Consider the following 121,896-nt stretch of genomic DNA (forward strand, 5'->3'; position numbering starts at 1 on the left):
TGACAGGCGGTAAATAGCAGTCTGATTTTTACATGAGAGTTTAATGAAAGGGTAACAAATCAATTGGAAGTTCTGTCGGACAAAGCACATGTGAAGTTTTCGTAGTCTGACCGTTCCAAATTTTTAACCTGTTCCACAAATAAATCTTCCCCTATTCCAGTGTTCCCAATTATCAAAGTTTGTCCGACTAGACACCCTTAAGCTATTAACAAATTTTCAGCTTGCTATTAATCAACTTTTTTTCATACGCGGGATCCAGATCTATAACATTTCAAGCACATTTTTGTGAAAATTTTGGCAGAATTATTTTTATTTTTAAATTAAATAAGTAGGCATATTAAGTACAATTCATAGAATATTTAAAAAAATTCAAGAAAAAATATTGAAAAATAAGCCAACGGTGGCAAATTTTTAAAGACACCTCAAAAACAATGGATTTTGCTGTAGACATCAGAACTCATCATTGGATCATGTGAAAGAAGAAATTAAAAAAGATTTTATTAGCTTATAGTTTCTAGAGGTAACGCTGTCGAGATTTTTTGGTTTTAACGAGTTTTAACTTTTTTGTATCACTCAGAAGTCAAAACAAAAATAGGCATAAAACAAAAAATATCTCGATAAGAAAATATATACCGTACCTATCTAATTATACCAATTTTGTGGCTTATTCCCAACTAAAATAATAAATTGATAAGTATTAGGTCTGGATCCCGCGTATGAAAAAAAAGTTTATTAATAGCAAGCTGAAAATTTGTTAATAGCTTAAGGGTGTCTAGTCGGACAAACTTTGATATATGGGAACACTGGAACAGGGGAAGTTTTAATTGTGGAACAGGTTAAAAATTTGGAACGGCCAGACCACGAAAACGGCACATGTATTTTGTCCGACAGAACAGACTTAAACTCTCTGAACAGAGATTAAACTCTCATGCAAAAATCAGACTGCTATTTATCACCAAATGGGCGTTTTAATGAGTGGAACATGTAGAATATGTCAAAGGACAGGAATTATGACAGGTGATAATAGCAGTCTGATTTTTGCATGAGAATTTAATCTCTGTTCGAAGAGTTTAAGTCTATTCTGTCGAACAAAATAAATGTGCCGTTTTCGTGGTCTGACCGTTCCAAATTTTTAACCTATTCCACAATTAAAACTGCCCCTGTTCCAGTGTTCCCATATATCAAAGTTTATCCGACTAGACACCCTTAAGCTATTTACAATTTTTCAGCTTGCTATTAATCAACTTTTTTTTCATACGCGGGATCCAGACCTATATGACAAAGTATTAATTTGTAAAATTAAAATAATATAAGTAATTCTTCTGATTTATGTATTTTATTCATTTCATAAAAAATTCCATCATTGTTGCGTGCAAACCCTAATAATGAGAAAAGTATCAGTTTTTATATTTTTAGAAGTACAGGCATACAGTGCCGACAAAAAAAAATTATAAAGTAAATAAAATGCATAAATCAGAAGAATTACTTGAATTTTATAAATTAATACTTTGTCATATCAATTTACTGTTTTAGTTGGGAATAAGCTACAAAACTGGTTTATTCTGAACACTATAATCGATATGGGGGTGGACCGCATACTATAGTAGCAAGAAATAAGTATTGGAAGTATCTATAATAATTTAGGGTTATCTAATAGCGCCCTTGTGGATACATTTATATCTATACTTAGATACTCATATTTAATTTTGTTCTGAAACTATTTTCTGTGACGTTTTTAATACCGTTTATTATTTTTATGGGGAATCTGCAACAATTTTATAGCAACAGATTTAACATAATGTTTATTTTGAAACGTCAAAATAAACGTATTTTAAATTAAAATTGTGATTAATTCCCAATAAAATTAATAAATCATTATGTTTAATTACAATTAACTAGTTTTGATGGGAAATAAGCCACAATTTTACTAAAAAAAAGATTTTATTAACGTTTCGAAGCCCAAATCGGGTGTCGTTGTCAAAATACAAAAAATATTAAAGAATTAAACAAAAATGTTGTTGCTTAGTAAAAAAATTCTTCTAATAATTTATTTAATCTGACTCATTTATATCGGCAATTTAGACATATATTATACATTTTAAAGTAGAAGACTTTAAAATAATGATATTGCCAATACGAAATAAATTCAACATTTCAACAACATTCAAAACAACAAACACGTTGAGATCTATTATACTTATCTAAAACTAAACCTAACAGTGAACAAGAAAGAACAAAGAATTGTATTTATAAAGTACCTTGTGAATGCGAACAATTTTATTTAGGTGAGAATAAGTGAACATCAGTTTTATATTAAAAATAGAGAATTTGATAGATCTCAAATATGTATGTCAACACGCTTGGGATAATGAACATAGAGTTCAGTGGAGAGATTCAATTATAGTCCTGAAAGAAACAGATAGTAAAAAGAGAAAAATCAAAGAAGCGGCTTTAATTATGCTAAATGAAACTAATTGTGTCGCAAATTCCTGGGTAGAATGCAGTAGGATGTGGTTACCCATACTAAAAGAAGAAGTCAATAGAAAGAAAATACCAGGATTAGTAAGTCAATAACATATCGAGTTAGTACATATTTTATATTTTAGTATTGTTTATCTATCTATGTATTATTAATATTATTTATAATTTAAAATGACATAAAGGAGCGTTCAGGTATTACGTAACGCCAATTTTGAAGATTTTTAACCCCTTCTTCCCCAACGTAACGCACTCTTATGGGAGTTTAACTATTGCGTAATGCGCATTGTTGCGATCACAAGTTGTGATTTATTTGTGACGGATACTCTTGAGTTGGGGTTGATTCCATGTAATCGAATGAACTATCTTTCAATAAAGTCGTCCCAGGAACGCAACTCATAAATATTGTCAATATCATTTTAAAGTCTTCTACTTTAAAATGTATAATATATGTTTGAATTGCCGATATAAATGAGTCAGATTAAATAAATTATAAAGAAGAATTTTTTTACTAAGCAACAACATTTTTGTTTAATTCATTAATATTTTATGTATTTTGACAACGACACCCGATTTGGGCGTTGAAACGTTATTAAAATCATTTTTTTTAGTAAAATTGTGGCTTATTTCCAATCAAAACTAGTTAGTTTAATTACAGAATAGAAAAAAATCTAATCTGCTGAAATTTCCAAGATTCTCCGAGAAATTATTTTCTAAGAAATTATTTAAAATTTGAGTAGATACATATTGGAAAATTATTTTTCCACCTACCTCTACCGAAAGTATACTTTTCCGGACATTATTGTAGGGAGCAAAGTTGTACTTTTCCTCCCTAGGGAGGAAAATATGTTTCCTCCCTAGGGAGGAAAAGTAAAAGTGACGCCATGGTATTTCATTCATGAAATATAACTTATTGACGCCCTGTATAACACGGGCGTAGCCAGGGGTGTTTTGGGGGTTCAAACCCCCCCCCCCCCCGAAAAGTTAAGATATTAACATATTTCAAATTTTTATTATAAATATAAAGATTATTTTATGTAGTTTTGGTCGTTTTACTTTTTTGAACCCCCTCCGAAACTACAACCTGGCTACGCCTGTGCTGTATAATATCTATTATACATTTTAACGTTTATTTATAAAACACCATGTATTTTGCAGAATGGTAAAGAACAGTAAATTGTTATTTTGATTAACAATGTTTACATTAATAATTTGACTTATATTTGACAGTTGACAGTTATATTGTACCTACTTGTTAGTTTTAGCGTTGATTGATAAATACGGAAAGATACGAAAGCCTATGCATTATTTCGTTGTCTTTAAAACCTGCCCGTATAGTGGCGCGCCTAGCTTAAATTTGTTGGAACTAGCCTTAGAGGAAGTGTAAAATTCTCCCTACTCAACGAACTAGCCAAGAACACGCGGTTATTTTATGTGGCCCGTATTCAAAATTTTAACGCAGCAGTCACTATCATATTAATCTGTATTAATTTTTTTTTGTTTCTGCAAAAATGTTGAATATATAAATTGACTATAGAGTTTTTTTCACTAGTCTTCACCTCACAAGTAAATACTTTTTGAGTTATTTGCGAGTGAATATATTCATTTCTCAAAAGTAGTACGTTTTTAGACGGATTTTCGCAAATAACTAAAAAAGGAAGTATTTCATCAAAAAAACATTCATAGCAAAAATACAGCTTATCAAAAAGTGAAAAAATGTTTTATATAAATATGACATATTATGAAGTCGTAGACCCAGTAAAAGCAGAGTTGTAGCTATTATGAAAAGTAGGTTCTTATTATTTGTCAAATTCAAAATTGAATATTTCTACATGAAATAACCAAAAAATTAAGAACTTTTCGGGGAAAACTCATCATAACTTTTTTAAAAAGTTTAAAAACAGTTTTATTTTGTTTGAGTTTCTAGTATGAGAAGTAAACAAGTTGCGCACAAAATAAAGTTGATCCCTTTTTTTGTAAAAAAATCTAAAAATCACCTCCTAATTAGCATCTCAAATGAAATTAATCAGTAGCGCTTCATAAGTTACTTTACGTATGTATGCTTATTATAGAGGATCCGTAAGTTTCATCGGTTCAAAGTGCTTATTTTTGAAAGGCTGTAGTTAAAAGGGCTTCAATGAGTCACTAATCATGAGTATATGCAAATTCGGAACAGCCATATCTTAACCAATTTTTGTATTACAGAAAAACAAAATATTCAGAAAACCAAAACCTTTACACTTCAAGATATTTCGTATCACTGATAATTAGAAAGTTATTTAAAAAAAGGCATTTTTTTTTTCAAAATAAAAAAAACACTGTAAAACTAAATTTACGATGAAACTTACAGATCATATGTATTATAAACAATACATAAGTAAAGTCACTTGTGAAGCGGTAACAATAATTTGATTTTATTCGTCTTGAGGGGCCAAACGAAAAACACAAACTACTTTTTTCTTTTTAAATCGTGTTCTGTTGTAATTTATAGCAAATTTATAGCATCTCTTTCGAAATAAAAATTGTATGCAAGTTCCCTTTTAGAGGGTGATTTTCACGCTTTTTTAAAACTATTTTTACAAAAAAGGACCAACTTTATTTTCAGCGGAACGTGCTTACTTTAATGCTAGAAACATTTTTAAAAACAAAAACAAAGCTTTAACAAAATTTCGATGAGTTAGCAAATTTATAGCATCTCTTTCGAAATAAAAATGTTATGCAAGTTCCCTTTTAGAGGGTGATTTTCACGCTTTTTTAAAACTATCTTTTACAAAAAAGGACCAACTTTATTTTCAGCGTAACGTGCTTACTTTAATGCTAGAAACTTTTTTAAAAACAAAAACAAAGCTTTTTTTAAACACTTTAAAAAAGTTGCGATGAGTTTTCCCAGAAATGTGCTTTATTTTTTGGTTATTTCACGTTGAAATATTCGATTTGGAATTTGACGAATAAGAACTTACTTTTTTAGCTACAACTCTGCTTCTACTGAGTATAAAAACTTTATACAAACATTTTTTTTATTTTTTATAAAGTATATTTTTATTGAATACTTTTTTCGATAAAATACTTACTTGTTGTGTTATTTGCGTAAAAGCGTCTAAAAACGTGTTTTTTTTTTGTTAAAAACGAACATATTCACTCTCAAATAACTCGAAAAGTATTAGCTTAGTGAAAAAACTCAATGGAACAAAACTTGCTACAATTAATCAGTTTATCCACTTGATAGATACTAGATAGTAGTAGACTTATTGATATTATAGCTACCTAGCCTTATACAAAGTGGATTTAGAAAGTCCACATCTACATTAGACAACCTAGTGGATATTGAATCTGTAATTCATGGGTCATTTGGATGTGATAAAGTATGTTTGGCTTATGGCTATCTTTTATTATATATAACGCGTGCCATTTGGGGATTAGATATAAGAATTCTATTAAGTTGGTCAATTACAGGAAATATAAAATTTATTAGTAATTTCCTATATAGACGAAACTTATTCGAATAGATAACGTTCTTTTAGACTGAAAAATCCAATTAAACGACATTCCTCAATGGTCTACTCGTTGCACTTTTCCTTATTGCCATCAATGACATCGCTAAATCACTTATCCCACTAGTCATTTAGAAATTAGAGAATTGGTCAAACACTACTGGCCTAGAATTTTCTCTCACTAAAACGAAAACAATAATCTTCAGTAAAACTCCAAAGAAGTACTGCCTGTTTTTCTTCAACGGTGCCTGTCATTCTGTCCCTAAATTGTCATTCCATCTTTTCCTTGGGCGTCCTATACTTCTTCGGCCTAACGGTGACTTGTCCCTGGCTATTCTTATTATCCTTGATTCAGACATCCTGCTTATGTGTTGATTCCACTCTTCTTTTCTATTCTTTACCCAGGTATTTATATTGTCTACCCCACATATGCATCTGATTTCCTCACTTCTTACCCTGTCCCGTAGTCTTTTTCCAGCAATCCTTGTTAAGATCTTCATTTTGTTGGTATCCAGACGTCTTTGTATTTTGCTTGCATCTGGTCTTGTTTCGGCAGTGTAAGTCATAACTGGTCTAATAACTTCAGTCAAATGACTTATATATTCGGTCCTTTGTTTCCACTCTAAGTTATTTGTTTTTCCAATTTGTGTCGTTTAGGCATCCGGCCGTTCTACTGGCTTTAATTATTAGTCTTTAACCTCTTCTTCGATATTATTGTCGGATGATAGATTAATTCCCAGGTATTTACTTTTATTGTCTAAGTCCAATTTGCATCTTATTGGTTCTTTGGATATTACTAAGCTTTTTGTTTTTTGGGCTGATATTTTCATATTCATTTCTTTTGCGTTAATGTTGAATTCGTGCAGTTATCTTTGTAGGTCGTCTTCGCACTCTGCTACTAACACGGTGTCATCAGCGTAACAGAGTATTTTTATCTCTTTATCGCCCATTTTTTACCCTCTTCTTTTCTTCACTTGTTTTATTATTGCATCCAGCGTTATGTTAAACAGTAGAGGGCTTAGTGAATCTCCTTGCTTGATTCCTGTGTTTGCTTCTATATGGGTTCTGTTATTATTCCATTGACTTTCATTTCTATTTTATTTCGTACATAAATGTTTTCTATCAGTTTTATAATATCCAGTGGTAAATTTTTGTCATATAGTAGGTGTATCACGTCTTTTAATTGTATTCTATCAAACACTTTCTCTAGGTATATAAAACAGAAAAAGCCTCGCTTGATATACTCTAATGATTTCTCCGCTATTTGTCTTATCACAAAAACTGCATCGTTATGATCTTCCCCTTCTAAATCCTTGTTGTTCAACCGATATATTTATGCACGCCATTATTTTCTTCATCAGTATTTTTGTTGGGAGTTTCAGTATAGTGCTCCGTAAATTTATCCCTCTATAATTACTGGGGTCTGCCCTATCACTTTTCTTAAATAACGCTATCATCTGAGTGGTACTCCATTCTTCCTGTATTTATTATTTTACTTATCAGGATATTCAGTTCTTTGTGAAGTCTCTCTCCTCCGTATTTTAAAAGTTCATTAGCTATTCCATCTTTCCCTGGTGCTTTTCGATTTTTCATCTGTTTTAAGGCGTTCGTTATATCTTCCTCTTTAATTTCTGTTTGCTCATCCGATTCTAATCCTGGTTTTCCAGTTCTTCATGATTAGCTGTTTGATACAGGTTTTCTAGGTAAGTTGTCCATGTATTTGTATCAATATGTTTTACTTCTATCAATTCCTTCATCTCTGCTGTTTGACCTCTTATCATTTTCCACATTTCCTTTTGCATCCCGTATAAGTCGTGCTCCATCTCTTTTGAAAATGCTTACCAATGTTCTGTTTTCTTCCTTCTTACTATTGAGTTTAACTCATTTCAAACTCTTTTATATTCTTCACATATGTTTGTCTCGTTCTTTTGAATTTGTATTCTAGCTAGATTTTCTTTTTTTCTTGGCATTTTATTTTTATTTCTTCACAGATCCATGGGGTGTTCTCCTTTTCTTTCGTATATATTTACTTATCTTACGTTCTCCAAGTGCGTCCGTTGCTGCCATTTTGATATTATCTCTAACTCCAACTTTCTTCTATGTCTTCATCTGGTGTTATGTAGTTTTCGTTCAGTACTTTTTGCAGTCTTCTCTGGTATAGATCTCGTGTTGACAAGTCTTGTAGCTGTTCTACATTTATTCTTGTCTCGCATTCAATAGGGTCTTTTTTCCTGTTTTTTTTTTTGTAGATGTATTCTGATTTTTCCAAGTACTAGGTTGTGATCACTTCCGATATTAGCTGCACTTAAACATCTTATGTCTAGTACTTAAGAATGATGGATGTTTCTGTTTGTCAATATATAATAGATAGTTTGTCCAATATAATCAATATCGGATCTGTGTGCTCTTGTATTTTTGAATGTATATTTTTGTTGATCTTTGTGTCTGAAGAACGTATTGTTTATTCGAAATTCGTTCTGAGAGCAAAAGTTAATAAGTAGTTCCTAAAGAGTTTACAATAAATTTTTCAGAATTGATTAACTTCTTGGGAATAAAACTGGATAATCGTCTATCTTGGTAAGACAATATACACTCACTCCGACTGTCAGCTCAAACGGGCCCAACTTAATGAAAAATATCTCTCATAAACAATGGGATGTCGACGTCCAAACTCTTATGACTGTTCACTGAAATTTGGGTTTCAACCTGAGATACAGTCGGAAAAATGAAAAAATACCCATGAACGAACATATAAAACACGCTGTATTTTCCTGTCACCATGTCGCAAAGAAAATTGCCCAGCGCAAGTACATGTAATAATAATTATTACATGTACCTGTGATGGTCAATTTTTTGTGTGACACGGTGACAGGAAAATACAGCGTGTTTTTTATGTTCGTTCATGGGTATTCTTTCATTTTTTCTACTGTACAATACGCTAAAGTGTTACGTTTGGCTTGTTCTCTTGTATGTAATGAAAGCATGGATAATAAAGGCCAGCTCCACTAACAAACTTGAAGTCTTTGAAATGAGGTGCCTGCACCGAATGCTTAAAATATCATGGACATACTTAGGGACATATTGCGAGGAGAACGATATACTTGTCGGCAACTGGAACTCGAAGGAAATATAGAGGGCAAGAGAGGTCTAGAAAAAGATGTCATGGCTGGGTAATATTCGCCAAATGATATTAATGAAATTACTCTTAATAGAATAATGTAATCGTGACTATCTAATATCTCACCTGACAATACAATGCACGGTGGACGCCACGCAGAAATACACGGCACCTTTAAGAAGTAAAGTTAATAATAAATAATTGAATAATTATACTTAGTCACTATTTTCCCCCTCACTCGGAAAATATCGACGTCACGAAAAAACTTGGAAGAAATTGTTGGAAATCGCGATTGCAACAATTCATGAGTCCTTACCATTTTTCTCTCGAAGAGTTTAAAGTGGCCGAGCGGGTTACTAAGTCAATTTCATTTAAGTAAATACGTTTGCAATATCTCCAAACAAAATATACAATTATCAGAAGTGACTGTAATTAACGAAAATAACTACCTATTTTTTTATCGAGATTATGAGGCAAATAAGAAATGTACAATATCTAAAATCACCCAGTGAGTATTTTTCTCGTTAAATAAATTTTTTATTAAATAAATTATATTATTATATATAATATATAAAATTATTAAATAAACTTTAGAATGTTTAATGATTTGTTTCAAGAATTCTAATTAGAAGACAAATTACAACTACAAAATTATTCTTGCTGATTTAAAAACGAGTTTAGAAAGTAATACATAGGTACACTCCAATAATTATTTTAAAGATTGCCATTGTTATCGTTGAATGAAAACTCAAATTTAAATGCATCAAAAGAATTAAATAATTTTTATTATAATCCGATCGACCCGACCGACCCCAAATTCCGATAACCAAAGCTATCTGAATACGTCTCATCGTTGTCTCACGTAAATTCAATCTCGCACCTAGAAAGCTGCTAACGCCATCTATTTCTAAAACCACTGGTGTCGTACATAAACGCTCATTTAGTTTCGTATCTTCCAGTATATTTATCAGTCAACGGTTTTAGTTCTAATAAATTTTGTTGGTTAGTTACATAAAATAAATTAAATAAAAATGAAATAATGACTTGTTTTGAGGAGGGTGGAAAAAAAAGTGCCTTTTCCTCCCTTGAATGATTACTGCCCTCCGCTACGTGTCGGGCAGTAAACTTCATTCTCGGGAGGAAAAGTAGCACTTTCCTCCCTTGTTATACAAATAGCTATTAATTGCATTATTAGATAAGACAATAATAATTATTAGTCTCTAATATGTAGATATCTACATCCTACATTACTATGTAAACATAAACCTAAATCGGTAAAAGTAAATATCTATGAATCTTAGTTTCCAATCAATACTTATTTAACATATTCATTCAAAGATACGCCTTCGATTAATCCCCGCCAGTGTGTTTGTTAAATCAAATAAAACAAAATAATGCTTCTAAATGAACAATCAACAAAAAAGCATCAACAGCATAAATTTATCATCAACGCATTATCAACATCTCGCAAATCGCAATCGGCTGTCCATCCCATCTAGTAGGCCGCGTCCGCCGCCATCTGCGATAGCCGGCACCGTGAACCGTACGAATACGTACGACTACGCTACGGCGAATGTAGGTAGGTAGGAATCAAAGTAGGCGCGCGCCTACAGATCCCGATCGGAGGGGGGAGCGGCACACACTCACACACACCGAACCAGAGTAGGGATGGATGGAGATGCTCCTGATCAAAACATAGTTACGTTACGTCGCTCTCATCCGTAGAGCGTGCCGCTCTCGTTTCTAGTTTGCCATGGTGGCGCGTAGTGAGAGCATGTTTGGGTGTTACGACAGTTACTCCTATAGACTGTGGAGTTTAGCCAATGTCTGGAACACCTGTCAACGTGAGTAAACGTTCCATTGTTCTGCCTAGATCGCCTTTTATTATTTTTGTTCTGTGCTTAATCAGTGGTGAGATTTAGTTTTTACGTGTTTTGTTGTTGCCTATTGCTTTTGTTCCGTTTAAAGAAGATTGTTTGTAAACAATTGATGAGAGACCATGACGTCAGTTGCTTTAGGGGTTAGCCCACACACAGGTATTTCCACTGTTTGGAGTTGCGTGGCCAATATTTTAGTTAGTTTAACGTTTTGCAATAGATCTTTGACTTTTTGTGTTCTTCTATTTGTAAATATAATGACCACTATTTCAATAACAATTATTAACATATTTAAATTCCGCGCATTTAAATCTTGTTAAAGGAATTTTCAATATAAGACATATTTCACAGCATTTTTCTACATATTCTGCAAATCAGTAAACTGTACCTAATAGGTATTTACAAAACTAACAATCTTCGTTCTTCGTCCATACCTACTTACTAACCATTTACATCCATAATACGATGATTATTAAAACTACATACTTGAAAAACTCATCACTTATCTGCATCAAAATATTCCAATGCATTAACCATTAACCTATTGTCTACATACCTTACATCTAGTAATAACTACTATTTTCTGCATCTTCTTTCATTCCGACCAACCACAGCAAATTGATGGCGGCTTACTCCTTTTATGGATAGATCCCATCCCACACTCTCCACACTAATCACATTCAAACGCCTATAATAGAACACCTGCACACGCACAGGTAACCAATATATTATGAACTGTTACACGACTAATGCGATTGGTTCTTTCGTGCCGGTACGGTACAGGTGGTTTTCTACCTGTGCACACGTGACCTCGCTCACCTGCGTTCCTTTTTGTCTGATTGGGCAGGTGGGTGGCGCTTCAACCAACCTGCTCATTGGCAGGTGATAATTTGTGCTATCTTCCTAATCTATAATTGTAAATAGAAAAATGGGTGTTCATTGTAGTTGTCTCCATCGTACACGTTAATTTGATGAAAATGTTTGTAAATATTTATGAAATCAGACCAATTAACCCATTTTGTTGTTTTTGTGTATATCATTCATATTAATTATGTTTAATTAGTTCATTTGCGTAACTAGATCATTGTTTCTTTTATATTTTAACTGTATCCAAAGACATTTTCAAGAGAATTGATTACTTTGTGGTATACAAATTATAAAAATGCATATTTTGAAAGATTTGTTTCCTATTTTTTATTTAAAAATTCATAGTGATTCAAAAACAATAAATTTTTACAAAAATGTGCCACATATATTATGTAAAGTACGTTTATTCGCTTATTTTTCTTGTAATTTTATGGATTTCTTAAATATTACGATGTTTTGAATTTCTGGAAAATGACATGATATTTTTTTTTATCCAGCCAATCTGGCAATATTTTAATGTAGGTACATAAGTAATGCAATTTTTCCTTACCATTGGTTCTATATAAAGTACTTCTATTCGCTTATTTTTATTGTAATTTTATGGATTTCTTAGATAATAATATTACGATGGGAAAATGAGATGCTATTTTTTTATATCAACAAATCTGGCAATATTTCTATACATTGTACTGAACTTTTCCTTATAATTAATAATTGTTCTTTATTATTTTCTCAAATCAGTATCTATAGTTCTTACTTAATTACTTAATACATAGAGTTTTATGTGTAGGTACGGTACAGACACAATATTCAATGGATTTTATTTTATTTTTCCTAGAATATTTTTCTACCAGTTTTTTGTTATTTCAAACAAAAATTTCTCGGTTTCCATTGTTGTAATTAATTTATCCAATGTTTGATTTTCCTTTTTTTTTGTATTTCAGTCTTTTTTTTTGTCATCAGCGTTTTTTGAGCCATTTGTACCTACTGTTATTAAGTAGCATCTACTATTTTTTAGTCAATAACTTTTACCATCTTTATGCTGAAAATTTTAGCAGTGATATTTTGGGCAAGGGTACCTATAATAGTTTATCTGAAGTTTTTATTTTTACCGTTTTATAGACAGATATTTAGATAGAGGTGCCTTTTACAGGAATAGTTTTTGAATCAGAAAATATCAAAAAAATATATGCTTTTTTTTAATCTCCTGTTTATTAACAATAATAGAATATTATAACAATATATTTAAATACAATATTCAACAAAGTATAAGGAGGAGTAGTCTTGTTGGTTGAATTAAACATTTTTGTTTAATTTTCCCTTTTCCATCAGATTCTTTCTTTGCCGATCTAAAATTCCTGTTTCTATTTAGATTTTCGAATTTTTCTCACTTTATGTACCTACAAAGTATATTATATTTTATATTTCATTATTAGCCTTTTAATTTCGAACTTCTAACCCAAGATAGGACAGACTTCAATTTAATTTTATATTGTACAGCTGGTTCCAAAAAAAACTGATACGACTCTTAAAGCGTATTTTGAAGAAAATTGAGCAGTGTACTTTATTCTTCTTCTTCTTTTTGTTTTTGGTCTCGCTGCAAGGCAATTACCAGCACGATTTATAGGCGATCTTGATGTAGTCTGGCTCTAAGCCATATCAAAATCGTTGACTATGTTCTTGTAAAAAGCTTTTGATGAGGTGTGATATAATGAATATCAGTTTAATTATATTTAATTTATTATATTTTGATGGATAAACACTTATTATTTACATACTGTCACTGTCACTGCCAAATCTTAAAATTTGTCAGATAACTTCAACCTCAAAAAATGGCTGTTTGTTTGTTTATTTTATTATTTGTCTGTCATAATAAATATAATATAATGTCAGACCAATCATACACTGCTCAAAATAATCAAATCTTATTAAGAGTCGTATCAGTTTTTTTAGGAACCAGCTGTACCTAGTATTTATTGCTATCTAATATTTTATTATTGTTAAATTTTAATAAAAGTTTTCTTAACAAGTTAATTCTTAGGCTTGCAATAATAAGAATTTGCACGATAATTTTGTACATTGGAGATCTAATTAAGTATTAAAAATAATTGTCTACCTATATAACTACACTGACTACAGATAGCCGCAAAATTAGATCACCTACATTTTTTAACTAAAAGTGTAGATTTCGATTGGCCACAAGTGTTTCGTATTCGTATCAAAATAATCAAAGTAGAAATAAAACATACTTTCTATTTGTATAATCTTTCAAAGCGGCAAGCAGAATATTTCCATTTAAAACACGCGGCGACATCTAGGAGATTATTTGGGAACCTTGCACGAACCTTCCGTAATTTGGATCACTTCTTGTGAAATAGTATGAAAAATATTAAGAAAATACGTTAAGTACAGTTGAAAATACGTTTTTGGATATAGATAACAATTTTTAATACCGTTTTTTACCAATAATTGCTGATTAATATTTATTTTTATTCTTTTTATTTATAACTTTTTTATTCTGTTGTTTGTTTTCACAATTTTTGACTAGAATTATTATTTCGATAAATTACAATACTGTGGTTTATGTTTGTGTAATTAACAGTATACATCACAATATATTAATATTTTTGTTTCCGTCTGAGATGATCTTTTAACCTTTACAATTAAACAATTTTAGCTTTCTACCATCTACCAATAAAAATTACTGTTAAAGTTACTGTTTTCTTAAAAACGATTTTGTATGCAGATTCCACATTTTTTTCCATGTTCGAAACAAATACACAAGTACTTACATGAATAGTTCTACATGAAGTAATTCATCCTTCGAATTGTTAGCCTTTTTTTCTATAATAGAGATAATGGAGATTCTTCAATCTATAATAGACTTTCCATACAGCTGTTTAGCTCTTTGGTTAAGTAATGAGTTCCAAAATATCCCTTATGCACGTACGGTATAATAGGTCAGGCTATTAGCCAAAGATTTGAAAAATTGACTATGGTCCATTGGTGTCAATAATTGTTTGTAGCTTATAGCTTTGATGTAAACCATGAGTATTAATACCACAGATATTTATCATATCATTTGGAAAAAGATCTACGAGTTTTTCTATAAGAAGATTAATTTTCCCACTTTTGTCCCAGGTATCCTTTAATATCCCTATGATTTGTTGATTAGTCATATTAAAGTCTGTAATCAGAGGCTATTTTACTTCAAATCAGGCCCGAGGCACTACACAATTTTCGGGCCCCTAAATATAATTTAATAATAATATCTTCTTTAAATGTATTAATTATTTAATAGAAATATAGTTGCACAAGAAAATAAATTTTTTATTGACAATAAATAAAATTAATATTTAAACAATTAAACATTGTTTAAGGGGATAGGCGCAAACTTTCGGCTACAATACTATTTAAATGCATTCGTTTTTTTCGAGGCCTGAGAAAACTATGAAAAATTTAAACGCAAAATGAAAGATTACGTTAGGTACCACCGAGGGCCGAAATTCCCTTAAATCTTCGATAATGTTTATTTTAATAAGTTAGGTACCTACAGGGGTGAAAAAAAGAGAAAATTCAGTGTGATTTTTAATTTCAAATACATATCTTATTCAAAAGAAACTTTTTATTTATTCTAAAGGACATTTGACCCTAGGTAATAATGTAATCTTTCATTCTGCGTCTACATTTTTAAAAATATTTATTAGTTTTTTGAGGATTCGAAAAAATGAATGTGTTTAAAGGGCATTGAAGCCGAAAATTTGTGTCTATCCACTTAATTATAACTCTTATGGTTATCAATTTATCATTGACTCTTCGTAAAATGAAAGAATTTTGAAAATTTGTTTTGTTGTTGTAATAAACATGGTTTGTTTGGTGATCTTTCCGGGCCCCATTCAAATACGGGCCCGAGGCAGGTGCCTCACGGGCCTAGTGGTAAAATAGGCCCTGTCTGTAATCATTTCTGGTTTGCTAGTTTCAGTGTTGAATGATGCATGGATAAAATAAGTAATACATACTTGTCTTATTTTTGTTGAATATACAAAAAAAAGTAAAGTAATCTAATATTTTCAACATATTATGGGTAGAAACTAAGAAGCTCTCTTTTGCAATTCTATTAGAACTAGCCAAATACTAAACCAATGTTGTGCTGTCATATTTCAGTTTACTCTCGACCCTTGGTTTTTGGAACTTGGAACCTATAGTTTTTTCTTCTTACGATAAATTCTGACCATCTGAATTTTCACCTGAATAAATGTAACCATTGTAAAAATAATTATCTCTGGCATCTACAAGACATTTAACTTCTATGCCATACTTTTTACCTATTTTCATCTACACCCAAATGTAATGACCCAAACCAAAACTAATTTTGAATTTTCTATGAATTTTAAAAAAGGCGTAAAATGGTTGTGGCGCTATCTTCTTTCAACCTCGTTGTCTTCTCCATATCATTATCAAATCTTAATGCCGTTAGTGTTTTAAGATTTTCTCGTCAGTAGCAATAATTCTTCTACAGGTAGTTCCCCTCCTGCTTCGGTAGAAATGACGAAATGAGTAAGCCCAAGCCCAAAAAGGCCTTATTTCTACTGAATCTACATCTTAGTGTTGAATAACCTTTTCTGCATCTACCTTCTCCGAAATTGTGAAAGTTTAGGATCAATAAGTACTGCATCACTGCTTGACTAAATAATAAAAAATCTCATACTTCAATAGGGCTTTCAAAATATCGCCCAATTTTTTAGCAGGGACTCATGACCCATGCGATTTCTGACTTTTCATTTTCGCCTTTTGTAACGGAGGCTGCTTTGACAAAATAATAAAATTGTGTACCTACTTATTACAATTCTTACAAGGGATGAAACAGAAATATCAAGATTACCTTGCTGTTTTGAAGTTTGTACCACACTGTGACACTACTACTACTATAGGGCTTTTCATTCACACACAGGCATTTGTTTTGAGCTTCTGTCATATGTCGTACAATCCGTGTATATTTATATTATACACAGATTATACAACTTGTGAGCTCGAAACAAATGACAATCGATGAAAAGCCCTATTATGTGACACTACTATTAGAACCACTGACAGTTTTTGATGTCAGATTCTTTTTTGATTTTTTTGTCAGATTGAATAAAATATTTAACAATAATTTCTCATAATTCACTCAAAATATAGCTAACGCACAAGATCAAGGCCCAAGTAAGTAATTCATCTGTCAAATTTTTGTCCTAACCCAGCGCCAATGTAAACATTTACAGGTTAAACAGGGCCCGGATTACGTACACTCGATACGCACCGTATCCGCCATGTTTTACCATAGCGCCTTATGGGAAAACATGGCGGATACGATTCGTATCGAGTGTTCGTAATCCCTATGCAGATTTTTTTGAAAACGATTGCCGGAAAACAAATGTAAAATGTAATAACATTACAATCAACTATAGTTTATTGTTTAATCACATAAAATCATATTTAACTTAGCATTCCACAAGAAAACAATTTCAGAATCTACATTTAACGAGTTACATTGAAAGAATAGGTAGGTAGATGTATATCAATATGTACCGGACTTTGTCCGCAGAATCAATGTCAGAAAAGAATACTTATGTAATACTAACTTGTTCTTTGTGATCCTCAAAATTTAATGTTTTCGGGGTATTATTTTTAACAAAATTTAAGAAATGCTGAGCTCAGACTTGCTGAACGAAAGAATCACATCATACATCATGATTTAGATCGGAATACTTTTTGGAAATCCATTGTACTCTTAAGATTAAATTTTAATCACTGGAAATATTTATTTATTTTAATTAGGAATTTCTCGTAAATAGTTTATTAGGTAGGCACATGAATGTTTACTTTATGTTCCACAAAGATAAATCAGTTTACAACTATCGACGACTCACTTTCAGTTACCAAATTGCATCCACGGTGTCAATAATAAAGCAATTAAATGTTCCAGAGAGCATAAAACTTAATATTTAGCTTTTATATCCCGGTGTTTTTTCTTCTTGTGTGCCAACGGGTTTTTATAATTATAAAAACGTGTTCAGAACTCCCACTTTACTTTAGATCTAGGATTTATTTGTGGCTAATTATGTCAGATATTTTCGACAGTGCTCTAATAAGTCTAACATGGTTTTTAGTAAAATTTGTCATAAATCAATCTTGTAACAAAATTTGTGCATACATGAGGTTCCTTTGAGTTTTGTGTGCATTCACAGATAGATTAGACATTATTTGGACTTGAGTTAATACAGTATAGTATAATAATAATTTATTTCTATACGGAGCAGAGACTTGGACTCTTCCCGCATTCGAGCGCCAAAAAATTGATGCCTTTGAGATGTGGTGCTGGAGAAGAATGTTGCGCATACCTTGGACAGCTCATAGGACAAACGTTTCCATTCTAAACCAACTCAACATTAAAAAAAGGCTGTCCACAATATGTCTGCAACGAATTCTGCAATTCTTTGGTCACGTGGTTCGCAGAGGTGACGACAGTTTGGAGAGATTAATTGTTTCTGGAAACGTTCCGGGGAGAAAATCAAGAGGACGATCACCAACTAGATGGTCTGACCAAATAAAGCATTCAGCTGGAAACTCATTCTGCGAAGCTCTTAGAGCAGCTGAAGATAGAGACCAATGGAGAAACATTGTTAGGAATATTGGAAGAAATCACGATTCTCAGTAATGGGGAAACGACAGGAGAGAGAGAGAGATAATAATAGCCAAACCTAGTGATTATATTCCTCTTCATTTATGGCTCTACCTCTCATTATTCCTCTGATTTCTTGTACCTATTCATTCTAATGCTGGTCTTCCTCTCCTTCTTCTATTCTATGGAACATAGTTGCATCTTTCATTTGCATTACATGCTCATACCATAAAAGCTGTTTGGATTCTATTGTATACGGTCTATATTTGTCTACGCCGTGAAGAATATGCGCCATGAAAAATAAGAAGAAAAAGGATGTACAATACCGTAGACTCTACCGTAGACATCCTTGTTCTTCTTATTTTTCATTTGGGATGTGATAAAGTCTGAATATTTGACATGCTCTTCTTAGATAGTCCATTTCTACTACTTCCAGTTTTTTCTTCCCTTTCATCTTCATTTGGCAACATTTAGATCCGTACGTCAAAATTGGTTCTACAACCGACATGTAGATTGTCAATTTTGTTCGTAAACTAATTTTAGAAGACCAAAGTAACGATTAGTGTTTGTACCACATTTCGGCCCTGTCATAATTATCTGCTGGATGTCCTGTTCCGATACCTATTCCTTTATTCGCTATGGCCGTCTCTAGGTATTTAAATTCTTCGTATTTTTTTAAAGCTCTAATCGAGAGTTGTTTGTCTTGTTCTTCGTACTTGATTCTAAGATATTCCGTTTTGTTTAGGTTGATTGTGATTCCCCAATTTTCGTATTCTTCGGTTAACTTTCAAATCATACAATCCGTGTCTTCCTCATCGTTTGCCATAATCACTTGATCGTCTGCGAATAAAAGATTTGTTATGTACTTGTTCCCGAGTCCTATTCCTTCCCATTCCAGTGCAATTTCTCCTCCAGTTTCTTTAATGCTTCCTCAATATAGATTTTAAATACACACATACAAACTTATATGGAATTTTCTTTTCTAAGTAGCCATTAAGCATTTTCATAATAACAAAAAAAAATTACGAAATATTAGAATGCCCCCACGGAAGCGTATTAAATAATTTTGGTATTAAGTACCGCTTGTCGTCATAAGGACTTAAGCCGTTTTGGATTGTTCGATGCAGTGTTGCCAATCGGCGGATAATTATCCGATTTTCGTACCTTTTTGAGAGTTGTCGTATCTTCTTCGTATCTTTAAATAAATCGGATATTTGCGGATATTTTTCAGTGTACCTACCATCGACTAAAACTTTCTCATCCATATATTCCCAACACCAGCAACACATTAATTTTGTTTGGTTCCGCCCAAATTTTTATAAATATGTAGTCTATACTGGATGAATGTTAGTGACATCATATACTTTTCATCTTTTGACAAAAGGGACATGTGCCGATTCTTTTGTTTAGAATTTAAATGCACAAGTGAGTATTAGTTCGAAGTTTTGATGAGTATTAGTTCGATGAGTATGAGTTTATTGCCGTCCGATGAGTTTTTAGTTTTTAGTCTTTAAACTTATGAAAGCTAATTCACACACGATTTAGTTTTATTTTCATTTTATGAAGTGCAGTGCTTAAGTAACTCAGGACTCGATAAAATAATGCATTTTAAAAGCATTGACCAGAAATTTTGCGCCTATGCTATTAATGTAGCTGTAGTTTATTTTGTATTGATTTATTTATTATTTATTTTTCCAGTACCTAGTTTTAGGTAGTTATTACGTTTTAATAAAATAATATTTAAAAGTGTTTTTTTTTACTTAAATAATCATAATAAATTAATATAACGATCCAAATAATGAAATATTTAGATTTATTTATTTATTTAGAATTTAACACTTACGATTACGATAATACAAAATACGAATAATATAATAATAGTAAGTAAATACATAGTATTTACATACATGAATCAGGTAATAATCAGATAGGATACGAGATTTTCATCTATAAACGAAAATTTTTAAACCGTGAAATAGAGAATCCAGTAGATTAAAGGGCCGGTTGTTCGAACGCTAATCAGAAATGGAATCAACTGATCATTATCAAATATTTAATTACTGTCAATGTCAACTTTGATTGGGTTGCTGAAAACATAATTGATTACAATTATGAGATTAATTGATTAATTAATCAATTATGTCAATAAGGGAGCGTTCAAGTATTACGTAACGCAGGTTGGGGAGGGGGGGGGGGGTCAAAAATCTTAAAAAATCTCGTAACGTAATACTTGAACGCTCCCTAATTGTTACGTTAATTGATAATTAATAATTAATTAATCAATCAATTATGTTAATTATCATAATGATAATTGATTACAATCATCTGATTGGCGTACGAACAACGGATTTTGTTATTTCATGGTTGTTAAGGGGACTAAAAGAATAACATTGGCAATATTGATTTTATAACAGAATAATTTTGGACCTAGCGTACCTTTTCGTGACAAATCGGATATTTTTCGAGCGATCATCGGATAATCTAGAGAAATGCGATTGGCAACACTGGTTCGATGCTAAATACTGAATGTTGATACGACCTAATACATATTTGGCTCGCGTTTTGAATTCTTTAAGACATTTTTCATATGTATTTCAAAGTAATATTTTTTTTTTGAAAATACTTGTTACTATTGCGAAAATAAAGGTTTTTATTGAAAATAAACAAATATACAAGGCAATCGGATACTACAGCTCGGTACGGTATAGAGGTTATTTGCTTGAGTTGCAAATTGAACGAAAATAAATAAACTAACTTTTGCGTCCAAAAACGAAAATATGCGGTGGGGTATAATATGTGGGGTTATACAACTTACAACGAGGAAAGATTATTGGTCTTGTAGAGAAAGTAATGTTCTCAGAGGGACATAGATGTAGAGCTAGGCGTAATACAGGGCGTTCTGTCCAAAACGTATGCTAGGTAACAGGAACTAGGAAAGCTCAAAAATAAATCAAGAGAAAGTCGCCAAAAGTAATCATGGCTCTCCACGATCGTTTAATTGTCCAATTAGCTGGAAAAAAACCCAACCATTTCTCACCTGCAGCTACAAAGGGAGCTTTTGGAAGCTACAGGTGTAACTGTTTCAGTTGAAACGATAAGAAGAATAGTTCGTACCAAGAAGTATACAGCAGGAGACAGTTATAGGTTCCCGAGTTATCCAGGCAGCACAAGGTTGATCGCCTAAATTGGTGTCTTCACCATCAAAACTGGAACATTGGGAATTGACAAAATGTGCTATTTTCAAAAAAAGTCAGGATTTGTGTAAAATCAGATGACCCACGAAATCGTGTACCTACTTAGAGGTCGAAGAAGACACAGTACCTATGAAATTCGTGTTAAGAATAGGCGGACGAATTTCATAGGTCATAAAATGAAGGATTATTTACCTAATCCGAAGGTTTCACTCAATCGGACGAATTTCATTGCAAGTTAGACCAATTTCATTGCGCCCATTTGGACAATATAAATATATTCTCCTTTTTTTCTTTGTCACACCAAAAAGCTATCAAAATGTGGTTATGTTTTTTGAATAATGCGCTGATAAAGCTTTTATCACTATTAAAACTATAAGCTATAAATCGTTGTAAATGTGAATTTTTTCCTTATCATATCCAATCTATTTATAAAACCATTTTTACCTATATGTATTTTCTAAATAATTTATACTGTGGTTATAATATCGCTAGTTTAAGCCCACAACGATGTTTTTAAATAAGTGTTAACGTTTAGGATTAAAAAAAATTGATTAGATTACTTTCCGTACCTACCTAGTTTTTCAAATAACTTCCTGTGCGGTTTTGCGTTTGGCCCAAATCTTTTTGCAAACCGGACCTTTTATAAACAACGCAAAGGCTTTTTATATACGTAACTAAATAGGTAACACTTCCTGTTTTTCAAAAAATAAACATCAAGCATGAGGTAACTGATAATGATAATTTACATAATAGCTTAGGTATTTTTTAGAAGGAAGGAAAAATATTAAAAACCAATTTTAAATCTAATATTGCATCAACACGAACATTATAGGGACGAAAGCTTTAAAACCAAAAATAAACATAAATTTCCAAAGCCTCTTATAACCGAATCTACAAACCCAATAAGCCCAAAGATGTACCCTCATTGTACCGTCCTATTTCTCTCACATCCAGCATATTCAAAATACGGGACAAATTTTTAAATCGTCGTCTAACATGTCTGACTATGTCCTGTTTCTTCTGTTACAGTCTCTGCTGCGATCCGGAGCTCCGCAGCTTTCGTACCCTCGTTTTTTGGGTCTTCCTATGGGTCGCTTGGTGTTCAGGCTTCTGTGTCTTCGCCCATTGCGCCATACCTTCAGGGTCCATCCGATCTACGTGGTCTCTCCACATGCGTCGTCGTGCTCTTATGGATCTTAGGGTTTTCATCTCTGTTGTTCTCATTATTTGTTTGGTCTTTGTTGTCTCGGCCCTTGTCTCAGCTGCGTATGTCAGTACAGGTCTAAAACATTTTGTTTTATAAATGCGGACTTTGCTTTCGGTGCTCACATATTTTTTCCGCCGGATTATATCCCTCAGAAAACCAGATATTCTCGCTGCTTTCGTTGCCTGCTGTTTTGTTTCTTGCCACAGATGCCTGTCGCTAGATATTTCCACACCCAAGTATCTACAATACATTACCTGTTCGATTATATGGTCGTCCACTACTAATTTACATCTAATTGGGTTCTTGGATATTACCATCGATTGGGTTTTATCTGTGGATAGTGTCAGGTTATACTTTTCGGCGGTTATTTTAAATTTTTGTAGTAGGCGTTTTAAGTCATCTTCGTTTTCGGCTATTAAGATTGCATCATCTGCGTAGCGAAGTATTCTCATGGTTCGGTTACCCATTTTGTATCCCTGATTCATTTTGTTAACACTACTTATAATTTCATCCATTATTAAATTAAATAGGCATGGACTGGGGCTGTCCCCTTGTCTAATGTCGACATTGATTTTGATTTCTTCCTCCGTGTGTGGTTTTTATTCGTGTTTTGTTGGATCTATTGAGCTCTTTGATTATGTTTCTTTACCTCTGACCTATGTTTTTTTTAAGGATAGTGAGGGCGTCCTTTAATCGTACTCTGTCGAATGCCTGTTTCAGATCTACAAACCATGTGAACATGGGCTTGTCGAATTCTATTGATTTCTGAACTAATTGTCTAACATGATATGTAGAAACAAAATATCTCCTTATTCCTTTTCAAAGTGGTTATCACAAGGAAGCTCTACATTTGATCTCACTAGAGATTTCTATTAATAAAGCCTTTGCAAAAAATCAGCAATAATCAGTAGCAATGAGCTCCCAAGCAGTGATAACAGAAAACTTCAAAATTGTATTTATGTATTTATCAAAATGTTTTGTCTAATTCTTTGTCTTGGATTTCTGGTAACTATCATGTATGTACTTGGTCTTACTTTCGTTGACCCTAGGCCAATTTTCGTGGCACCACTTTCAAAAACGGTAAAAACTTCTTTGTCATCTCTGGGGGATTGCGCAAATGTGTCGACATCGTCAGCATTTCTGGTCTGTACAGTGCCGGATTTATATTGTTTACGAGTGTAGGCCACTTTATTTGCGCCGCCCCATGTACCTTACTAAAATAATAATTTTCCATATGTAGTAAGAAACGAACTAAGGTTGATCAAAATAATGAATTAGTCATTAGGAAGGGCTTAAGGAAACAATAATTACAATTTTTTACGGGACTTTTTAATAGCAAAATCATTTATAATATCATCATAGTTTATAGTGTTCATTATCTCTGCTTCTATGTAGAGAAGAGCCAAAGAATTCATTTTTTCTTGAGACAATGAAGACCTTTGATAATTTTTTACTCGTTTTAAACAGGAAAAACTTCTTTCCCCAGAGCAATTCGTAGCCGGAGTCGAAAGTGCGATGCGGAGAACTATATCTAAGTTAGGGTAAACATTAGACAGCGAGTGATTCCTCAAAAACGTTGAGAGACTGAGCAATGAGTTTGATCTAGGCTTCACTGCACATTCTGCAACATTACTAGAGGAAATGTAACTGTGAAAATGCACACATTCTTGAACCAAATCTTCCTCTAAATCATTGGTATAATATTTCACCAGCGACTGGGCTTTTTCGGTAACTATTTGTGTTGAAAATTCAGTAATTTTTGTTAAAAATAAAAACTTTTCTTTAAAGTTTAAGTAAGCATTATGCCTTCTCTCTATTTCAGCCCTCAGTCTATCAAGGATGACCAAAAAGGTGTCCACTCTGAAAAAATCTCTGGAGCCGTAGGGTGTTTCAGGTTCTTCATTCGATGTTTCATCCGTCATTTTTTTTTCTTTTAGGTTGCCTCTTTATTTCACCTTGATATTGCTTAAGAGCGCTCATCTCAATTGCTTTTTCTTCAAAATAGTCAAAGTTGTCTCGTTCTGCTATTGTAAACTCTACTAGAGATCCATAGAGATCAGATACCGTCAAAACATCTACAGATGAGCTCTGAATCTGAATACTCACTTTATTTAATCTCTCCAAAATAGCATTCCAAAATACGACCATGAAAGCAGTTTCAAGTTTTTCTAATTTAATGCGAATTCCTTTTGCCTCATTTCGCGGGACGGGTTTCTCTGTAGTGTCATTTTCAATAATTTTTAAAACTGTTACTACTTCATCCCAAGAATCTCTTAGACTTTTACAGGCATCTGCTCTAGCCGACCAACGAGTTAGATTCACTCTCTTGAGCCTCTTTCTTTGAAAAACGGTAAAAATACCTAGGATTGATAATTTTCGATATGTGAGTTTCTATGAGAATTTAACGTATTAGTATAAAAAACCATGAGACAACCTGTGAACTTGTTTGACCTTTATTCTCTATAATTAAGTGAGCTTCCTGTAAAATCTGCCGCCCCTAAGACGCTGCCGCCCATAGGCCGCGGCCTATATGGCCTATTGACAAATCCAGGACTGGGTCTGTACCAGCTTAGTATGTACCTTGTACAAGTCGGAAAAATGAAAGAATACCCATGAACGAACATATAAAACACGCTGTATTTTCCTGTCACCGTGTCACAAAGAAAATTGTCCAGTGCAAGTACATGTAACAATAATTATTACATGTACTTGCGCTGGCCAATTATTTGTGTGACACGGTGACAGGAAAATACAGCGTGTTTTATATGTTCGTTCATGGGTATTCTTTCATTTTTCCTACTGTAAGTGTCTAATAGAATACATCATCTATATCCCTATATATGTTTGTCCTGCTTACACTCGTAACAACTTACTAGCGCTGTGTCAAGAATGTGCTTGCATAGGGAACTGTGGGGTAATCCAATTAAAAATTATCACCAAATTACTTGTATCACCAATATACCTTTCCTTACCTTTCCTTTTACGTTCACCTCAAATAATGATGCCTCTCCCTTTCCAATCCCGTTACGGAAATCAAATGATGGAAAAACTAACTAAAAACTTCCGACGACAGAATAAAAAAACGGCGAAAGTGGTAAAGGAAGGAATAGAAGATAAGGGAAATATTAGACATTTCGGAAATAACGCAAAATAAAAAATTCTTAACAAAATACAAAGCCTAAGAAATGACAAATAGCTTGAATGTGTTTTTCCTTATTTTTCTTCTACATAAGCAATGTTAGCAGTTGTACCTAATATTTAGCAACAAAGTGGTTTGCCACAATTTAAGTAAAATACTTATTTACAATATTTCGAATACATGACACATATACAATGTATATTGTTAATTAATGTAGCAATATTAAACGATCTCTATGGTCGATAAAGATAACATATTTTTTATCGCGAATAGATGACCTGTGTTATTTGTGCCAAATACTCACACGATTGAACTAATAAATAATATGGAAGCGCGTGTGTGGCTTAATTATAAAGTTTGTGGTTAATTATCCGTAGTATTGCACATTAATGCTTTCTTTTTTCTAAAAAAAATAGATACACTTCCATTCTACTAAATAACAATATTTTTCGAGATCTTCTAACCGTTCAACTTTTGTAATCGCTTTTGAGTTTGTGACTTCGTAGTCCGTAGAAGGTAGAAGAGTCTTGTATCATCTGTCATCATTTTAGTAAGCAAATTTTCATTTAAGTCTTTCTTTTGAGCATAGGTATATCTATATTTCTTTCTTATACCTATACATATTATGTAAATAGTACCAACCAACGTCCAAACTTGAGCAAATTGATCAAACCGAGGCCTAAAATTGGTATTGCGTATCCGCCTACTTCGCTGTTACGTATTATTGGTCTTATTTTATGGTGCTGAGTCTTGTATGTACTGTGAATAAAAGTGATCTAAATTGCCATAAGGTGGAAATGTGCTGCTATAGAAGAATTTTAAAAGTTTCTAGGGTACAGAAGAATCGAAACTTCACAATACTAGAACGTCTTAGGTACATTCCATGTCAAATCACTCAGGCAAAAAATTTTGGATCTCCGATTTGTCTGAAAATTGGTATATAGCTTCTGCGGGACATAAAAATAAGATATTTAAGGTCAAAAAATCTTCTTCTTCTTTTTTTCTCAAAATGATATTTTATGCGATTTTACAGTGATTTGGTGTTTATTTAAACAAATTTGCATTTTCTGTCGTAAAGTATCGATGAAAAACATAATATTTTAATAGAAAGGACTCAAAAATGTCATTATATGGCATTATAACAAGTTATTTTGAATCAAAACAAGTTTTTGATCAAATTTTATAGTGTAAAAAACGTTAAAATACTTTTTGCATTTTCCTCCATTCCCAAAATACATTATCATCGATTTGGCTGAAATTTTGCCCACAGATAGCCAAAAGATAGGACTTTAAGTGGTTAGAAGGATTTGAATTATATTACAATACCAAAAAAGTTACATGCAGTAATATCAGACTCAAAAGTATATATTAGTCCAGTCGGGATAGCATTTGACCTTGAATGCCGAGCTGCCCAAAATTTTATTTTTCTGATCTTTAGGGGAGTCAATAGTAGCCTAAATTTAAAATCACGAATGAATTCCTCCGTTACGTTAGCAGCCATCTTGATTTTAAAGGAGAACCTGTTTTGCTCAATATCTCCGCCATTTTTAAATTTTCGACAAAAATGGTAGGAACTGAAATTGTTCCAAATAAATCGTATTTACAATTATTACAATTTCTTTTTAACAATTTTTGTCGTGAGGTCGATATTTTCGAGTTATTGTACTTACAGTAGACGCCTATATTTTTGACTATAATATTGCATGTAACTTTTTTGGTATTGTAATATAATTCAAATCCTTCTCACCACTTAAAGTCCTATGTTTTGTCTATCTGTGGGAAAATTTTCAGCCAAATCGATTATGATGTATTTTGGGAATGGAGAAAAATGTAAAAAACGTATTTTAACGTTTTCTACACTATAAAATTTGATCAAAAGCTTGTTTTGAATCAAAGTAACTTGTTATAATGTCATGTAATGACATTTTTGAGTCCCTTCTATTAAAATATTATGTTTTCCATTGATACTTTACGATAGAAAATGCAAATTTGTATAAATAAACACCAAATCACTGTAAAATCGCATAAAATAACATTTTGAGAAAAAAAGAAGAAGGAAATTTTTTGACCTTAAATATCTTATTTTTAAACCTGGACATAATAGTAGAACTGTTCAACGCTATCTATACTACAGGAATCATCCCCGGTACCCCGTCAAAATAGCCCCGTCAAAAAAGCTCCGACAAAATAGCCCCGACATAATATCCCGCACACAAAATAGCTCCGACAAAATAGCCTGCAGACAAAATAGCCGCGGAATAATAGCCCGCCGACAAAATAGCCCCGACAAAATAGCCCCGACAAAATAGCCCCGAGAAAAAAGCACCCTTCAGAATTCATCATGAAATAATTCCTTAAAAATACATTTTTTCGGAAATGGCAATTATCCTCTATTCAGATGTTTATCTTAACCACATTAAATAAAACTGGTTTTTTCAGAGAACTCGAGTCCTGTCTTCCCTGCCTTTTGGAAGTTTGAACATTTAAGTTAAGCGAAAATCAATGTTTATTTATGATATAAGCATTTTTTCTGTTTTCGGGCAACAGTAAAATGCATTTTAAATTAAATAAAGTAAATACATTATTCCTTTTTATCAAATAATTTAAATTAAAAAACTTTTTGGACACCTTGTATAAATAATTATGTAATTGTTTATAAGAGGCTGTTTTAGCCGGGGCTATTTTAGCCGGGGCTGTTTTGACCGGGGCTATTTTGTGTGCGATCTATTTTGTCGGGGCTATTTTGTTTGCGGGCTATTTTGTCGAGGCTATTTTGTGTTCGGGCTATTTTGACGGGGCTTTTTTGACGGGGCTGTTTTGACCGGGCTATTTTGACGGGTCACGATCATCCCCAGAGAAATGTTGACATCAGCCTTTGTGTGTTTGCCAAAGAAGGTGAATGCAAAAGAATGCAGTGACTACCGAACCATAAGCTTAATGTCACATACCTTGAAAATTCTATTGAAAATTATCCACGCCAGAATACACTCTAAACTGGAGCTGGATATTAGTGACACTCAATATGGGTTCCGCAATGGTATGGGTACCAGAGAGGCATTATTCTCCTTCAACGTGCTGACACAGAGATGTTTGGATGTTAACCATCCTCTTTACGTCTGTTTTATAGACTACAATAAGGCGTTTGATAAAGTAAAACATGATCGACTCTGGAAATCTTAAAAAATAAAAACCTAGATGAAAGAGATTTAAGACTAATAACACACCTCTATTACAATCAGCGAGCAATAGTAAGAATTGAAAAAGAAACATCTGAAGAAATGGAAATAAAGAGAGGAGTCAGGCAAGGCTGCATACTATCACCTCTATTATTTAACGCTTATTCTGAAGAGGTAATGCGAGAAACTCTGGAAGATGAAACAGTCGGCATAAGAGTAAATGGAGTCTTAGTTAACAACATCAGATATGCAGATGATACAGTAATAATAGCCGATAGTTTACAAGACCTGCAAAGACTCATGAGTAAAATAGTAAAGTGTAGTAGGGAGTACGGACTCTCTCTCAATATCAAAAAGACGAAGTTTATGAAAATTAGTAAAAACAACCATAATACTAACGAAATCTTGATAGTAGAGGGCCAGCAGATCGAAAGAGTAAAAAAGTACACTTACCTAGGAACACTTATAACAGAAAATAATGACTACACTGCAGAAATAAAAGTCAGAATCGAAAAAGCACGTTCTAATTTTATAAAAATGAAAAAGGTCCTATGTAGCAAAGATTTAACATTAGCTCTGCCTAACAAAATGTTACGTCTACAGTGTTCTATACTATGGAGTGGAATCATGGACGTTAAATGTAGAGACAATGAGACGACTAACGCCTTTGAAATGTGGACCTATAGAAAAATTATGAGGGTTTCCTGGGTAGATAGAGTTACAAACAATGAAGTACTGAGAAGAATAGGTAAAGAAAAGGAAGTTGAACTTACAATTAAAGAAAAGAAGCTACAGTATCTCGGACATGTGATGCGGGGCGAGAAGTATGGCATCCTACGACTCATAATGCAGGGAAAGATAGATGGCAGAAGAAGCATCGGAAGAAGACGAATTTCATGGTTGAAGAACCTGAGAGAGTGGTTTAGATGCAGCTCGAAACAACTATTTAGAGCTACTGCCTCAAAAATTAAAATAGCTATGATGATTGCCAACCTCCGTAGCGGAGATGGCACCTGAAGAAGAAGAAGAAGTGGTCCTGTCGCCAGGGGGGGGTACAACGGCCTCCTTTATTCAGATGGACTTACCCACGTTTTTTTCATGTATTTTGAACCGTAGAATACGAATATTTTGGGTAACAGTTGATCCGGATGTCGATAAGATTGTTATTGACCAAGAACTTGAGGAATTACATAACCGCGATCTATCGCAAAACAAAACATTTTTTGGTATTTTTTGGGTCATTCTAAGCAAAACATGTTTCTACAATTTTTTTCGTAGGATGCCTAGTTTTCGAGATAACCGCAGTTGAACTTTCAAAAAATCGAAAAATTGCAATTTTTGAACCCGAATAACTTTTGATTAAAAAATAAAATAGCAAGTCTGCTTACCGCATTTGAAAGTTTAAGTCAAATTATATCGGTTTTGGTTATTTGCATTGCTAAAAATTTATTTTTTTATTGTTTAACAAAGCTATAAACACATAGTGTTTCCCGTGCCTTTACATGCGTTTTAGCGCATGCTACGTAGAAATAGCCTGGATTGCACTAGTACCTATTCTACCTACTCGTTCGATTTTAAATGAGAAATCATTGAAAACATCACTCACGCACTAGGTGTTTGTAGCTTTGTTTAACAATAACAAAATAAATTTTTAGCAATGCAAATAATCAAAACCGATATAATTTGTCTTGAACTTTCAAAGGCGGTAAGCAGAATTGCTATTTTATTTTTTAATCAAAAGTTATTCGGGTTTAAAAATTGCAGTGTTTTGATTTTTTGAAAGTTCAACCGCGTTTATCTCGAAAACTATGCATCCTACGAGAAAACTTGTTAAAACATTTTTTGCTTAGAATGACCCAAAAAATACAAAAAAATGTTTTGTTTTGCGAGAAATCTCTGTTATGTAATTCCTCAAGTTCTTGGTCAATAACAATCTTATCGACATCCGGATCAACTGTTACCCAAAAAATTCGTATTCTACGGGTCAAAATACATGAAAAGAACTTGGGTAAGTCCATCTGAATAAAGGAGGCCGTTGTACCCTCCCTGGCGACAGGACTAAAGCTATATACCAATTTTCAGACAAATCGGAGGTCCAAAATTTTTTTTTGCTCCAAAATTGAGTGATTTGAAATGGAATGGCCCCTTAACAAGACTACTGAAATTATAAAAAGCATTAAGAAGAGAAAGCTGCAGCAGTACTTCAGACAAGCGAAAATAGCAGGCAAACGCAGTCCAGGACGAAGAAAGACATCAATGTTGAATAACTTGCGAGATTGGTATTGTGTTGATACAAGCATGCTGTTTAGGGTGGCAGTGAATAAAACTAAGGTATCTATGATAAGATTGTGGGAATAATTAAAAGCACACTGTCATATTGTTATTTACAACATAAACATAAAAATGTAAGTATATGAACAGTTATAAAAGTTTCTTTAACATGCGCGAAAATTAAGATTTCCAAAATGAGTACAAAAGAAACATCTTTTAAAAACATTCGCACAATGAGATATTAAACTACTTCCCGTGGAAATATCTCTCTGGAATAAAAATATGATTGTTTATAATTTATAATCTACGAATGTTTGTAATCGTTTTGATACCGCCGAGTTATCAATCTAATAAAAACGCAAATATGGAAATTCCAGGGAAATTAGAAGTATTGTTTTGATGATTACTGAAAGGTGGGTAGTGCTGTTAAATCCAACGATTGGAATTTGTAGTTCACTATTTTTATTATCATTAGTGTCAACAAAGGAAGATGATGCAGAATGGGAAACAGATAAATAAAAATACTCTGTTATATTTTGTTGAATATTTTTTAGTTTTTCGATCTGACGTTCAGTTCGCGAAATATTCAATTTTTTTTGTGAAACTTTGTGGCTCCCCCATTTCCTTACGAATCGCTCAAATCGTCAGATTTGTGAAATATACACTGTTCTGCATGTACTTACCTTATCTTAATCTGACGATTTCGAGTTTTTCTAAGGATAGATTTTTGTTTCGGGCCCTCCTTAACGAACTCCCCTGTATTAAGAAAGAGCCAATATTTGGTAGGGGTACATTTACAGGGCACAAGGTGATAATCTGACGAGCTCGAGTAACTGCAAAAATTCCTACTTGGGCTCCCCTATCATTAGCTACCGTTTTTTTTGAGTGAATTTGATGGCCTTGGCCGAGCCAATTAGCCAGACATTTTGTTATTTTAAAAACAAACAAATTTGATTTTTCAATCAGAGGAATTTTTTCTGTATTTCTAACTCTTAAATACATAACAAACTAACATTATTATCTACAATTATTATCTAAATAATACTCTGTTTTGGTTGTTCATTTTTTTTTGTAAATTTTTATTTTTTTTGTATTTTTTTGCATTTTTTTTATATTGTTAATTTGTTTTTTTTATTAATTTTTTTATTGTTATTTTTTATAAATTGTTTTTTTTACTACGCTAAGACGTAAACCCGATTCACCCTCGCGGAGGTTTACATCTTCTTAGTTTTTTTTTTGCATTTTTTTTTTGTTTTTTTTTTGCATTTTTTATTTTTTTTTGTTTTTTTTTCTTTTCTTTTTCTCTTTTTTTTTGTTCTTTTCTTTTTTCAATTATAATATACAATAATTACTTAAATCTACAGGATTTAAAACAAAGTAACAACAAAACAAACATGTTTGTTTTGTTTTAACAAACATGCCTGCTTTGTTTTAACAAAATTTCTTAAATACAGGGTAAATTTTATTGCTACAATATATATATAGCTACCGTTAAAATCAACTTTTTCGCCAAAAATTTTGTCGGTCTTTATCAAAATTTTATCATCTTAATTCGCGTGTTTTTACATGACACAATAACACACATTATCTTCAGGGATTTCTCCGAAAATAAATAAATTAAAAATAATTAAACGTATCTTTTAATTGAAAAGTTCAATGAAATATTCGTATTTTTTTTTAATTTGCGAGGATCAAAAGTATCAAAACGCGTAGTGAAAGTAGGTTATCTCGACAAAATTATCACCAGTTTTGCAAATAAAATGTGTTGGACATCCTAAATGGATAAGCCGTACCTACTTCTTTCGAAATATTTATTTATAAAATATTAGAATTATTAAACAGTACGAATTTAACTGTCGTTTTCGGTGATAACTTTTTGGCGCTAAAATTATTTTTAACAAAAGTTCAAGGATAGGTGGACAACAGTCGCATTATTAAATGGTTCGTCTGTGGACATTATTGAAGATTTACTCGTCATATAGATATAGACAGACATAGTCAGAAGTATGGACATTACTCAAGACGTACACTGCGTATAATAGAGGAACAAGGTAATTTAACACATCCCAGCTTTTCTGTTAGATCTTTTAAATTCCCGTTTATGTACTTTTAGTTCACATGTATTGATTGTTCATGGTAGCTTGTAGATTTCAAAACTATCTTTTAGCCTCACAACTCACAAATCTTTTCAAACTGCGATCTGAAAGATCGTCTATCTAATGATACAAAATATTTTACCCGTCTTAGAGGTAGGATTCTTAAAAACTTCTTTTCGTCACGATTTTCTTCAAGTAGCTCAGCCTGCACGTATATTAAATATTTTATGTACCATGCTGTTTACTGCTCTGTATCTCGAATACTGGTAGGTATTTTAATGAGTTCCAAAAGGACTTTATTTAGTTCTAGGTATTTATGAGATGAGGAACAATTATCCTGGTCTTAAAGAAGAGATGTTCGGCTGTTTCATCTCAATTTTCTCAGAATGTGGATATTGCTCTTTCCGTTTGGTTGTTTTCAGAGATGATATCTCAACTAATAAGAGTATTTTTAGGTGGCTCATTTAGGTTAGCTCATTATTTTGCAAGACTATCAGCGCAATCTGGTTACCAATTTCTTTATACCATTGCACCTAATTACTTTGTTGTGTTGTGTTACTTTTTTCAGATCCTATATGTGACGGCTTCACAAGTTGCAGATTTCAGATTGTAACTGAGGTTTTTTTTATCTTCAGCACAAAAATATATTGCAGGATTATTAAATCCTAATCCTTCTCACTGTGAACCCTTGTGAACCGTCCGTCAGTATGGTTACCGTAGATCGGGGCAAGACCCATTTGTGAGCCCTTCATGCGCTTCAACCTCCTAATGCGAGTCAATTGTACGCACTTCTGGTGCCCAGGCTGTTCTGGATTCACTACCTGTCAGTATCAGTAGAGGCTCCAAATCTGAGCTCTTCCTGCCGTTACGAAAGTTTAATCCTTTAGTAACATTGTGGCCTCATAGACAGTCACTAGTCTGTTTCCCTTTGTTCGTTCCCTTCCTCACCTGTGTCCGTATACCCATGTCAAATTGACCCTACTGGTCAAAGCAACATCACCCAATGCATTTCTTGCACCCAAGAACCAGTTTAGAGCTGACTTTGGGTGCTTCCAGGACCCTTAGCACTGCTTGATTCTAAGAGCAGATAGAGATACTCCCGTATGAGCAAACCTTATCAATTATCCCCTGCTCACATACCAGAATCTCAAAGATCTCAGGCTGGAACACTAATGTATGGAAGCCGAGGGCCCGACTAGACCCAATATATTCCGGGGCTTGCCCTCTTCGACGGATCAGTAAAGTATCTCGTTCCATCCACTCATCCCGTTCAGTAAATTGGCGAGGAACCGCAAAGTGGGCGACGCCTGGTGGCGAATTTGACAAGCATCAACTCAAGGAAAACATTGACTTTGCCATTAATTTGTGTACATATTTGCGGTCAGTTTATGTTGTAATTAACAATAATTTCGACTTAAAAAAACTATTGCAGTGTTCCTCAGTATTCATTCCTAATATACTCTACGTAATGACCTAAATTAACCAATGCCAAATCACACATTTTGTTAATTTAACGTTTGTATTAAACGTATTATTTTTTATTGTTTAAGCCACTGCAAAATTAAATAAATAAATAAAATGTAGTATATATTCTGTACATAGAATGTACATTGTTATGCAAAATATCCCGACCACTTCGTAATTTCCAGTACACAATTATTATAAAATAAATTCACCTACTTAGTTTCCAAGTTTCCAGTTTTTATTTAATTAAAAATTGTTATCTGTTGGTGTAAAATAAACTGTAGTGCACCTATTAATTAAATTAAAAACAAAATTAGAAATCCTAAGATAGATTAATGATTTTTAGAACGCTGTGTGATTATCGGGGGGTCAGATTTTTTTATGAAAAAAAGGTAAAAACAAATCAGTAGTTAGCATCAAATTTAAATGAATGCATACAGATTAAACATAATTTTGAGTCGTCTTTAACTTATAAGATGTCTTAGTTGCAAAACTTAGTGGTTACTTTGGCAAAACACTCCTGTAAATGATTTTAATTTAACGTTTTAGAACTGTGAATTCAAATGACAAAATGAATTGTTTTCCTAGAGTTGTCGGCCATCTTTAAAATTTTGAGCGCCCTCTGTTGGAATTTAATTTTGCGAATTGAAACAAGACGGAGAATGAGAACTCAAATTGAGGGACCTTGCTGTCCTGTGCCATAGAAAGCACAGAACAACACTCGATGGTCTGAACGGTTGAGTCGACAGGTTGTCACTATGGCAGAAGTCGAACTCCACTATAAGATGTAGAGGAGGTAAACCCAACAAAGCCGCTCTGGGAGTGCTCTTCCTGGCTCCTGAGGTGCCAACCGCTAAAGGTGAGCCGACGAGGCTTTGGCTGAAGCTAGTCTAACCCTGGTCTACAACGAAGGCCACATACGAACCATTTATAAAATAAGTGGGATAGTCCTTCTGATTTGAGCAATTTTGTTTTGTATTGATTTATACTCGTGTACCTTTAGGTACTTGAGAGTCTCTTCTTTTTTCTCTGAGAGAAATCTTCTTTTGTTTTTTTTAACTAAAGTTGACAACGAAAACAAAAGGTCTTCTAGGATAAAATAACAGAAAGAGAGAAAGAGGAAAGAGCTAAACCTGTACATTTAAAAAATTATTGACGTATGACATTAGTGTACCTACTGATGTGTTGTGTGACACCATACCTACATTATGTACATACAGTAAAACCTCGATATAACGGACTTCGGATATAACGGACGAAGAATCCGGTCAAATGTAAAAAAATTAAAAACGTTCTGTTGATATGATACATGCTTAACCTTTCAAATACAATACCAACGGGGTCCCCGTGGACCCCAAATGCTACACCTACCTAGAAACTTTAATTGTATGTTTTTGCCAAAAATACAACCAAACGAATATCTAGTAAAAAAAATGTCTGTTGGCCAAGATGCAGACATAAGAGTAGAAGGGTTGGAAATTCCTGATTTCTGTAAGACAATACATATCTAATAATGCCGGAGAAGAAGTAAGTAGCTGAGATGTTTTATTTTACAATGGCTAGAAGTAGATGAAGGTGTCCCTGGGTATAATATCACGACTGAAAGTGAAATAGCAGATGAAGTTATGAACCTAAATCATGAGGATGGAAATGAAGATACGCTTTTTCTCATGAGGATCTTTCAGTGCCTCACAGTTTTTCGATTTCTTTCTAACGCGTTAAATTGCATGTGACAGAAAAAAACGCAGGTCGGTGATTACATTTCGTCGGTGACATTTATAACATTTATTCTAGTTGTCAATAGATGGCGCTATAATCAAAATAAAAATTATTTTCGAATTATATAATATATCTACGAATATAATCTGTACAATTTATAAGACTATACAAATCAAAGAAAATACCATTTTATAAATGCAATAAACAGAATGGATTTGTTTTTATGCCAAATTGCAAATAAAATTTGACAACTGTCAGATTTAACTAAAATGTCATGTCACTAAACTGTATATTATCACGGACCTACCTTTTTTTCTATCATTTGTGACGCACTGAAAAATGCTCATGAAAAGAAGCATAGCAAAGAAGGCAAAACAACACTGCAAAAAAATGAAGTTCTCAGAGGTAAGATCGCATCTTAACGATCTGATAACATTTATTGATTATTCAGACAACGAAGTTTAACTGTTTTATACGCAATTTCGTAATTTTAGAGAGTTGGTTATAAAAAAAACAGCATACTTCAAAAGTGCAAACAAAACTTGATTCCTTTTTCAAAGCAGGATTACCGAAAGCAAGCGTGTCGGTCGATATCAAACAACGTCACTTCACGACGAATTTCTGAAGATAATTAAATAGAATTTTGTTTGTGTTTTTGTTTATATTTAAATACAATGTACATATTTTCAAAAAAGAAGTTTTTTTATTTATTTTAAACCTATTTTTATATAACGGACTTTTGGCTTTAAGGGACACCCCGTCCCCCTAATTAGTCCGTTATATCGAGGTTTTACTTATTTATAATTCTATACAAATATGAATATTTATTTTGTATAATCACAAAACCGTTATTCATTTTATTCATAATATTTCATTTTATGTAAATCGAGTACGCTTTTATATTTCCTTGTTTACGTTCAAAACCAAGACCAGATAAGGACTGAAGTTAAAAAAAATAATGATATTAATTTAAAATTAAAAAATAATTTGATATTTACAAACATATTATTTTGAAATACGAGGCTATCTTAATATAATATGCATACCTAATTGTTATTATCTTTCTTTGTGGTTCTTTAGACCCCCAAAAGTATGCAACTGCTACATTTTGTAAGGTGTGTGTTTTTTAGAGGTATAGAAATATAAGTTGGCAATATTTTTTTAACTTACTAAAATTTTGACAGCTGTCAAGTGATTTATGTTTAGTTTAGTTTGGCATTTCAGCATGAATAGACTAACGTCTGAACAAAGCTTCCAAATTATGCAAATTTATTTTGAAAATTATGGTTTTGTAGGTATCGCGCACTGCATCTATTTTATGGTCAACATAATCGTCCATCAGTGCAATTAATTCCATTAATCATGGAAAGTTTTCGCACCACGTTTAGGTACTCAACCACAGAGACTCGTACAAACTCGCATCAGTCTATCCACCATCGTGCACAACAGTTGGATATGTGTTCATCCAATTTATGGAAGATTTTGCTGATGAAAGATCTAGGTTTCATGCATGAGTTTAAGCTTCATGATCACCTCTCTCTCTTCAATCCTGACCCCCTGTAGGGAGTGTAGTGGTCGTCATGATGTCGTGTATTGTCCGTCTCCAAAGATCTCTGTCTCTGGTCATTTCTTTTAATTCATGCATAGGTCTTTTGCATATTCCTGTAATTTGATCAATCCGTCTTGTTGGGGATCTTCCTCGTGATATTCGGCCTTCCACCTTTCCTTGTATAATGAGTCTTTCCATGTTTTCTGTGTTTGCTCTCATAACATGTCCAAAGTATTATAATTGTTGGAGATGGACTTTACTGGAGTGTCGTTGGCTAACTTTTAGCTCTCATAAAATTGAATTATTTGTCCTATGGTCGGTCCGAGGAATTCGTAGGATTCGTCTCGAACAGAACATTTCAGTGGCGTCTATCTTTCTTCTTTCAGATTTTCTCAGGGTCCAAGAATCACATCCGTAGGTCAGTACCTATATATTTGACTTTCGTTTTCAACCAGTCGTATAAGATCAACCAGCTCTGCTTGACTATTTGCAAGAAGGTGTCCTCTGCGAAACGTAGGTTGTTTATTTTATGACCATTTATTGAGATGCCTTTTTCCCATCCTTCAAGTGCTCTTCTAATCATCACCTAGTAAGGCGTAGATTCAGTGAATGGACCCAAAACGAGATTGCCGTTGATCTCGATTTTCATAAGCGAATTTTGTTTAACGATGAAGCTCACTTTTGGTTGAATGGTAACGTCAATAAACAAAACTTCCGTATTTGGAATGAAGATAATCCTGTGTATGTTGAGACAGCATTACGTCCAGAAAAGCTGACTGTTTGATGCGGTTTATGAGCTGGTGGAATCATTGGTGCGTACTTCTTCAAAAACGAGCTGGTCAGGATGTTGCAGTCAATGGTGACCTATAAGAGCCATTATTATTGACTTTTTCATTATCAATTGAACAACCATATGTGCAGGAGCTATTTCTTTTCAAACAATGAAAAATTTTGGCCTTGATCTTATGGACTATGCAATGTCGATGTGATTGTTAATAAAATAAAATTTTAAATTGTTCACAAGGAAGAATTTCCTGTAGCTGGCTGTGTAAGTGTATACCATTAATTACAAGTAAAATTTAATAAAAAAATTTTGTCCTGGTGAAAGGTATATTAGTTTAAATAGCCCCTATAGGGCTACAAACATAGAAACAAAACGTTTTCGCTCTGTAACAAGAAAATTTTCATCAGTGTTACAAGAACATGGTGAGCCACCCAAAAATACAAAGGTTAAAACCTTTTAAAAATAGACTAAAATAGACTATATAAGACTTTAGTCTATTTTTAAAAGGTTTTAACCTTTGTATTTTTGGGTGGCTCACCATGTTCTTGTAACACTGATGGTGCTCTTGTTACAGAGCGGAAACGTTTTGTTTCTATGTTTGTAGCACTATAGGGGCTTTTTATTTAAACTAATATACCTTTTACCAGGACAAAATTTTTTTATTAAATCTTACTTTTAAAATGTTAGTTTTGTCCATGTGGTTTTCTGCCTGTTAGATTCTGTTGATGGATTTATTAAACAAACTCATCACAAAAAATTAGGCATGACATACAATAATTATTATTAATCTCTATTACATTCGTACATGACCGTATTTTTCTTTATTGCAATATCAATAGTCTCGAATTGTTGGAAACAGCCATTGTCTTTCAAAAGACCGTTCGACTTTTTGTGTAATCACAGCTCAAGTTGATAAAATTGGAACGGTTCCAAGTAGAATTTTAACGCAGTAAAACAAGACCCGATTAATAAAGACGGTGTCTATTTCAAAATATATATCCACACCTCCAACAGACAAGGATGCGGCAATTTCTACGCCCCATTTCTCGCGTTAAAAGAACCTTAAAACAGTAATTTTTTTAAAATCGGCATTGTGCTCTGGTTTCACAGATATTCGTATTATTTGAAAACTTGCCACATATTTCTATAAAACTTGTCTAGTTTAAATTTATGACCCACATCCTGTATTTAAAAAGTGCCATGAATTAAATAAGATGTTGGTCTGGAAAATGAGCAAAAAGGAATACCTGAAAGTTAATTCAAGATTAATTTTTAATTTAACTTAGATGCGTATTAGCTACTACAAGAGATGGAGAAATAAGAATAAAAACAAATGCTGAAATGAAAGAAAAATTAGGGGGAGAAAATAGGATAAGACATATACAGAGACGCTCACACTTAATGTTTAGAATGATAACTAACTGGACACCACTAAGCGATCCGATCCTGTCCCCGTTCGTTCCTATTCCTCCCTTTTCTTTTCTTTACTCATACAATATCATCACCAATAAACCTTCCTTATCCTCTCTGTCTGTATATATGTTACAGTTCAAGTTGATTATCCAGTTGGAGTTTACTATTCCTAGTTCTAGTCAACTCAAACGGCTGGTTTCAGTAAAAGTTGATTATAAATATAAAATAAAGATTTTTATTCAACATTTACTAGCAGTGGCGTAACAAACTCCGTCGGGGCCCCCCCGCAGAATTTGAAATGGGGCCCCTTTTAATCCGGGAGCAGTCGCGCCGTTAGAAAAAATCCAACTTTTTATCATTTTCCGTGATAACTTAATGAACAATTTTGCAACATAACTTTCCAGTTGTAAGTGCCTCGAAGAAGATTGTATTTAGTAATACTTGGGATTTTTTTTTTAATTTCATTTTTATTTATTTTTTTTTTGGTGGAATTTATAGCTTTGGTGGGAACCAATTAGTTTTAAAATTGTTAGAAATAGATATTTTTAACATAACAATCAAACAAAAATATAAAATTGAAATTTGTTTTAAATTCGTATTGTTCGATTTTGTTCTACGCGCGACTGCTTACGTGACAGAAGTGAGCGCGACTGCTCCCGCGTTAAAAAACTACTAAATACGACTTATTCAACAAAAACTTTTTTGTGTTAGCGTTATCATTCACTGTTTATAACAACTTACATTTCTCATCTTTATCGGTATACAGACTCATTCCAAAAAAGTGTGTTTGCGTAGCTTGGAACCTATGGGAAACTTGTTTATTACATACTTATCTATATTACGAAAAAAAGTTATTCTTCATAAAATGCTCTGCATGGTATAAAACCTAAGTTGCAATAATCAGATATTAAATTTTATTGATTTTATACGAGGTATATCAAAAAATATTAATTTCGCTCAATAGTACCTATAAAGGTAAAATATGGGTAAAGGTGGTATATTTTACAATATTGAAAAATTTTATTATAAAAAGTTGTTCGCAATTAAAAAATATGTTTAAATATGCAATTATATAATTCCAGTTGAAATATTGTGAACTATAAAGGTACTTAACTCTTAGAGAGAAATTCATATTTTTCGACATACCTCGTATAAAGCTGGTAAAATGTGATATATTACCATTGAATATTCGTTTTGAGATAATGCAGAGCTTTTTATAAAGAATCTGATAAGAATTTTATAAAGAATGTTTTCGTAAAATTAAAAAATTAATAATAAAATAGTTATTATAATTATTGTAATAAAATGATGTTGGTTATCGGTAATTTGAGAAATATTTGGAAAAATTAATTATTTATATACAAGGATGTAATTACATATTAAAATTAAAATCGTATACTGTTAAATATAAAAGTACTTTATCCTTGAGTTAAATTCCTATTTTTTGACTTACCTCGTATAAAATTGATAAGCTTTGGTATCTGATGGTTTATCTGGCTTATTTTGTATCTCAGATTTAAGACCATTCAGAGCATTTCATGAAGAATAACTTTTTTCGTAAAATTGATAATAAAAATGTTTCCCATATGGTTCGAAGCCACGCAGACATACTGTATAAGTGCTCAAAAAATTTATTTTGAATTTTCAAATTGTAATGTCTGACAGGGCCGTAACTACTATTGGGGCAACCGGGGCAGTGCCTCGGGGCCCCCGGCGAAGGGGGCCCCGCGATTGTAATCGCGTTATACTGCCTATAGGCAATACAACGCGATTAAAAACCTACATTATAGCCGAAGAATGTAAGTAACATTATATGTAATATATTTTTTTTGAAAACAGAAAAGATGTTATATTGATGGTAAATATTTAGCTTAAAATAATGTGATTTCAATTTTTTTTGTGTTCGTCAACTAAAATAGCAATATGTAGGTAGGTACAGGAAACTTCAGTCATGGAGTACATTAAAATGCGTTTTCAAGTGGTTAAATATCAATTTTCCCGGACTCCTTCTGCTGGGTGATTAACCCCAGACCTCCCGGTAGGGGGCTCCCAGATCACGTTTGCCCCGGGGCCCCCAACATCGTACTTATGGCCCTGATTTAATGACATGTTCGAATTCAGCATAATCAAAAAGCAAATAGAAACATTTTTGAACAAAGTAAAATGATGAATTCGCCGATATCTTTAAAATTATTTAATATAAAACAGTTTTATTGTTTAAAGAATTAATAAACAATTAGAGGCATCTGTGAGTAGAACTTTTCACTTTAAGATAAGATATATAAACTAACAAAAAATGTTTTAGAAAAATATAAGCTTGTTTGATTTTTTTCGAAACCGAAACAATGCAAGCTTTTCTACATTGACTCCCCTAAAGCGTAACTGTAATAATTTCCTTATCTTACCGTTTATCTGTTGAGAGATTGTCCAATGATTACCTACACAAGAAAAGTCGTCAATAATTGTTAAATAAATGCGTACCAAACTGATGCAACTATAACCGTAAAATAACACAAACATAAATAACATTCAAGAACAGAGATAAAGAAAACACATTTTTAGATTTAAAAATATTGTTCTTAAATTCGTCAAATTGCAATTCTAATATCTTTCAATAGTCACGTACAAAGCATTATATAGTTTATTGTCGCTGCCATAAAATTTCGGTAGGCCGGAAGGGATTAAGTTTCTAGATATTATCAGATGATTCACTTGGCAAATACGTCTAGTTAGAAATTTTTACGTTTTTAAATTTAAACAGACAACGTAAAAATAATATAAGAATAACAGATTTTTACATAATATCAGATGACAAAATGGGGCCCTTAAGCGATTGGGGCCCCCCCGCAAGCTTCATGCTGCGGGGCCCTCTGTTACGCCCCTGTTTACTAGTAAATGTAGACTCCAACTAGTTAAAGTATACTCTTCCCAATGCCATTTAGTAAAAGTTGATTCACACAAACAACCGATTCTAGAAATTAAATAAATGTTACTGGATATTAGGCCAGGAAATGAAGCATTTTGGCAATTTTTTCGTTTATCATGGATTTACTTGAAATTTTCACAGAAGTTAGGGAATAGCCCAAGGATCATTTTCTATATCATGTCGCTCTACGCTAAAACCTTAGAGGTGGTTGCCACCACATCTCGGGGGCGGGAATTTTTCATTACATTTTAACCAGGGAAATCGATGGAAAATTTTTCGAGTTATTCGCGGTTGAAAGTAGCAGTTTTACGACGAAAAAATCGACTTTTTAGAGGTTTTTTTTAAATAACTCAAAAAATATACAGTTAATAAAAAAACTGTAGCTTTAAAAATTGTATCTTTTAGAAACACAAACAAAATCCTTTTTTTTATCATTTTTCTACAACCAATACAAACTGACATACGGCCTGTTAAAGGTTAGCTTTTTCGTCAAATGCATAATTTGAAATATTCAAAGCCAAATAACGGAAAAACTGCATTTTTCGAGGAAAGCTTACAGAATATTTTTTTAAGTATACAATAATTAGACCTTTCAAAAAAAAGTTTTTAGCATATAAATTGAGCGACTTATAACAACCCCCTAACTACCCTCCTAATTAAAATTGATCTTCGGCCTTCTGTAATTCTTTTTATATACCTATATATTATCAATACACCCAAGAAGTTTGACCTATTTAAAATTTAGAAAAATTGAAGCTTAAAGATAAAACAATTGTTTGAAATTTCGTAATTTTAAATTTTTTCTTCAAAATATCTCCAAAAATATTAGAGATACGAAAAAATGATGGAGTATTAAATTGTATCTTTTTTAATAATTAAAATTAACCTGTGCAAAGTTTTTCTTTACAGTGAATATTTAGTGAGATATAGCTGCTAAAAATCTCTATTTACAAGCAAACACCTCCTTATTCGAGCCCTTTAAACTCACCATACTTAAAAACTAAATTATCTTATATATATAGTGGCTAAACACCCCTTTAGGGGTTACGCCGCTTACGCTCTCTAGATCTATGTTTTGAGGTAGATCAGTCCTCATGTTCGTTATTTAATTTTCTCTGTTATTTTTCTCCACTCTTTCCTGTCTCTGGTTTTCCCTTTCCAATGTCGTATGCCCGCATTGTTGAGATCACTTACTACTTCTTGTAACCATGTAGATCTTGGTCTTCCACGTCTTCTTTTGCCAGCTGGTGTCCATTCCAATATTGAGTATATCGTCGTAGTTGATCCGGATCTCCATATGTGTCCTAGCCATTTTGCTCTTTGCTGTTTTATTTTACATACTATATCCTCCTCAATTTCTTCCAGTAACTCAAGGTTCGTTCTTTGTCTAAATTCATTGTCATTTATTTTTATTGGTCCTAATATTGCTCTTAGTATTTTTCTTTCTTGTATTCTAAGGTTTTCCTCTTGTTTTTTTGTCATGCTAAGAGTTTCGGCTGCATACATCATCGTCGGTCGAATTATTGTTTTGTATACTTTCATTTTTGATTTCTTACTCAATAACTTATTTTTAAGTAATTTTTTATTTGCATGGAAGCTCTTATTTGCTGTAATAATCCTTTCTTTGATTTCGGTTTCTCTTTCTCCATTGTTTGTTATTAATATTCCTAAATATTTAAATTTTTCGACTTCTTCAAAAGTGTATTCTCCTACTCTAACCTTTCTGTTTTCAAAGTTTTTGTCAAATCTCATTATTTTGGTTTTCTCTTGGTTTATTTTTAATCCCATTACTTTTCCTTCTGTTACCATTTCGTTTAACATTCGTTCCATTGTTTTTCTATTTTTTGTTATTAGCACAATATCATCAGCGTATGCTATTATTTGTCCTTCTCTCGTTCGGAATTATCTTACGGAATTTAATTTACATAGTCTTATAGCTCTTATAGCTAAAGATAGCCCACCAGTTATATCTAGATGAAGTTAGATCTAGATGAAGATGACTAAAAAACTATCTGTATTTGTAAATTCGTATTTTTGTGTAGATAAATGTTTTTGTACGTAATTCTACTTTTTTTCTGTATAGATCTATTAATTACTTATAAAAATTGTAATGTTATTCAGGGTGATTTTTAAAGGTTGAAATATGATATTATATCCTAAAGCATAAAATAATCATTATTTAACCAATCAAAACCAAATTTGACCCATAGTAAGGTTTACAATGTTTTTATATCATTTTTGACAATAAGGGCTAGTTTACACCCCTAAAAATAATCAACGCCCTTAAGCATGATATAGAATATGAAGTACCGGGTGAGATTATCCTAATCCCAAATTTTTATGCAAATCGATGCAAGCGGAAATCATTTTTTAGGATATAATTTTTTTATATATAGGTATAGCTCCAACAAGGGTGGTTTTAAAAGTTGAAATATTATGATATTATATCCTAAAGCATAAAAACAGGCATTATTTAACTGATAAAACCAAATGTTGACCATATTAAAGTTTAAAATGTTATTTTGTAATTTTTTACAATTAGGTGTAGTTATCACCATAAAAAACCAAAAGCGTACAACGGCTTAATATAGAAAATGAACTGGGTAAAATGAGTCTAATCCCAATTTTTTTGTACAAATCGATGCTGGACGAAAAAATTGCGAGGTTTTGCCATTTTTTCAGCTTCATTTCCTGGCCTATATGTTCAAATCATGATAAGTAGTTGAAGCGGTCAAAACAAAGAGACGCACAGTCATCAAAAAAGCAGGTGAGATTATACTCGTATAATCAACATTTACCGAATCGATCCAGCAATAGTCAACTCAAACTAGTAAAAGTTGAATTAAATTTTACAAATCAACTTTTACTGCTCGTTTTAGTTGGAGTTGACTCGAACTAGGAATAGTCAACTCTAACTGAGAATCAACTTGAACTGTAACATATCCATAACAAGATAACCAGCTAGGGATCTAGCAGAGGTGTAAGCAGGATAATGCTAAGGGGGGGTTACAACTACTTTATGGTCTCTGGGGGATATGGAATAGTACCTAATGGTGTTAAGCGTATAGAGCTCAAAGTACATCCAAATAGGGGGGTTATAACCCACAAAACCCCTCCTGGTTACGCCTATGGGATCTAGTGAAGAGCCTTGATGTAAACCAACCGTCACTGGCAAACTTTCGGTCAATCCGACACAAGTCAACGGTAAGCGAGGATCCGGTAGAAGAAGAATATCATGGCTGCGGAATTTGAGAACATGGTTTAAGAAAACCCCAATGGAAGTGTTTCAAGCCGCAGCGAGCAAGGTTATGATTGCCAATATGATTTCCAACATCCGAAAACGGATATGAACCAGAAGAAGACGTAAGTCCTTACTTTGGTGTACGCTCCATTATATATTTCCTTCATGAGCCTTACATACTTCCCAAGGACCCAGTTGTCTCTCATACATCTCCATAATTCTTGTTTAGGAACTATGTCATACGTCTTCTCACAGTCTATAAATACCAAATAAGCATCTAAGTTTCTCCTAATTCTAGCATTTTTGATGACGGAAACACCGGATCCATATTTTCATAGAAAAAATGGCAACTTCCACAAAAATTAAATTGACAAAATCACTAATGTTATTTTACAGATTTAAGATTTAACATTTATATTATGTTGCTATTAGACAAAAGAAGCTAACAGAAAAGCTTATAAATTAAGGTCCGTAAAGTTGGCTTGTCCACTTTTATATAACAATAAAATTTTCATGCCATAATTTAGTGCTCATTTAGTGCTAATTTTGTACCGCAGTCCCGAATTTTGTGCTCTTTATTTATTTAAAAAGCAGGTGGACAAGCCAGCTTAACGTTAAGCTGGCTTGTCCACTCTTAGTACACAATGAAAAAATAAAATTATTCAGATTCTAAATAGGCTATAATTTAGTGCTCATTTAGTGCTAATTTTGTACCATAAACATTATAATGAAATATTTGTTTAAACAATTTGTTATAAACAAAATTTTAAAAAATTAAAAAATAGAAAATTTTTTTATGGTAGAATTTAGTGCTCATTTAGTGCTAACAAAATATCCATATCCTGAATTTTGTGCTCTTTATTTATTTAAAAAAGCAGGTGGACAAGCCAGCTTAACGTTAAGCTGGCTCGTCCACTCTTAGTACACAATGAAAAAATAAAATTATTCAGATTCTAAATAGGCTATAATTTAGTGCTCATTTAGTGCTAATTTTGTACCATAAACATTATAATAAAATATTTGTTTAAACAATTTGTTATAAACAAAACTTTTAAAAATTAAAATATCGAAAAATTTTTTATGCAATAATTTAGTGCTTATTTGGTGCTAATTTTGTACCATAAAGATTATTATAAAACATTAAAATTTTAAACAGTAATAAAAACGAAAATTTTTAGTGATCCAATTTAGCGCAAATTGTGTGCAAATAACTAAATAAGACATCGTGAGATCAAATTTGGTGCTCTTTATTAATGTAGAAAAGAATTACAGTCTAAATATAAAGGCATGGTGATACAGTTTTAATTGATTTTATTTATACGTTTTTTCAACTTTAATGTATATTAGAAATTCTATGTTGACTTTTTTGTCCACATCTTTGGTTAGAGTTCTTTGTGTTCCTGCATTGAGATCATTAAACTCGATCCACATATTATTTCTGCGACAGATTGTTGTGTAGTGTCCCATGGACAGTTTTCCTAATCCATCAGTCGACGTAAGGTCATTGTTAATGTAACGGATTACTCCTACCAGTAAATAATAATCAGAGGTCCCAAGTACATCGGGAAATTTTATCGAGATGTTATCCAGATGAGTTAATGTCCTGATGTCCGTTAATTGAATTAAGATAATTGGCTCACAATAATTTGTTATATTTGGCTCACATAATCTACTGGATAAATGTAAAGATGTCACAAAGCTTCAAGTCTCTACCTCTTTGAAAAAGAAAGTTATCACCACTTGAAAACTCAAAAGTTACAATAGACCGCGATAGTCGTGACGTCAAAACGTCAAAAAAAGTTTTCCAAACACGTTGTGTCTAGGTACACGCTAAAATGTACGCAAATAGAAGTTAAACTTCATCAAGCTAGTGACTATTTAGCTTGGGCAGTGATTGTATATTTTGATACACGCTATTTTGATATGTTTAGTGTTTGTTTGATAGAAAAATATTTTTTATGACCTTTAATTCTACCTAACTTTTTTATTTGCGTACACGTTAGCGTATACCCTAGACACAGCGTGTTTGGAAAAATTTTGACGTTTTGACGTCACACTATCACGGTCCATTGTACCTATGCCGCCCGACGAAGGTTAAAGTCTCCAACTTTTTCTACTGTAGTTAAAAACCATGAGAAAACACTATTGGAGGTATATTTCACGCATAAAAGTCCCTTTCAATACAAAAGGGTTTATGACGTGCCATCTTTAAAGATGTGATATCCTGGCTCCTAAGGTCAAATACGGAATAAACTATTTATAATACATTACAGTATATAAATTATTAAAATATTTTTTATATCACATAATATGATTTAGGCTCGATTAAAATAAACAAAGGACACAACATTCAAGGAATATATATTTTGTTAGCAAAAAGTAAGTTATTAGTTATTATTACAGTAAAGGACCGAAAATAATATATATCTGGTTTTACTGTAGTTGCAGAATAAAAATATTTACATTTTTATACCTTTTTAAAGTTTTGTTTATAACAAATTATTAATTTATTTTACTATTTTCAAATTTTTAAAAATTTTATTTATAACAAATTGTTTAAACAAATATGTTATTATAATGTTTATAACTATCTGAGCACTAAATCTGAATAATTTTATGTTTTCATTGTTTATACTAAGAGTAGACAAGCCAGATTAACGTTAAGCTAGTTTGTCCACCTGATTTTTTAAATAAATAAAGAGCACAAAATTCGGGATATGGATATTTTGTTAGCACCAAATGAGCACTAAATTCCTGCATAACAAAATTTTCGATATTTTAATTTTTAAGAGTGGACAAGTCAGCTTGACGTTAAGCTAGCTTGTCCACCTGATTTTTTAAATAAATAAAGAGCACAAAATTCAGGATATGGATATTCTGTTAGCACTAAATGAGCACTAAATTATGGTATAAAAAATTTTTCGATTTTTTAATTTTTTAAAATTTTGTTTATAACAAATTGTTTAAACAAATATTTCATTATAATGTTTAGGGTACAAAATTAGCACTAAATGAGCACTAAATTACAGCCTATTTAGAATCTGAATAATTTTATTTTTTCATTGTGTACTAAGAGTGGACAAGCCAGCTTAACGTTAAGCTGGCTTGTCCACCTGCTTTTTTAAATAAATAAAGAGCACAAAATTCAGGATATGGATATTTTGTTAGCACTAAATGAGCACTAAATTCTAGCATAAAAAATTTTTCGATTTTTTAATTTTTTAAAATTTTGTTTATAACAAATTGTTTAAACAAATATTTCATTATAATGTTTATGGTACAAAATTAGCACTAAATGAGCACTAAATTACAGCCTATTTAGAATCTGAATAATTTAATTTTTTCATTGTGTACTAAGAGTGGACAAGCCAGCTTAACGTTAAGCTGGCTTGTCCACCTGCTTTTTTAAATAAATAAAGAGCACAATATTCAGGATATGGATATTTTGTTAGCACTAAATGAGCACTAAATTCTAGCATAAAAAATTTTTCGATTTTTTAACTTTTTTAAATTTTGTTTATAACAAATTGTTTAAACAAATATTTCATTATAATGTTTAGGGTACAAAATTAGCACTAAATGAGCACTAAATTATAGCCTATTTAGAATCTGAATAATTTTATTTTTTCATTGTGTACTAAGAGTGGACAAGCCAGCTTAACGTTAAGCTGGCTTGTCCACCTGCTTTTTTAAATAAATAAAGAGCACAAAATTCGGGACTGCGGTACAAAATTAGCACTAAATGAGCACTAAATTATGGCATGAAAATTTTATTGTTATATAAAAGTGGACAAGCCAACTTTACGGACCTTATAAATTAAAGAGATTAATATCATTGTTATGGCAAGTTTTCTAAACAGTAATATAATTAAGCAATAAACAGCTTTTACTACCTTTTATCGAAACTCCTGACACAAGTTAACACAAAAACAGACGACACGACAAAGTCATCTGGTCTATTTTTAAAAACACCAATAAAATAAAGAAACCTGTCCTAACAAATTAGAAGACCATAAAAAAGTCAACTTTTTGAAATCCAAATAGCGTTTCCCGAAGTACATAATATAACAATTCTTCAGCGTCACAGGAAATCGTGTAGTATTTATAGAATCGTCAGGTAAAAATCGAATATAGGTAGCCATACCTTTGTAATGTGTATGTTTTAAAAGTAAAAAAATATGAAATAGAATAAAACAAAGATTTTTTTCTTCCTTCTTGTATGTAGGCGTTAACGCCTATTTCTTCTTCAATATTAGCCTCCTAAATTGTTTAAGTTATATATGTTTCTTGGTCTGCCAATACTTCTTCGTCCATTTGGTGACTTATCTCGTGATATTCGTATGGTAGCCTCGTATTTCCGTGAGACTGTGTAAAAATATATGTATCTGTAATAAAATCAGGCAATAAAAAAGTACTCTACCAGGGGTCTGTAAAATTATCAATGACTCGACCTATAACAGTACAAAATTTTAAGATTCCACTCGATATTTACATTCAGACGTGCCTGGTATAATGTTTTAAAATATGGGCAGTCAACCAGATGAAGTTTTCATCGAACTGTTGGCCAGTCCATGTGGACCAACGGCCAATGAAAACATCGGATATCGTTGTTATGACAAATCATAATGCGATATCTTTTGTCGGCAGACTTATTCATACTTAGGGTGCGTGGGGTAAGATTATAACAGTATTTGACTGGCTTGCGGAGTCATAAACTAGGGTATATATCAGATTTTCGACCGTCCAGTGCCGAAGGCACGGGACAAGGTAGGCAAATTTGTATAATATTTTATTTTTAAATTGCGGATATGACCAACAAATTTTTGGGAAACAAGAATATTTTTAGTCAAACCAGAACTGCTACAGCGTTCAGTTAAATTAAAATTTCAAATAGTGAACTGCAAGTAAGTTTGGTCGTGACTTTATCAGTGTTTTTTCTACGGAAAGCATTTTAAAATTTTACATTTTATACTTTTTTTGTTTTTACGTGATATTTTTTACGTTTTTATACGTTTGATACTTTTAAAATGTTGCGTTCGTGGTGCGAAAATAGTTCTACAGCTGAAGAGACAATGGAACCCTCTAATCAATTGGAGGATTTACAAAGGTGTGTAGTAAAACGTAAGCGACATTTTCAATACCTTTCTGATGATGCCAAACGTCTGCTGAAAAATGTTTATGAAGGACTTTGTACTGAATTGTCTAAATCAGAGGCAATTGCAGAAACATGTTTTTTAACCAAAGTGCCCAAAGCAACCTGCTACAAGATTATAGGAGAAACATCTTCTTCTAGACAGAAGAGAAAGGATTGTGGCAAATTCAGAAAAATAGAACCGCACTTAATTGAACCTATAACCAGAACAATATACCAAATGTATGCGGCTAACATTTTTCCAACTATTGAAAGCCTTCGAAGTGAATTAGTTCGAAAGGGCATTCTCTCATGTTCAGCAACAACACTTCGATTATTTCTTAAAGCGAATAATTTTAAGTACAAAACAATAGACAAGCGCCAGACGCTAATGGAAAGTACTAGAATAATTTCTTTAAGAAATAGTTATATAAGACAGATAACTGAATATCGAAAAATGAAAAGAAATATTGTTTATTTAGATGAGACCTGGTACGATACTCATGACACAGTGAAAAAAAGTTGGACAAATAATAACAAAAAGTGTTTCAACTCAGTACCGCCCAATAAAGGAAAGAGGATTATAATTTTACACTGCGGTGGGGAAAATGGATGGATCGACGATGCATTATTATTATCTGCAAAACAAATTAAAGACGCGTCTCTAGATTATCATGACGATATGGAAAGTTCAATTTTTGAATCATGGTTTGAAAGATCTCTTCTTCCGAAATTACCCCCACATAGTGTGATTGTCATGGATAACGCATCATATCATTCAAGGTTAATGAAAAGAATTCCAAATAATAGTTGGAATAAATTACAAATTCAGGAATTTTTATTTACGGAAAATTTGTATTTTGAGGCATCATATACCAAACAGCAATTGTTGGAGGTTGTTCATAGCAGACAGTACGAAAAGGAATATGTTGTAGACAACTGTGCTCGTAGTAATGGGCATACTGTGCTTAGACTTCCTCCTTATTATTGTACATTGAACCCAATAGAGTTAATATGGGCTCAACTTAAAGGAAACATAAGGAGAAGAAACGTGGCTCCTAAATTTTCTTCTACTGTTCTCCAGTTAATTAGAAGAGAAGTCACAAAAATCACAGAAACCAACTGGAAAAATGTAATCAAACATGTGATCGGAGTGGAAAATGACTATCTTAAATATTTACCAACATTAATCAAAAAAATAACTATAAATTTAGATGATACGAGTGATACAAGTGATAACAGTGACTCTGAGTAGATACTAAGTACAAAGAATATTATAGCCCCTAGAAGAAGCTTTTATATGAAACAGATTGTCACGTTTATAAGCAGGCTTGTTGACGAGGGATGTTGCGGCCGCAGTGCGGGCGGTGGTGAGATGACGGTGACTACGGACGTTGTCAAATATATGCACCTCCATAGCACCTACTCAGTTGGAACGCAAAATTCTATGCTAAAAGGTTTCAGGGCCGTACCCTTCTACTCACGTCTATATTCTTTGGTAAGTACTTCATTTGAATTAGGTGTTAGTTGAAACCTTTATTTCTCTTGTAATTGGAGGTATTCTCGTTTTGCTTATATATCTTTGAAAACAGGGTATAAACACAGTTCTTGATAGGACAAAAAGGTACAAAGTTTTTATCTCCCACCTCCACTAGTTTCATTCCTTTTTATTTCACAACTTAATGTATTTTCCATCTTTTGCGTTATTCTGCCGGTTATTAGCGAGCTCATCACTGTATAGTTTAATGTAAATATGTACATTAATAGTTATTTATGATATAAGTGTTAAAAGTAAAATTTTTAAGGCATGCATGTGAAAGTTGACATGAGTGCCTTAAAAATGTACTTTTTAACACGTATATCATACAATATTTTTTCTACAAACGTTATAAATGTATAAAATACAATATTTTTGTTAATTGCTGAAACCGTGAAACCTGTGACGCGTAAAAGGTAAAACTGGTTGTCTACACTCGAGGGGAATGTCTAAAAATTCTTGGCGAAAATATTATTCCGTTACATAAACTTGTTTTTTTTCTACAAACGTGTTAAAAATGCAATAATACAGTTTAAATTAAATTTTAAAAAACCTTTTAAAAAAATTGCATTTTTAACACGTTTGTAGAAAAAACTTTTTATAATACGTTCACCGATAATAGCCATTTTCTATTTAATACAATGACAGTAGTTGGTACTTTACTTATAATTTTTCGGAAATGAATATAACATGAATTTACTATTTGTTGTTGTGTTTTTTACAATACATAATTTAGACAGCATTGGTAATAATAAACAACCAATTATAACCAATACATAACTTAGACAGCATTGGTAATAATAAGCAACCAATTATTCAGCCGAGTACTGGTAAACAAAATGTATATTTGTAAATTATAATTTTAATCTCGAGTAGTTGATAATTATATTTTTTTATAATTAAAATAAAAAAGGTCGTAGAAAAAGTATAGTATTCTACCGCATGTAATGGCTATTACTCACTCTGGGGAATTACGACTTCCCCTCTGGGGAAACTTCATCATCGTGAGTAATAGACACCATTACATGCTCGTTGAATAATATACTATTATTGACAAGTTTTTATATATGTAGATATTATTATTTTACAATAAGTTCTGTTCAGTCGAGTCGATTAGTGTTATCACTTTCGAGAAATATCACAGAAGTTAATAACGCCGATATTTTTTATTTAAACTATATTTTTATAAACTATTTTGTAAAATATTACCCACATAATAATAATATACCCACATAATAATAATATGCCCACATAATTTGGGGACATGCGACGATCCCATTTACACTTGTCCTAAAATCAAATGTTTGCAAAATAATAACTTTTATGTAATTTAAAATTAGATATCTACGCTACTGTTCAGTAGAATATTATCATGGTCATTTTAACAGTGTTGCCAATTTCTTAGTATCTTATCTGCTCTTCTTAGCGTAAATTTTCCAACGGAATTAAACGCCGACCATACTATCCTATCCTCTGCCATTCTACTAATGTGTTCGTTTCACTCCTCTTTCCGTTTTGTCACCCATCCATTTATGTCTTCTACATTGCATGATCTGCTTATGTTTTCGCTTCTCTCCCTATCCAACATACTTTTCCCTGATATTCGTGGGAGTATTTTCATCTCTGTTGTTTCTAGTAGTCGTCTCGTTTTAGATGTGTCAGGTCTTGTCTCCGCCGTGTATGTCAATATAGGTCTAATTGCTGCTTCATAGATTCTTGCTTTTGTGTCTTGTCTTAGGTGTTTGTTCTTCCAGATTGTGTCATTAAGAGATCCGCCGCTTTACTTGCTTTTAAGCTTTGTTGTTGTACTTTCTCTTCAACATCTCCGTAATTGGTTAATATCTCTATTCCCAGATATCTAAATCTTGCTTCCTGCTTTATTATTTTCCCATCAATTTAGATTTTACGATAAAACAAAGATGATTTTTACAAATTGATATGAAATTGACTTTATTCGAAAGATAATCTTGTTTATTAAATGATTAGATGTGTGGAAACGGCAGGAAGAGCTCTGATTTGGAACGCTTGCTGACTCTAGCAGATGCGGGAGCTCAAATAATTTTGGAGCCCCAGAAACGCCGAAGACCAGCCCCTTATAGTCTTGGTCCAGATAATAGGGATGATACAGCGGACCACTCTCTGGAGGTCTTAGTGTCTGAAGGGTTAACAAATAGGTCCTGCCTCAATCTACCATGATTATGATCATAAAATTTGTAATGACACAACTCTATCTTACGCTACCCCAATAATTCTTGACTTTTCAAGTGACTACATTTTCCGTTAATTCGAATTCCGGCTTCAACATCATCCACTACTTGTTAAAACGTTTCCTCACAGTATACCTATGTTGAACAGCGGTGATGGACAGTATACATCCCTGACGGACCCTTGTTTGATTTTGATATCGTCGGATTCTCCTGCCTTTGTCCGGATAGACAATATTTGTGTCCACTACAGATTGCTAATAATTCTTAGATCACAGGTGTTTATTCCAGTATTGTTTAGGTTAAAACTCGCAAGAAACAAAATTTAACTCAGTCCTGTCGTTATTCTGCGAGATAGAAATTTTTCATTTTATTGGAAATGATTTTTGGTTGGACACAAAATGCAATTTTCATTTTGCCACAATGAATTTTGTTTACAAACTTTCCTTCACAAAAATCAAAACAAATTGAAAATTTAATAATTCTCATTACAATCAATTATTGTGGTAGGGGAGCAAAGTATGCTAAATGTGCAGTTACTAGAGCGTTATGGGTACCCATTGGGTTGTGATTATTAGTTCCTAAAACAATTTCCAACAATCGTTTTTTTAGATTATAGCGCCATCTATCCATAATTCGAAAAAATGTCTCAAATCAAAGTTACTTATTTTTACATAAGGAATCCAAATCTGCAATAAAAAATGGGGGCTCCCATTTAAGATTTTAAAGTAGCCCCTCACCCCACCTCCGTGGGGGGGGTCGTGTTTTGGTGCCATTCGATAGATTTTTCAAAAATATTGAATAAGTGTATTTTTCAGTTTTTCGATTTGATGTTCATTTTGCGAAATATCGCGGGATTCGTATTTAAAATATTAAATTTACCCCCACCTCTCTCCGTGGGAAGTCGTGTTTGGTATCATTCGATAGATTTTTGAAAAATATTGAGTTTGGTTTTTTTCGCGAAATATTCGCTTTTCTCTTGTGAAACTTTGGGACTCGCCCATTTCCTTACGTCAAATCGTCAGATTTTTGAAATATACACTGTTTTGCATGTACGTAACTTACCTTATCTTAATCTGACGATTTCGAGTTTTTCTAGAGGATAGATTTTTTTTCGGTCCCCCCTTAACGAACTCCCCTGCATTAAGAGCCAATAATATGCTAGAGGTACATACATTTTTTGGGTACAAGGTTTCTCCCCATGTAATAATCTGACGCGCTCGAGTAACTGCAAAAATTTCCGCTTGGGCTCCCCTACCATTGTAATTTAATCCCATAAAAATATTTTTGTATACAGATAATATATATTAGGTATAAGTACCAATTAAAAATGTATTCGGATATTTTTTTTCTAGAGCTGACAAACTATTTATCTTTTCATTCCCATAAAATAAAAAATTTGCACACTGTCATTACTTCTCAAGAACTTCCAAGAACCTAAAGCATTAAATTTAAAGATAACACCACCACACTAGTAGTTCTGACAGGTATATAAATATTTGCCTCCTCAGCTGGGACTAGTAATTAAAAAACAAATTAATTTGTTGTTAATCTTATTTTTCCGCCTACATGCACATACGGTGTCAATGTTTTGCTTAGGTACGTTCGAATTTTATCACATGAAAGATTCGTCTCACGGGAAGGTTGTATAAGTCACTCCCGATTCAAGGTAGGACACGTCATTTGAAATTCTTGTGATGGGAACATAAATAAAGATACGGTGAGTGGGGCACTTCACGAAAAGTTCAACATGACTTCATTGTTTTCAGTTTCAGATGTTAATCAATACGCTGATATTTCCCATTTTGTAATACTTTGTATAAAATACTAAAAATGTATTTTTCTACTTCATTCACGTATTAACAGTAATAAAAAAACAACTAGAAAACATCAGCAACTAAAAATTAATTATTAGACCGGGCAGTATCGTCGCCCCGCTAGCAAAATTATTCCGATTCGATTTTTTTGCACAAACTTACTGAAAAAGAGGTCCTTATAACATATCCACAGGGTGCCGGGAGGTGCCGTGGTCGAAAAATTGTTTAAACAATTTTTTTTAAACAAATTCACAAAAATATTTTTTTTTATTGCGAACGATTTTTTTTTTAGATAATTTGGGTTATTCTGAGCAAACTTGTGGTTTTTCTCTAAAATTGATTGTTGTCGAGTTATATGGCCATTTTCGCATTTTTCAAATTATAAATGGCGTATAATTCGACAACAATCAATTTTAGAAAAAATCACAAGAGACTTTTTTTGCTCAGAATATCCCAAATTATCTAAAAAAAATTTGTTTGAAGTGAAAAAATTATTTTTGTGAATTTGTATTAAAAAAATTGTTTAAACAATTTTTCGACCACGTCACCGCCCGGTACCCTGTGGATATGTTATAAGGACCTCGTTTTGAGTAAGTTTCTGCAAAAAAATGGAATCGGAATTATTTCACTAATAAATCCTGGACTATAGCGCTAATTGTTAATAATTAATTAAAAAAACAGCTTTCTAATAAAATAATGACAAAAATCTCTTCAGCACCTTGAAGAAGGGATTTGAAACTTGATTTGGTGACTTTTTGAATTTCATAATAATAATGTTTAATCGAGTTATTAAGCCTTGAAAATGGTCATTTTCGCATTTTTCAAATGTTTAATCGCATATAACTCGACAACAATTAATTTAAGAAAAAAATGACAAGAGACCTTTCTTGCTTAGAATAAGCCAATTTGTCTAAAAAAATTTTGTCCGAAATGAAAAAATCATTTTTGTGAATTTGTTTAAAAAAAATTGTTTAAACAATTTTTCGACCACGGCACTGCCCGGCACCCTGTGGATATGTTATAAGGACCTCTTTTTGAGTAAGTTTGTGCAAAAAAATCGAATCGGAATAATTTCGCTAGCGGGGGCGACGATACTGCCCGATCTATATATTCTGATATAGATAAAAATAAATATCAACATAATGGGAATAAGCTATTTCTTCTTTTAGCGAGTTTTCACTAACAGAGGTTGTTCTCTTCATTTCTTCATCCATGTCTGTCGTTAAGTCCGGATCTCATGCTACGTTTTATTGTACGTTTTGTCGGGCATACAAAATGTATGACAAAATGTACGTTTTGTCCAGTGTATACACACTACATCTTTTCCCTTCCGCTTTCTGTCTCAGTTCCAATCCACCATCTTGAATAGTGTTGAATTTGTTTAATGAATCTTTTTGGGAGATATTTTTTGATTGTGGAGAAAATCCTGCTAATTTCTTTTATTTTTTCAACTATAACGATACAACGATTGAGGGGAAAGGGATGAAAAGGGAAAAGATAAGATGGTCTAAAAAGTGGCATAATCTGCGAGTGAACACGTCAACCAATTGGCAATTGCCAGAGTTGGTAACACCATACATACTGAAACAAGACACATGAGAAATACAGGTGAAAGACTCACAAGTACTTTCAGAGATCTTCCGACATTCCTCGTGGCGTCCTTGGTACATCTTGATCATTTCCAATATGTTAAAGCACCATAAAGATGGTTTGTATGTCTTCTTTTCTATTAAAAAAAAAACTCGTTTTCACACTCTTCTTATAAACCGATCTCAACGAGTTTTTTTTTGCCATCACATGTTCCTCATAAGTGACTTTTTTTCTTAGTCACTATAAATAATCTTTCTTTTTGACTTGCCGCAATCACGGAAAACTTTTACCTATACATTTCAATGAATTCTCCGAGAAAATCGTGGGTGCACTGCATGAGTGTAGATCTTTCGTTTTGTCGTATCAGTTCCCGAAAAATGATGCCCCTTCCATGAGTTCTTCAATCTGGCCTTGGATTTTATTTTGATTCGGCAAGACGTACGTTTTGCTGTTTAGACGCCACATCTTATTGGAAGATTTAGGACAGGATTTTTCCTGTCACAAAATATATTACAATAAGACGTAGCGTGAAATCCGACCTTTATTGATTACCAGGTCCATGTTTACTTTAATTTTTCTTATCTACAATGTCATCGCTTTTTCAAAACAACTAGAAAAATGTATACCTAGTTTGCATTTTTTTAAAACCACTGTTTACAAACTTAATACTTCAACCATAAGTGAATCACGTATAAGTTACACCTGACTAGGCTATTTTGCAGAACGTGAATAAATAAAACAGCAAGAGTTAACGTATGTGAGAATGTCTCGATTTTGGTTCGAGGCGAATTTTTCAAATTCGTTGTCCACATCCCAAAGTCGTGTGGAACCATGAGATATATTCGAATTAAAGAATTTAAGTAGAGCGGAATTTAAAACAAGATACACTCACTAGATACAAAAATACTTAAAAACGGAGATCCAAATAAGGCCATACGAAAGTATTGGAAGACATGCGAAAAAGTCATACAAGAAACAGTTAATAAGATTATTTGGGGGGGGGGGGGGTTAAGGGGAAATAAAAGGAGAACAAGGTTGAAGAAAAATATACTGACGTAACAAGAAGGAAGCAATACAATTTAGAATTTTACTAAAGTTAAGAAGAGCCTAATGTTGTATGTGGCCTAAGATGGTTAAGCTTGGAATGCAGTAATGGGCCGTGTGGAGCGCTTGAAATCTTCCTACCCAACAAAAAACATTACCAAACAAAATATGGATGATAGGAAAGACTAATCAATAAACACGATTACCCAACAAATTATGAAAGGAAAGAGATCAAAAGGTTGACCAAAAGAGATATGGATCAAGTAGGTATAAGAATATCTGAAAACAATAGAAACTAGACACTGCAGAGCGAAAGCAAGAAAAAAGAATAACGAAGACTAATTGACAGATTAAGGTCCAACTAGGTTATGGTACATCGGGGCAGGGCCCACTTGTGAGCCCTTCAGACACTCAGACCTCCTACGGCGGGTCCATTGTATCACCCCTATCTTAGGGACTACTACTACTACATTGTTTGATTTGCTTGTCTAGATAATGTTAAGAAGAAATGCGTTCAATGTGCTTCCCCGTTTAGGATTTTGTCCTCTTCAGGGTTTGAGGTGAATGTATTGTGTTGGCAGTATCTTAGGGAGCGTTCAAGTAGTACGTAACGCAATTTTTGAAGATTTTAGACCCCCCTCCCCCCAAGCTGCGTTACGTTATACTTGAACGGCCCCTTACGGACCAGGTTCCTTCCGGCGTTTATGGGGTCCAGGCTGCACCGAGCTCACATGCCAGCCCACCAGAAACCTTATGGCCTCACAGAAAGCCACAAGTCTCTTAAAAGACAACTCCCTCACCTGGCTCGGCTGCATAGATGCCGATCCCAGGATCTGCCACCTCCGATAGGCCAATGCCGGGCACTCTCAGAGGACATTTGAGGAGGTGTCCTCCTCGTCATTACATAGACGGCACCGTGAGCCATCCGCCAGTCCAAGTAGATGAAGGTGCCGTCGGAGTCTACAGTGGCCGGTGAGCATACTGACCACCTGGGAACATCTTCTACGATCCAGAGGAAGCAGTTGGGCTGTAAGACTTTTGGATGGCCCCACTATGTGGAGCCTGGCCTGTCTCATACCAACTAGGACCAGTGAGTCAATTTTAAGGAGGTATTTGGAAGACAACAGTTGGACTTGGACGAAGCGAATTATTAAATGGAGACCAAGAACAAGTAATGGAAGTAAAGGCAGACCTCAAACCAAATAGACTGATAACGTCAAGCGAATGGCTGGCCATCAATGGATGCAAAAAACAACGAACAGAAATTAAGAGACACACCGTAAGGGCTTGTCCATATGTGGGCGGTTTACCAGCGTTTGACGCCGCGGTTAGCCGACGTTTGTATCGTACACATGAGAGCGGTTGACTGGGGGTCCCATTCCTCCCCTAGTAAATTTACAACAGCCGCGGTTTGACGACGGAACGGTTGCATATGTATGATTCCATTTGTTCCTTAGCAACTTGAACCGCTGCGGTTGGGTTTTTCAGGTCCGCGACGTAGACGTTGGCAAACTGTCCTCATCTAGACAAGCTGTAAGAGAGGCTCATATCGGACAGTGGATGGCATAGCTGTTGATGATTCAACTTAAGAACGTATAGTAGTACCAGCTATCTAAGAAACTCATTAATATTCAGCTCTGAGCTCAGTGCGTTGCTGTTTTTCGAGGTGTGGAATTTCATAAACAAGGCATCTACCTGTTTTATGACATGATACCTTGTTTATGTAATTTCACACCTCAGAACAATAGCTCCTCGCTGAGCTGAATATTAATGAGTCTCTTATGCTGGGGCCACAGTAACGTCTAATGCCGTTAATTAACGCATTATTTGCATTACAGAGATGGCAAATAATGTGTTAATTAACGGCATTAGACGTTACTGTGGCCCCAGCATTAGATGGCTGATACTGTGATACTACATACTATCAAAGAATAGGTATTTATACTCTCCTAGAATAAGAGTTTGAATGGAACAGATGGTCACGTTTATTTGTCCCTTGAAAATACCGTAGTCATTGTTAGGCCACATGCACCTACTCAGTTTACGCATAAAATCCTATGCTGAAATCTTACAGGGCAGTACCCTTCTATTAACGTTTATATTCTTTGCTACTATGCCACAATAAATTATGATCTAGCTAGATCTAGATGTATATCAACGGTCCCTTGCACAACCGTAGAAAAAACTTAAGCTAAAGAAGGATGACCATTTAGGATTCTTCTTCTTCAAGTGCCATTTCCGCGACGGATGTCGGCAATCAATCGTCATAGCTATTCTGATTTTAGAAACGGCTTCTCTGAAAAGTCCATTTGATGTAAGTACATCCATAACATTCTCTCAGGTTACGCAGTCATGATATTCTGCGTCTCCCTATGCTTCTTTTTCATTGAATCTTTCCCTGCATACTTGGAGTTGAAGCAAGTTAGGTATCTCTCTCTTCACGTGTAATATGTCCGAAATATTCCAATTTTCTGGTTTTGATTGTATTTAAGACTTCCATTTCTTTATTCATCTTACTCAGCATCTCTTTGTTTGTGACGTGTTCTGTTCCATGATATTTTCAGAATTCTTCTATACACCTAAAACTCGAATGATTCCAGTTTTTTCATTGATGATGCATTCAAGGTCCAAGCTTCCATTCCGTAAAACGTAGCACCTAGCCAATCTTACTCTTAGTTCTAACTTCAGACCTCTTGTGCAGGATTTAGGACTACACAGCTAAAAAAACTAAAACCGCTGTTTCAAACAATCGAAATGGGAACCCTCTACAAAAGCCGTTTGGAAAAAGAGATAAACGGCCAAAAATAATACACGTTTGACACTAACACTACTTGTAAACTCGCGATTTTTTTGCGTTTCTCTTCCTGTCCTATAAATACACCTAACCAATATCCGATTTTGTACCTTCGATCGGATAAGGATAACCAATCAAACATCCTGTCGCATGTACAAGTACATCCTTCGGAACGGATCTAGTAAACGATAAAATAAAAATGTTTTCCGATTTCGAATCGTTCTTGTAATTGGGTTAGGTATTTATAGATTTAGGTAAAAATATCGACATGGGCGGCGACTTTCCACCTTGGAATTTCATTGTTTTTTTTTTATAAACGAGGCAGAATATTTTTAAGTGGTTTGATTCTTTAATTAAAAAAAGTGAAAAGTAGACAAGTTCTAAAAAAAGTGTTTTATTGCTTTTCGAAATATTAGTCTTTAATCTATACATTTTTGCATAGGCTCTAGCCAATTCTGAACAAATTTTCTTCTTACTCAAATTAGCAAAATTCACTAACCTATAGCTTAAAAATTAAGCAACTTTGGCGCCGTCTTCCTAAAACTCTTGTTCAAATCAACAATGTTCAACAAATCAAAAGTGTTCAAATCTCGTTTCTTGTTTAGTATTATATACATTTATGCTATGCTCTGTATTTTCTCTCTGTTATGAGATTGATCAGCATCTTATTAATTCAATTAATTATTTCATTATTTTAATTGCTACTCATGGAAACGAAACCAAAATTTAATAAAAACTTTCCAATAAAAAAATATTCTCAGGGCTAATTGATTTTAATGTATCACCTTTAGTTTCTGGCTTCTAGTATGCTTACTTTATCCTTGTTACTTTGCTTACTTTATCCTTACTTTACTTACCTTTGCTTACTTTATCCGTTGCTTACTTTATCCAGGACAAAATAGGGAAAATAAATATGCTCAAAATCATATAAATTTTATAAATTAAATATTATTTATTCATATACTATACTTATACCATAAATATAAGATTCAAAATGTATGCTAAAAGTTTATTCTGTCGTAAAATTTTCTTATCTAATAAATTAATCTTTAATTCTACTAGTAGGTATCTCCTTTTTTTATTAACAAAATTTCATTTAAATGATTCGTTAGACTGTTCTTATTATTATAAAAAAAAAAAAATTAATTTTCACCTTTTAAATAGAAAGATATCTTCTATGAATTTATGAATGAATAAATTATGCTGTAAAACTGTTAAATTTACAAAAAACAAATATGGTATGTAACATACAACAACTCTCTCTTTTCACAAATAAGCTGACTAACCTTTTTTATCTTTACTTCTTGTCATGGATGTTGTCCTCGGTTCTCCCACACGTGCTCCTCGGATGCTGCTACGGTCTTTCTCCTCCAAACTGTTTCACAAACAAAAAACAGCACTCGCTCGAAATCTCCCCTGTATTTAGTCTCCGACTCGATACAAACAATATCTTTATAATTCTAAGATTTTTTCTCTCAGCTCGATATCTTGTGCAAAATTGATACAAACCGGCTACTCGTTCCTGACAGAAACTGGAATCTATTCGGACACGAGGAGATTGTACTTCTCGACTCGATCACGATTTCGTCTCTAAACAGGAATCTGCTTACACGGCCACCAAATTCACCACTTTACACAAAGTTACTATTTTTTAAACTGGACTGCTCCCTTCCGATCTTAATTACACAGTAAATCTTTTTCCTTGATCAATCTCAGACTCAACCACTCTATTCTCCCTCCATCAATCTCTTCGCCAATCACAAGCATTCTCTCTACACATTACATCCCTACTTTCATTTCTTAAGAACAATTAGTGTTGTATACAAATTTTTTGTCTTGTCTAAAACTAAACAAAATTGTTTATCGTCGTTTCTTTCTAGGAAACCATTCTATTGTCTACTAGTCTACTCCAACCGCGAGTACATTCACTTTCTAATCCGACCGTATTTTAGTTCATTGTTTAATTTGTATAAGTCCGTTCGTAGAATCTGTACCACTAAACATTTCTTCTTTCCACGAAACACTGCTTACGGCTAAATCATATTATTTACAAATTTTGGCTATATACAGGGCGATGAAAATTTACGCTCTCGTGGTCTTTGTCATAAAATTAATTCTCTAAATTTTCCCCATAAAAATTATTTAACAATACATTATCTGTTGCAAATTCATATCGTTTGTGCTGAACTTTATTTCACATTGTGTCACGTGTTGAACATTTTAGCCGGTTGAGAACATTTTGTATTTGCAACATTATTCACTTAATTGTATTATCATAGAGTAATTGCAGTCCTTAGTACAATGTCAAGAGTATAATGTAAAGTTTCTAAATAATCATATAATGCGGAGTTTCTTGTCAAGGAATGAGGAATAAGCAGGATTAAAAAGCGGGACGATCCACAATGGATAATTTATTCTCCATCATCCAAATAAAAAAGGGTTATGCAGAAATCAGGAAACTCACCTTGTATATATGGATTTCAGAAAAGTTTATGGTCTTAATCCTCAATAAAAACTTTGGTAATCACTCCACGAAATAGATAAACGTAGACATTAGAATGAACCAACTAAGATGGTATGGGCACGTGCAGAGAATAAGGAAAGTTCCTTTATCTAAAAAACAGATAATACACTGGGCACCACAAGGTAAACGGAAGAGAGGAAGACCTCGACTAAGTGGAAGAGAAGACATCGACAGAGAGATCAGAGGACGAGAAGTTGACGTAAACTTGTAGGCATACAGACAGGAATGGATAGAAATCAACGGCCTTGAAGGGCGTTTTACCAGATTGTATGCAGTATATATTGTATATGAAATAACTAGCTTTTTGTGTACGACGTTTATATACTTTTTCGTCTTTTAGGTCTACCTGTCGTTTGTTTTTTCGGTACGCTACTGGCGTCAATCGAGAAAACTCAAATACCTGCCTACTCTAAAATATGCTAACAAGTAGTGTTAACCATTCCAAAATATAACGTTCATCGGAAAAATACCTTTACATTTATTAATATGTAAAAAAAGAACACGTGGTCTCAGCGGAAACAGCGAAAATATCATTGGAATGTTCCTATTTACCTGGAAGTATCAAAAACATACGATACCACTTACATTTATAGCTATTCACTTGTCATAATATTATATTTTTAAGAATATTAATGTATTTTTCAAATAAACAGTTTTAAATAGTTTTATGAAGGATTTATCGGAAAGTCAACATTAAAAAGAATGATACGAAGTGGGATTGCGAATGTTGAGCAAATAATTTGTCAATAGGATATAAAAAAACTTCAAAAGAACATATCGATAGGAGTTGATGTTGACCTGGAACGAAATATTTCATTCATTAGTCACTGATAAATCGGCATCCAGAAAAAAAGTAGAGCAATTGAAAAAGTCTTGTCAGAAACTACCAATACACAGAAAGGAAGACAAAGATACCATTTTACTAAAGATTGCCAAACACGGACAATAACGAGGCACAGCGAAGATAAATTAGCGAAGACCCAGAGTGCGAAGGAATGATGAATGTTGGGATCAGACTTGAAACACACAAAACGTAACAAGTGAATACGGATTGCAACGAAGGTGAAAGTTGTCATAACATCAGGCAAACAAGTGCTGCACTGGAGACCGGGGGAACAAAACGACCCAAAGGAAAATCGCAGCTGATTCGAGGTGATTTAGAAAGACATGTTAGTTCAAGATGGATAAAAATCTCAATGGAAAATGGAAATCGGAGGCAGAGGCCTACGTCCGAACTTGGATATGAAAAGGTCTTCAGATACATCTATAGATAGATAGATAGATAGATGGTATAGTTATTCCACTCCATCTTTTCCCATGCATGAAATTATTCACGAATTATTTTTTATAGTAGGTCTCTTTTTTACTCACAGAAATTAGTATTGCAAACTTAAGCCGCTTGTCCACAGAAACCACAATAAGTTAAACAAGAATAAACAATACGGCATGTCTTTGATACCTTCTTTAATATTCATTTTGACGTTTATCATTTTCACTGACAGTGACATTAGCGCATGTTGTGTTTATTAGTTTATTTGAATTTATTGTTTATTTAGTTTTTCAAATTATTTAACTTTTAGTATTTGTGTAAGTCATTTTAATTTTCAAGCATAATTGTTAGAACTAGAACGACTAACTGTTGCTCTCTTAATTTGATTACTTTCTGTAAGTATTTATTTTTTACGCAAATGTGACAGATAAAATTTTAACCTACAAACTGTCGTTATACGTTATACCTGCTGTTGTACTACATGAGTGTGTCTATAGTTTTGTCGAATGGTTACTTATTTGTTTATTTTCGAGTTTACTGTTTAACTTTTTGTTTTTTTTTTTAAATTTATTTATTACCGTTCTATATTTATCAACAGTCGGTATGATATTTAAGTTGTGTAATGTTAAGTCATCAATCTCTTGAAAATTAATCATGACGGTTGGGCAAAGATAAAATGGAACACCTATAGATACATTTGCCTGCTGAATCACGTGTTGAAAATGTTCCTAACTTCATACAGTTCCCAATGCTATATATAATCTATCTTTTCCCTTCCATTTTTGAAGCGAACATTTAAATGTATTTTTATTATACATATTTTGATTTCTGATAAGATTTATAACATTGTTCTTCTTTATTTTTATCTATTTCTTAATATAATATAATCCTGCGGTTGCACTATTAATACCTATTTTTTACCAACCAAAACTTTAATTTTTCAAAAAATTAACTAAACCCTTATCAGAAAAAACTGACCTTCCAAAACCGCACCGCTGATCTTTATCAGTAGTTTCTCAGGTTAGCTGTGTACTTATATTCCATACACTCATACATTATTTCCTTTAATTTAATCACACAAAGGTATGCTCGACGGGAAATAATTAACCGACGTTACGTTTATTGGTAACATCCTGTGTGGCAATTAACAGTTTAACACATGATAAACTTCTTTTTCTCTTGTCGTTCCCATTGCAACAGCAATTTTTGGAAATTATTCGTGTTATTATGACAAAATACTGTTCACGCAAATTAATGTCATCGACCTTGGAATAGGTAATTCCACTGTGTTGACATTTCTATATGAAAGACTAATTTATATTCTACACATAGTATGTTTCTTTCGAAACAATTTTTCTTATAGTAGTCCAATACACACTACTCACTACTCGACAGTTGACATGGATCTTCAAATTGTTGGCACCAGTTAATATAAAAGAAACATAGATCTTCTTCTTCTTATGCAATCCACTAATGGATGTTCGCGATCACGTTTGACCATTTTTCTCTATCCCTTGCAGTATGTATTAGGTCTCCTATGTTTCTTAGTCCTGTCCATTGTTTGACATTACGGAGTCATGATATTTTCTTCCTGCCCACTCCCCATCTTCCTTCGATCTTTCTTTCAATTAAGGTTTGCAGATACTGGCATCTTTCGTTTCTAATTAGGTGCCCCAGGTATGCCGTTTTTCTCGGTTTAATTGTGCATAGCAGTTGTCGTTCTGTACCAATTCTTCTCAGGATTTCTTCATTTGTTATTCGTGCGGTCCAGGGAACTTTAAGGATTCGTCGATAAATCCACATCTCAAATGCCTCTAGCTTATTCATTGTGTTTTATTTTTAAAGTCCATCCTTCCATGCCATATAGGAGCACCGACCATATATAGCATTTCGTGAATCTTAGTCTTAGGTTCAGGTCAAAGTCAGAGTTCGTAAAGACGTTACTGAATTTCATGAATGCACTTCTGGCACTTTCTATCCGACATTTAATTTCCATATCCGACATCCAGTCCTCACATAGCCAGGTTCCCAGGTTCTTAAATTTTCTTACGCGCTCTACATCTTGGTTGTTATATGCTAGTCTTGCATTTTGATGTTGATATAATTGACGGCTGATTATAGGGAACTTCATCTTTTTTATGTTGATGCTAAGTCCCATGTTCTCCCTATGTTCTCCAATTTTATTAAGACGGTTTTGGAGGTCTTCTATATTGTCTGCTATTAACACCGAGTTATCCGCATATCGTATATTATTGACGCAGGTACCATTTACTTTGATGCCGCTTTCGCATTCCTCAAGAGCTTCCTGGAAGATACTTTCTGAATATAGATTCAACGGTAGTGGGGAGAGAATGCATCCCTGTCTTACACCTCTGAGAATTTTTTAAGCTTGCGTTGTTTCATTATCCACCTTGACGACAGCTGTTTGATTCAAGTAAAGAGCTTCTATGCAGCGAATGTCTTTTTGATCTATGTCGAGTTGTTTTAGTATATGTACGAGTTTATGATGTTGCACTCGATCGAAGGCTTTTTCATAATCTATAAAGCACATTATTACATATTTCCTTTGATCGTAGCAGTTCTGAGCTAGCACTTAAGTTGCAACTAGTGCTTCCCTGGTACCCAGGCCTTTTCGAAATCCAAATTGTGAGCAACCAATAACCTTATCGCATTCTGTGGAGATTCTGTAGTGAAGAACTTTGAGGAATATTTTAGATCTTTCCGTTGAGTATCAACTGCAGTATCCTGTATCTGCTACCGTCATTATATGCCCCGGATATTCAACTTTTCTCTTTTTTATCATCTTCTTAAGTCATCTTCGCCTTGACTTACTCTGTTTAAGACTTCTCTGTTTGAAATGCGTTGAACCCATAATATTTTGAGCATTCTACGATATAACAACATTTGAATTTGTTCATCATGATCCAAGTTTCACATCTATATAGGTAGTAATACAGGATACACATAACATTTTAGGAACTTGATTCTTGATTGTAAGTTCAGCTGAGAATTGTTCAGAATAGATCCAAGTTTGATCTTGTGTCTGCTTTCTGTAATATTATGTACCTACTTCTAAAAATAATTTGTTATTGATAGGATACACAATAATTATTTCCGAATTTCTGAATACAAATATCTGAAATACAGATATTATGGTCTAACTAAATACTATTTCATTGGAGCATATAGTAGATTCTAAACTGTCTTGTTTGTATGGTTCACGCATTGTAAACTTTGACATTTAGTACGTCTTAAACGTTTATTCGATGTCCTAGGCGGACATATTTTATTCTATCCAAAGCACAATAAGTGTCCAAAAGATCATTATCCATGGCCTATAACCTCTATGATTCATAAAATTGATCTAAATGCATTGAAATTGCTGAAATTGCTGAAACTGCGGTCTACATCTCTCGTTATCGCGCATGTTATTAATTTTAAGGAAACCAGTGAAATCATTACTTCACCACAATATTATTAATTTGTAGTTTACTGATCTTTTTCCTATTTAATTTACATAAACTGCGACCTCTGGAATCTAAACATCCTGTAATTACCTATCCCTGCGGCTAAAGGTATTTAGATTACGCATATTGTCTGTGGCAATGAATCAGTCAAGCTTTCCTCTGATAAGACACCAGTTTATCTTTTTTTAGAAGCTGTAAACAAAGAGATTCTGCGGCCAGGTGACACTCATAATTGCGTGATAAATAGCAGAAGTAGATTAGGTATGACAATTTCACATGAAATACAAGTATATCATTTTATATAGCGCAAAATGGAAATATTTATAGTTATCATTACTGTGTTTTAAAACTAAAACGGTAGAAATTTGTTAGTACTATTCAAATATGGGCTATTTATAATAATGCCATATATTATATTTTTGCCTGCTTCATTGATAAAGCGTTCGATACAGTAAAGCACGACAGGCTAATCGAGATGTTAACCAATATTGAAATAAACACCTGCGATCTAAGCATTATTAGCAATCTCTACTGGAATCAAACATGGTTTATCCGGACATGGCTGGAGAATCAGACGATATTAAAATCAAACGTAAGGACCGACAGGGATGTATACTATCACCACTGCTGTTCAACATATACTCTGAGAAAATCTTTCAAGAAGCAGTATATGATTTTGAAGCTGGAATTCGAATTACCGGAGAATGTATCAGTAACATAAGATACACTGACGGCACGGTGGTATTCGCTAACAATTCTGAATCACAGAAGTACAGTATGCGAATAATGGACATTAGGTTCTTTTATATTATAAAGTTAAGCATTTTCAGTAACCTTCACGTGATCATATTTTAGGTTGTAAGACTTCTTTTTTTGGTTGCAATTTTGTCCTAAATTTTTTTTAATAAAAGATTTTGACGTTTTGTTTTCTTTTCAGCCTCTCCTCTTACAAATGGCACAATCAAAGAAGAAGATCTCACCCCTACTACGCCAGAATACTTCATTAAATGTCCACAATGCCAGAAAGGATGCCAGACCTTCCAAGCGCTCAAAGAGCACATGGAATGTGCCCATATGGACCTTTCCATTGTATCTGAAGCCAGCGGTATGACCGTTCCCAACGCAGTATCTCCAACTCCGTCGATGGCAGGTGCCGGAGGTCCTTTTGGGTGTTCTCAATGTACGACAACCTTTAGCTCGAAGGACCAATTAGAAAAGCACGAATTGCTACACTCACCAAATGCACAAGTAGTAAGTTAGTCTTTATTTTGTTTTAAATGGAATTGTTGTATAATCTTTTGTATATATACTCTACTAACGTTATTGATAACTATTACATCTATTCTGCGTTCCGCAGTCACTTTGCAGTCTGGGCAGCATATCCCAATATAAAACTTATGGAACCTTGCAGCTCAGTGTTGCCGGTTTTAAGCAGACGAACTTAAAGTCCGTCTAAATAGAATATTCCAGAAGTCCAAAACATCTTGATTTGAAAATCTGTGCGTTTTATTATTTTTAAATAATTCATAGATAGTTACTATGAAAGATATTTATACGATATTAAAGATATATCATTTGAATATTAATTCTGTGGCTTGGTTCTAAAAGGGCCAATGTCAAATTTTTGTTTTTTTTTGTTCAGCTTTCTTTTGAATTTAATATTGACCAAACAAATGCAAAAAATTGAAATTGCCCATTTTAACATCAAGAAACATAATGTGTCTTAATGCTAAAAGGGCCTGTGTCAATTTATATATAGGTACATACAGGGTGTTTCAAAAAAAGGTAACCCCGTCTCTAGGGTAGGTAAAAAACTGAAAAATAATTGGGTTTACTTAGTAAAAAATTTTTGTAACGCCATCCGTTTTCAAGATACAGGGCGTTGAAGAAAAAAAATTTTACGCGTTTTTGAAAATTGAAAAATTGAAACAAGGTTTAAAAACTCTAATTATTGTTGATTTATCGTCATAACAATCAATAAATGTCAGATTTCCATGGCACACTTGAAGAAAATAGAGGTATACCTATTAGAACTTTATCATTACTACCAGCATCAATTATTACTTCATAATTTTCAAATCAAAATATTCCGAAAACGGTACACAGTATCGAGTTTTACCAAGAATACCTTTTTCGTGTAAAATTGAATGATGTTTAAGTTTACTTGAAATTTTGATTAATATACTCTTAAAAAAGTTATATTGACTAATACTTAGTACGATCCGTGTAACTAGCGCCCTCTATGAGAATCAGATATAAAAACAAATTCATGGGATGTATCAGCTTCCAAAACATATTCGTATAAAATTTCATTACAGTGTTGCCAGTAGTTTCGGCAAAATCGTAAAAAATGCGTAAATTTTTTTTTCTTCAACGCCCTATATCTTGAAAACGGATGGCGTTACAAAAATTTTTTACTAAGCAAACCCCAATTATTTTCCAGTTTTTTACCTACCCTAGAGACGGGGTTACCTTTTTTTGAAAAAAAAAATAAAATAAAAGTAAAGGTATAAAAATACTTTAAAATTTATTTAATATAAATATTAATATCTCTTGGCAACACTGTTCTTCATAAGAGTCTGTACTGAAAGGTGGCCGTGGAACGCAGTATAGCAAATTCCGTTTAATAATAATTATTACTGACATTTATTGTCAATTTACAATGTAATGGCATAAAATTTCTTCTTGCATTTAGAGTCTCCTATGGAGGTAGCTTATCAACATGGCTCATGGCTATTTGCACTTTCGAAACTGCTGCACGGAATAATTAGACCGATGTCCACGAAAGTCTTCTACGTCCCACGCTTCTTCGTCCAACGATATTACCTTGAGTTATGAGCTGTAGAAACTAATATCTTTTGCCTCTAGAGATGTAGCCAAAAAACTCAAGATTTCTCTCGTTTATAATCAATGTAATTTCTTAGGTTCAAAATTCAGTCTTTCCAGCACTGCCTGATTTGTGACTCTATCAGGACCTGTGGTCCCTCGAGCTTTATCATGTGGAATTTTGTGATTTAATGCTTAGCCCAGTAAATGAACGGGAAATACGGCGATACCGTGTAATTTTCAGGGGTAACTCCGAATTGCATGAAAATTTGGAAATAGGCTCTACTTACCCTCCACTTCAAAGTTGAAATTGTGCCGTTGGTTGCTTTTACTTGGGGGGTGACAGTCACCCCTTCTCGGGGGTGAAAAAATATATATTCAAGATAAAACCGGAAATGGATAAATTGACTGATTTTAAGCAACTTTTGTTCTATAGAGTTTTTTATGTAAGTCAATACTTTTCGAGTTATTTTCGATTGAAAATGTTTATTTTTCGACAAAAAAACTACGTTTTCGGACGGTTTTTCGCAAATAACTCAAAAAGTAAATACTTGATCGAAAAAAATATCCCTAACAAAAGTGTAGCTTATAAAAAACTGAAAAAAAATGTATATCAGTAAAGTCTATCAATCTAGTAAAAACAAAGTTGTAGCTCATGGAAAATACGTTCTTGTGCGTCTAATTCCAAATCGAATATTTCAAGGTGAAATCACCGAAAAATTAAGCACTTCTCGGGAAAAACCTATTTTAACTTTTTTAAAGTGTTTATAAAAAGTTTAATTAGAATTGTTCATAAAAGTTTCTAGCTTTAAAAATAAGCGAGTTTTTTGTAAAAAAAGCATGCAAGTCTCCCCGTGTTTAGCTCCTCAAATGAAATTAATCGCTACGGCTTTACAAACAATTTACTTACTTATCTATTTTTTATATGATCTGTCAGTCTCACCGGTTTAAACTGCTTATTTTTGAAAGGGCTATAGTTAAAAAAGCTTGAACGGGTCACTAATCACGAGTGTATGCAAATTTTGAACAGCCATATATCTTACCCAATTTTTGTCTTGCGGAAAAACAAAATGAAACTAGGATATTTATAATAACAAAACCTATATTTTTTTACTCTTTAAGATTTTTCTTATCACTAATACTTTTTAAGTTATTTTGAAAAAAGGAAATTTTTCAAAAAATTTTAGAAATTTTGTTTTATTATAAAACCAAGTTTTTTCAAAAATAAGCACTTCAAGCCCATCAAACTTACAGATCATATAAACAATATACATACAGTTAAAATAAATGGTAAAACGGTAACGATTAATTTTATTTAGGGTGCTAAATAGAGGGCGGCTTTCACAATTTTTTTTACCAAAAAAAGGGGCCAACTATTTTTTTCAGTGTAACTCGTTTATTTTTGGTTCTAGAAACTTTTGTAAAAAACAAATATAAATCTTTTTTTAGGTACTTTAAAAATGTTAATAAGCTTTTCCCGAAAAGTGCTTAATTTTTCGATGATTTCGCGTTGACTTTTCGATTTGGAATTAGACGAATAAGAACGTATTTTTCATGAGCTACAACTTTGCTTTTTCTCAATTTATATACTTTACTGATACACCATTTTTTTTTTGTTTTTTTATAAGCTACACTTTTGCTAAGAATATTTTTTTAGATAAAATATTTACTTTTTGAGTTATTTGCGAAAAACAGTCTGAAAACGTAGTTTTTTTGTCGAAAAATCAACATTTTCAATTGCGAGTAATGCGAAAAGTATTGACTTAGGTAAAAAACTTTATAGAACTAAAGTTGCTTATAATCGGTCAATTTATCCATTTCCGGGCTTATTTTAAACACGCGTTTTTCACCCCCTAAGAAGGGGTGACTGACACCCCCCAAGTAAAAGCAACCAATGGGACAAATTCAACTTTGAAGTGGAGGGTAAGTAGAACCTAAATCCAAATTTTCATGCAATTCGGAGTTGCCCCTGAAAATTACACTCCAAAACGGTCATTTATTGGGCTAGCTGGTTTGTAACACTTCGTTATCGCGTCAGTTTGATAAAAACACTGGGATGAAAGATATGAAGGTATAATATGCATCCTTCCACTTATTAGGTGTCTGTTTAGATAAAGTCTGTAACACAACCGAAATAAGCACTTTGAATGTCTTATGATGTAACGAGCAATGTCTCAGCTTTTCGCTAACGCATTTGTTTATTGCGTGATTACTTATGAGCAATGTTGCAGCCCTACATTAACGCAATTTGTTATCACACTGTTCTTATGAGCAATCTTGCAGCCCTATCTTAACGCACTATGCTTCACTAAAGAATTGAAGCGACTCTTATGAGATTTTTTTATCTTATGAGATACAGGGTGATTGATTAGTAGGGTAAAGCTCAATAGCTCCGCTATAGTAACAGATAGCAATAAAAGTTAATAACAAAAATTTTAGCCACCTTTGAGCTTCACATTACAAAATTAGTTGAATGTTACAGGGTGTTCGATAACACAGTGGCAGACCTAACTTATGTTTTTTTAAATGGAACACTCTATATTTTCTTTTACAAAATATAAAGGTTTGTAATGTTATACAGGGTATTTACAAAGTTATAACCAATTTTGTATGAAAATCGTAACAAGTTCAACTCCCTGTATAAATAAAACTAAGCACAACAGCAATGGTTTAATAATGCCATATTTTTTTTATTAATTGTCAAAATTTTTAAGAATAGGGATGTTCACAAAAAATTAAAAAGTCATTTCAAACATGTAAAACGATTAAGAAACACCCTAGGAATAATTGTCCAAAATTTCAACAAAATTTAAAAAGCCTTTCTATAAAAAATCTTTATTAGAAATCTAGCATTATTTTAAATTTCAAGAACGCTTCTCTATTGGCCTGACGTCACTAGTTGCATACCCCAAGCGCGCGCCATTCTCATAGTGTTACTGTTTACCTGTTTGACGTTTCAGGTCATTTTATTTTGTTCTCTTCTTGTTTTATCAGGGTTAAAGTGGAGTTTTATAGTGAATTTGTTTAGTTTAAAGTGGATAGACTGTTTGTAAGGACATATTTTGGGTTTTACAAAAATAAACAAATAAAATGGAAGAAGGTTTTCAGAAAGCCGATTCGTATAAACTACCGACTGTAGTGTAGATGTAACAATGATGTATGATTTATTGCATCTTGTAAAAAAATAAATCCACCACAGCTTTACTAAGTGTATATTCCATAATATAATTTTCCATGTCTTCTTTAAGCTAAAAAAATAAATGCTTAATACTCCACAAAAAAAAAATAGAGAAAGTTGTATGCATGCATTGTACGCATGCATATTGTATACATACATTGGCTGGTTATTACTTTACCTTGGTTAGGTGTATTAAAAAATTTTTTATTCTTCTTCATGTGCCTTGTCCGTTGTGGACGTTGGCTATCATCATGGCAATTTTAATTTCATTTGAGGCGTTTCTGAATAACTCGATCGATTTTTGTCCAAATCATTGGCGTAAGTTTTTAAGTCATGAGTGTCTTTTCTTCCGGGTCCGCGTTTGCTCTCTATTTTACCTTGCGTTATCAGTTGGAGTATACGATATTTATCATGCCTCATGATATGACCAAAATATTTAAGATTTCGTTTCTTAATTGTAAAAGAGATTTCTTTTTGTTTTCCCATTCGACGCAATACCTGTACGTTGGTGTGGGTCGCCCAGGATATTTTGAGGATACGTGGGTACACCCACATCTCGAATGCCTCTAGCTTTTTTCATTAATGTTTCCATTATTGTCCAGGCCTCTGCGCCATATAGCAAGACCGGAAATAATAACATTTTAGCAGCCGCATTTTTAGTGGGAGAGATATTATGTCGCAATGGGTGAAAACATTTCTCATGCATGTTGTTAAATGTTGCTATGTCCTTTTCAACTCTAGATCTTATTTCGGTTGTTTCGTATTTCGAGTTGACAACTGTTCCAAGGTAAAAAATATTTTTGAACTTGGGTATTATACATTTTCATTTCAACCAATCTTTTCACTAAATTATTAATGATTTTAATATAATATAAAGTCATACCTACATCCACATGTAGTTATTTCAAGGTTTACTTTTACTGTATGTATTATTAGAATCCAGTTTTTAGGAATATCCCAGTTTAAGGAATACAAATTTGAGGTCCCGAAACTTTTTCATTTACTCTTTAAGGGGGTAGGTGCAAAATCTTGGTCCAATGCTATTTAAATTCATTCATTTTTTTCGAATCCTGAGAAAACTAATAAGTATTTTTGAAAAATGTAAATGCAGAAAGAACAATTACATTATTACCAAAGGCCGAAAGTCTCTGGAAAACTTCTATAATGTTTATTTTATTAAGTTAGTTCTTTTAAGTTAGTTATTTTAAGTTCTAGCTGCAACAAACAATTTCTTTTTCTGTTTTAAATTGGCTGAAACGGTAATAAAAATCTTGTCAGAACTGTTTTTTGATGTATTTACACACCCAGGAACAAAACACCACTTATTTGGCTTTATTTTTAATAATTAAATACGTAAAAAACTGCGCACATTCAAATACACTGAGTAAATAAGTATACAAAACTAGTCGTCGATCAAAGACGTTACGACTGCTGACGTCACAGACCGTAGCCTCGCTGCAGGGTACCGTTTTTCTAGCCTCCAAGAAAATCAACATTATGAACTCATTTATCTTAAAAAATATACATTTTTAAACAGTTTTATGATTGTTACGTTTTTATATACCTTGTAATCTATTGAATTTAACTATATTTAAAAATTAGTGAACATCCCTATCATTGATATTGCTAATTTTCTTTATATCAAATACAGGGTGAGTCAAAACGCAAGTACATTATTTTCTCAGTAATGTTAAATGGAACACCCTGTATTTTATATCATTATTGAAAAGTAACATTAACGTACTTTAATTTTTATATAACATTCCCTATGCCCAAATTTATTAGTTTTCGAGATATTTTCATTTTTCAGAGCAAATTATTTTAGGTGTTTAAATTTATCTAAATTTTAAGTAAGCCATAACTGAATTGACAATTGAAGATTACCGATTATCAATCCGGTAATCAATGTAACACTGTAGCAAATAAAGAAATAAAAATAATTTATTAGTAATACATTTTACAAACAAAAACACAACCACTACATGCAACATTTTTGGAACAATTAAAAACTATCTTTTTATGTAAATGCAACAAATAAACAAAGAAAATTAGTAATAAATTTTACAAAAAAACACACAAACACAAAATACAATATTTTGTGAAGACAATTAAACACTACTTTTGCATGTAAATGGAACAATGTAACAAATAAAGAACGAAACATAATTTATCAGTAATACATTTTGCAAAAAAACATGTTTGAAAAAATTAGAAGCTACTTTTAATAAAATATTTTTAATATTTAATTACATAAGGTGTTCAAAATTATCTCCTAACACATTTATGTTCGCCTAAAAACGATCATTGAATGAGCTACTTACTCTACGGAGCATTTGTAAATTAACACATCGAAATACACTTTGTATTCTATTTTTCATCTCATCCCTTGTTGTTGGAGGTATTTTATAAACTTCATTATTGACGTAACCCCAAAAAAATCAGTCCAGTTTATTAAATTCTGGTGATTTGGGTGGCCACGCTACTGGTCCATTGAAAAATGAAAATATCTCGAAAACTAATAAATTTAGACATAGGGAATGTTATCTAAAAATTAAAGTACGGTAATGGTACTTTTCAATAGTGATATAAAATACAGGGTGTTCCATTTAAAATTACTGAGAAAATAATGTACTTGCGTTTTGACTCACCATGTATTTGATATAAAGAAAATTAGCAATATCCACCATTCTTGAAAATTTTGACAATACGTTAAAAAATATGGCATTGTTGTTTTGCTTATTTTTATTTATACAGGGAGTTGAACTTGTTACGATTTTCATATAAAATTGGTTATAACTTTGTAAATACCCTGTATAACATAACAAACCTTTATATTTTTGTAATGGAGAAGTTAACAGGATTTTGAATTTAAAATAAAATATAGGGTGCTCCATTTAAAAAAACATAAGTTTGGTCTGCCACTGTGTTATCGAACACCCTGTAACATTCTAATTAATTTTGTAATGTGAAGCTCAAAGGTGGCTAAAATTTTTGTTATTAAGTTTTATTGCTATCTGTTACTATAGCGGAGGTATTGAGCTTTACCCTACTAATCAATCACCCTGTATAGTCTTAAAAAGGCTATTATGTGCCGCTTCATAATAAGTTAATTAAAACATATGAGGACATGAATACTCTCAAGAACTTTCTTATTATTTATTACTTGCCGTAAAATAATTACGCACTTATAAGAAATTGTAGTTATAGTCACCAACTTTGTATTTGATCTTCTTGACCAATCTCCCATCGATTAAAATAATCATTTATTTAATTTACACCAAAGGCAGGTCGTCGTAACCTTGCAAAATTATTGGATGTTGCATACAATATCATTTACATTTTATGGTGCTGGTCATGAATCAAAATTATTATAAACAAGCGCGTAAGCGTCCTTCTATCGGTCCTGGTGCAATTGCAACGCCTCCAAGGTTACAATTATTAATTAATGAGGAAGATGCTTCCTTTTTTATTAACAAAAGGACAAACCGAAGATTTTGTTGTGAAATTAACCAATTATTTCGCTTATTTCAACGACAACATTCTTCTAGGTATTGGTTAAGTTTGATCTGGAGTAAGTACTATGTTTCTGTACGCCACCATTATTAGATTTACTGTACTTATATGTACTGTAATACAAAAATGCTGAGTTTTTCGTGGTTTCTATTGATTCGAGTTTTTTTATTGTGTATTCTTTGTTGATTATTGAAAAAAATTATAAAGATATTCTTGTTGTTTATTACCAAAAACCGTCATATTGTTAACAGCCTATTTAAAGACATTTCTTCCAAAAATAATGAATTTGTGGATCTTGGCCTGCTCGCAAATCAGTTGCAACTCCTGTTGATTCCTAGCAACTTTCCTCTATCTTCTGACCCTTAGAATCTTTAAGCCTTCTTCCACATCACCAATACATCTACTACGCGGTCGTCTTCTTATGTCTTCTGTGTTTGAGAACGGCAATCTCTTCTTGTACTCATCGTCTTAACAATATATTTAGCTGTTCTTAGTCTCTGCACCTTAATAAATCTCACAATATCTGTATCTGTGCTCTGTGTATCTTCTTCTCCTTTTTGTATAGACAAGATTCTGTCTGTTTTTTCAATGTGCCTCCAGTAAGTTGTCGTTCCATCGTTTTTGTGGTCTTCCGATTAATTGTCTTCCTATTGAGGAATGGGGAACCATCTCTCGCTGTCCTTACTACTCTATTTGTTGTCATTCGGCTTATATGGACATTCCATTCTACTCTTCCGTTTCTTACCCAGTTGTAACGTTGTAATGTTGTCCACCTTGCATCTCATATACCTATCTGTACTTCTAGCTCTGTCCCATAGAGTTTTACCATCGATTTTTCGAAGTCTGTGTCAGGTCGTGTTTGTGTCGCGTATGTCATTATTGGTCTGATGACTGTTTTGTAAATTCTGCCTTTCATTTCTTTTCCGATATTTTTATTTCTCCATCTTGTGTCATTCAGGCAACCTGCGACTCTGTTTGCTCTAGTCACTTGACCTTTTACTGCTGTTTCGAGCCTTCCGTAGCTAGATAGTCTAATGCCTCTAGATATTTAAACTCCATGACGTGTTCTTTTTATCTGCCCCTCCAGCTCCAATTTACATATTTTTGGATTTGCTGTTATAACCATGCATTTTGTCTTTTTTTGGGGAAATAATTAACATGATAAATTTTCTGGCAGTTATATTAAATTGGTGTAGCATACATTGTAAATCATTTTCATTTTGAGAGATTGATATTGCATCGTTTGCATAGCAGATTATTTTAAGTTGTTTTTCTCCCATTTGGTATCCTTTCTTAGTTCATACTTTTTTATTTTATACATGATAAGGTTGAACAATAAAGGACTCCAAAGATTCACACAGACAGTTTTAATTGGGTCAGTTAGTTCATCTTCTACTTTTACTTTTATTGTGTTGTTCTGGTAGATGTTTTCGATCGTTTAAATTATTCCAGAGGTACCTCTCTTGAGTATATCAAATGGATAACGTCTTTTAATTTGACCCTGTCAAATGCTTTATTAAGGTCCACGAAACGTAAATATACCGGTTTGTTGTATTCTAACGATTTCTCTTGAACTTGCCTCATTACAAATATAGCGTCGGTGCATAATCTTCCCGACCTTAAACCTTGTTGTTCTTCTGCTAATGTTATAATAATTTCATTCAGTTTGTTTGTCATCACTTTGGTTGTTAATTTTAATGTTCTGTGTATAGCTGGTATAATTCAAAGTCATATCTTCGACACCATAGACATAGACCATTTTCATGTACGGCCATAAAAATCTTGCGAAGTATTTTTATATCAAAGATACCAAATATTCTCTTGTTGTTTTGGGATAAACTTAATTCTCAGGTATTGTGAATGTTAGCTTTACTGCACGTTTTAAGTTTTTATTTCGTAAATGCTTTTGAAGACCAGGGAGACTTCTATATGCTATTGTTATGTGTTATGCTGTCCACTATATCGATATCATCAGCGATACGAGAATTAGATCCGTCGATATCTTAAAAAGGGTTCCGTTCAATCCAACATTTCTGTGCCTGACTCTCCTTTTCGAAGCTATATTAGATACAGCGCGTGTCCCTTTAAGACCGTTCTTAATATTAAAGAATGACTTTTTCCTTGAATTCTAACGCACAAGCTTGCAGTTTTCATAGTTCTTCTATTGGCATCATAACCGTAGATAGTTCTTTATAATTTTCGCCTTTTGTCTAGTTATAATATACATCATACAATTGTCTTATCAAAAACCGTTTACAAATGAACAAATCAGCGTACGCAAGAAATATCTTACGTATCAGGAAATGTTGAACTCTTGAACTTTTTCCTCAAAACAGAAACAGATATTAATAATGTTTTTACCGAGACCGATAACCTCTCTTTTTCTCAATAGAAGGACTAGAAAAGTGATTTGTTATCGGCAGAAGTTCATTTAAAACGTAGGTATATTTAATAGGAGATTATGACATGGAAAAAGGTAAATATGATTATTATTATTCTCATCAATAGACCTTGTTTTAATTTTTGCAAAAATTAAAAGAAACGACACCACTACGGCCAACATACCAACACCAGGAGGAATCGGGCAGGGAGACAGCCTCAGTCCATTTCTATTTAATATGCTAATGGATGAAATAATAGAAGATGTGGAAGCGCTACAACTAGGATACAGACTCGGCCACAGTAGAATCAGTATAGTGTGCTATGCGGATGATGCAGCCCCGATTGCAGAGGACGAGGATGACCTACAAAGACAACTTTATCGATTCTATCAAGCATGTCGACGACTCAACATGAACATATCCACGCAGAAAACAAAATGCATTACCATTGCGAAAGACCCAATTAGATGCAAGCTCGTGCTAGAGGGGAAACACATAGAACAGCTAAGTCAGTTCAAATATCTAGGTATAGAGTTATCAAGTTATCATGACCCAGCCAGAGACCTAAGAGGACAAATTAACAAGGCCGCTGTCTTTTCCGAATGTTTGAGAGATGTGGTCTGGAATAACCCATATATGAGAATGGACAGCAAAGTTAGAATTTATAAAACCCAGACCTGTTATGACCTATGGCATTGAATCAAGAGAAGACACCAATAAAACCAAAAACATGCTACGAACAGCCGAAATGAAGACACAGAGCAATAGCAGGGAAGACAAGAAGAGATAGAATAGGAAATAACATCATCTGGGAACAATGTTGCATGCAAGATGTAGTCAGATGGGGCAGGCAAATACCAAGAGAATGGTTCAGTCATGTAAAAAGAATGGAGGAGCACAGACTTCCAAGAATTGCTCTAGAAGGAAAACCAGCAGGCAAGCGTCCACCGGGGAGACCACCAAAAAGATGGAGAGATAGCTGGCAGTCTACCTCTTAAGAAATACTTCAACGTCGGAATTAACAGATCGACAGATCTACAACAAGTATAAGCAAAAGAAGAAGATCAATAGACCTATAGGGCTTCTTCTTCTTAACGTGCCATATCAAGTCCCATTGACGCTGGCGATTAACAAGGCGAAACTGTCTCTGTCTAGAGTCTAGAGCTATTGTAAATAGTTGCTCTGCTTTCTTTATGCCTGTCCACTGCCTGATATTCTTCAACCAAGAGGCCTGTTTCTACCAATTCTTCTGCGACCTTCGATTTTACTTACCATAATTAATAAGTTGAAGAATATTATATCGATCTTCCCTTACTACGTGTCCAAAATAGGCAATCTTTCTACATTTAATATTATCAAGCAGCTCGCGAGTAATATTTGCTCTCTAAAGGACTGCCACATTTGTTAGCATAGATGTGCATGGTATTTTTAGTGTACGTCTGTGCATGCATCCAAAAGTGGATACATTTTGCCAGATTTTGTTAGTCGAGGATTTTTAGGATCGCTGAATATGAATACGCTTTCAGCAACAATTCTTGGAGCACCTGGTGCCCAGGGTGAATGCTAAGGCACTTCCTCTCGAGTTTCAACTGTTTCAAGGGTTGTCGGCACTAAATTAATGCAAACTGATTACTCGGGGGGTTTTGGGGTTCCTGCGAACACGAAAAAGGCATCAGAACCGACCCTCGAAGCACCCAGTGTGACTGTTTTACACCTCTAGGCTCCGGGGATCGGTTCTGATAGTGTATTCGTGTTCAGCGTTCCCAAAACCCCAGAGTAATTTGTTTGCTTGTGTAGAAGATGACGTACCTTAGCAGTGATTCCGACACCAGATGCTACGTGTTCGGTTCTGATGGCATATTCCATTCCTGTGCATTAACCCCAAAAACCTCCGAGTAATCTGTTTGATTCAATTTGGTGCTGAAAATCCTCGAAACACAAGAGGACGAACGTTTACAAAAAAAAATTGTAAAAACATGAATTTCCGCAGCAGTTAAAAAAGTCAATTTTATTATTTAAACAATGATCCCCTTATGTGAATGATATATTTTCTTTAAAAATATCTTTTTGTTTTCACCTACAATTTGATATAAAAATTGTTTTTATTTGATCAAGCTAAATATTAAAAACGTGAAGATTGTGAAAAAAACCAATCTTTTGTTAGTTTAAAGTCAACGGGTATCATCACTTTGTTTATGTTTCTGGTAAAGAATATGTGTCATGAAACCAGCTAAGATAGCAGACAGGTTGAAATCTGAAACTTTTGCAACATGTACGTTTTAAACAGGTATACCTGTAAGTGCAAAACTGCCAATACCACAACTTTTTTCTTAAAGGTGACCGATTACGTGAGATAAACGATTTTTAAAAGTCGACTCGTTGTTTATTGAGATTTGTATGGGTCGTTCTCGTGTGGTATTTTGATAATCCGCCTTGTCAGTAGTTATAACAATAAATAAAAAAGAAAAATATAAATAGAAGCCAAAAATAATTTGTGAACGAACACCTTAGGTTCATTGACATTATAATCCTGTTTTGATGTACCTATGTATTTGATTTTGCACGCCGGTGCAAAAAAGATAAATCTGAAACTGAAACAGCGAAATAAAAAGTATTCGTACCTAATATCTGTACACATATAGAAATTGTGGATATAATCTAGGAATAATTAAAACGATCGAAAACATCTACCAGAACAACACAATAAAAATAAAAGTGGAAGATGAACTAACTGACCCAACTGAAGCCGGCAATGAGGTAAGACAGGGGATTCCTTGAGTCCTTTATTATTCAACCTGATCATTGATGAGATAATAAAAAAAGTAAGAACTAGAAAAGGATACTAAATGGGAGACAAACAACTTAAAATAATCTGCTGTGCAGACGATGCAATACTAATCTCTCAAAGTGAAGATGATTTACAACGTATGCTGCGCCAATTTAACATAACCGCCAGAAAATTTAACATGTTAAATTCCCCAAAAAAGACAAAGTGCATGGTTATAATGGAAAAGATGTAAATTGGAGCTGGAAGGTCAGATAATAGAACAAGTGATGGAGTTTAAATACCTAGCAGTGGCGTAGTTAGCCCCACGGGGGCCCCATATCAAAGTTTGTCGCGGGGCCCTTTTTCCCCCGCGACAAAAGAAGCAAAAACGCTTGTATAGAATAGAATAGAAATATGTTTTATTGTCACTGAAAATTTTACAATCATATGGACAAAACTTACAAAAAGTCAGAAAAAAATAATAACAAATACAGTTTACTGAAATTACATAAATCGTCAATATTAGTAGATACAAAATAAAAGATAATGAAATAAAACAAAATAATTTATTGCAAAATTTAACTAAATTGCAAATTACATAATACAACCTTAGGAACTAATAGGTTCTGCGTATAACACAAAAATATAGATAATAATAAACCTAATAAACTCTAATAAACCAAAGTCGAAAAATAGATTTGAATTATCGAGACTCATTGTTTGAAAACAGATTCAGTTTTTTCAATGCAAGGATGAATGGACATTGAAAATGAGCTTAAACAAAGAAAAAAGCTCTGTGCTTATATTATTACGGCGAGCGGCCGGCAAATACACTTCTCCAAGAAATTTACATACCACCTTGAAAGTAGGTCATTTTTGAGGTTTCGAATTTCATAACACCTGTTGTCCGATTTAAGTGATTTTTTTAAATATGTTATAGCCTTATTCTTTAATAATATCGCTGTAATAATAGTGTTGCTAGACAGGTAAATTGTCATTGTATACCGGGTGTACTAATCAAACTTTGATTTTTTCTCAAAGTTCGCGTCAATCTGTGGAATATTTTAGCATTTATAAAATACTGAAATTAAAACCCAACTACATAATATAGCCTCATGTTTTCTTAACATTCTGTTTTTTGATTCATTCGTTTATGTTGGATAATAAAAACGTTAGGTACTTTAACAACTAGTCTTGTTTTTCGTCAATATACAAGGTATTTTTAAATAAGTATGGCAAACTCTAAGGAGTAATTCTGCATAAAAAAAATAATGACAGTTTGCTTTATAAACGTATGTCCGCAAATTATTCGTTTCCGAGATAGGGGATGTTAAAATTTTTCTTACAAACTGACGATTTATTTATTGCCCTAAAACCGGTTAAAATATGCAAATGAATGTTGGTGCGTTTTACGAGGTAGTTATTGCGCATTTTTGTTATACAATTAGGAATTTATTATTCACTATTTGCGCACATACGGGTAATATGATCTGTATGTGCGCCAATGGTGAACATTGTATGTTAAATTGTATGTTAAAAAATGCACAATAACTACCTCTTAAAACCCACCAACTTTCATTTGCACATATCAACGGGTTTTAGAGCAATACATAAATTGTCAGTTTGTAAGAAAAATATCAACACCCCCTTTCTCGGAAACGAAGCATTTGCGGACATACGTTTATGAAGCAAACTGTCATTATATTTTTATGCAGAATTAACCGTTAAAGTTTGCCATATTTATTTAAAAACACCCTGTATTGATGAAGAATAGGACTAGTTGTTAAAGTATTACCTAACTCTTTATTATCCTACATAAGCGAATGAATAAAACAATAGAATATTAAGAAAACATCAGGCACTAGTAGGGTTTTAATTTAAGTTTTTTATAAATGCTATAATATTCCACAGAGTGAAGCGAACTTTGAGAAAAAATCACAGTTTTTTTTTGTATACAGCCGGTATACAATGACAATTTGTTGGTCTAGCAACAATATTATTACAGCGAGATTGTTCAAGAATACGGTTATAACATATTAAAAAAATCACTTAAATCGGATAACAGGTTTAGGAAATATGAGACATTAAAAATGACCAATGTTTAAGGTGGTGCGTTAATTTCTTGGAGAATTGTAGATATACATAAATATAATTATAGATAAAATATAGATACACGAAAACATATCCAAACAATACATACTGTTTCAAATATTCAAAGATAAAGCGATTACAAAAATTGCAATTTGGCATTATACATTATACAATAACTCACACACAGCCAACGGAATTGACAATGAAAGGTAGCTTGAAAACCAATAAGCTCTGTTCTTATGGGGCGGAGAATAAAAAATATGATTTATATAGGCATAGATAAAGAATCCATTACACCAAAATGTTGATATCCAAACAATATACACTGTTTCAAAAGCGTTTGAATAGTGAAATAATTGTAGAATATTTTGTTAAATCTTTGTAAATGGAATTTTGTTTCGAGATGCCGCACTGGGGCCCCTGAATGTCAATTGATACGGCTGATACGGCGGTAGCTACGCCTCTGATACCTAGGCATCACACTATCTAGCGACGGAAGGCTAGAAACAGAAGTGGAAGATCAAGTGAATAGAGCGAACAGAACCTCAGGTTGCCTGAATGACACAATATGGAGAAATAAAAATATCGGGAAAGAAATTAAAGGCAGAATTTACAAAACAGTCATCAGACCAATAATGACATACGCGGCAGAAATACGACCCGACACAGAGAGGATAAAAAGATTGCTCGAAACAGCGGAGATGAAAGCCCTTCGAAAAATCGATGGTAAGACTCTAGCTAGAAATGCAGATATACGACGGAGATGCAAGGTGGATAACATTAATAACTGGGTAAGAAACAGAAGAATAGAATGTAACGACCACATAAGCTGAATAACAACAAATAGAGTAGTAAGGACAGCGAGAGACGGTTCCCCAATAGGAAGACGATCAGTGGGAAGACCACGAAAACGATGGAACGACAACTTACTAGAGGCACATTGAAAAAACAGACAGAGTCATGTTTATACAAAAAGAAGAAAAAGAAGAAATTGTAAAAAGCGAAACAAATAAATATTTATAATTTCTGCTATGTAGAAAGAGCTGTACCTACTTATAAAATTTGAAACTGAAATAAAATGTGACCACCTAATGAAAAAATGATTGATTTCACTTCTTCTTTTTGATTGGCTTTACAACTCGGGTGAGACCTCGTATCATCCACTATAGCCTTCCTTCTTCTAGAATCTTGCGCTTTCATTTCCCATTGTTGTAGGTACCCAAACACTAGATAAATCGGCTTCTACATCATTCTTCCATCTTTATTTGGGACGACCCACTAAGCCTCTAGCGTCTGATCTCTCAAAACACTGTCTTTAACAATCGATTACCTATAAATGAATGGATATAATACCATAAAGTCGACTACCTTTAATAAACTGTTTAAGTGCATAACAAATCGTTTAGAACAGCGGTTCTTAATCTTTTTAAGTCATGTACCACCAAATAGCAATAAAGTTGGTCTAAAAATCAATAAAGCTAAGACAAAAATAATGGTGGTCGACAGATTCGACACTATTAGGTCTGGATCCCGCATATGAAAAAAAAAGTTGATTAATAGCAAGCTGAAAATTCGTCAATAGCTTAAGGGTGTCTAGTCGGATAAACTTTGATATATGGGAACACTGTAACAGAGGCAGTTTTAATTGTGGAACAGGTTTAAAAATTTGGAACGGCCAGACCACGAAAACGGCACATTTATTTTGTCCGACAGAACAGACTTAAACTCTCCGAACGGAGATTAAACTTTCATGTAAAAATCAGACTGCTATTTATCACCTGTCATAATTCCTGTCATTTGACATATTCTACATGTTCCACTCATTAAAACTCCCATTTGGTGATAAATAGCAGTCTGATTTTTGCATGAAAGTTTAATCTCTGATCGGAGAGTTGTAAGTCTGTTTTGTCGGACAAAATACATGTGCCGTTTTCGTGGTCTGACCGTTCCAAATTTTTAACCTGTTCCACAATTAGAACTTCCCCTGTTCCAGTGTTCCCATATATCAAAGTTTGTCCGACTAGACACCCTTAAGCTATTAATGCGTGAATGCCCTTGTATTCTCAATATTTCTATACGGAGCAGAGACTTGGACACTTCGCGCATGCGAGCGCCAAAAAATTGATAAAGATGTGGTGCTGGAGCAGAATGCTGCGCATACCTTGGATAGCTCATAGAACAAACATTTCCATTCTAAACCAACTCAAGATTAAAAAAGGCTGTCCACAATATGTCTGCAACGAATACTGCAATTCTTTGGTCACGTGGTTCACAGAGGTGACGAAGGTTTAGAGAGATTAATTGTTTCTGGAAACGTTCCGGGGAGAAGATCAAGAGGACGATCACCAACTAGATGGTCCGACCAAATAAAGAATTCAGCTGAAAACTCATTCTGCGAAGCTCTTAGAGCAGCTGAAGATAGAGACCAATGGAGAAACATTGTTAGGAATGTTGGAAGAAATCACGATCCTCAGTAATTAATAATAATCACAATCCTCCGTAATAATCCCCATTACTATTAATAATAATTAATAGTAATGGGGAAACGACAAGAGAGAGACCACCAAATACTTTTTTTTTTGGTACCACCTAACTCAGTGATACTCAACCTGCGGCCTGCGGGCCGCATGCGGCCTTCTAGCGTTTTTTATGCGGCCCGAAGGCTAACTAAAGGGTCCTGTGATCAAATTATTTGTCAAATTTCACGTGTTTTTCAAATTATTTGATAGTGTGCCGATGTGTTTGAGGCGTGTTTGGGAGTGAGGCAGACAATTTAATGAGTTTAATTTTAAATTATATTGAAATTTTTAAGAACTCTGATTAAAAGCAAGGTATTATTAACTTTTAATAATAAATTATTAAAGTTAATGAATAAATACTCATTTTAAAAGTAATCAATACTTATTTACTACATTGCAACGACCCATTTAGTAATCACAAGAAAAATTCAGGTCCGGGTTAACAAAAAAAATTAAAATAATTGTGACCTTGAAACAACACCCTGTAGGTATATTAAAATTTTAAAAATTCATCTGCACATTTAAAAAGAGCATAAAAACTAAATGTAATTGCTCGCTTCAATTTTTTGCGCAGATAATTTAATGACATTAATTTTAAAATAATTATATAGAAATTTTTGTTTTAAAAGTACGAGTTCTTAAAAATTTCGACATAATTTCAAAATTAAAGTCATGGAATTTTCCTGCACAAAAAATGAAAGCTCTATTAAAGCTCTTTTCAAATGTGCAAACGGGTTTTGAAAATTTCAATATACAGGGTGTCCCAAAAAGATTGGTCATAAATTATACCAGAGATTCTGGGGTCAAAAATAGGTTGATTGAACTTCACTTACCTATATAGAATAGTGCACACAAAAAAAGTTACAGCCCTTTGAAGTTACAAAATGAAAATCGATTTTTTTTCATATATCGAAAACTCGATATTTTTTATTCGAGATTTTTTATTGAAAATGGACATGTGGCATTTTTATGGCAACAACATCAGAAAAAAAATTAAAGTGAAATTTGTGCAACACATAAAAATTTTATGGGGGTTTTGTTCCCTTAAACCCCCCAAACTTTTGTGTACCTTTCAATTAAATTATTATTGTGGCACCATTAGTTAAACACAATGTTTTTAAAACTTTTTTGCCTCTTAGTACTTTTTCGATAATCCAGTGTTAATCGAGATATTTTGAATATTTGTCGAATCCACCACATATTTGTATATGGTTAAGTACGATAGTAGAGACCTGTTAATAATCTGAAAATTTATTTATAGTTTACATTTTTGAGTATATTTTGAAAAAGAATCTACATCTCGATAAAAGGTGACCTATGAAAAAAAGACTAAGAGGCAAAAGTTTTAAAAACACTGTGTTTAACTAATGGTACCACAATAATAGTTTAATTGGAACGTACACAAACATTTGGGGGTTTTAAAGGAACAAAACCCCCATAAAATTTTTACGTAAATATATTGAAAAAGAAACCGCATCTCGATAAAAACTGGCTTATCAGAAAAATACTAGGAGGCAAGAAAGTTTTAAAAACGTTGTGTTTAACTAATGGTACCACAATAATGAATTAATTGGAACGTACACAAAAGTTTGGGGGGGGGGGGAACAAAATCCCCATAAATTTTTTATGGGGTGGACAAATTTCACTATAATTTTGTTTTAAAATGTTAGTGCCATAAGAATGATACATTTCCATTTTCAATAAAAAATCTCGAACAGTTTTCGGCATATTGAAAAAAATCGATTTTCATTTTGTAACTTCAAAGGGCTATAACTTTTTTTATGAGCACATTTGTACTAAGGTGAATTAGGTTCAATCGAACTATTTTTGACCCCAGAATGTGTGGTATAATTTATGACCAATCTTTTCGGGACACCCTGTATACAGGATGTTGTTTCAAGGTCACAATGGATTTATAATTTTGTTTAATCCGGACCTGGATTTTTCCTGTGATTAGTTGTTGGGTGGTTTGGATTCTAAATGTGTACCAAATATCAAAAAGAATATACAAGGTGGTTCTTAAGTTATGGGTCCAGAAAGAAATGGACAGAATCGATAAAACACCCTGTAACTCGGCTATAAAGTCGGTGGAGCAATAAATGTAGTATGCCTAGAACCGCCTCATTTACCTCTATTCACCATTCAAGTATTTCTGTTTCCCAATGAAACACCCTGTATACTACTTCATCTTGATTGCGGCCCGCAAGCTGTGGCAATAGCTACTATGTGGCCCACGAAAGAAAAAGGTTGAGTATCGCTGACCTAACTGCTATACCTATCTAGCTAGGTGATTTAATTAACTATAATTCTGGTGCTGATTTTGGCTGTCTTTGCGTTTTGTGTACCACCTCAAATAATGATATGTACAACAGATTGAGAACCGCTGGTTTAGACCAAAACTTTGAAAATAATTAGATGATGCGTGGAAATGTATTGGAATAAAATGATTTGGCGGATTTCACACACATATTTCAGTCATGAGTCAGTACAAAGTCTGAGGTCGCACGAGAAAAATTGGTCGGGAATGCATCTTGGAGCAGATAGGTTCGCGCTAATTACTTTAACAAGTGAGGTTAAACGAAAAAAGTCGTCAATGATTAATAAGGGGCAATTTTTGACACAGCTGTGACTATGGGAGGACAAAACAATTGTAGTTAGCGTTGTGTGTGTACATTAACGGTAAAGTTAACGTTAAAATGTTACGTAAACACAACAATTGACCTGGGCCCCTATAACCTCTACATTAATACGAGTCAAACATTAATCAAGCCAAGAAATTTAAAATTCTACACAATTAAGAGCAACGAGTGACTTCTGACACTAATAAAATTGAATCGTGAAAGTGTTTGGCCGAGAGAATATTAGTAATGAAACGTTTACAGCCATAGATTGATTCGATAACGAGTCTTTGTGCTTCTCTTAATAAACCTTTGTTTAATAACATTCCAAGAAATGTATTCGTTTATGAAATAAAAGGCGGTAGACTCCATCGAACCGTGTTTTATCCTCATTTACTGAAATCATAAGTGATGCTCATGATCTCAGTTCCTAGCTATAAATATTTTTATTATCGTGAGAAATATTTGCATAGAGATTTAAAAAAGCATGAAACGTTAGAAAAACTGTAGGATGCAATGTACGCATGTCCAATGCAGTGAACACAAGAAGCACGAACTTATCGAATATCCTACTCTTCAGATACATAGGAACACCGCACTTAAGCTTACCACAAAAGTCCTAACCAACAAAATCAATAAACTAACAACTTTATCAGATTAACAACAAGGATTCAGATCCGGAAGATCCTGCGTAGACGCCGTATTTGTACTAAGACAAATCACAGAAAAGGCCATCGAGTACAATAAGCCAGCATGTCTATGTTTTATAGACCTGGCAAAAGCTTTCGATCGCATCCAAGTCGAAGATGTCTTACACCTACTGTAAAAAGGAAACATACCAATCAATAACAATAAATGCTGTATAAAAGGTATATTTAAAAAAACCCTCAAAAGGGCCACATCAATTCACATAACTAGTTTTCGACTGGTTTACCAGTCATCATCAGTGCTTACCTAAATATTATACAAACCATCGAAAACATCTAGGTACTTCCATAATCGAATACAGGCAAAGATAAATGGAAAACTACACAGTTTATACCAGTCCAAAGCGGAGTCAGACAAGAAGGTGACTGGTGAAGTCCACTGCTCTTTAATATAATAATGTACGAAATAATACAAGCAACTCGTAAAGGTCATGGTTACAGAATGGGGAACAAAGAAATCCAAATATTATGTTATGCAGACGACGCCGCATTAATCGCCGAGACAGAAGACGATCTCTAAAGATTAACACACATCTTCAATACAACAACCAAGAAATACAATATGATAATAGCAGAAAAAACCAAATGTATGACAACATCTAAATACCCACTACGATGTAAAATCGAAATTGATGGGAAAATAATAAAGCAGGAAGCAAGGTTTAGATATCTGGGAATAGATATAACCAGTTATACGGAGATGTTGAAGAGGAAGTACGACAACAAAGCAAGTAAAGCGGCGTTGTCTTAATCTGGCAACAAATACTGACACAATCTGGAAGAACAAACACCTAAGACAAGCAAGAATCTATAAAGCACCTCCCTCTCTCTGTCTCGAGAGGGGGGGGGGTAAGAGACAGAGAGAGAGAAAAGTAACCGGTGGGGCTCTTTATTTGGAATGACCATCGAAATCTTCCCTGAGTTCCTATACCCCATCTACTTTTCCTTCAACCACAATATTGTTGTGGAGATTATAATCTTTAAGTCTTTAAGAGACCTTGTTTATACTGCTTTTAACATCATCCAATGGTACCCTGATTTTTATACGTTTAAGTATATTATGTTCTAATTTTACTATAGATGCACTTTTTATATCGATAGTTGCACTTTAGTACGTATTCAAATATGCTACACACGTGTGTTTCGTCGATATACATAATTAAGAATTAATCCCTGTTAAGTACTACATTTTCAAGATCATTAATCATACTTAATTAATGTTTTGCCAATTTAGAACCTGTATCAAACTAAATATTTTTTTTGTCTTAGTTGAAGGTCATTAAATGATTTGCAAAAAAAATGATTAGTTTTTACCATAAACATTAAAAGTATATTTACGAATATCAAAATCAATACAAACTATTATCCAAAATATTGATGATTCCACAAACTTGGGAAGACTTTGATATTACTAACAATCTAATGGAATATAGTCAGTCTATACTAGTTAAATATTTTTAATGGCTTTCTTTTTCACCCGTGTTGAGCTGGCCCCCCCCCCCACTTGCAAAAATGAAAAAACAAATAGCCCTGATTTATGAGCTCTCATATTCCGCAAACTAAAAATTTTGAGCTCGTTCCACTGAGCAGGAATTTAATACCCTAGTGGGGGGGGGGCTGAGTCAGCCCCCCCCCCACTACTTAAAAATAGGAATATTGAATCGGTTTTTGCGGCAGAATTACGAGCTATTTATGAGCTCTTGAAATTATATAGTTTCGATTTTTGAGCTCATCCCCTTCACCCCCAAACAACCCTTTAATTGATTTAATTAAGAGAAAGATGCTGAGAAAACTTAAAATATATCGTATTGCGGATATAATTCATATAGCTTATATACTCTAAGAATAAACTATTAAATCAAGAGCATTTCGATTATTGAGCTACAACCCCTTCGCCAGAAAACCACCCTATCTTCCCGGCTTAAGAGAAAGTTGTATTTAAAATGCGTTAAACTAATTATTTGGCGACTACATATTATCATTTAATAATTTATAAGCTTCCAATTTACGCGCATTTAGATCAGTAAATTGCAATTTATTTTGTATAGTGCAGTCACTGAAGGTAAAAATCAACGATTACCTTCAATTTCGGTGAACCTTCATCGATTTTCACGAAAATTGGTCAGTGGTTAGAGGATACGTCAAGAAACAAAGGTGACATGGTACCACCTTGCGCCTTTACCCTGAGGGTGGATACCGCCCCTTCTCGGGGGTGAAAATTATTTTATAAAAAATAAATGCACAAATCAATAAAAGAACAAATTAAAAGCAAAATTTATTATATAAAGTTAATAAAATAAGTCAATACTTTTTAAGTTATTAAAGATCAAAGATTTTAATTATTTGTGAAAAAATGCATGTTTTGAAAAGGTTTTTTGTAAATCACTGAAAAATTTTAAGTTTTTACAAAAAAGTTAATAGTAGTTTAATTCGTATAGCTTATATTCTAAGAATAAACTCTTAAATCACGCGTCTTTCGATTATAGAGCTACAACCCCTTCGCAAGAAAACGACCCCATATTCCCGGCTTAAGAGAGAGTTGTTCTTAAAATAATTTAAATTAATTATTTGGCGACTACATATCGTTTAATAATTTATGAGCTTGCAAAATATACGCATCTCAATTATTGAATTGCCATTTTCTTTCTATAGTACAGTCACTGAAGGTAAAAATCAACTAGTACCTTCGATTTCGGTAAATCTCCATTCATTTTCACGAAAATTGGTGAGCGGATTTTGATACTATCAACTTTTTCTGCATCTTATTTTTCATAGGTATTTCTAAGTACTTTGACAAGTATTTAGTACCTAAGTGTTATAAAATGCATCTCTTTCCCGTTATTTAAGCTTGAACCCTTAGATTTTAACAGTCGCGGAAAAAAATATACTTTAATTACCAATAACTTACTTTAAATTAACATTAAAGGGTTTTTCAAGTAAGCAATTTATTATATTTTTTATTAGCTTCAATTTTAGTGATGAAAACTTTTTTGTAAAAACTTACAGTTTTTGAGTCATTTATGAAAAATCGCTCTAAAGCATGCATTTTCTTTCCAAAAATTAAAATATTTGATCTTTAATAACTCAAAAAGTATTGATTTATTTTAATCACATTATATAACAAATTTTGCTTACAATTTATCCCTCTCTCGATTTGTGGGGTTATTTTTAATAAAGTAATTTTCACTCCCGAGAAGGGGTGACATATACCCCAGGCTAAAACCCCAAGTTGTTATTGCCAATTCGTGAAAATAAATGGAGATTTACCGAAATCGAAGGTACTAGTTGATTTTTACCTTCAGTGACTGCACTATAGAAAGAAAATGGCAATTCAATAATTGAGATGCGTATATTTTGCAAGCTCATAAATTATTAAACGATATGTAGTCGCCAAATAATTAATTTAAATTATTTTAAGAACAACTTTCTCTTAAGCCGGGAATATGGGGTCGTTTTCTTGCGAAGGGGTTGTAGCTCTATAATCGAAAGACGCGTGATTTAAGAGTTTATTCTTAGAATATAAGCTATACGAATTAAACTACTATTAACTTTTTTGTAAAAACTTAAAGTTTTTCAGTGATTTACAAAAAACCTTTTCAAAACATGCACTTTTTTCACAAATAATTAAAATCTTTGATCTTTAATAACTTAAAAAGTATTGACTTATTTTATTAACTTTATATAATAAATTTTGCTTTTAATTTGTTCTTTTATTGATTTGTGCATTTATTTTTTATAAAATAATTTTCACCCCCGAGAAGGGGCGGTATCCACCCTCAGGGTAAAGGCGCAAGGTGGTACCATGTCACCTTTGTTTCTTGACGTATCCTCTAACTACTGACCAATTTTCGTGAAAATCGATGAAGGTTCACCGAAATTGAAGGTAATCGTTGATTTTTACCTTCAGTGACTGCACTATACAAAATAAATTGCAATTTACTGATCTAAATGCGCGTAATTTGGAAGCTTATAAATTATTAAATGATAATATGTAGTCGCCAAATAATTAGTTTAACGCATTTTAAATACAACTTTCTCTTAAGCCGGGAAGATAGGGTGGTTTTCTGGCGAAGGGGTTGTAGCTCAATAATCGAAATGCTCTTGATTTAATAGTTTATTCTTAGAGTATATAAGCTATAGGAATTATATTCGCAATACGATATATTTTAAGTTTTCTCAGCATCTTTCTCTTAAGTTAAATCAATTAAAGGGTTGTTTGGGGGTGAAGGGGATGAGCTCAAAAATCGAAACTATATAATTTCAAGAGCTCATAAATAGCTCGTAATTCTGCCGCAAAAACCGATTCAATATTCCTATTTTTAAGTAGTGGGGGGGCTGACTCAGCCCCCCCCACTAGGGTATTAAATTCCTGCTCAGTGGAACGAGCTCAAAATTTTTAGTTTGCGGAATATGAGAGCTCATAAATAGCTCATAAATCAGGGCTATTTGTTTTTTAATTTTTGCAAGTGGGGGGGGGGGGGCAGCTCAACACGGGTTTCTTTTTCGCGTGTTCTCACTACATATTTCCTCAAAAACATTATGTCGACTGCTGTAAGTAGAAGTCGTTTGTTGTTCAAAATAGGTAATAACCAGTTGCAGCGCTGCTATCTTTTTACTCTCGTCGTATTCCCATCGATATTATGTTCTTCTTCTCCTTCATTGGTTTCTTGAAATTTGTAAAATTGATTGAGCGTTGATGAGCGTGCTTTCATTATCATTTAAAACTATCATTTAAAAATTCAACCATTATGTATCTACGTTTTGTAGGTGTGTAGGATATGCCTCCAAACCTTCCAGACAAAACGCTCCACTGAGTTTAGCTCTATTCCTTACCTTGTATAAGGTGTTTTGAATATCGTATTGGTGTTTAAGGTGTTTTGAATATAGTATTTCAATTGAGTGTCCTGTTAAAGTGAACTCCCACATGTTTGCCAAAAACCAAATTCAAAGTCTATCTACTAACTCATTTTTAACTTTTTTTTGCCAAAGTACCAAAAGAAGCCGAACTAGGGTGATCTACTCTATTGTATATTGATTATTAATTTCGCTAATGAATGAATTATCAATATTGTACATCTCCTACGTTTGACCGGAAACAGGTCGTCTAATATCCCCGTCATCCTGTTTTTCTTTGATACAATCTCAATCTCACATCTCAATCATATTAACAACAAACCTGCCTTTTGCCTACTTAGTTTTCTCATGAATCGATTTGTATTCATTATTCATCTGGACATTCCGAGAAATGTTTTTATCAACTCGTAGCAGCATCCACTTGATGTATCTTAAAATACCACCACCTTTTTTGCCATGAAAGGTAAAGTTACCAGTGAGCGCACATTGAGGCAATTAAATATCACATAAACAAACCAGCAGAGTGGTTCATAAAAAAACTACCGATCTATGTACTTTATTATGACTAATGCAAACAGTTGCTATAACTTTCATTTAAATCAGTCATTCAGTCCTCCCATTGTACCAATGCTAATCCAGTGGCGTCACATATTCTTCCTTCCATCTGGCGGAACATAGACAAAAATAAATATATTGATGAAATTCAAACAGCATCGGTGTTGCTTTGTAAATCCATTTTCGTATTACTATTTTTCTTCTTTTTTACTATTTTTTTTTGTTCTTGGTGATTTCGGCATTTCAATTAAAAATATTTTTTTCAAAAAACTACCTTGATTGGACATAATATGTTCAAAAATGGAATCTCCTGAAATAGACGATGAACCGATGCCAGGGCCATTAGGTACGTTCCAAGGAGGAAGAATAACAGCATGTTAAAAACACTGCAAATTACCTTGGATTGAAAAATATAGACAATATTTCAAGAAATAATAGGGAATGAAGATAACATTAAACGACTTTCATATAAGCGAAAGCTACCTGGTACACTGATGGCTCAAAAACATTGGAGGATGTAGGAGCCAGTATAATAGGGTAAAACAAGGGATACATTTCTCAGTAAGTTTATCTAAGGTAAGGATGCCACAATCTTCCTGGTGGAAATAACGGCAATCCATTACTGCGTGGAAGAAATATAAAGACCGAAAATAACATACCGTTCAATTTCCAATTTCGCAGATAGCCAGGAAACCTTTTGTAGAGGTCAAATTCTGTAGAGGTTAATTCTAAGCTAGTATGGAATTGTGTGGGTGCCCTAAATAGTCTAGGAGATCTTAGCAAGGTTACGGTAGGCTGGGTACAGGGGCACAAGGGTCATAAGGGCAATGACAAAGCAAATGAAATGGTCAAACAATGCTTCTCAATGCCATTTGTTGGACCAAAACCTTTCTGAGATGTTGGAAAGGCAAAGAACAGTTACAAGAAAGTGGGTAGCTCACAAATCTCTGAACAGATGGAGGAATTGACCAGGACAAAGACAGGCGAAACAGTTTATTACAGAACATTCCTAAATCGAATATTTACGGCAGACCTAATAAGCAAAGACAGTCAAAGTCATAGTAGGTCTACAGACAGGGCACTGTAAGCTGAATAGGCAGTTGAAGCTGAAGAGATTGGCAGTTAATGACTTATGCAGATTCTGTCACCTAGAAGCAGAAACATCAGAGCACATTTTATATCAGTCTTGAAATGGTGCGGAATATGTAAATGCAGTGGGCCACGATCTCATTGCATCCATGATTCCCATACAAGTAACTGCATTATAGTCTTTTCCTTCATTGTTTCGCTTGACTTGAGACTTGTAACTATTATTTCTGATCAATAGATCATTTTAGATTTCAAAACCAATGTTTTGCCACAAAACCTATAGCACATTCAGGGGGTACTTGTTAGTTTAGTGACGACCTTATGATGTTTGTGATGTATGCATTCCAACTATTTTAATTGTATCAGATTCTGATTATTTTAGTGCTTTTCTGTTAAGATATTTGTACTAGTACTGTCTACCCTGCTTTCTTCTTCCTGGTGGTCTCCACGGAAATATTTGTTTAGGCCAACGTTCTTCAGGCATTCTTAATAGGTGTCCAAACCATTTGAATGATCTTCTTTCTATTCTATCTACTACCGTTTCCTCGACGTTCATTCTTGTTCTTCTTTGTTGTTTCCCATCTTGAAATTATTGCACTTCTTTTTATATAGTCCATTTCTACGGCTAGTAGCCTTCTTTTCAGATCTGCGTTGAGAGTCCATACTTCCGAGCCATAACACAATACCAACTCCACTATTAATCTGCCCACCCTTTTCTTGTTTTTATTAGAAATATTCTTATCCCACGAAAATGAATTCAAGCTTCCCACAACTTGCCTGCCTTTCCGGATTCTCTGCTGTATCTCTGCCCCCCCCCCCCCCAATCCGGTCTTGTCAAACAATGTTCCCATGTATTTAAATGTTTCCACCTGAATGTTAACGTCATCATTGACATGGAATTGAAACCGAGCCTCGCTGTTTACTACCAAATACTCTGTTTTTGTTAGACTCACTTGAAGCTTGCAGTCCCACTAGATACATATGATACAACCTTTTCATCATAAATTCTAGATTGAAAACATTCTGAGCTATCACGACCCGATCATCCGCAAAACTAAGAGAGAAGAGGACAGAGAGGTTTGGCAAAGGATGACGGGAATACGGCAAGATGCTGTTAACAATTGAATAATTATTGTAACATAATTGTACCAGTAAATAGATAGATACTACTGCTATCAAAATCAAATCGCAACATCAATCTGCGGAATATTCTGAAAATTAATATAAAGGTATAAAAAAAATTAATAAAAGAAACGTTTAATAAGGCTTTACAGAAACGTGAAATGAACACTTCTTTATTTTTCTTTATGCTCGGTAATTAACTCTTGCGGCGCCCCTGCCTTCAAAACAATTGAACAAAGAACAGAAAACTGTGCGCATCATTACAAACATCACCACACCGCATCTCATGTAAGTGAACTCTTTCACACGCTCCGTATTTCACACATGTGGCGTTTCTTCTTTTTTTTTTGTTATTATTTTTTCGAGCCCGCCTGTCAGCTATAGAGTCGGATATCTTTCGGCCACTCCGCTGGGTGCGATAATTAAAGCTCTTATTTCAAGATATGAAATGTGTAAGGCGTAAAAATAGATCTCTACCGGCTTCATTACTTTTTGCCTCCTCCTTACAATCTCATAAGTAGGGAAATGAAATGAACATCAGATTGAAAAACTGAAAAATACGTGCTCAATATTTTTCAAAAATCGTATCGAATGACACCAAACATCACCCCCACTCCTCCCCCTGGAAGTGGGATGAGAAGTAACTTTAAAATATTAAACAGGAACCTCCATTTTTTATTACAGATTTGGATTCCTTAACTAAAAAAATAAGCAAGTCAAAAGTCAAGTTACTCAATTTGATTCATTTTTACAAAATGATGTGATACAAAAAGTGAACAAAAGTATGTATAACGATAACGTGAAAGAAATCGTCTTCAGTGGGGATACGTGAATACTTCTTTTGCATGAAAGAAGTTACCACAAAAAGGTTTCAAGAGAATTTTCAGATTTATTGTTTAGATCTGGGTTCTCATTTCTCTGAAATAAAAATCATTGAAAATATTTTTTAAGTACAGCTAATTTCAATCTGGAAATGCCAGTTGTAACAAAAAGCAGTCGTAGTAATATTCTTCCTAACCGAGTGACTAAGTTGTCAGAACAAAAAGTTGTATATAGTAAAGAGACTTGCGACAGTTATGACATGATGGATCATTTCTTTGCGTTGCAGCCACAAAACTAAAGGTCTTTATCCTTAAATCTCTCCAAATAATCCGGGAGCTTGACACAGGTGGACATTTAGTTTCACACGAAATGTATATTATGCTATGGTCACAGGTCAAACAAAACTGTTACTAACATACAAGCTTAAACGGGTAGAGACAGATACAATTATTAAATTAATTAGTTTTAGCAACATTGAAACATGAACTAGTATTTATGTGAAATTTATTATAGTAGGGGAGGCAAGTATGCTAAATTTGCATCGAGCGTTAAGGGGACCTATTGGGTTGTGAAGAGTAGGTCCTAAAACCAAAAAAAGTTAAGTTTTTCGTTTTAGTGGGGACTTTCCATTATTGAAGTTATACTTCTTTAGGCACGAGGGTAAATTTTTTTATTTTACTGAGCGCATGCGCACACCGACAGTATGGAATAAACGTTATACGGGATCTGATTGGGTGTTAAAATCATCTGTCAATAATTGTTCAATATGGAGATTTTGGATAAACAAATTAATGTTGTGTATATTAGTTTTTATTGTTGTGATGGCAGAGAGAAAAGCAAGTTTATAATAATGTAGTGACTTTTTAAATAGTTTTTAAAAGCGACAGGTACGTAATAATTGTAAATGTTTCAGTATCCTAATAAAAAATTTCATAGGTACCTACCTATTTGGAAAATTTAAAAAGGATCTACCAAAATAGTATGTAATGCTTTGATTTACATAATTTGATTACCATCAAAATTTCTATTAATATTCACCTAATATACAGGGTGATTGATCAGTAGGGTAAAGCTCAATAGCTCCTCTATAGTAATAGATAGCAATAAAAGTTAATAACAAAAATTTTAGCCACCTTTGAGCTTCACATTACAAAATTAGTTAGAATGTTACAGGGTGTTCAATAACACAGTGACAGGCCTAACTTATGTTTTTTAAATGGAACACCCTATATTTTATTTTAAATTCGAAATCCTGTTAACTTCTCCATCACAAAAATATAAAGGTTTGTTATGTTATACAGGGTATTTACAAAGTTATAACCAATTTTATATGAAAATCGTAACAAGTTCAACTCCCTGTATAAATAAAAATAAGCAAAACAACAATGATTTATTAATGCCATATTTTTAACGTATTGTCAAAATTTTCAAGAATGGTCGATATTGCTAATTTTCTTTATATCAAATACAGGGTGAGTCAAAACGCAAGTACATTATTTTCTCAGTAATTTTAAATGGAACACCCTGTATTTTATATCACTACATATTGAAAAGTACCATTACCGTACTTTAATTTTTAGATAACATTCCCTATGTCTAAATTTATTAGTTTTCGAGATATGTATTTTCATTTTTCAATGGACCAGTAGCGTGGCCACCAGAAATTCACCAGAATTTAATAAACTGGACTGTAGTGTTTAATTGTCTTACAATTAAACAAAATATATTGTGTACAAAATATTGTATTTTGTGTTTGTGTGTTTTTTTGTAAAATTTATTACTAATTTTCTTTGTTTATTTGTTGCATTTACATAAAAAGACAGTTTTTAATTGTTTCAAAAATGTTGCATGTAGTGGTTTTGTTTTTGTTTGTAAAATGTATTACTAATGAATTATTTTCTTTATTTGCTACATTGTTACATTGATTACCGGATTGATAATCGGTAATCTTCAATTGTCAATTCAGTCATGGCTTACTTAAAATTTAGATAAATTTAAACACCTAAAATAATTTGCCCTGAAAAATGAAAATATCTCGAAAACTAATAAATTTGGGCATAGGGAATGTTATATAAAAATTAAAGTACGTTAATGTTACTTTTCAATAATGATATAAAATACACGGTGTTATATTTAACATAACACTACTGGTCCATTGAAAAATGAAAATACATATCTCGAAAACTAATAAATTTAGACATAGGGAATGTTATCTAAAAATTAAAGTACGGTAATGGTACTTTTCAATATGTAGTGATATAAAATACAGGGTGTTCCATTTAAAATTACTGAGAAAATAATGTACTTGCGTTTTGACTCACCCTGTATTTGATATAAAGAAAATTAGCAATATCAATAATTCTTAAAAATTTTGACAATAAATAAAAACATATGGCATTAATGAACCATTGCTATTGTGCTTATTTTTATTTATACAGGGAGTTGAACTTGTTACGATTTTCATACAAAATTGGTTATAACTTTGTAAATACCCTGTATAATATTACAAACCTTTATATTTTTGTGATGGAGAAGTTAACAGGATTTAGAATATAAAATAAAATATAGGGTGTTCCATTTAAAAAAACATAAGTTTGGTCTGCCACTGTGTTATCGAACACCCTGTAACATTCTAATTAATTTTGTAATGTGAAGCTCAAAGGTGGCTAAAATTTTTGTTAATAATTTTTATTGCTATCTATTACTATAGCGGAGCTATTGAGCTTTACCCTACTAATCAATCACCCTGTATTGTTTTCTTACTCTATGTTTTGTTGTATATTAATATTTCTTTCAATTCTAAATAATTTCAATTAAATCAAAATAATTTGGTTAAATTCAGAACCGTCAAAAGTTTAATCCGTTTAGTTAGTTGATCTTCGCACATGATGACACATGGTCTCTCTGGGTAAAAGTTTAAAGTGAATGAATTTCAATATTAACTGCGCTGATAAGCGGGTTCGAACCCCAATGGAAACTTTTATTTTTTTTATACATTTTATGATTGTAAGTTTATTTATTATATAATTTTTTTTCAGAAAATACGTATTTAGTTAAAATGTTTTCCTACATTGTTCAGAAATCATTTGTGGCATTTTTCAATGTGTTTGTTTGTGTGTCGTTTATTCTTTTATTATTTTAATTTTTAACACTGTTTTAATAAAAATTTTTGAGAAGTAGGTAGTAAGTTAAAATTAGTTTAATATTTAAATAAAATATAAATAAACTGTTTAAAGTATATTAATTTCGTTGAAATCATATAATAGAAGTATAACTTCTTACGTGCGTACAAAGTACACACACATTCTTTTTTAATTTCTTCTCCTTCTTCTCTCTAGCATGATCGGTCATGCTTCATGCTAGTAGGCTACTACCTGTTCATTACCATCAAGTCTTCTCCGGACGATGAGGTCCTGTATTCTCGCCATCGTTTTGGTGGTCTATCTTGTGGTCTTTGCGCTTTTAACGAGTTTGCTGTCCACCATTCTCTTTATATGTTTGTTCCAATATCTTCTTCTCTGTCTGACCTACCTTTTTGTGTCCTGTATTCCACAGTTTTGTCTGTTCACTTCTTATTCTGTCACGTAGAGTTTTGCCTTGTATACTCCTTTTAAGTGTTCTCATTCCAACTGTTCTCATCATTTGTAACGTTACTAAAAATCGATTATCTATAATATAACAAGAAATCGATCTTGACTGACTTGGCAACAATTATCGCACCTATGAGTATTGTATGAAAACTGTAGGAAATATGAAAACTAACTTGTTAAAAAGATGGACTTTGAAATAATATGGTTCCACAAGCTATGCACAAATCGTTTACCTCAAAAATTGGTGTTCTTAGGATCTGGTAAACTATGCAGACCCACGTGTGCCTACTCGATTCATCACTGCTCGATCACTTTCAAATGTCTTCCATGAAATTCACGATGGCCGCACGACGGTGCCGTCATTTACACGGAAGGCTAGGAATTTTTGTTCTACTGTTGTTGAAAGTTCACAGAACTTTCGAAAAAAAAATATTGATGATGCGCTGGTGTAGCCTCTTCAGTGAAAATTCCAGACACTCTGTTTTTGTTCTAAGTTTTTTTAACCTTCTAAGCAATATACTATAACAGCGTTTCCCAACCGGTGGGTCGCGGGTAGATTTCAGGTGGGTCGCGGCGTGGCTCTTATATAGCAGCTGAGTGGCGTACAGAGTACAGAATGGACCGTGATAGTGTGACGTCAAAACGTCAAAATTTTTCCAAACACGTTGTGTCTAGGTATACGCTAACGTGTACGCAAATAAAAAAGTTAGGTAGAATTAAACGTCACAACAAATATCTTTCTATCAAACAAACACTAAACATATCAAAATAGCGTGTATCAAAATATACAGTCACTGCCCACGCTAAATAGTCACTAGCTTGATGAAGTTTCACTTTTTTATTTGCGTACATTTTAGCGTGTACCTAGACACAACGTGTTTGGAAAACTTTTTTTGACGTATTGACGTCACGACTATCACGGTCCATTGCGTATAGAATTGCCATCATAGGTGAAGGATGGGTCGCGAATATGAAAAAACATCAGAAGGTGGGTCGCCAGACATAAAAGGTTGGGAACCACTGTACTATAATATCAATTATATTACATCAGCATAATAAACATAATTTTTGTCTAGACTGACTTATTTATGGCATAAGAATGTTATGTATGACTTAATATTGAGTAAAAAATTATTATTTATGTTAGTAGTATGTAATTATATGAGAAAATTAATAGAGATTTTTTTTGTTTCAGTCTTGCAAAGTATGCAACAAAACCTTTGCCAATGTTTACCGTCTCCAAAGACACATGATTAGCCATGACGAAAGCGCAGTTCTTAGAAAATTTAAATGCACGGAATGTGACAAGGCGTTCAAATTTAAGCATCACCTTAAAGTAAGTCTTATTTGCACCTGATAACCTTTCAAGAAATGTTTTATTTATTATTTTATTATTAAAACCAGTGGCGTAACTACAATTCATGAGGCCCGGGTCGGAAGTAAGAGCCCCCCCCCCCTGCCCGATATAAGAAAAAAGCTAAGTAGGAACTACAGCACGACCAGTTTCACTTTGTATTTGAGATTTGGATGCGAACTGGTGTTGACGTTCGGTTTTTCAAAAATTTTAAATTTTATTTTGGTAACTTCTTGCCTCAACTTTAAAAGGAAACACTCCTGTCAGACTTCATTGGAATACAAAGATTGCAACGGGCCGGACATGTGATAAGAATGGGAGAGGATAGACTACCAAAAAGAGCACTGAACGCTAGAATGCAGGAAAAGAGACCAATTGGAAAGCCAAGAAAGCGCTGGGAAGACACAGTAATAAGCGACGCACAAGCCCTTTTAGTAGTCCGTTTATGGAGAAGAGCAGCAAGTTTTAAGTTGATAACACTAGATCATTTTGTTGATATATATATTTCGGAGTTTTTGCTTACAAGCATTTCTTTTCTTATTTTTATTTCTGAGAACTGTTTGATTACATTGTCGAAGTTCATGGTGTTAACTCATAGATATAATAACTACTAGATTAGATTAAGGTATGGGCCGCTCTGTGCATTGAGCTGTAACGCCAATATTTACGGATTGAGTGGTCTAGCCATCTTTGTCTGTCACATGCGCGGGATTGCTTGGTTAAAAGAGATAGATAGACCACCGATCGACTGCTTGCACGTTACGATTTTTTGCTCAATATGCCTTGCCTATCCTTAATATGTCTATGTGTTAGCTACTTCACGTTCAAGTGAGAACATTGCCAAACCATTTAGTCGGGTCTGGTTCATCGTGGATAGCTTTTTATGAGTTTAAGTTTTGAGAAACTCCTTTAGGTAAAAGCAATACACACACATACTGTTTTATGCCAACTAAGACATTTGGAACGGATTCCATCGGGTTCGTGTCAAGAATAAACTGTGTCATCTTCAGTGTAGTCCAATTTCTCGCCTCGTTCATTTATTTTTGCAGCTTTTGTATGGTGGTGAAATCTTTTCACTAACAATTTCTTGCTTACCGAATTCTTCGAAGTACTCACAAAATTTCTTAGCTGAAACACAAAATTCTGTGTCACAATCATTGAGTAAAAACTCGACCCAATTTTGAATTTTTCGAATACAGTCTTCATTTTTTTTTTATTCTAGTTTGTAGCTCTTGTTGTAGCTTGTCTAACATTCAAGCATATACCTTTTAGTTTCATCTTTGAACGATAGTCTGGCATATTCAGCTGTTTCTCCAGACATTATCTTTATTAAACGTCTCCTACTTTTTTTTTTCAAGGCACATTCTCATTTCATTACATTTCTCCGAAACAATTTGAAGAGCCGCCGTGACCAAGTCATATCGACTGTCTTCCAAAAAGCTTTCAAACTTGGGAGTTTTATTTCGACGTTTTGAAGACTTAAACCCTTCTTCTGTAAATATCTCTGAGGAATTTTTAAGTTCTCAGAACCATAGACCATAATCCTCAGACCATAAATGAAGGAATCCAAGAAATTTGAAGTCACAAATGTTCTAGAGTAAAATTCAGCAGAGCCCTGTGTGTTAATATGCTTTAATAATTATTTTGGAGCCCTCTAGTTACGCCACTGATCAAAACCCTTTCTAAGAATAATATTTATCACTAAACCTTTTTTATCTATGTAAAAAAACGGTTAAATCGTGAGGTTTTACTTAGAAAGATTTTTATTCACAATAATATGTACTTAATATTTACGTTAGATAGTTAGATTTGGTTTTAACTGTTAACTTTATTTTTAGGAACACATTAGAATCCACAGTGGAGAGAAACCCTTCGAATGCGCTAACTGCGGCAAGCGTTTTTCCCACTCCGGATCCTATTCTAGTCACATGACATCGAAGAAATGTCTAGTAATAAATGTTAAGTTAGGACGAACTAGAGCTCCGCCAAATAGTTCCTTATTAGATAAGAATACTCAAAATTTGAGAGGACCTAAGAGGCCCAACATTAGTCCCATTAACAATAACATCACAACCAGTCCCAATCACAACTCTTATTTACCTATCCTTCCCAAATACCCAGAAGCAGCTGCTGCTTTTCTACAGTCCTCTCTTGCTGGAAATCCCAGCATTCCTCCCTTCTACTTGGCGCCTCCTAGTCTTCTAAATACCCATCCTATTAGCCATTACTCAATGCCTTCATTGAGCCATCTTTTGGAACAGCTTCAGCAGCAACACCAGCAACAACAACAGAGCCAGAGTCCAATGAGGCCATCTTATATTGAAAACTGTGATAGTCCTAGACAAACAGAAACGAATCCTAACTTCGAGAATTCCAGTAACCATTCTGAAAACAACGATCATCGTCCGCCTTCAAATGCTTCCGAGAGTGGTGATTTAGTGATGGATGAAGACGCAGAAATAGACAACGAAACCAAAACCCAAAATGAAAACCAAACTAACACTGGTGACTTAGAAGCTGTAAAAAGAATATTAGAAACTGTTAATGCCACTGTTACCAAAGAACTTTTACAAGCTAATATGCAGAAAATAACGTCAGATAGTTCTAGTGAATGTCATAGTTTGGCTTCGGTTCACTCTCCGAAACCAACTCCAAAATGTAGTACTTGCAAAAAATTATTCGATACTCAGCAACAACTGGAACAACATGAATGTGAAGATATTAAAAGTGAGGGACTGGCCGCAAAGTTAGAAGGTGCATTTACAACAAAATCCGAAGATGCTCAAAATGGTAGCATTAGTGGAGAAGACCAAGAGTATGAAAGAAATTACAACACAAACGACGAATTAGATTCCGAATCATTTGCAACAACAGATCACGTCTCAGAAGATGGAAGAAAAGTTCGAGTTCGATCTCTCATTTCCGATGAACAGCTCAAAGTCCTAAAAGACAACTACAAAATGAATCCTCGGCCAAAACGAGAAGACTTAGAAAAAATTGCATCAAGTATAGGTTTTCCTGTTAGAGTAGTGCAAGTATGGTTCCAAAATACACGAGCTAGAGATAGGAGAGAGGGAAAATTGATTCAAGTTCCGTACAGTCCCTTACAATCCTCACCTTGTTTTAGTTTGCCACCAAAACCCCCTGTAAGTGTGTCTCCAAATCAGTACACGTGTGAACAACCTTTAGATCTGTCGATCAAAAGAGATGTTACATCACCGGAATCTTCACCATCTTGTTCACCTTGTAGGCCGTCTTCAGATACCAATTACGAAGTAGTTAATCTTAGCAGGAAAACCTCAAGAAGCCCTACACCGTACTTGCCCTTTCAAAACCATTACCACAACTCGAATTCTTCAGATCCTCGACAATCTCCATCACCTTTAGAATTAAACAGCAGTCGGTTAGCGCAGATTTTGGCCCAGCCTTCCCATAAGCTCTCGTTACCAGGTATGGGATTAGTTCCTATGGACCAGCTAATGCAATTCGGAGGTACTGATCTTCCTAGTCTTTCGCAGTTAATAAGCAGTAGGTTATCCAATATGAGTCCAAGTGAAAAAAGGGCCTGGGTAGAAGGCCGGGACCTTGCTAATGATATGACTGAGGATGAGTTATCCCACGCTACAAAACGAAGCAAAATATCTCAATTTGTATTTAAGAGCCTTGGAAGTCCAGTTTTGGGAAACCAAGAAGTAGAAGCAGAGGGGCAGTTCACTTGTGATCAGTGTGACAAGGCGTTTTCCAAACAGAGCTCACTGGCCAGGCACAAATATGAACATTCAGGTATGTTTAATGTAAAGTAATAAATATGGTATTGGATATGTAGTAGTAGTGTCAGATTTCATTATTAAAATTACAAGCGAAGCATGATAGATGCCCAGTTTTGCCCAGTTGTATGATTCTCTTATTTGCATCAGATGTTTGATAGTACTATTAGTAAAATGAATCTGTAATTCTTCTAGTTTTAAGATCTTACTTACTTACTTATCCTCTTCGTTACCGCTGGCACATATCGCATCGACTGTCGCTTTCCATTTTTGCCGATCTTGTGCTTTTTCTTTGACTTCTTTCCAGGCTTCCAGCTTCTTTAATAATTGTTTTCTTCCATGTATTTATCGGCCTTCTCTGTTTCCGTTTTCCTGGAGGTTGGAATTACAATGCTTGTTTTGTTATATCCGTGTCCGGTTTCCGCAGAGTATGGCCCAACCATTTCCATCGCCTCTTTCATATTTCTTTATGCATTGGTTCTTGTTTAGTTTTTTTCATAAGTTTGAGATTGTGATCCGGTTGGACCAAAATATTGTTAGAACTTTTTTTAAGCATTTATTGATGAAGGATTGAATTTTTCCAGTGTTGTGTTTTGTTATTCTCTAAGTTTGTGATCCGTATAATAGTACTGCTTTTACATTACTATTGAAGATTTTTACTTTCGTGTCTAGTTTTATCTCATTAGATTTCCATAATACGTATTATTTAACATATACCTAGTATGTTGTGCTTTGCCAATTCGTGTTTGAATATTCTCCTCTGCTGCTCCTATCGTGTTCAGTATGCTTCCTAGATAACTGACTTTCCACTGATTTCAGTTCTTGGTTTTCTATTTGTATGCCCATTTCTCTCGGTGTGTTAATCTTCATTAATTCAGCTTTATTCATGTTTTTCTCTATACCCACTTCTTTACCTTCTTTGGTTTACCTTCTTTGGCTAATTTCTCATTTTTTTTCTGCATGCTCTGTCTCTGCTGAAAATAGGCAAACATCATATTCAATATTTTCTAATTGTTCAAAAGTATTCCAGTGTATCCCGGTTTAACCGTTGCAGCTTTTTTCATGAGCCATAAGCAGAGTGGGAGACAGTATATAACCCTGCTTTACACCGCTGTTAACTTCATCAATAGAGAGATTTTGCACCTCTTAAAATAACCGCTGATTTTGGCTCCGCTATGGTTAACTTTATTAAGTATAACGATTACGGCAACGTTAAAAAGCAGAGTTTTTGCATCCTGTCAAGTAGGTTTTTCGTGTCATCGTTATCGTTATTTAAACATAACCTCACTTCACAACGTTATTGTAATTTTAAGTTTGTACTTACAAACTTGAACAGTACTTGAACTTGAACAGAAAAAGTACTTGAACAGTTTTTGATATTTTAATTTATAGGTAATCAAAATTAGAATCTATGTAAATGTAATTTTACTGATTTTTTTTACATTCTGGCAACAAAGCAATTTAACCATTACTATAATGATAACGATAAGCACTACTTTAAACCTCCGTAAATTACGGAATCTCTTATGTTTAATAACGATAACGGATCATATATTCGCTACTGCGCAGACGTAGTATAACGATAACCATAACGGAATTGCAAAATAAGAGGTGCAAAATCTCTATTCTTAAGAAATTGTCCGGTATTCCATGACTTTATACTATATTCCACAATTTTTTTCTGTGTAGGATATCAAACGCCTTCCTAAAGTCAATGAAGTTTAGATATACATAGTTTACTTTGGCATACACAGTTTTAAGATATTATGATTGCTTATTAAATTTATGTTTCTCTTCCAGGTCAACGTCCCCATAAATGCGACGAATGTCCTAAAGCCTTCAAACACAAACATCACCTTACGGAACACAAAAGACTCCACAGCGGGGAGAAGCCTTTCCAATGCAGCAAATGTCTCAAGAGATTCTCGCATTCGGGATCCTACAGCCAGCACATGAATCATCGGTATTCCTACTGTAAACCTTATAGAGAGTAATTTATTGTAAATAACAAATTTGAAATTAGCTTTGGACGCTAATTTTTTGATATTCTTTACTGTTGAGAAATCAAACTGGATATTTTTAAAGAGACGTTTGGGTCTCTAGAGGAATGTGACCAAATGTGAATTCTATGAATTGTGATAATGGCTGCAAGTTGTTGACTAATGAGCTCGAATGATTTTTATTAAGTTACAGGACACAGTTAATGTCTGACGTCACTCGAAAATGTTATCACTCCTAAATACTGCAAGACATATATTTAATTTGTTGTTCATAAAATGGCGTACTTTTGTACAAAGGTAACAATATTGAATTATTTATCAAAAAATGTTTTCTAGGACAATTTTTTGGTGGCAATTAAGAATATACTAGTTTGAGGTTATGTTGATTAAGATTATAGTAACCATCATTGGCTCAACAACCCCTGGTGGGTCGTGGCTCTTCTAGAATCAGCCTCCATTCCTCCTTATCTGTAGCTTTCGTTTTCTCAATTTCCTACTCTTAATGCTTGTCATCCACCTGGTCTTTAAATCGTGCTTTGAGCCTGCCTCTTTTCCTCGCTCCAACTAAGAATATAGTAACATTGTCATCAAATTTTACATAGATATTCCTCTTCTACAAGTCCATCTGTGTTATGTAGATTTTCCAACTTTAGAATCAACTACTTCTAAAGAGGTGTGTTGAGCTGAATCCAAGTATGTATTTCGTTTTCCAAGATTTTTGGATTCCTTAAAAGAGATAATAAGCTTCAAAGCAAAATATTTGACAATGGAAAGTGATAGTGTGACGTCAAAACGTCAAATAGGTTTCCAAACAAATCAAATGTTTGACGTCTGTTAATGGATTATACACGTGATTTGTATAATCATTTTTAATTTTATTTTGTTTTAACAATCATCTGCACATTTTTTCTAAAGACACAATCCTTGTTAGTCATATCAATCATATTGCTTTTAATTTTATAAATGCCCCTACACAATATCAAGGATTTACACACTAAATAGTACTTACTGCTTTTCTTCAGGTTCTTAACCAGTCCTATTTGGAAATATGGTGGGAAATATACTATGAGCATTGATTACAATCACGGGTACCCAACACATTACGATTTTGTAAAAATTAAACATCCTACAAGCAATATATTCCAATTATTATAAAAACCAAAACAAACACCACGTGTGAATTTTTGCTTTGTTTGGAAACTTTTCAGAGTAGCTAATATTGATTTGACGTCACGACTATCACGGTCCATTTAATCATGCAGAAACATATTTTTGTACTGATACTATAAACTGGCAATACCCTGGCAACATGATGAGAGTAACAAAATACCGGCTTCTGCAGAATATCATGCAGGGAAAAATTTTAGGGCGCCCAACGTGGGGAATAGTAGAAAACGCCTTGTAGACTATATGTTGTTATTAAGTAACGATGATTGATATTATTCTAAAAAGATATATAAACCTAATTGAACCTAATCGAAGTTGAATTACAACTTTGCGAAATGCCTACAATTACAAATTAATAATTATAATATGGTACGCCAGAGTTACACAACATATGTAGCCATATTCACTTGTAGTAGGATTGTGGTGCCAAATACTATTAAGCTTTTACTTTCCTAATGATTACTTAAATGATTAACTTATTTTAGACAATGGATAATACTCAGTCAGTTGACTTTCTCTATTACAAATTTATCTTTAAAATAAACTTACAATCCAAGGAGTATAAAATTTTCTTCTGACTTCATTCAAGATTTAACTACAGATGCAATCAATATACGTTTCGAAACTCAAAACGACTGATTTCTATCCATTGGTTCTTCTGTAATCTTTAACTTTTTCTGTGACTTGTAAATAACTTGTCTGGTACCTGTACAACAATACTCATAGTATACAGTGGAACAGTGCCAGTAAAAATCCAGGTCTTCCACCACTTTAAATGAGTCAGTGGTGTAGCAGGCAATGGGGCACCAAGGCAATTGTTATATGAAAAAATTTAGTCATTACGTGCAATTGAATATGAGTTACCATATTTAGTAGAGTATAATATTGAAAAAGTTTGTGATTGGAAATGTTCAGATATTATTTTTTTAATATTTGCCATAAAATGTAGATATTGTAAGATATTATATTATTGCTTTATTGAAAGTGCCATATACTTCGAAAGTAAAATTGTATAGCCTACATGTAGATATATTTTGGTTTCAACACATCGACTCGTAGACATAAGTTGGTAACTTGCCTTTAGTTAACGGATATGGAATAATATTAATTACAAAACTTATGCCTCCACCAGCGGCAATATAGAAACCTCTAGAACCGCCATATTTAATGTTATGTTGGTTTAAGTAACTTAAAGCAACATTATCAGAACAGGCCAGTAGTTGTCACTCAGGGAGTGCCGACAGAAGTAAAAAACTTCTACTATTACTGATTGAAAGTATGCTCAATAAAGTGTGATTGAAAGTGTACATCAGGCTCTTGCTTCGCAAGCACCTTCGGGTACACACTCTATCTCTCCTCCAATCATTATAAGTTCGGTCCAATTTATACGCAATTCAACCTATATTATATAAATTACTAATATCTCGCCGTAGCGATGACGGTTGCGAGTTCAATGCTTTTTCCTCATCCAAAAAACATGCTATACCTAGATTATACACGTGTTGCGTGCATCCTATATTATTTATATATATGTACATACACATAATAATACGTACTATTATTATATATACGTACAGAATTTATTTCGGCAAAGCGATAACGGTCGCAACTTCATTGCTTTTTCCCCATCCCAAAAGTGCACAACGTCGCTAAAGAAATTTTCATTTCAAAAGATGTAATTAATCATAATGATTGAATCTTTTAATTGATTATAAGGATGTCTTATATTTGGAGAAAGATTTCCCAAATGGAAATAGAAACCTCAAATATACTTATGTATTTTAAAGGAAAATTGTGGTTTATTCCCAAAAAAAAATAGTAAATTGATATTAAAACTGAATGGAAGACTTTAAATTTTGATCATTAGGTAGATGGTTTTGTAATTAATATTATTTTATGAATCCTTAGATTATAAATTATATATATGTAAACAGTACAATAAGAGGCAAAGAAGCCTTTGCATCGAGGTGTTACATGACAATACGTAGAGAGTTCATAGTTTTCAACAATACAATGAATACAATGGTGCAAGTCGTTACTTTTATAAGCATTTATTTAAAGAAAGATATTTACGGCATCGATAATATTTGTAGTCTCTAAATTACTGAGTACGTACTAAGATCGTTGCAATTGTACTAAAATTAAAAAATTATATATCTACAAATAGATAATTTCTAATATACTAAAATACTCTATAAAATTTCTAACTTTACAATTTAGAAATTTGATAAATTTTATATTCACAACTTTAAACAATTTTCAAATTTTAAATGAACAAAATTACATTGGGACCCACGTTGGGCGCCCATTTAACAAATATGTAACGATAATTATTACACTTCTTCTTCTTCTTGACTGGCTTTACAACTCGGGGTGAGTCCTCGCCGCATCCACTATGACCCTCCATCGTCTGCGATCTTGCGCTTCGATTTGCCATGGTTGTACCCTAATCCTAGATAGATCGGTTTCAACATCATCCTTCCATCTTTTTCTGGGACGGCCCACTGATCTTCTACCGTCTGGTCTCTCGAAGAACACTGTCTTTAGCACTCTGTCTTCCTCTGATCTTACTACATGACCTGCCCATCTTATCCGATTAGCTTTTATATGTCTGACGATGTTTTCAGTACCATATAGAGTCACCAATTCAGCATTGCGGCGCCTTCTCCACTCTCCTGTCAATTCATCTCTTTGAGGACCAAATATCATTCTGAGGACTTTCCTTTCAAATATCAGCAATTTATTTATTTCTCGCTGATGTAGAGTCCATCTTTCACTCCCATATGTAACAACTGGGCGAATAATTGACATGTACAGTCTTAATTTAGATTGTCTTTTCAGCAGCTTAGATCTTAATAATGATGATAGGGAGTATAATGCTCTATTTCCCGCAGCTATTCTTGCTGAGACCTCTTTTTCTATGTGATTGTCCTCTGTGATTACTGCTCCCAGATATTTAAACTCTTTTACTACTTCAAAGTTGTGGTCATTAATAGTTACGTTCTGCCTAACTCTTGGTCTTGGATTTTTGGTCACCAGCATATATTTCGTCTTCTCTTCATTTATTCGAAGGCCCAGGTTACCTGTTTCCTCCTAGAGCTGTGAAAACACCTCTCTTACGTCTCTTGTAGAATGAGCGACTGCATCTAGATCATCGGCAAAGGCCAACAATAGTTTTGATCCTCGATTTGCGAATCCCCCTGTTAGTTCAGACGATATTTTACTTATTGCGTATTCTAAAGCCAAATTGAATAGCAATGGTGATAAAGGGTCTCCTTGTCTAAGCCCTGATGTTATACTAAATGGCATCGATGTTCTGTTTCCTATCTTTACCTGTGCATATGAGTCTGCCACGCACATTTGAGTGAGCTGCACGAATTTTCTTGGTATTCCCATTTCTAGCATTGCTAGCCATAGTCTGCTTCTTTTTATCGTGTCATATGCTTGCTGGAAATCTACGAAGATTTGGTGTACATCTCGGTTGAATTCCCATTTTTTTTCTAATAGTTGTCGGATGGTAAATATTTGATCTATTGTTGACCTTCCACTTCGAAAGCCGCATTGGTAGTCGCCTAGAATATCTTCCGAATACGGAGTGAGTCTCTTTAGTAAGATAATTGATAGTAGTTTCGGAATTGCTCTTTATTTCCCTTCTTATGTATGGGTATTATAACGCTTCCATTCCATTCTCTAGGCATTTTTTGCTGTTGCCATACTCTGAGAATAATGTCATACAATTTTTGATGTAAAACGTTTCCTCCTTTTTTTATCAATTCTCCATTTATGCCATCATTTCCTGGTGCTTTGTGATCTTTAAGAGATGCTATTGCATTCTTTACTTCTTGGAGTGTTGGTGGTGGTATTTCCACATCTGCAGAATGAAATGTAGTCTTAATTATTACACGTTACTGATAAGTGAACATTTTAGTTGACAAATTTGTTTTTATGTGTATAGATTGGCTATGTTTAAAATTTTCATATTTTGAAACCACGTACTAAACTGTCGATTACAGATACTCAAGTTACGCGTTTTTAAGAGACTTCAAGTGTACCATCGAAGCCAGAAAAATATTTCTAGTTAACGGTGTATTTGTTACCAATCAGATGTTTAGAAGTATGTTTAAATATAAGTAGAAGGCTCTTTTGAAAATTTTATTATGTATGAACAATTCTATTTACATTAATTTTATATTATTGTCCATATTTATTTTTTTGTACATAGTTTATAATTTTTATACGTGCAATGTGATACGAGGAAGTTCAAAGAAGGTATAAGTTATTAATATAGATAAAAACGTACTCATATATTTGTTGTTGTTCCCTTTTTTATTATTTTGTTATTTTTTAGTAAAAATATTATTTCTATATCTATACAGAGTTCATTGATTAATTTAAGTCAGCTATTTTAATATTAATTTTAATTTCATCTTCACTATTACCGATAATGTTGGTGGACACATTGTAGGGAGAGACTTTTTTAAACAATTTTTAAACAAATTATAAAATATTGCCAATTTTTGTTTTTTTTTTAATTTGATGTCCAACCTATTGAAAAATGGCCTCGAAAAACGTTATTATTTAAAAAAAAGTAGTTCAAAAGCGAAAATACCATTTTTTTTTAAATTTTCGTTTAGATAAATATGTTGCCACCGAAAATTTTGCAAAAGGATTAAACCAGCGGCGGCTCGTGGGTCAATCTTCAGGGGGGTCATTTTGGTTTGAAAACTTCAAACTGTTGATTTTTTAAAGTATTTAAAAGATCTTTTAGCATTTATATTTTAGATAAAAAATACAGACTTAGATAAAACTCAATACTATTTACCCTAGTTTTCCGAAAATTAAATTTGTCTTTTTTTAGAGTAAATCTTTTAAAAAATATAGGAAAAATGGTATGAACAGGTTATTGACTGATATATAGATAGGAATATTTATAGTATAATAAATTGTAAATTTATTAAAACGAAACTTACTTTAAATATTTTTATATTTTAAGTCAATTCTTCTATCCTTTAGTTCTGCAAAATAGTCTATGACCTTCTCATTGAACAAGCAGACGGTAACTAACTAAACGTGAGGCCGTCGACTCTACTACAGGTATACGACGGAAAGGTCACTCCCACTCTCGCCCACGAAATTGCTATCTGCCGTCTCTTTTCTATTTTACATGCATTTGTCCATAAGCCATAAGAACTGTATGTAGACAATTTAAAATACGGCCCAGCCACGGGCTTGTGTATAGCGCGAGGCGCGACGTTATTATATCTATTATATTTGTTTTGCCAATGCAGACTGCTGAGAGTATTTCAGAGTGAAGTTTTAGATAAAAGATATTTTTAATAAAATTGGTATTTTTATGAGATTATTTTAGGGGGGTCATTGACCAATTGACCCTAAGGAGGAGCCGCGCTTGGATTAAACATCATTGATTGGTGATGTAGTACCTGCTGCACATCGGTAGGTAAATAATACTTTGTACGATGTAATAGTTACCTAATTTGAAACAATTTCTAAAAGATCTGTCGTTATATCGTTGATAAATTTTGTCAAAATTATTCTATTAAAATTCTACATATTAGCGTACATTTTCATCCTTTCCGTCCGAATTTTCAACATCATATTTCGATTATTTCTTTCCTGCAGTTTAAATGAATTTACTATAATTTTTTATTATTTTGATAATTGTATTATAGACGGGCAGTTTGCCCCCATGAGCAGAACCTAAACCGACTATTTTTTTTTTGCTTTTCTACAGCACCAAACCTTTTTAATCCAATTCTATATATTTTTCAAATTTATTTTATTTTTCAAGGAGGGGCCCAAATTGTTATTAACGAATGACTTACAAAAAAAAACAATTTCCTGAAACGCTTCGACTAAAAATTTTTAAGCGTACCTATTTCATCGAAATAAGTACATTTTTCTCTCTTAAATGTAAATAAATATTTGGGTCCATGTTTTCAACGAGGTAGAAACCATTTTATCCTTGTCAAAATATTCTTACTTACACTTGAAGCGTCTTAAAGGTTGAAAGATTATAAAAGTTTTTGTCGAATTACAATTTATTTTGTATTTAAAATAAATCCCAAAAATCACTAATTAAGGCATTTTGAAAGATTATCTATAATAAAACTTTTTGTAGAATTACAATTTATTTTGTGTTTAAAAAAAATCACAAACATTATTAGGTAATTAACGCGTTTTTCAAAGTTATTTAGTTATTTAAGAAAAACTTAAAACAATACCTCTGAACTTTGAAAAATATACAGAGAGAGTCTGTAATTTAGAATAAATTCAATATCTCAAATACTCATCATTTTTTTGAAAAATGCTCAGACACGTCGATTAGTATTTCAAATTGTCCTTTTTGACATATAATAATAATGTATACAGGGTGTCCTAATTTAGAGATATGACGTCATCGTTGATTTTCTTAAATGGCAACACTGTCATTTTGATAACTATTTTGATAGGGTGTGTAAAGTTATACGCAAATGCAAAATATCAAATTTTTATTCTCTACCATTTACAAGATAATAGAAAATAACAAAGTTATATCTGTAACTTGGAATAAATTCAATAATTAAAATACTAATTGTTTTTTAGAAAAAGGCTCAGACCCGACGATTAGTATTTCAAATTGTCATTTTTGACATACAATAATAATGTATACAGGGTGTCCCAATTAGAGATATGACGTCATCGTTGATTTTCTTAAATGGCAACACTGTCATTTTGATAGCTATTTTGATAGAGTGTGTAAAGTTATACACAACTGCAAAATTTCAAATTTTTATTCCCTACCATTTACAAGGTAATAAAAAATAACAAAGTTATGAAAAACAAGTAATCAAATAATTGAATTTAATTATTTCAATTAAGCAAATACTCATAATCTTGCCCTCAATTATTGTCAAATTGTCAATGGTTAACGTTATGAGCATTTGCTTAATAGAAATAATTAAATTCAATTATTATTTGATTATTTGTTTTTCATAACTTTGTTATTTTTTATTATCTTGTAAATGGTAGGGAATAAAAATTTGAAATTTTGCAGTTGTGTATAAATTTACACACCCTATCAAAATGACAGTGTTGCCATTTAAGAAAATCAACTATGACGTCATATCTCTAAATTGGGACACCCTGTATACATGATTATTGTATGTCAAAAATTACAATTTGAAATACTAATCGACGTGTCTGAGCATTTTTAAAAAAAAAATTAGTATTTTAATTATTGAACTTATTCCAAATTACAGACATAACTTTGTTATTTTCTATTATCTTGTAAATGGTAAAAAATAAAAATTTGATATTTTGCAGTTGTGTATAACTTTACACATCCTATCAAAATAGCTATCAAAATGACAGTGTTGCCATGTAACAAAATCAACAATGACGTCATATCTCTAAATTTGGACACCGTGTATACATTATTATTGTATGTCAAAAAGGACAATTTGAAATTACAAAAAAAGACAATTAGTATTTGAGATATTGAATTTATTCCAAATTACAGACTTTATACAAATCTTTATAAAGAATCGTAATGAAAAAATTTTTTGATGTAGAAATAAAACAAAAAATAGTTGGTATACTCCGATTCTAAGCGGCTTTAAGGGTAAATCGCTAGCTTTTTACAGCAAACCAATTTTACTAAAAAGAATTACATTATATAATTTGTTATATTTTTGAATAATTTTATTTGAACTTCTTTAAAAATACAAATAATAGGTATATAAATATTGAAAATTTTGCCAAATTTTAGGAATATAGTAGGTAAATGATTTTCAAAAGAGACCAAAAGTATTTGAGTCATTCCAAATTATGTACCTTAATGTATGATTTCCAGTGTGCAAGTTTCTATAATGTAAGATTTTTGACAATAATGTAGCTATTTGATATAAACTTATTTAGTACCGCTGTTAAATGAAAAAGTAGCATTTATCTAGAAATCTCAAAGGTATGTGAGAATTGGAGATATAAGAAAATTATATTATATATACAATTTATATTATGCATAAAAGTTTTAATAATTCTTAAGATACTCTATAAATTTCTGTGTATAGGTATATTCTGTAAATATTGAATGTTTTTCTCTTCCTCGTCTGAATGCTCTTTCCTTTTTCAGACCAGGGAGCTTGTCCTCGTATATAGAGTTTATCCATTTTAAATTTATTGATATCTTTTTATTTTTATATTAATATTTCTGCTTGACATTACCTATTATATTAGATTTTTAGTCATTTTCTGTGCAAGTTATTTGCAGATTATTGTTGTGTGTAATTTTTTGTTAATATATTGTATTTTTTATACATTGGCTAGTTTTACCAAAGAACTTGTAATATAATAAGCCATATATATAGTTTAAAGCTCGATTTTTTGTTTATTTTTGTCATTTTTTATGTTTATATAAATGGTATTGTAAAAATGGTGATTATAACGAATGTCTGTGTAAATTCTATTAAAAAAGTTGAAGAATGTATTTTACTCAACATAAATAAACTCATACCAAAAAGTATTAAACTGTTTCTTATTCATCCTTGCACCTTCTAACTTTAAAAGACAAAAATTTGCCTACAGTTTACTCTAAAACAGTGGTGCCCAAACGATCAAACAGCTTCTGGAGTTAGTCGAAGCAATAAAGCACTGAACCTCCGAAAAAAAAAACGTCAAGACGGATCTTAATAATTCTTTTTGCATTCGATTCGTGAATGCGCCAGGAAACTTTGTGACCCCGAGCCATAATACAATATTGAAAAACTGCATAAAAAAAATGCATTCTTAAAGTGCATCTCAAACAGACAATAAAAAAATTCAGAACTCATCAATAACTATAGGCGGCAATGAGTTCAATTTTGTTATTCTGGGGATTTTGGCGAATATGACGCCATATTCGCGAAAACGAATATGACGTCATAAGT

At 33.2% G+C, this 121,896-nt stretch overlaps 1 protein-coding gene across 1 annotated transcript; it reads left to right on the forward strand.

Annotated features, from left to right (window-relative positions):
• The first annotated feature begins 10,720 nt into the window (after positions 1-10,720).
• On the forward strand, positions 10,721-121,498 carry LOC114338902 (zinc finger protein 1). Its single transcript, XM_028289534.2, has 5 exons — positions 10,721-10,931; positions 70,990-71,303; positions 105,880-106,020; positions 107,877-109,821; positions 111,606-121,498. The coding sequence occupies exons 1-5, from the start codon at positions 10,841-10,843 to the stop codon at positions 111,797-111,799; spliced, it is 2,685 nt and encodes an 894-aa protein (XP_028145335.2). The 5' UTR covers positions 10,721-10,840; the 3' UTR covers positions 111,800-121,498.
• Positions 121,499-121,896: the final 398 nt, after the last annotated feature.

This window comes from Diabrotica virgifera, chromosome 4, assembly GCF_917563875.1.
Source record: "Diabrotica virgifera virgifera chromosome 4, PGI_DIABVI_V3a".
In the NCBI taxonomy this organism is placed as follows: domain Eukaryota; kingdom Metazoa; phylum Arthropoda; class Insecta; order Coleoptera; family Chrysomelidae; genus Diabrotica; species Diabrotica virgifera.

Excerpts from the sequence above, each read along its gene's own strand:
- LOC114338902 (XM_028289534.2), top strand. The coding sequence starts at position 10,841 with ATGGTGGCGCGTAGTGAGAGCATGTTTGGGTGTTACGACAGTTACTCC. Across the intron at positions 71,304-105,879 it reads ACTCACCAAATGCACAAGTA|TCTTGCAAAGTATGCAACAA; the intron begins GTAAGTTAGTCT and ends TTTTTGTTTCAG. Across the intron at positions 106,021-107,876 it reads AATTTAAGCATCACCTTAAA|GAACACATTAGAATCCACAG; the intron begins GTAAGTCTTATT and ends CTTTATTTTTAG.